At 44.8% G+C, this 144,179-nt stretch overlaps 1 protein-coding gene across 1 annotated transcript; it reads right to left on the bottom strand.

Moving 5' to 3' along the window:
* Nucleotides 1-28,953: 28,953 nt before the first annotated feature.
* LOC117055267 (SET-binding protein-like) lies at nucleotides 28,954-107,307 on the bottom strand. The gene is made up of 4 exons (XM_033164723.1): nucleotides 107,262-107,307; nucleotides 102,492-106,016; nucleotides 33,928-34,101; nucleotides 28,954-29,661 (listed from the first exon to the last, which is right to left on the bottom strand). The coding sequence occupies exons 1-4, from the start codon at nucleotides 107,305-107,307 to the stop codon at nucleotides 29,126-29,128; spliced, it is 4,281 nt and encodes a 1,426-aa protein (XP_033020614.1). The 3' UTR covers nucleotides 28,954-29,125.
* Nucleotides 107,308-144,179: the final 36,872 nt, after the last annotated feature.

Genomic DNA, 144,179 nt, shown 5'->3' with positions numbered 1-144,179 from the left:
TGATGGTAAGAGCTGTTCAACAGTGTAAGAGTCGCCCTCGAAAGGTTGTGGACTCTCCTTCATTGGACATTTTTAAGCAGATGTCCTTCTGTTGTGGTTGCTTGAGTTGAGATTCCTGCATTGCAGAAGATGACCCTCAGGTTTTCTTCCAGCTCCACAATTCCATAATTCTATGAACCACGTTCTTTGACGTTTACATTTTGTGTGTGGTTGGTAATGGAGTCTTAGAGGTGCTCTCCGTCCTGCTTTTATCTCCGGGTTGTACCTCATTTTCCAAAGCAATCTCTTCCCAGCCCACTTCCAAAGCTTGCTAGCTAATGGACAGTCAAGTAGCCTCTTCTTCAGGATAACACGGAACAACACACTGTACTTAATGTTGACACTGTTCAGTGAAACAATTATTACAATCAATTTGACTTCTAATGCGACTTTCCTTGTAAATCTCTGGGTCATTAACCTTAACAACATCAATGTACTGTCAGTATCCAATTTCACCAAATTAGTGTCTGAGGTAATAGGAGAAAGAATGTATTAGAGCATTATTGGTGACTAATAAAGACAGCCTTCCTTCTAATGTACTAGGAGGGAACAGCTGAAGCATGTAAGGGAGAGGAAGAGAAAAAGAAATCTAGAGCAGGGGGGGGGAGAGACACATGGAATGTCTTAGTAGAGGTCATTGGCTCAGATGCTACACAACTTAACCTTCATCTCTCTGTGGAAGGAGGAGCAGAGCCCAGAGAGAGTTCCTTGGCAATTGATGGATGGAGTGTGCATCCATTTCCCTCTGGACAGATGAGCTGCCTCAGAACAACTTTGCTGTTTACATGACGCCATGGCCTATCGGTCCAAGACAGTGATTTTCCAAGTGTCAGGCAGACATCCCTGGAGAGGCATGGAGGGTTGCCAAGCGAGCCATGTGGCCGGGCCAAACAGCAGGATCCTGGCAGGCAGAAGGTACGAGATGAAACGCCTCAAGTCCTGAGGCGATTCAAGGTCTTGCAAAGAATTTGCATTAGGAGGACAAAGCAGGCATTCCCTCCACCCCCTCATATCCATTGTACTCTGTCGCTTTTCAGCCTCTGAGTTCGAGTCTGCAGGGGGGAATGGACTTCTTGTGTGCAGAGCTTTTAATCCGCTGCATCTGATCCTGACGCCTTGCACTCAGGCTTCCTGGGGGATCGTGTTATCTTCTCCCTACTCTTGAACACAAGGTGAGTCCTGCTGGATCAGACCAAAGGTCCACCTCATCCGGTGCTCCGTTCTCACAATCAACAACCAGATGCCCATGGAGAACCCACCAGCAGGATTCAAGGGCAATGGTGTTCTCCTCACCTGGAAGTCCCAGTCACTGGTATTCTTTTTTTTTTTTTAAGTAATCTTTATTGGTTTTATTTACACACATTAAAAATATTTACAGTCTCATCAATACAGATAAGAAAAGAAGAAAAAGAAAAAGAGAACAAAGAAGAAGAAGAAAAACACAAAAAGGGTTAAAATTGATTTACATAACCACACTTCTCACATACATACAAGTCTTCCGATCTTTCTTATTGTACTTTCATTACATCATTGTTTGTCTGCACAGTTTTGATCTTCATTTCTCGTTCCTTTATCTTCAATAGTATTCGATATTTGTTTAATTACAAGTATCACTCTAGTTCTGCTAATATGGCCTTATTATTGCAATATATTCTGATGTATTCTTTAAATATTTTCCATTCACCAAAAGTTTTCTGCATCATTTCTCCTCTAACTCCTCCTGTCAATTTCACCAGTCACTGGTATTCAGAGACACTCTACCTCTCACTGGGGAGGAATAAGATCGCCACCATGGTTAATATCCAGATAGCCTTATTCCCTTTTAAAGACTAAACCATTGGGACATCAGTCAGACTTCCTTCCAAGTAGGAGGCAAGATACTATTCCACCAGCCATGTGTTATTGTTGCCTTTGGTAGTTTATATATCACTAGCTGTACCCGGCCACGTGTTGCAGTGGCTCATTTGTTTCAACGGAAAAGGAAGATAGAAAAGAGAAAGCGCACGTTTGTAATTCTGTGGAGATATCGCCTCCCTCCCCACAGCTTCTCCCGTTGAACTTCTGCCTGCCTCCTCTCCATCTTTCCCATTTTTGTCTGCCTCCTCACAGCTTCTCCTGTTGAACTCCCGCCTGCCTCCTCTCCTTCTTCCTCCCCCGTAGTGGAAGGAGACCCCATTTTCACCTGCCTCCCCACAGCTTCTCCCGTTAAACTCCCGCCTGGCTCCTCTCCATCTCCCCCCCATAGTGGAAGGAGACCCCATTTTTGCCTGCCTCCCCACAGCTTCTACCATTGAATTCCCGTCTGCCTCCTCTCCCAGCGGAGAGGCTCCATGGTGTTCCTCCCTCAGAAACGGCTCTTCCGTCAAAACTGCTGCCTCTGCCCCCCCACCGCGCACACAATGGACATTCCTGTAAAAGTGCTGGCTCCGCCCCCCGTTCACACGACCAATGAAATCACAGTGTGTGCTGTTTTTGCATCCAGCAGATGGCGTTATTTTTGCCCAAAATCAAGTTTTTACCTGTCACAGGTGTGACATTTATGTAATATTTTTGCATAAAAACACGGCAGGAATGGAACCCAACGTTGTGTCAAAATTTCAAAGCGATCGGTCAAGGACATTCTGAGATCTTAGCTTAGTAACAAACAAATGTTTACATTTTTATTTATATAGAATAAGCTGCGCAATCCCCTGCCTACAGGGCTGTGCTTGGCACCTTCTTTGCACAGCTGTCGCCATACATTGAAAATGCACCTCTTTACTCTGCTTTTGACAATCAAAACATATATATTTAACACCCACTCTAGTTATGATTGTAATTTCCTTTAAACTGTTTCTAATGCTTTATTCTATACTGCTGTAACCTGCAGTGGGACCTTCTGGTGGAGGGAAGGTAATAAATCTCACCAGCATCGATACACACAACACCTTGAAGATTTCTTCCCCTGCAGAAGAAGCTTCCAGGTTTCTGCCTCTTTCTGAAGTTCTGCACTTTAGAATTATGGTGTGTGTGACACCGAGCTTTCCTTCTTGTTGCAAGGTGGTTGGGGGATGGTGTGGGTGTTTTTCTTTCCAGTTAACATTCCTCCAGCACTCTTCAGCCTCCCTGGCTGCCACCACCTTCTGATCTGAAAAGGTCCTGTGGGCATTCTCTCCTAGAACTTTATTGTATGAACAGGAAGCATGCCCAATGCCTGAAATCTGGGCACTCTCTGCCCTCCTTTTTTTTTTTTTTAAAGCCCTGTAAGAATATTTCCTGGCTCATTTCTTCAAAGGTAAAATGGGGGTGGGGAGCTACTTACAATTACAATATACAGCTGCCAGGTGTATGTAAGGCAGGAAAGCCTAGCTGGGGGTGTTGTGGGGTTTTCTGGACGTGCAGAAAACCCGGAAGGCTGCAGGATGCAGGCCACTGAAGAGACAATTTGTAGAATGGAAAAAAGGACACTCACACGCATGCTTTGGCCACCCCACCTGTGAGAGAGCTGCTCTGAAATGGTCTCTCGCCTTTGATAATTCTCAAATGTAATTTCTTTTCTCATTAATTGATAGAAAATGGGGGGGGGAAGCAAGGGAGAATTTTTCTGCAGAGCACTAGAGATGATCACAGGCAAATTAAAACAGCAGGTCTGTGTCCTAAGGGTTTAGACTCTAAATATCAACAGTGTAGGATTCATTCAAAGAAGGGGAGTGAGGCATTCCTATTAACTGTAATATCAGTAAGTATAATACTCTCACGTACAAATGGTTGTTGTTGTTTTATGACCCCTCCCTATGAAGATTCTCAGAGCAATTTCACAATCCAATAAATGCACATTGGAGGTATTTAAGCAGAGGTTGGATGGCCATCTGTCATGAGTGCTTTATCTAAGATTGATGCATTGAAGAGGGTTGGACTAGATGATCCTCGAGGTCCCCTCCAATTCTGCCATTCTATATGATTCTGTGAGGGATGCAGGTGGCGCTGTGGTCTAACCCACTGAGTCTCTTGGGCTTGCCGATCAGAAGATCGGCGGTTCGAATTCCCGCGACGGGGTGAGCTCCCGTTGCTCGGTCCCAGCTCCTGCCAACCTAGCAGTTCGAAAGAACGTCGAAGTGCAAGTAGATAAATAAAATAGGTACCGCTCCGGCAGGAAGGTAAGTGGCGGTTCCGTGCGCTGCTCTGGTTTCACCAGAAGCTGCTTAGTCATGCTGGCCACATGACCCGGAAAAACTGTCTGCAGACAAACGCCGGCTCCCTTGGCCTATAGAGTGAGATGAGCGTCGCAACCCCAAAGTCGTCTGCGACTGGACTTAACTGTCAGGGGTCCTTTACCTTTTTTAATGATTCTGTGAAAACAATCACATATATAAAAACAATGTCAGAAAATACAATGGATACCATTCCTGTCTGATATGGAATGGGAGATTTCCATCACACTTAAGGCACGATTCCAACATTGTACACAGTAGATCTCCTGATGAGATGGTATTCTGCAGAACGGGTGCCCTTTCCTGCAGAATGCAGTGCTCAGCTGGGTTTATATAAGGGATGAGACAATCCCAAAATTCACAGGGCTGAATAAATAACAATAACTGGAAAAGCCAGGATCAGTTGCTGGGTCATTCCCCCTGCCCCATACAGTCTGCATGTTAGATCAGGGCATATAATGTGAAAGCTGGAAAACTCTGTTCTTTAATAACTTATTTACTGGAAAAATAACTATCTATGCAAGTGATTATAAATGGGCCAAGTCTAAGGAGGGAGCAAAATGAAACGTTGGGTCTGTTGATCTTCAAAGTAGGACTCTGATACAACAGGGTCAGGAGCCTTAATAATACTGTGGTCAGGATAGCAAAGCTAATATCCCTCCCATTGTGATAACTGCGATGGGAATTCTTGGTCATCACAGATAATTAGAACTTCATCCTTAGAGTGGAGAAAGAACCTCCTAGCCTGTAGGAAAACCACCAACTCCCTCGCAGTTAATTAAAAGCAAAGAATATGCAAATGCTACAAGGTTTCGCTTGCAAAACGTAGAGGGGCAAGGCCCCCACCCTTGCTGGTTTGTTGCTGGCAAAATTCATGATTTACACCTTCATAAGTTGTAGGCAAGGGTCTTCTCGTGTTCTTGGGTCTCAGTTCCCAAGTACAAAGCCCTGGATAAGAATTGCCCACTGGAGGCCGTGGCCTGTTTTTTGCAATTTGAAATCATTTAATACCGTATGTTTGAAGTGTTGCCTGATGCAACTTGAAATATTCACATGTCTTAACAGCTTTGCAATTCCTACAGTGGAGAATTTGGCTATTTAAAAAGTGCAAACACTCTCTCTCACACACAGACCACAACAAAGCCCACATTTCCAATTTGTGTGTATGTGTCTGTGTTTTCCATGTGTTTCATTGTATCAGCAAAAAAAAATTGAGTATTCACCTTGGTTTCTGTCATCTACCTGTAGCATTAAACCCGGGGTCAATAAACTTCTGGGGTCGTTGGGTGTTGGGAATTTTGAGAAAGTGCCGGGGGGGGGGGCAGCCACAAAAGGCTGTGTGACACATCTCTAATCACCAATCTCTTTCTCTAATTTGGGTCCCTTGATTGCTTCCCCAAAACCTTTTCTTTTGTCATGGTGGTTGTCCACTACCCATATTTCAAATCCAAACCCTCTTGTTTCCTGGAGGATTTGTTGGGGAGTGAGAATGTTGAATTTCCAAGCAGCTGTTCACCATGGTTAATGCAGTAGGGAGGGGCAGTGTAGACTAAACTACCATTCCCATGCACAATAACATACATACATACATACATACATACATACATACATACATCATTTTAGTTATGTGCCACCTTTCCAGAGTGAAAATCATGCTCATGGCAGCTTACAGCATGGGGGGGGGGAGAGAAACCTAATTCAAAATGTAACAACCGTCATAAACAATATTCAATATTGAATATTCAACAATATTCAAGAAGTGCACAACCTCATCGAACAATTTCCACATAAATCATAATAAACATACAAAATTAAAAGACAAAAGTTTAATATCAATAACAGCAGCAACACCTACTAATAACAACATGCATGTATCTGGCACCATCAGCAAACACACACGCCAAACTTAGAATCATAGAATTGTAGAGTTGGATAGCGTTTAGATATTTGAAGAGGGTTATCATATCTGCTCTCAGTCTCCTCTTTTCCAGGCTAAACATACCCAGCTCTTTCAACCGTTCCTCATAAGGCTTGATTTCCAGACCCTTGATCATTTTGGTTACCCTCCAGCTTGTCAACATCCTTCTTCGATTGTAGTGCCCAGAATTCGACACAGTATTCAAGTGTGGTCTGATTAAGGCAGAATAGAGTCGTACTATGTCTTCCCTTCATCTGGACACTTGAATTATCTTGATGCAGCCTAGAATTGTGTTAGGTGTGTTTGTTTGTTTGTTTGTTTGTTTGTTTGTTTGCTGCTGCTGCATCACACTGTTGTCTCATGCTAAGCTTTTGGTCCACCACTAAGACCCCTAGGTCCTTTTCACATGTACTACTAGAAAGCCAGGTGTCCCCCATTTTGTATTTGTGCAGCTGCCTAGGTAGGTGTAGAATGTTACATTTGTCTCTACTGACATGCATTTTGTTAGTTTTGGCCCGGTTCACTAATCTGTTAAGTTACGGGTGGGTAGCCGTGTTGGTCTGCCATAGTCGAAACAAAATAGAAAATTCTTTCCAGTAGCACCTTAGAGACCTCTGTTTCACTGTATCTGTGACTTCTGTTTCAGTGTATCTGAAGAAGTGTGCATGCACACGAAAGCTCATACCAAGAACTAACTCAGTTGGTCTCTAAGGTGCTACTGGAAAGAATTTTCTATTTTGTTTAATCTGTTAAGGTCATCTTGAATCCCAAATCTGTCTTCAGAAGGACTATTTAACCTTCCATTTTGGTGTCATCTGGAAGTTTGATTAGTATCCCCTCAATTCCTTCATTCAAGTCATTTATAGACATTGAACAACAATATTATCACCAGGTCGAGCAGTTCTGCTTTCTCTCTGTCACCCAATAGCATTTCTCCATCTCCTCCCGTGCATAGGGCCTACTACTATCTTGTTCTTCCTCTTGCTTTGAACAAAGCTGAAGACACCTTTTTATTATTTTCAACCTCTCTTGCAAGCCTGAGTTCATTCCATCCATTTTGGCCCCCATGGGTAGCTCAAACATTTCCCAGGAATCTCTTCGCACATAAGCAAGAAGAGCTTGAGGATTAGGCATTGACTCTGAACCAAGGGACCAGTTGTGTTAGTGCGTTTTGCAATTTTATAAATGTTGTGACTTCATAGAATCATAAAATTGTAGAGTTGGAAGGAATGGTAGGACTCATCTGCAATGCAGGAATCTTTTGCTCAACGTGATGCTCACACCCACAACCTTGAGATTAAGAGTCTCATGCTCTACTCATTGCTCAGTTCTAACTTTTCGCATGGTCTTTTATGTACAGTGGATGCTCGGGTTGCAAACGCGATCCGTGCGGGAGGCGTGTTCACAACCCACAGTGTCCGCAACCCACACAGCTACATCTGCGCATGCACATGATGCAATTCAGTGCTTCTGAACATGTGCGAAGCGCAATTTAGCACTTCTGCACATGCAGGAGCACCGAAAACCAGAAGTAACCCGTTACGTTACTTCCGGGTTTGGCGCGGTGCGCAACCTGAAATCGCACAACCTGAAGCGGCTGTAACCCGAGATATGACTGTATTGTGGTATTCTGACTTTGCTGCTATTTTAATTGATTACAGTCTAGCAATAATTTGTTGTAATTTTCTGGAGTGAATTTCTGTTTAATTGTTATTGGCTGATATTCTGAGAGTTAATTTCATTGTGCATTACTGCCCTCTGAATGGGTAATGGAATATTACTTAAAGTCATATTTTTATTATGACATATCTGCATTGGAATGGATTGTTATAGGATGTGTGATCTTTGTTGTATATGGCTTACAAACTGTCCTGTGGATCTTCTTTGGTGATCACTCATAGCCGAGTAAGATTGTCTTCCATGAACACGGTTTTAACACGGTTTTAACAGTGAGTCCATAAGTGACTGTGGAGGCCAGTTCTGGATCCACACATCCTTCCACAGTAAGAACATAGGTTTCTGGGCGAGAGATGATCAGAGTAAGGGTTTGCCAAGCGTACCTTCCTCTTAGCACGTTTGTCCCTTTCGTCCTGAGTTTGAGTGTCTTCAAAGCCCATGACACCTTTGGTAAAGGCTGTTCTCCAACTGGAGCGCTCGCAGGCCAGTGTTTCCCAGTTGTGGGTGTTTATGCTACATTTTAAAAAGATTTGTCTTATAGATAGCAATACAGATGAAAAGGGAAGTGAAACGAAATGAAAAGCTCTTAAATGTGGCATGGATAGCCCAGTTGGTTAGAGCGTGGTGCTGATAACGCCAAGGTTGCGGGTTCGATCCCCGTATGGGACAGATGCATATTGGGAGCCAGTGTGGTGTAGTGGTTAAGAGTGGTAGACTCATAATCTGGTGAACCGGCTTTGCGTCTCCGCTCCTCCATATGCAGCTGCTGGGTGACCTTGGGCTAGTCACACTTCTTTAAAGTCTCTCAGCCCCACTCACCTCACAGAGTGTTTGTTGTGGGGGAAGAAGGGAAAGGAGAATGTTAGCCGCTTTGAGACTCCTTTGGGTAGTGAAAAGCGGGATATCAAATCCAAACTCCTCCTCCTCCTCCTCCTCCTCCTCCTCCTCCTCCTCCTCCTCTTCTTCTTCTTCTTCTTCTTCTTCTTCTTCTTTTAAGAAAAGAGTATTGCTCGTGATTTGGCTTCCTAGCTGCAGATTAGCTACTCTGCCAATACAAAGGACCCAAGTTAAGTCACTGGCATCTCCAGCTTGGGCTGGGAGAGACCACACCTGAAATCCAGGAGTGAGTTTCATCAATATTTGGTTAGGTGGGTCCAAAGCTGTCCCTCTGTATAAGGCAGCAGCTGAAAGTTATGCTATGATACTACCGTCATCACGAGATGGACACCCATGTGAAAAATTAGGCCCCGAAATGGCCTGGCAAGTACTCAAACTGGAAATTGCACTCTGATGTTTCTTCTTCTCTGGAACTCTTTTCGTAAAAAAAAAAAGTATAGGTGAATTTTGTTTGTGCGCATCTCTCCATCTAATTGTGTGGGTATATTAGTATATCCATAGCCTTGGCAGTGCTTGCTCTCAAGTGTGCTAATAGCCGCGTTTCTTTGGTATTTATAATTCATGGAAATAGCCTCGGGATGCAGAATCTGCCTAGCTGATCATGCCTTGGTGTGTCATACTTGCTCTTCGGGGCTGCAGTTGTCAAGTGCAGAAATGTTGCTTCTCCTCCTCCTCTTCCTCCTCTCCTCTTGCCCAAGGCAAGAAAAACACCACAAGTGTCAAAGCCCGCGTCCTTTCAGTGTTTTCCTTATAAAATAATAACACATAGGATCAGTTCCGTTTTGGCATCTGAGGGACGTTTGCAAATTAAACGGATGAATCCTAGCCCTCTAATGAGAGCGGGTTAAGTGTGTGCCATCGTACATCCTCATTGCTATCTTCCTGACTGGATTGGAAGTCTCTTTTACCGTTCGCCATCTGCAGGCGCAAGCATCCACACCAAGGCCACAGAGACAGCCTGCTCATTAGGAAGCTGTGATTTTGTTGCAATATGTAGGTCAGAGTGGTGAGGCTCAACTGGTCCCACAGGCTAGTTATTTTTAAAGCCCCATTCAAGTGGCAGAACTCTGTGTTGTATTTGGGGATCTAATTAGCGGTGGACTAGCTCCCTTCAGCTCAATTCAGAATCGGCTCGAAAGAATTGTAGAGTCGGAAGGGACCCTGTGGATCATCTAGTCCAACCCCCTGCAATGCAGGGAAGAAGAAGAGTTTTCCACAGAGGAGGAAAAAAACACCAGAAATGTCAGAAATTAAATTGTTATAACAAAAGAGAGAAAAAAGCACTATGGAAAATTGCATAGAAATTTGTTTTGCTCTCCAGCGCCATCTGGTGTTGCATGTTTATAACACATTTTAAATGGTTTTTTTTTTAACTAATGTAGCTGAGTCCTGTCTCTTCTTCAGTGTTCATGGAGATGTAGTCATTGCAATCAAGTCACTCTCAAAACAAAATGACAAACGTAATTAGATGCCTCCCACGTGACCAGAGTTCACCAATCACACGAGTGTTACTGGAGAACATTCCAGAATTAAACACACAGTAATGCATTTAAGCACCCCCAGTTTCAGTAAATTAAATCACTCAACTTAACATTTGCTACGTCATTGCCATCTGGAGGGCACTCCTGGCTTAGAGAACAACAAAAAGTGGAGAAGGCCCTGATGCAAAACAATTGTGGTATAATAAGTTGTGGAATTTCACCTCTGTGGTTTAAAACAGTCACTGGATTTAAGCTGTGCTAGCCGAGGCTTATGGGAGTTGTAGGCCATAACATTTGGAGGTCGCCATGTTGCTGAAGGCTGAGATAGGGTTTAGGGGGCCTTACTCACATTCTGTCAAGGGAGAACCACAACTCCTTTTGAAGAAGCTTATTTTTCTCAGATTGGGTCTGGCTCAATGCAAAACAGTGTCTTAGAGAAACTGCTGGAAATTTCCCCCCAAACATCTAGTCTGACACTTTTCTGTCCCCTGCTGTCATCTCTGAGGGTTTTCCTCGGTGCTGGGACAAAGGTGAATACTCTTAGGTTTGGGATTTTGCTGGTGAATAACAAGGCATACAGAGGGCTCCGAGTCTGGTGGGGATAAGGGAATGGTATGTCAAAGGCAGAACCCAACGTTTCCCAGAAGGCATTTTTCTGAGGAGATTTCTGTGATTTTCTTCCTCTTTATTTTCCCCATCCAAAACAAGAGGGTCATTATGCAGAAAATTGTCCAAAGATTCTGTGCTGGCCTCCATCCCTCTCCTCACTTCTGAATTGCAACAGCAACAGCAACAATAATAATACAATTCTTACCCACCCAGGATGGGTTCCAACAATATAAAATTGTTATTACCGTATTGTTCCAAATATGAGCCGCACCCGAATATAAGCCACACCTTTAAAATTCAAGGGGGGGGGGAAGACAATACTCGAATATAAGCTGCTCCCTTAAAATTCCGCAGGCACTCACACCTGTATGTCTGTTTCAGCAGCAATATCTTAAAAGCCGGTTTTTGTAAGGTCACGGATTTAAGCCGCACTTTAACTTTTCATGGTCAGAATTTTGGGGGGGGGGAGTGAGGCTTATATTCAGGCCAATACAGTATTATTAAAATTTGTATACCACCCTTCCCCCATAGATCTCAGGGTGGTTCACAGCATAAAAACACAAGAGAAAAAACAAGATTAAGAACCAAACAAACAAACAAAAAATTCCTTCCAGTAGCACCTCACAGACCAACTAAGTTTGTTCTTGGTATGAGCAAGAAGTGTGCATGCACACTTCTTCAGCACACGAAAGCTCATACCAAGAACAAACTTAGTTGGTCTCTAAGGTGCTACTGGAAGGATTTTTTTATTTTATTTTGTTTTGACTATGGCAGACCAACACGGCAGTTGTTGTTCTGTCGTTCAGTCGTGTCCGACTCTTCGTGAACCCATGGACCAGAGCACACCAGGCACGCCTATCCTTCACTGCCTCTCGCAGTTTGGCCAAACTCATGCCAGTCGCTTCGAGAACACTGTCCCACCATCTCATCCTCTGTCGTCCCCTTCTCCTTGTGCCCTCCATCTTTCCCAACATCAGGGTCTTTTCCAGGGAGTCTTCTCTTCTCATGAGGTGGCCAAAGTATTGGAGCCTCAGCTTCAGGTTCTGTCCTTCTAGTGAGCACTCAGGGCTGATTTCTTTGAGAATGGATAGGTTTGATCTTCTTGCAGTCCATGGGACTCTCAAGAGTCTCCTCCAGCACCAGAATTCAAAAGCATCGATTCTTCGGCGATCAGCCTTCTTGATGGTCCAGCTCTCACTTCCCTACATTACTACTGGGAAAACCATAGCTTTAACTATACGGACCTTTGTCGGCAAGGTGATGTCTTTGCTTTTTAAGATGCTGTCTAGGTTTGTCATTGCTTTTCTCCCAAGAAGCAGGCGTCTTCTAATTTCGTGACTGCTGTCACCATCTGCAGTGATCATGGAACCCAAGAAATTGAAATCTCTCACTGCCTCCATTTCTTCCCCTTCTATTTGCCAGGAGGTGATGGGACCAGTGGCCATGATCTTAGTTTTTTTGATGTTGAGCTTCAGACCATATTTTGCGCTCTCCTCTTTCACCCTCATTAAAAGGTTCTTTAATTCCTCCTCACTTTCTGCCATCAAGGTAGTATCATCAGCATATCTGAGGTTGTTGATATTTTTTCCGGCAATCTTAATTCCGGTTTGGGATTCATCCAGTCCAGCCTTTCGCATGATGAACCTACCTGTAACTAAGATTAAGTACAGTTAGAACATTTTGCAATCCAAAGAACAGAGTGCGCGCAGCCAAAGGCCAGGTTAAAGAGATGTGTCTTCAGCATATGGCGCACGCTACACAAGGAAGATGCCAGGCACACCTTTGTGGAGAGGCAGTTCCACAACTTAGGGGCTGCCCCTGAAAAGTAAGCTAGTTAGACTGGATTACTTATCTTTCCTGCATGTCCTACACACTCCAAATGCAACTGTTTCCTACCTGCCCAGGTCACAGACCAGCAAGATCTTCTATCATCTAATACTAGGTGCTGATACCAAAGTCATCATCTGTTCCCCCCCCCTCCAAGGGATAAAATGGCAGCCAAAGATTTCAGCTTCTCCCCCCCCCCAATCACTCGCCGCTGCCCATTGCCTGCCTTAATAGCCTGTCCCCTCTCAACCCCGACTGGCACCCCCTCTCTATAATTCCAGCACAATGGCCATATAGCAATGTGTCTGCTGAGATTCACAATCCTCTGTAGCACCTTGCAATTTTAGATGTGGCGGCTTTTCCCATCGGTTAAAAAAAGAAAAAAGAAAGAAAGTAATGGAACGCCACCCACCCCACGAAAATTGCAGGCAATTTTGGGTGACAATTGATCATCCAATGTGTTCCCAAGAGCCATTTCCCGTAATGTTCCTGTTTCTTTTCAGCACTCAAAACATCTTGAAAGGATATAATCACTCGCATCAAAGAGAGCTGTCATGATGTAGGTGGAATTTATAGTTCGAGAGCTTCTCGGAGGAGGAGGACGGAGGAGAAAGTTGTTGGGTTGAAGCCAAGGCTGTTCATTCTCCAGTGGCATTGAAAGAAATGAAAAGAAAACTTCCCAACCTGAATTCAGTGCTTGCAGCAAATGCCATCATTGTAAGCAAATTTTCTTCTTCGTTTTCCTTGTAAGCTGACAAAGACCATACCTCTTCCTTGCAAATTGGGATTTGCATAGGATAACTTGATTGGCACCTGTCTGTCTTGGGAGACAATGGAGGAGTGCGCCTTCGGGGATGAAGTCAAACCGTTGGAAGGGTACAGCGCCTGCAATGGCTGCAGAGACCGATATGGGAGAGACATGTTTTGTTGCAGCTGGGGCAGGTGAAGGCGTCCGGTTGTGCTGCTGCAGGCGCACCATGGTATTTCTTCTCTCTGTGCTCCTTCCAGTGGGCATTCCTCCTCTGGCCACTTCTATGGATGCACAACCTGTCTGTCTCCAGGCACTGAGGTCACCTGCAAGGGATTCCCACCCAGCAGGGTTGATGTTGCCATTCTTCATGTCACGTTGGCAGACATCTTTGTAGCACAGAGTTGGTCTGCCAACAGGCCTGTTGCCTGAAGCCAGCTCCCAGTAGAGCACATCCTTGGGGATCCTGCCACCTTCTATTCTGTGGACCAGACCATAAATGCCTCCAACAACCTCTCTGAGGTTGAGAGCCAGTGTGGTGTAGTGGTTAAGAGCAGTAGACTCATAACCTGGTGAACCAGGTTCATGTCTCCACTCCTCACCTGGAATACTGTGTCCAGTTCTGGGCACCACAGTTCAAGAAGGATACTGACAAGCTGGAATGTGTCCAGAGGAGGGCAACCAAAATGGTCAAAGGCCTGGAAACGATGCCTTATGAGGAACGGCTTAGGGAGCTGGGAATGTTTAGCCTGGAGAAGAGAAGGTTAAGGGGTGATATGATAGCCAGGTTCAAATATATCAAAGGATGTCATATAGAGGAGGGTGAAAGGTTGTTTTCTGCTGCTCCAGAAAAGCGGACACGGGGCAATGGATTCAAACTACAAGAAAGAAGATTCCACCTAAACATTAGGAAGAACTTCCTGACAGTAGGGGCTGTTGGACAGTGGAATTTGCTGCCAAGGAGTGTGGTGGAGTCTCCTTCTTTGGAGGTCTTTAAGCAGAGGCTTGACAGCCATCTGTCAGGAATGCTTTGATGGTGTTTCCTGCTTGGCAGGGGGTTGGACTGGATGGCCCTGGTGGTCTCTTCCAAATCTATGATTCTATGATTCCTCCACATGCAGCTGTTGGGTGACCTTGGGGTAGTTTAACTTCTTTGAAGTCTCTCAGCCCCACTCACCTCACAGAGTGTTTGTTGTGGGGGAGGAAGGGAAGGGAGAATGTTAGCCGCTTTGAGACTCCTTCAGGTAGTGATAAAGCGGGATATCAAATCCAAACTCCTCCTCCTCCTCCTCCTCCTCTGGTTTGGGATATCTATATTCTACATTAGCCTCCCTCAGCCTGGTACCTTCCAGGTGCAGGTGTGCTTTGCAGGCTACCACATGGTCTCAGCATCTAAACCTTGGCAAATACAGTGCTACCTCGGTTGTCAAATGTATTCCGTTCTGGAAGACCATTCAACTTCCGAAACGTTGGACAACCGAGGCGCAATGGGCGGTTGGCAAGTTCCATTGAGAAAAATGGAGAAATGTGCCTCGGAAGCCGTTCGACTTCCGAGGCACATTCGAAAATGGAAGCATTCGCTTCCTGGTTGTTGACGTTCGGGTTCCGAATTGTTTGACTTCTGAGACGCTCGAAAACCGAGGTTCCACAGTACTGTGTCGCAGAATCAGAAAGCCTGTAATGTAAGGGTCCAAACCTAGATCCCAAAATAGATCCATGGGGTGTATAGACTCTATGCCTCGCCCATTGTTTTCAGAATTCATTCACATCCCTTGCCATCTTCTCCTTTCCCCAATGTTTTTTTTATCAAAAAAATGCAGAGCTTACAGCAAGTTGATATGACTAGATTTGATGCATAGTGTGATATGGGCAGATCTGCTGTGACCATCGCCTGTGATGAATGCATTTTTTTATAGCCAGATTGGCAAAGGATATAGACATTGATTAATTAAGAAATAATTACCTTTAACAAGGAGAAGATGAGACAATAAATGGGTCATAAAATCTGACAAAACATAGCGGAGACTAGTGTTTGCGTAAATCAGAGGTATGAATATTTATTGCTTTGGTGAGAGATGTTGAACGAGTGCCATCCCACTCAACACACACAAAACACAAGTTGAGGACCAGCAATCTTTGTTTTTTTTTTTTTTTAAATCATATCATTAGCATGAGAGGTAACAGCTCCGAATCAGGAGCTCCCAAGCGCTACCAAATTAGGTTTCCAAACAACAAGGAAATAACTGTCAAAGTCTACCTAAATCTAAGATTGACATATGGCTCATCTTGAAACATTTGCTCATGCATGCACCAAGAAAAAGAAACAAGAGTCATGAGTTATGCCTGTTTCTCCCTGGGTGTCCTCTGCTTAGGGATGGGGGAGAATTCGATTCAGTTTGCAATTTAAAATTGAATCTATGCAATATGCACTTCCTGGAACAATATGTAGGATAGATCGATAGATACTGTAGGCGGATAGATGCTCTGTATTATTTTTTACACATATATGCATTTCTATGCATACCGGTATTAGTTCATCAGTTTAGTTGAATTAATTAAACTGGTTTTAATTGGATTTTGAATAAACTTGCAAGTAATTGTTACTGCTTTGAATGCTGTTAGTGGCTTGTGTACACCACTATTCTGAATAATGCTTTTTATAGAGTAGGGGGCACTGGGAATAAGTTTATGGAACCAAGGCATTAGTGCCCCCCCAAAAAAGTTGGGGAACCACTGCTTTATGGAAGAGTTTTAATCCAGCCCAATGAGGCAAGGATATATGAATGCACCATAAGTATATACATTTCCCTCCGCTATCACAAGTATCTTACAGACAATGCAGTGTCAAGAACATATTAAAATATCGCCTCCGGCTCAGGAATCCTTTTTATCTGTTTAGCAATGCTAACTTGCCATCAGCGGATCAAATCATTTAACAACATTTGGCAAGACTTCTTTATACATTTTTTAAAAATCTTCTGCTTCCCTCCCCGCCCCCGTTTATTCCCAACAAAAGCCTGTGAGGCAGCAGGGAAAAAAGTAAAGCGTAAAATACATTTGACTTGGTTGGCAGCGCCAGGCCACGTGCGTCAGAAGAAATTAACCTCTGATAAAGCAGGATGTCCAGGAAACAGAATGTACCCTTTTGATAGACTCTTTCGAAGCCTCCATTTCCTGGAACAGCAGCAAAGGCACAGGTTGCCTGAGACTGGGAAAGGCCAGTGGATTTATGCGCCAACAGTTATTCTTAAGAGCATTTTTCTTTCTCATGGACATCTAAAAATAAAGAAATCTTGCTCATCTGTCACCCAGCGGAGTCATTAGTATAAAACATGCAATTCAGGCTCAGTTCCGGCTCTAAGCTGCCCTTGCTGTCCCCGAGTTGGCACTCAGTTGGTTCCCCAATTTTCTTGGTGACAGCTGAGCAGGCAGGCAGGCAGGCAGGATGATGATGGTATGGGCCAGTGGCATGGAAGGCAGTGCACCCCGGTGTGCTAGTGGGGAACTTCAGACACTGGGTTGCTTACCCATAACTTGTGGGTTATGGTTCTGAATGTGCACCCCCTCCGAATGGGAACACTGAATGGCTTGGGTGGAGTGTGGGAGGCGTGGTGTGGGAGGCGTGGTGCTTATCCACCGTGAACCGGTGTTTGGTTCTAACCATGGTTTACAGTGATGCAAACTGTGTCACCATTGTATACAGAGCAGGAATCAGTGGTGGTGGCTGGGGTAGAGTTGCCTACCTGGTTTTCCAATGCTACGTCCAACAGCACCCACTTCAGCTGCAATTCCAAGAAACTAATATTTAGAGGCATTTAGAGGTAAGAGGTTGCTTACCCAGGTTGGAAACTGGTTACTTGTGGGTTATGGTTCTGAATGTGCACCCCCTCCGAATGGGAACACTGAGTGGCTTTGGTGGAGTGTGGGAGGAGTGGTGCAAGGAATTTTGCTTATCCACCTTGAACCGGTGTTTGGTTCTAACCATGGTTTACTGTGATGCAAACTGTGTCACCATTGTATACAGAACAGGAATCAGTGGTGGTCAGTGGAGCAGTGTGGGTGGGGTAGAGTTGCTCACCTGGTTTTCGAATGCTACGTCCAACAGCACCCACCTCAGCTGCAATTCCAAGAAACTGATATTTAGAGGCATGCCACCTCCAACACTGAATGTCATACTCAGTCATCATGGCCACTAGACACTGAACGCCTTCTCATCAATGGGCCTTCCAATGGAGCCATCCAAGATGGCGACCATTGCAACATCTTGTGGTCGTGGATGCCACTGTGTTAGGCGATTTCTTCCACTGTGTCAGGGAATCTCTGGTTGTGATTCCTGCATTGCAGGGCGATGGAATAGAAGACCTTTTGGCTCCCTCACGACTCCCTGGTCCTGAATGGGGTAACTGTGCCCCTGAAGGACCACGTGCGCAGCCTGGGAGTCATTTTGGACTTACAGCTGTCAATGGAGGCGCAGGTTAATTCTGTATCCAGGGTGGCTGTCTACCAGCTCCATCTGGTACACAGGCTGAGACCCTCCCTGCCCACAGACTGTCTTGCCAGAGTGGTGCATGCTCTGGTTATCTCCCGATTGGACTACTGCAATGCGCTCTACGTGGGGCTACCTTTGAAGGTGACCCAAAACTGCAATTAATCCAGAATGCGGCAGCTAGACAGGTGACTGGGAGTGGCTGTCGGGACCACATAAAATCAGTCCTGAGAGATCTACATTGGCTCCCAGTACGTTTTCGGGCACAATTCATAGTGTTGGTGCTGACCTTTAAAGCCCTAAATGGCCTCGGTCCTGTCTACCTGAAGGAGCGTCTCCACTCCCATTGTTCAGCCCGGACACTGAGATCCAACGCCGAGAGCCTTCTGGTGGTTCCCTCACTGCGAGAAGCAAAGCTACAGGGAACCAGGCAGAGGGCCTTCTTGGTAATGGCGCCCTCCCATCAGAGGTCAAAGAGATAAACAACTACTTTTTAACAGTTTCTGCATACTAAGTTATCCTTTCTGGTTAGTTACCACTGGTTCAGACCCATTAGTATATACGGGAAGCCAGAATATTTTGCCCTATTGTGCATCTGGCGTAAATTGAATTGCATTTGTCATATTAATGCCAATTCATTCAGTTTGGAGAGATCTTTTAGGAGTTCCACACAATCTTCTTTTGTTCATGCCACCCAGAAGAATTTGGTGCCACTAGCAAACTTGAACTCCCTGCTGCTAAACTCACTTACATTTTTTTTTTTTAAAAAAACATGATCATTGAGGGATCCCATTGTTTACTTCCTTCACTGCAAGAGATGTGAATTTATTCCTACTTCCTGTTCTTTAACTAGATACTGATCCACAACTTATCCTCTGACTGCTAACTTTACTTGGCAGTCTTTGACCACAGAGCTTATCAAAAGCTTTTTGGAAGTCTAAATATACATTGTCTGCCAGATCACCTCTAGCCTAACAAGATAGTTAAGACAGTACTAACGCTTGCATAAGCCTTGCTGGGTCTTTTTCAGCAAGAATTGTTCCTCTATATGAGTGAAAATTTTATCTTTAACAATGCATTATGCAAGTTTTCCTGGAACAGATGCTAAGTTAAGTAGCCAGAATTTACCGGATCCCATCTGAATCCCTGCAGGAGTGAAAAAAAGCAAATTTTGTGCATTTGTTCTTCTTACAAAGTTATTAAAAGGATTGAGTAGCAGGTTATGGAACAACCCATCAATAAGAGAGCCCCTAGAGAGCTACTGCCAGTCAGAGTAGACAATACTGGACTAGGTGGAACTGCAGCACGACAGTATTATGGGTACATGTTTAATGAGTTAAATATGCAGGAAACTTGCTTCCTGCAAATTTCTAGTGCAAGGACATTTCAGCAACAGAATAAATGCTGCCTATTTTTGTGTGATCGGTTTTCCTGGATAAGATTCAAGAAACCTTTCAAGGAATGGTTGATTTGACATCTGTCAAGGACAGATGTTGAAGAAGAGGCTATCTTAGGTAGGTTAGTCATAGACTGCTTTCATATTCCTGGAATCTATGAAATCGTTAAGTCAAGTAAGAGAGCTTCACCCCCTCCACAAGCAAATGTAGAAAATGTGATTTTCTCAAGGCAATGGGACTTTGAGAGGGGGAGAATTTATGGGCGACTAGACATGAAAAGATGGCACTCAGAATGACCTGGTGGAAGAGGTTCTATGGAAGTAGCACATGTTGGATTTTTAGGGACACAAAAATATTCCCTTCTAACTCTCCTCTAAGGGGGGGGGGATCTGTTGTTTTTGTTTTTTCTGCTTCTCCACATTTCTAGATTGGTTTGCATTTCTTCTTCTTTTTTAAAAAAGGATTCCCCGGTGCAAATTTCCCTGAATATACCAAGTTCTGTAGGTATGCAATATCACCTAAAATACTTGTTTATGCAAAGAAAATTCCCCAAATATATTAATTTTTTTCTACGTCATTCTCAATAATATATGCATTTATGCATTTGTGTATCTGTAACCTGTAACCTGGTTGGAGAGCAGGTGCAAATTTTGAAGGATGGCTGTTTCAGCTCACCCATTGTTTTGGGAAGTGCAGATTAAGTAGTTGTTGTTGTTCAGTCGTGTCCGACTCTTCGTGACCCCATGGACCAGAGCACGCCAGGCACGCCTATCCTTCACTGCCTCTCACATTTTTGCCAAACTCATGTTAGTAGCTTTGAGAACGCTGTCCAACCATCTCATCCTCTGTCATCCCCTTCTCCTTGTGCCCTCCATCTTTCCCAAAATCAGGGACTTTTCCAGGGAGTCTTCCCTTCTCATAAGGTGGCCAAAGTACTGGAGCCTCAACTTCAGGATCTGTCCTTCTAGTGAGCACTCAGGGCTGATTTATTTAAGAATGGATAGGTTTGATCTTCTTGCAGTCCATGGGACTCTCAAGAGTCTCCTCCAGCACCATACTAATTAAGTAGGCTTACTTTTAAATGCAAACCGAGGCCAGTCGTGTACTTGGCTATTGAATAATAACATATTTGAGCTCTTTACTTAGAAAGCATGGAATTTGTTGCTTAAACAGAGGTGGTAGTGGAATAATTTTCTGGAAATACCAACTCCTGGATCCATTGCTCTGATTGGCTGTGGTAGCAATGGACACAGGGGTGGGGAGACATTGGATTTTGTTTGCATTTTAAAGACAAGTGACCTACTTTGCACTTCTCAAACCAAAATACAGCGATCCTTTGAAATTTGCACCTCTCTGAATTTTGCTATGCAGTTCTCAAGGCAAGCAATGTTTACAAAAATACCTAGATTGGGGGGGGGGGGAATGTGCATAAATGATGAGTGGAAATAACCTGCTTGTAAAATCATGTATATCAGTCAAAACTGCATACAAAAATGTGTTTACTAGGGGAAAGTCACACTAAAATTGACTGATTTTCGTATCTCAAAAAAAAAATAACAATGTGCATTGCTGCAAGGATGTGGAGAACTGAATTTAAGACTGGGGAAATGAGCAAGCAAGAGAACCAATATTGACAGAAATCCATCCCTTGGTGGACAGGATATGTAGAAATGTGGAAGGAAAAGGCATTGACTGCAGTACCTGTGCCCATTTTAGGGGTAGCGCCATAGCTCACCTGCTTTAACAAGTAAGAACATGCTGCTCTGAATGAGGCCCAAGGCTTATTTTGTTTTCACAGTGGTTAAACAGACGCCCATAGGAAGTGCATGAGCAGGACTCAAGCTTCATTGAAACCATGACTCCAAGCCATTTGAACCACTGCCTAAGTGTGGACCCAGTGAGGAGTACTTCTCAAGGAAATAACCCCACCCCATGCAAATTATCGACACTCACTTGTCATGTAAGCACCCTCCAAACAAACCAGAACCAATGTTCGATAAAGACCGAACACAGTCTAACCTCTGTTCAAGCTGTGCGCAAGCAAAACAAGTTGTTTGATGCAGCCCAAATTCTGCTGCTGAATTGGAATGGTGGGAATCTTTGACCCCTGAGGATGAAGGTAAAGGTAAAGGAAACGGACCCCTGGATGGTTAAGTCCAGTCAAAGGCAACTATGGGGTTGCAGCACTCATGTCATTTTCAGGCCAAGGGAGCCACCGTTTGTCTACAGACAGCTTTCCAGGTCATGTGGCCAGCAGGACTAAACCGCTTCTGGCGCAACGGGACAGCGTGACGGAAACCAGAGCAGCGCATGGAAATGCCGTTTACCTTCCCGCTGGAGCGGTACCTATTTATCTACTTGCACTGGCATGCTTTCGAACTGCTAGGTTGACAGGACCTGGGACAGAGCAAAGGGAGCTCATCCCATCGTGGGGATTCGAACCGCCAACCTTCTGATCGGCAAGCCCAAGAGGCTCAGTGGTTTACACCACAGCGCCACTTGCATCCTTTACTTGCTACTTGCAGTAATCAAAGAATGAATGAACATGCATGTGTGAACTCAGTCAGGAAGGGCAGGACTCAGCAATGGGAACGAGGGTGCTTGCATTCCCTCAGAATAATGATTTACCACTTTCCCAGACTCAAGATTTGCCACTGCTCTTAGAGAAAGAGGCCTACACTGCTCCCTCTCTAACTTTTTTTTTAAGGAAAAAAACCCCTGAAACCCAGATTTATCCATGACCACAAAAGAGGGCTGGTGAGTGCCTCCATTTCTATCCTCAGAGCTATTAAACTCCTCTGTGATGGGAACCAGATGGAAAATAAGACAAAAGAATTCACAACTCATGGTAGACTGATTTGAATTCCTTTAATTTCACACAATGAATAACATATGAATAGGATTAACTTTCCCCCCCTTTTTCTGGTATTTTCTTTTTTTTAATAGTTAAGTGCTCTATATTGTGCTAACCTGATCTGGTAGCGAAAAGACTGGAGCGTCCTTTTAGAAAAAAATGTTTAAAAACCAACATCTAAAATCATGAAAGAGCATGACAATTTAGCATGCCAGATGTACCTAACCCTCAAATAACAGCAAGTCTGTATCCATTTTTTTTAAATGTACAAAAATGCTTCATGAATAAAAACCGTTACAAAAAGAACATTTCAAACAAATGTACAAGTTTTTTTTGTCTTGCCTCTATATTCAATAAAATACAAATACATTTTTTTTGCTCTAAAATATGTTTACATACAATCAAAGTAGAACATGCAAATTACACGTTAAAAAAGGCTTTTAAAAACCACTTATGAGTATAAACTAAAAAGTAGCCAGCACGACTTATAGAACAATCTTGTGCCCCATTTGTTTTTTGTAGGACTTTTTTTTAATTTTGAAATACAGTATATACATATTTAACACTTTGTGTGCATTTAGTATTACTATTTAAGAAACAGCATTTAAAAAAAATAAACAAACCATACAATGTGGGCTTATACTGTTCCCCACTCCCTCCCATTGACAAAACTGACATCACCTCTCCTTTCTTTCAAACTCCCCCATCCACTTGAAAGAGGAAAACAAGCTTCTAAACGATTTCTTGTTTTATTACTATGTAGGAAGGCTTTTTTTTCTTAATCAAGAGATCTTCTGTAGATATCATTGCTGAAATGTGCTTGTTGGATTAACAACCCAATCCTAAAGACTTGCTGCCTTAAAAGCTAAAACTGCTTGAATGGAGGAAAGCCAAGAGAGGCAACACATTTTCAAATAACGATGATGTTATCTCAATATTAAGGATTTCATTGGAGCCCTGCTGGATCAGACCAAAGGCCCATCGAGTCCAGGATCCTGGCTAAGCAAATACCAGAAGATACTTATATACAGGATCGAGGTGTAAATCAGTAATGGCGGCACCTCGCTTTTTTAGGGATGGGATTTGTCTCCGTTGAAAGTATCACTCAGTCTACATGTCCAAAACAGACCTAACTCTGGAGGGCATTCCCACTGGAAAACTGAGAAAAAAGAGAGCATGTGCTTACCAGAATGCAGAGCTGTATAAAAAAATACATGAGATTCTAACTTCCCCCAAACTCATTTGAGGGGTGGGGGGATCAGGGCAGGTGGGGGACCGATTGTGGCGCATCTTTATCATGACATTCCTCATGGCCCAAGAAGCATCATCTATGTACCATACTGTTCCTAAAGCAAGATCACACTTTTCATGTGCCATCACATTATTGACAGTGAAACTCCAACGTTGCAATATTTCGGTATGTCTATCCAACCACCTTTTCCACTGAGATCGATTTCCATGGGCAAACTTTCCCCTTCCCTTCAAATAGATCTTAAGTGAGGTCTTTGAAACTGCAGTACAGAATTGGCTGCACTGAAGGAACACCGTGGCCCTGATCCGGTGAGTGGGATCTGCACACACATGGAAATTTCCATGTGCACCTCTTGGCGGTGCATATCCCCAATGCTTATCTGTGCCCTACTGAACTGGTTGGCATGTGACTTTAGACGCAGAGCTGCATCAAGACCAGAGACCTGCCTCCTGTCCCCCATCACATTTGGAAAAAAAAACCAACAACAACACTTGGGTCTGACAGATGTGTTTTGGGAATTTAAAACATCTCCTCAACTAAGGAAATGGAAGGGATGGGGTGAATTTTTGTTTTTATATAAAAAAGCACATTGTTCGAAGATCTGTAGTGTTGTGCAGCCTTGAGCCCTAAAAATTAAATCCTGGGCAATCTACATGGAGTACATTCCTTCATCTTACTATTTCTGTCAGTGGCTTTTTGTATGGACAGGCTACACAACACGCAAAACACTAATCTGTGTGGCCATCTAACAGCATCAGCTTGCTCTTGTACAAATGACTCCTTTGAGCCCCGAATATCACAGCAGTTTCTAATGGCATCTGGAGGGAACAGGGTTGGGTGGAGACTGTGTTGCAGTGTGTGCTAGATATTGGTCAAGCTAGATACCGTAGGTGGGTCTCCTCACTTCATTTTTATGTTTCGTTTTGCAAATTCTCGTGGAAAACCAATACCCCCAAGAGCTATCCCATGCAGGCTGCTGTGAAAGTTTGGGATGCTGGCTACAAGTCTATGGCTTCAGTGTGGCTCATTCATTGCATGGGAAGCGGTGTATCTTTTGTTTTCATAACATTTAAATGGGGGTGGGGAGGCGAGAGAGGAGGAACATAAATGGGGAGGGTTTTGCAGCCCAGATGTTAAATGTTGGCACTAGCTTGAAATGCAATATAAAGATGCAGTTACAGGTAGGTGTTGGTCTGCTATAGTCAAAACAAAATAAAAAATAAAAAATTCTTGTTTGTTCTTGGTATGAGCTTTCGTGTGTCTGAAGAAGTGTGCATGCACACAAAAGCTCATACCAAGAACAAGCTTAGTTGGTCTCTAAGGTGCTACTGCAATGACTTTTTTATTTTATTTTTTGTTTTGAATATAAAGATGGTTTGCCAGTGAGACTTGGGCCTGAGATGGACGGACATTTGTAGTCCAATTCTACACATGTTCAATTGGAAATGAGTCCCATTGGGTTCAATGGGTTTCAGTCCCAGCAAGGATGCCCAGAATTGCAGATTGAGGCTGCAATCCTAGACACAATTTCCTGAAAGCAAGTTCCACTCAACTCAATGCGACTTCTAAATAGACACACACAGGATCGCACCATTAGTGTTCCTTTGTGCTTACATGCCTGCTTTATCACTGCTGGGATGGGGAAGATCTGTAGTGCTCAGTCCAACATAGATAACCTTCCTAGTCAAAGAGTGGGGCATGGTTACAGGAGGGCACCAAATATTTTGCAAGGGCAAAGACGCACCTCTTGCCCTTTGTACACCTGGCATGAAACAGTGGCTTCTCCTGTGTCCCCATTTCTGTAGTATGCTAGATTTCTGTTCTACCTGCGCATGTACTAGTTAATAAAAATGATCTATCGAGTGCTCCAATGTCAAAGCGGTCTTTTGCAGGTATATACCAAATTCACCCCAAACATTTGATGACGGTGTCATGACACCTATTCACAGGTATATGTTTGCATGAGTGTGTATGTGTGTGTGTCAAGGGTAACTCAGCTAGAAAAACAAAGCTAACAGGAACTGATTTGGCCTGAAAGGACCTGTGGTGGTTACCAGATACACAACATCTCAATTACAGGTAGGTAGCCATGTTGGTCTGCCGTAGTCGAAACTAAATAATAATAATAAAAATTCATTCCAGTAGCACCTTAGAGACCAACTACCGGTAAGTTTGTTCTTGGTATGAGCTTTCGTGTGCATGCACATTTCTTCAGGCACACTCCTACCAAGAACAAACTTAGTTGGTCTCTAAGGTGCTACTGGAAGGAATTTTATTTATTTATTTATTTTGTTTCAACAACATCTCAAGTGCTCCTCGACGCTAAATAGCTCAGGTGTCCCCCCTCCAATATTGGGGTTAATGCCTTGTAACATGTGTGGATGGAAAGGGAAGGCTCCAAGCTCTGTGCCAGGACATCTGCTTTGCACGCAGAAGGTCCCAGTTTCAATCCTTGGCATCTCCAGGTAGAACTGGGATAGACTCTCTGCCTGAAATCCAGGAGAACCTCTGCTGGTCAGTGGAAACAGTGCTGAGCTACAGGGACCAACAGCCTGACTTGGTAAGAGGTGGCTTCCTATATTCCTGATCAAACTTGAAGGGGGTTCAATGGGCTGGTGACAGTTGTGCACAATTTATGACCCAGCAAGTCAAAACCGTAGCTTTTGGCCATTGCTACCATGGTGGACTGTCCAGCAAGAGCTTGATAAAGCAACTTCTGCCGCTTTCTTCAGCGCTGTTTGGTAAGTACATGGCTGTCGGGCTGCATTTAGATTGGCGAGTCAGAACTTGTGCAGGCTTGCCATAAAACAAGACACGCACGGATGGAGTGAGGGGCGCCGTAACTGTCTGCCATGATCTGGACATGCAGTATGCGTTCTCCGCATTTGGAGAACCAGATCTGCCCTTGTCTCCCTGTTCTCGCATTACACAAAGCACACTCTTGCTTTGGGGTGCATGGCAGTGTAGGAAATTGCAATCGGCAAAGCACTACTCTTCATGAGGAAGGAAGGAAAGGAAGAAAGAAAATACCTGTGGGATTTGGCAAAATGCCTACCATCTCCCAGGCATTCTTGCATGGTCTTTGCCCCAAGAGTTTTATGGATCGTGGTGGAATGGCAACTGGGTGGAGAAGGGATGGTCAAATGACGGAGAAGCTGCCATGACAATGAGTGTGGACAGCTAGAAGAAGATGGGTACAAGGCAAGATTGGAAGTGGCAGAAGGAGAAACAGCTGTAAATTACTGGAGCAACATGGGAACAGACCCCTCTAAGGTGGCTTTGATACTTCAAAATGTTAGGGTCTTACAAATGGGAGGAAGCCTATTGGCGCAACCAACAGGCCTGACTCCTGAACACCCCACATTCATTCTTATTGAATATGTGTGATGTGTTGCTCAATGGGTTGGTCCTGTATATTTCTGGTACCCCAGTACTATTCAAAATGAGCACAGAGGAGGGTCCCATGCAGGTGAAGTGCCTCATTCTTTTCAATGTTTGTGGCAGGCTCCATCACATGTACATGGAGTCTTTTTTCACAGTTAAGGGGAGACCCAGATTTCGTAGAGGCTGATGCACCCAATGGAGGGCATCATGGGAAGTTGTCTTCATGGCAATTTGCAAGTAAGTCGTGGGAAAGATTCAAATAGGTTTTAGGGCCTGGGAAAGGGGTAAGGATTTTGTTCGTTTTTAATGTAAGTGTTCTGCTGATTATAATTTTCTCTCCTAGATATCAGTTACCAGACTCAAAAATTGGCTTGGGTGTCGTTGAATCAAGTTTTCCATGTTTCTCCAGTATGAACTTCTGATAGCAGAAGTTGCAGCTCGATTAAGATCTCTCTACCGCACGAGAAAGTAATGGAGGAGAGGAAAGGAATTTGTCAGGTACTGGGTTTAAATATTTCAACAGCTTTCGCTTCTTCTTTTCTTTTAAAAAGGAAGTACTATTACTGCAATGAAATAGTATTTTCAACATTTGTTGAACATTTGTGTCTAGTCTGAACAGCTTTGCTTAAAGCAAAAAATAAATAAATAAAAACAAATAAGAGTTACTTGATTTGGTATGGAAACTTGCTTGAGATATAGATATGTATACCTAAGCTTAAAAAGTGGATAAAATTACACTTTGAATTTTAACCGGACAAATGAAACTGACAATTTAAAGAGACAATTTGTCACACACAGTTTGTGTCCATGCAAACTGATTTCCCCCCTTTCTTTTCTTTTCTTTTTTATAATTACATTATGTACAAAAGAAAAAAAAATATTTTTCAGTTTATTAAGGCAACCGCAACGGGGGTTGAGGAAAGTATTCAAAGTGGCATTAACTCAACAGCAGTGGTGACGCCCTTCGAACAAAAAAGATTATTATAATTTTAGATAAGAACACTTATTCCTTTTTTATTATTTTCATTTTAGTGACATATTTCTTTCTCTGGCTTCCTTCTATGTCAATTAATATTATTTTAAAAAACGACTTTCGTTGTTTTCATTATGGAAAAACAAGTCAAGGCATCACCGTGCTACACTGCTCGGGCGAGATCTTGCAAAAACGTTTGCTCCGAGTTCCCCTTTGGGCAGCAAATTTTTCACAGGCTCGTATCTATTCTATATCCCTTGCCTCTTTGGAGTAACGTTGCCCCTTCATTCCTTCTGTTCTTTGCTAACATATCCCAAGCCTTGCTCCACTGTCAAACTAAAGTAGGTTATTGGTGTCCCTTCGCTTCCATCACCAGTGAAAACCACCAAAGAGGTCAAGTGTGAAGACCTTGTTAGTGAAAAGCTGGCTCTCTCTCTCTCTCCCCCCCCCCCACTTTATGGGATTTGGTTACAATTTTGGATGGGGACTGGAGATTCACCATGTTCCGTAGGGTAGGGCTCCACTTCTCTCGCCTATATTACTTGCCACTTGCAAATTATTTCGTGCGGGGTGGGAGGAGGGAAATGATAAGATTTAAGCGTTAGCGATTCAGTTGCCTGGAGCTTGGCAAGACTTTCTAGAAAGGAAGGAAGGAAGGCAGGAAGGAAGAAAACCACACCCCAAAACCTCTATAAAACAAAATACAAATACTTTCAAAGCAGTTTAAAAACCAAGAGCACAGTTGAGGAATTTACACTTTTTGTTGTTGTTGTTGAAAAGTGAAAGTAATTTCCACTCCCAGGCCTGCCAGCTTTGCTCCTTGACAGAGGAGGCCCTTGTGCCTTAAAAAGGTGGCATGGCGTGAAGAAATCTGATGGGTGCAATCCCCCACTCCCCTCCGTGCAGCACCCCTTTCGTGGTGGTGGTGAATTTCTCTCCCTGCGATGCATCTGCAAAAAGGGGGCAGAGCAGCTCCCTACTAAGGAAGAGCTTGCTGACCCTCCTAGCAGCAGTGATACTGCCAGTTCTACTGGGATGCTTCCGAGACACAAGAACGACAAAGCTGGTTTTTGTTAACAGAAACTCTGAAAAAAAAAAAACTGGTGGACTCTCTAGGTTTGAACATCTCCCCCAGCACCCCTCCCCCACTATTCACCTAAGGGCTAATGCCAAAGTTTTGTCATTATTGTAATTATATTATTATTATTATTATTATTATTGGTCATTCCCATCTGATTTTTTTTTTTAAACGGCTGCTGCGCTACTGAAATACAGAGCAAGTCTGATGCTGCGGAGGATGCCAAGCAGACCTGCCCATCTGAGCACCCTGGTCCCTTGGTCGTAGGGCGCTAAACCACCCAGCACTGTGTCTTTTGATTGGCCACGTCCATTACTAGGGGAGGGCTTCACTTTCACACCCTCTAGTTTTCCGGTGCCTTTTCACCTTCACTTCGTCCTCTGCGTGCCGCTGCGCTTTGCTTTTCCTCTTCCCGACTTTCGGCGTCCGTGAAGGAGGAGGAGGAGGTGGCGGCGGTTGAGACGTCTCTCGGGCCATGTGTATCACGGCCTCAATGGTGGCTGCGATGGCATCGTGGCTGTTGGCTGTTTGTTCCAGTATCAAAGGGTTCAGCGCGAACCTCTGGCCTCGTTTGCAAGGCAGGTCGACGCATTTCTCCAAAACTGGCATTTGGTCTCTGAAGTCTTCGTCGAAGGAGAGGGGCTGCTTGCGTGGCCGCCCCCGCCTCTTCTTGACAAAGTTATTGCCCGTCTTTGATTGTCTCTGCAGCCGCTTGGCTTTCAGGATTTTGTTGACGTGATCCAGGTTCTTCTTGGTGGAGAGGATCTTGTTGTAGTTGCACATCTTGCGCACCTCGCACTGGATCGCTTCGATCTCGCAGCGCTTGAATCGCTTCTTGAGCGGCGAGCTGGCTGCAGGGGAGAGGAAACGATGGTGATTAAGCTCGGAATCAATCGAAACTGTCGCGCGGGGCATGTGCAAAATAAGGGTTGTGGCGTGATTAATGCCGGCTGGCGTAAAGATTCGCCGGGGCTGCAGATTATGAAAAATGGCCCAAAGATGGGAAGCCGCATACAGAACAGAGTAACAGAAAATATTTCAGAATTATTTATTATAAAGACTGTCACGGAAGAACAGCAATTTATATAATGTGCCGGTAAGCTTGCCGTTAATATTACCTTAGTAAACTGCCTGAATTAATGAATTAAAATTAGTAACATTCCAGCAAAGAAACACACTTTTCATTTCCTAATGTATCATTGGGCCCAATGTTCTTTCAAGGTATGAATTGTTACAGCACTAATGCCTTCTTGCTTCCTTCCCTTCTTGGGAGGAAAAAAAGTTTTGAATACTTGCAATTTTGGAGTTTCCCTTCTTTTCACCCTCTGGAGATAGAGATAGAGATAGATAGATAGATAGATGATAGATAGATAGATAGATAGATAACATTGTATGTGGCCCAGATTCAATGCTATCTGCCTGCCAGCACAAGGGCTGAAGTCTAATACTATCATCCAATGACAAGGTCAATACATCTCAACCGTAATGATACTGCTCTGTTCTGCATTGGCCAAAACCAATCTTAAGAAGGATATTGACAAGCTGGAGGAGGGTGATCAAGGTATTCAAAGGTCTGGAAACAAAGCCTTCTGAGCAACAGTTGAGGACGTTTAGTATGGAGAAGAAGAAAAGACCAAGAAGTGATATGATAGCTATCTTCAAACATCTGAAGGGTTGCCATGCGGATGATGGAGAAAACCTGTTTACTGCTGCTCGGGGGGGGGGGTAGGACTTGAACCAATGGATTCAAATTACAGGAAGGGAAGATTTCACCTAAACATTAGGAAGATCTTTCTGATGCCAAGAGCTGTTTAACAGTGCAACACACTACCTCATAAGGTGCTGGAGGTTTTTAAACAGCGGTTAGATGGCCAGAGATTCTTTAGCTGTGATTCAAGCATTGCAGGGTGTTGTACTAGATCAGAGTTCCCCAAACCTGGACTACAACTCCCATCATCCCTAGCTAGCAGGAGCAGTGGTCAGGGATGATGGGAATTGTAGTCCAAAAGTAGCTGGAGACCCAAGTTTGGGAAACCCTGGACTAGATGAACTTTAGGGTCCCTTCCAATTCTACAGTTCTCTGATTCCGTGAAAAACAATCCTCTCTATATTAGATTCCCTCTAAATTAACTTCAGTTCAGAAGTTCCCACAACCTTCAGTTACATTTTACTATGCAAGCACTCCTGGAAGTCTTCAGATTTTCTATGAAGACTCATTTCCAGAATGACTACTATAACTGTACTAATGGATTGCAACCATGCTGGCCATGTTAAAAATACAGCTGCTGTTAGAGCCTTCACAATAGAAAACTATGAACTATGCAGTGGAAGAAATATAAACACCCCCCCCCCACACACTTCTGTCATTTGGAAGGTTTCATTTTAAAAACAACATCAAGCAACCCCAACACTGTTGTATTGAGTTTTCTTAAAAACATAATTGGATAATGTTCTACCATGTCATTTGGCCTCAGCAAAAGGCCTTGTGCAAACAAGCCCAACGTCTTGTCACAATACAAGAAGCAGGAGCAAATCCTAAAAGAAAAACAACCAGACATTTGCTCATATATATATGAGAATGTGGGTGTTTACTCTTTCAAAGACTGGTTTTCATATCTACACACCTATATTCTAAATCAAATAAACATTCAAAGATTCAGTCTCAGGGCATCTCGGGTTCTTACATTCAAGAAGCTATTCCATCTCAATTCCTTTACCTTATCACCATTCATTCTTAATTTACCCAAAGAGGTGGGGCCAAATTAGACATCACATCATTCACTGAATTAAGCTATGAATGAATGAATGAATGAATATACTTTATTCGGTCACAGACCAGCATAAAACAGAATATTTGCATTTATAAAAACAATACAGAAAGCTATTGCATAGAAGCGCCCCCCCCCCTGATTCAAACCAAATCTCACTTTGTCCTAAGGGCAAGTTAACATGTGCCATGGGAAGGTACAGGTTCAGCAGAGCTGTGCAAATCCTGAAGTGGTTGTGCAGATGCGGGAAACTTTGTCTGATGCACTGCAGGCTGCAGCATTGGGTGGGGTGGGGGAGTGAAATGCGTCTGCATGAAAGGCTGCAGTAGAAGACTCTCTGTTCAATAGGTGGCCTCAAGACACCCATTTGGTTTGAATTACAGAATATTTTTTATTTCCTCCCAAAGCATTCTCATTCAATTACAGGATATCCTCAACACCATCTCCTATCTCATTAACGCAGCTGCAGTTTTCAATGAATGATCAACATCTGGGTGACAGACAGACCAACGGTCTAATTGAACACCAGCTACACTGCAAAGGGCACCCATTATCTGAATCCGAATGAAACATATGAGCAAACTTTCCGCTTCTTGGATCTATGGAAGATTCACTGGCCATGCATTAGCTCTTCAGGCTGCAATTCTATACACGCATACCTGGGAGCAGAATCATGAAGTTGGAAGGGACTCCCAGGGCCATCTAGTCCAACCCCTTGCAATGCAGGAATCTCACCTATAGCATCCATGGTAGATGGCCATCCAACCTCTCCTTAAAAACCTCCAAGGAAGGAGAGTCCACCACCTCCAGAGGGCGTCTGTTCCATTGTTGAACAGCTCTTACTGTCAGAAAGTTATTCCTGATGTTGAGTCAGAATCTCATTTCTTGTAACTTGAAGCCATTGGTTCAAGTCCTACCCTCCAGAGCAGGAGAAAACAAGCTCGCTCCATCTTCCATGTGACAGCTCTTTGGATATTTGAAGATGGCTACCATACCTCCTCTCCATCTCCTCTTTTCCAGTAAGTCCCATTGAACTTGATTGGGCTTACTTCTGAGTAAGGGGATGAAGCAACTCCCCTATGAGGAACAGTTACAAAATCTGGGCCTTTTTAGTGTAGAGAAAAAAGGCAAGTTAGAGGGGAGATGATCAAGATGTATTATATAGTTATAGTGTGGAGAAAGTTGACGGAGAAAAGTTTTTTTCTTCTCACTGGACATCCAATGAAGTCAAAGGTTGGAAGGTTAAGGACAGTCAGAAGAAAGGGATGTTTCTTAAGGCATTATATTGTTACACGTATGACACCCATACCCACAAGAGGAAGTGATGGCCACCACCTTGGATGGCTTTAAAATAGGACTGGATAAATTCATGGAGGATAAGGATTATCATTGGCTTCTATCCCTGAGGGCTGTGCTCCACATCCACTCTCAGAGGCAGCTATGCTTCTGAATACCAGTTTCTGGAAAGAAGGGGAGAGGGCTCTTGTGCTCAGGTCCTCCTACAGGCAACTGTGAGAACAGGATGCTGGACTAGATGGACCACTGGCCTGATCCAGCAAGCTCTTCTTATGTTCTTATGACTAGAGATGGGGCAGAAATTCAATTTAGATTGCTCCCTGATGTGTTGAAGCCACTGCCCTGGGCCTAAAGGTGGTAAAGGGACCACTGACCGTTAGGTCTAGTTGCGGACGACTCTGGGGTTGCGGCGCTCATCTCGCTCTATAGGCCCAGGGAGCCGGTGTTTGTCCAAAGACAGCTTCCGGGTCATGTGGCCAGCATGACTAAGCCGATTCTGGAGAACCAGAGCAGTGCACGGAAACGCCGTTTACCTTCCCGCCGGAGCGGTACCTATTTATCTACTTGCACTTTGATGTGCTTTTGAGCTGCTAGGTGGGCAGGAGCTGGGACCGAGCAACGGGAGCTCACCCCGTCGCGGGGATTCGAACCGCCGATCTTCTGATCAACAAGCCCTAGGCTCTGTGGTTTAGACCACAGAGCCACCCGTGTCCCTGGGCCTACTCCTATATAAACTCCCCCTTCCTGTTAGCAGAGATTCCCTTCAAACCAAAGGGGCTCACAACCTCAAGTTCTGGAGTGATCAATGTGGTGCCTCCTAAATGTTGTTCAACCACAATGCCCATCAACTCTGGTTATTGAGAATACGACTAGTCACTGTGCTCTAATTCCAGTGTGCCTCCGAATGCAACTTTCTGGGAATTCCAACTGGGGAGAGACAGCCATGTCCCGTTTGCAACTTGTCGATGTGGAGTCCTCCAGATGTTTATAAATGCTATAAATGTAACAAAACAGGAATAAATCGAACACCCAAGCTCATTTGGACATAATTACCTGCTTCTGAGGCGGCTGCCGTTGACGACGGTGCAAGAGCTAATACTGGGGTGGAGGACATCACAACACTATCAAGAGATGCTGGTTTTCGACGGGTCATCACAGAAGAAGCAGAACCCTCGTTTTTATTATGAAGCGAAGTCTGGTCTGCTTTTAGATGCGAACCGGCAATCCCTGGAGAGCAAAAACATAAGTAACGCTAATCAATTATTATGCAGGAGGAGAAGAAGAAAAAAAACCACAACCTTAGTCTTATCAGAAATATACAATAAATGCCCTGCTGTGTTTCTCAGGAAATCCTGCACCCCAGTATTCCCTGCTTGTAAACATGCTTCTAATAATACAGTTTTTATACTAGTGAGAATTATTATTATTATTATTATTATTATTATTATTATTATTATTATTGGGTTTCAGTCATTTTGCTTCAGGACATAACATAAACATTGATTCCCGGCCAACACATAATCGCCTCGCAAGTCTATTTTTAAAACAATATGAGGAAAGATGATAATCACATCGCTATTTGGGGTTGTTTCTCCATGTGCATCTGTACATGCTGGTATCTATCACACGATCACAAGAAGAAGAAGAAGAAGAAGAAGAAGAAGAAGAAGAAGAAGAGGAGGAGGAGGAGTTTGGACTTGATATCCTGCCTTTCACTCCCATTAAGGAGTCTCAAAGCGGCTAACATTCTCCTTTCCCTTCCTCCCCCACAACAAACACTCTGTGAGGTGAGTGGGGCTGAGAGACGTCAAAGAAGTGTGACTAGCCCAAGGCCACCCAGCAGCTGCATGTGGAGGAGCTGAGACGCGAACCCGGTTCCCCAGATTACGAGTCTACCACTCTTAACCACTACACCACACTAGCTCTCCAGGACGAGAACAGACAGGAATATCATTATGGTCCAACCAGTTACCCTACAGCACAACCCTCCAGACATTGCCAGCCCAGTGCATGCTTTCTCGCTACATCAGGGCCATGCAGGTGATGTTTTTGTTGAGTATAACACACTCAAACCTTCACCACCTATCCTATTTGTGTCTCACCTTGAGATTGCCCTATTCTATCCTTAGGACAGTTCTGCAAAACAAGGCATATTGAGAAATTATGACTGGCCCAGAGTCACCCGGTGTTCCCATTGAACGGAGCTCCCATTGGCACAAACTTTTCATAGAATTACAACACCCTGAGACTTTCACATTCCTGGACATGGGGCAACGAAAAGCAGAACAGCCAAGGGCGAAAGCTTTAAGAATTCAAAAGCAGTTTCCATGTTGAAAGTTGGTATTCAATGTGGATCCTGAATATGAAAAGCTTTTTATTATTACCGCTACTAATGATGGGGAAGAAATTTGAGGGGTGGGTTGTTGTGGGTTTTTTTTTTTTTTGCATTTAACAAGAAGCTACCTAATTCACACTTCTTGAAGCGAAACGCAAACTGAAGCATAGCTGTCCTTCGAGATTCACACTTCTCCACCCAAGCATTGTGTACAAAAATGTACTGCATTAGCAAAAGTTACATACCAAAATGCATCGTACTAGGCGAAATGGGTTGCAAAAACGTGTGGATCAGCTGAAGCTGTGTACAAAAATACGTTTATGAGGGGGAAATTCATACTCAAACCATGATGGGTTTTCATGAGGAATTCTGGAGGTTTTTGTTTGTTTGTTTGCTTTGCATATTGCTGCAGAAATGTAGGAAACTGAGATAAAACAAAACTGAAAGATTAATCCATCCCTAATATCCCACACTAGTGCCTGTGTTGGAAGAAAAAGCCTGGGATTTCCTTATTGCAGATGTACAGATTCTAACACGGTGAAGCATGGTTTTGCACTGCGAAAGCCTGAGGTGATTCGAGATGAGCAGCTTCCCTGCACATATTTCAGATAACAAAGCAGAATGCACAAACCACATGAGATGGTGTCAGACACAGTAGAAATGTGCAGCAAATTAGCAGTCATGCCAATATTTCGAAGATGGAAACAATTTGTGTGTGTGAGCGAGAGAGAGCGCTTGTATATTTAAAATACAATGCTAACCACCTCCTGGATTTAACATCTGTTGATAATTAAGCTGAAGATCCTGTATAAAAAGCTCTATGAAAACTAACAGCTGTAACCTCTTGACCTCCATTGATAAAAAAACCCAACCCAACTCCTAGTTCCCCCGCCCCTAACCCACGTCTCTGTGAAACTGCTTCAACCTATCAAGAGGCAGTCATCCATTTTTCAAAGGTAATCCCTCACAAACCACTTATCCTCTCAAAATCTCTACCTGCACACAGTGTTTGCATTAGGGACCCCGTGATTTATGGATCCCTTCTCCTTGGATGTAGGGGCCTACTTCCTGTTGCCGTGGTTACTTGGCTCTTGGTTCAAGGTTAAACTACTCCCAACTCAAAATCAGTGGCAGGCCCAAGCATCTAACAGCCGGATTTTATTGACTACCCTAGGCTGCTTCAAAGGTCAAAGACCAAAGTGCTGCCTACTCCCTTCAGGGGGAGTCAATACTTTCAATATTTTTATTCGGTTTCCTCCAAAGATGCTCGTGGGCGTGCGTGCACGCTTGGTTGCCACCTATCTGGACCCAGCAAGGTCACACAAATCATTGAGGAACAGCGTTCTCCTGGGGAGCCATTACGAATCTGGCAGACGACTTCAAAAGGACGCGTTGCCCACCCTTCGGCTCAACATTAGTTCTCCACAGGACCACTGGCTTTGCATCTTGAGAGTTCACTCTTGTTTCTCGTTCACCACAGCCCTGTTTGGAAATGCAAACCCGCGCCTTCTCGAATGCTCGGTCCAGATGGCGGCATGTTTAAGAACTTACAAAAGCACTAAATAGATTGAAATAAAGAAACAAAGCTTTGCAAACATGAGCATGCCATCCCGGGGGCGTTGTGTCCAAGTTTGGTTCAGAGATAAAACAGCCATCAGGAGGAAGAGCTGGAGAAGCCTTTAAGATGGCCATCAACACTTGGCAGTGTCTGGAGAGCACACTGAGCAGGCACACAGGTATTGCCCCTCCTCCCTATGGCAAGATGTATTGTATTTCTATTTAGACTATAATAATTTCTAAACTGGCATGCCAGACCCTCCAAGTGTCCCTATTTTCCAGGGACAGTCCCAGATTTACAGAAGCCACCCCGGTTTCTGTTTCGATCCTGGGTTGTCCCGTTTTGCCTTTGGGTGTCGCTATTTTCATCAGAGAAACGTCGGAGGATATGGAACAGGGTGTTCCCAAGGCCTTTTCTTACCTCTCAGGTGGGCACCATTGCCATTCTAAGAGAACGAGGGAGGTGTTTATGGTGAGTTACGGCACCTCTTTTTCTAGAAAAATAGCACCGGGTGTCCCTATTTTCATCAGAGAATTGTTGGAGGGTATGGCATGCATCCATAGAAATTAATGTATGGTCGTCTTTTTTTGGCAGCATGTCTCCTTTACAAGGAGAAGGGGACGACAGAGGATGAGATGGTTGGACAGTGTTCTCGAAGCTACTAACATGAGTTTGGCCAAACTGCGAGAGGCAGTGAAGGATAGGCGTGCCTGGCGTGCCCTGGTCCATGGGGTAACAAAAAGTTGGACACGACTGAATGACTGAACAACAACAACTCCTTTTCTGGAACACCTGTAACTGGAACTCCTTTTCTTTGGGCACTTAAAAATCTCCCTAGCCACTAGAGGTTAGGTAAAGGTAAAGGGACCCCTGACCATTAGGTCCAGTTGCGGATGACCCTGGGGTTGCAGCGCTCATCTCGCTTTACTGGCCGAGGGAGCCGGTGAACAGCTTCCGGATCATGTGGCCAGCATGACTAAGCCGCTTCTGCTGAACCAGACCAGTTCATGGAAACGCCGTTTACCTTCCCAGTGGAGCAGTACCTATTTATCTACTTACACTTTGACGTCCTTTCAAACTGCTAGGTGGGCAGGAGCTGGGACCGAGCAACGGGAGCTCACCCCGTTGCGGGGATTCGAACCGCCGACCTTCTGATAGGCAAGCCCTAGGCTCTGTGGTTTGGACCACAGCTCCACCCGTGTCCCCCACTAGAGGTTAGCCTGAAGTTAAAGGGTTTGTGGCTCAGTGCTTTGGGTTCAATGCTAGACATTTCCAGCTACAAGGACCTGATAGCTGTTGATGGGAAAGAGCCTGGAAATCTACTAGCAGTCAGAGTAGACTATATTGGGCCAGACTGGCAAACAGTTTTCTATGGCCGTTTTCCATGAAATACCCAAAAGATACTCAAGAACTTGTCAATAACTGTAATGCAGGGGTCCAGTTGAACCACTTGTGGTTCTCTACTGGGGTGGACTCTTGCAAGATCATGGTATGGCAAGAAGAAACATCAGCCCAACACTTTGCTGACACTAAGCAGGTCTGGGTCTGGCCAGTGCTTGGATGGGAAGCACACGTCTGCTTCCTTGATGGAAGTATGGTGGGGTATAATCGCAAGACAATAGAAAAATAAATAAAAGTAGGGCAAAAAGCTCAGGCACACATAATAAAGACTAGCTATTCCATACCTGTTTGTAGACCCTGAATATGCACTCTTTTCATTGCAAATTTAAAACACATTGATGGACCGCAGGGGGTCTGGCAAAAAGGAATGAAAGAAAAAAGAAAGAAAGTAGGCCTTTGAAGACTGACTTCAGCCCACCCCAGCTGCAGTGAAACCTTGTGCAAGAGGTGGCTAAGTAACGGAAAGTAATATCCGGGCCAAAAGGCAGGCTGTTGACAAGTTCTGAACAAGTGAACTCAGGGTGAAGACAGACATGGCATGTAAAGTGCAGTGGTAGCAGTTTTCTGCCCAGAGAACAGACACTCCAGAAAGCGGAGCTCACAATTGAAAAGTGCTGCCCACAACACGCCGTAGAATGCGCATGCCTGTTTTTGCCTGCAGAGAGGGAGAGTCCGGCTGGGTGAGTGAACCCCGAGAGAGAGCGGCATTCTGGAGAACAACCACACGAGAAATATGTAAAATAACCAAGCAAGTGTTAGAAACCACCCCAGAATTGGTCTTACTAAACATCTTCCAAGACAATAATGCCCACTTACAACACAAAGAACTCATAACCCACCTACTCTCAGCATCCAGAAACACCATAACCAGACACTGGAGAGACCTGTCAGGAGTAAACATGGACCAATGGTACCAAGTAGTATGGGAAACAGCCCTACTAGAAAAACTAACCAGTAACCTGAAACTGACATGGGGACAAACAGAAGAAGACACCTTCACCCCGGTATGGTCCCCCTTCATTACACACACAGCCCAACAAGACCATGACAAAAATCTACCGACAGCATACAAATCAATATGGCGAACCTGATCCAAAACACCCACCAACCCCACCCACACAGGAAACCAAAGATCACCACAGCCAACCACAAATGAACATTCACACCCTACGCCAACCCCGACCTCTTTCACTGCCAAAGGAGCACAAGCGCACAACAGAGAACCTACACACACAATGCTGACACCAAACTCTACTCATATTAAGTAAAATAAAAACATCGTCACCCCACCCCACCTATCTCCCCATCCCCCACCTCTCCCCCCTTTTCTTCCTAATGTCTCAAGAACAAAAACTGATTTGTAAAAATGTTATATGGAAAAATATGAGAGAGACATTGCACTACCTTTGTAAATCAAGAAAATCTTTAGTAAAAATATTTTAAAAACCTAAAAAAACCCTACATGTTTTGAAGCACACTGAGAAAAGTCCCTGCCCACTTGCATACCATAGGGGGGAAGACTAGTCCATGGGCTGGCTGGGGCTGGTGAGAAAGTCCGAGACACAATCTGGAGGGCAGCAGGTTTAGGAAGGGCATTCTGGTCCATAGTTCCTGCCAGAATCCAGCAGCTATAAAGGGGCTATCTGAGGGGAAGGCTGCCAGCTGAGCCCAGCACCCAAGAGGTGCCTGGGAGAAACTTCCTAATGGGAAGAGCTGCTTGGCAGTGGTCCAGAGATGGGCTCTCAACTGCTGGACATGTTTAAGCAGTGGTGAGGCAGCCAGCTATCTATAAGGGGATGGTTCTGTCACTGCATCCTTCATTGCAGATCCTACACTGGGAAGTCAGCATCTTAAAAAGCAGAGACATCACCTTGCCGACAAAGGTCCGTATAGTTACAAGCTATGGTTTTCCCAGTAGTAATGTATGGAAGTAAGAGCTGGACCATAAAGAAGACTGACTGTCGAAGAATTGATGCTTTTGAATTATGGTGCTGGAGGAGACTCTTGAGAGTCCCATGGACTGCAAGAACATCAAACCTATCCATTCTTAAAGAAATCAGCCCTGAGTGCTCACTAGAAGGACAGAGCCTGAAGTTAAGGCTCCAGTACTTTGGCCACCTCATGAGAAGAGAAGACTCCCTAGAAAAGACCCTGATGTTGGGAAATATGGAGGGCACAAGGAGAAGGGGATGGCAGAGGATGAGATGGTTGGACAGTGTTCTCGAAGCGACTGGCATGAGTTTGGCCTAAGTGCGGGAGGCAGTGGAGGATAGGCGTGCATGGTGTGCTCTGGTCCATGGGGTCATGAAGAGTCGGACACGACTGAACGACTGAACAATAACAACAACACTGGGGAAGTGGGGCTGCACTAAAAGACCTCCAGCTCTAAAATTCCGTGATCAACTGGTGTCTGAGACACTCCCCCCACCCCAAAAAAGCATGCATACACTAAGCAGGGGGCTTGACTCTGGACTGTGTGTCAAGCAGGAGAGGTGTGGTTCCCCCCATCTGTGAATGTGGTGACTGCAGAGAGAGATGCCTATAACTGGCAGGAAAGTTTGCCAACCAAGGCCAATCGATGGTTTGAATCAACTGTTTGTGCATGTGTATGCACAGAGGGGAGATTTTAAAGGCCCCCAGAAGCTGTTGGATTAGAGAGCCTATTGACTCAGGTGATTTACACATTTTTATGCTTCCGTTAGGATATGTGGTTAGGTAATAATGCCGAGGGCTTTCGATTTAGGAACATCTATCACATCTGAGTCGTTTGTGGCCTGACCTTTCAGGGTCCCCCCCCCCAACCCCAAAATAAATAAAACTAACTCCTGTTTGGGAAAATATCCAGCAGCGTTTATTGTTCTGCTTGAAATCTGCACAGGAAGGTTTTGTGGACAACTATCGAGGGAAAGTCCAAAAAGAGAAACTTACCATATGGGCCCGAATAATAGCTGCACTTTTCTCCCTCCAAATTCCAAAAGTGAAAAGTTAAAGAGCCGAAGAAACAAAAACGCAAAATAAATGGCAAAAACAGTCAGACCTCAGCATAACATTCAAAACAGAAGTGTGTCACTCAAATCGGAAGCGTAACACTCAAAACGGAGCACGTTCGGCTTCCGAAAAAAGTTCGCAAACCGGAACACTTACTTCTGGGTTTGCAGTGTGTGGGCACGGAAGTCTAACGGTACAACCCCATGCATGTTTACTTGGGAAACTAGTTCCGTATAATTAGGTCTACTTCCAGCTGCATAGGATTGTGGCCACAAACCTTCCTGTAAAAGAAGTCACAGACTGGCATATAAGGCTTTCCAGAGCAGAAGATTATCGCAGGAGATAAGCTCCTCCAGGGTTTTGCTTCCTCCAAACTCTACAGGTCTGCTAATTTTATAAACTGATGCATATAGCTCACCTCCGATGCAAAACTCCTTTGCGGTCTTTTGCTTTTTAATTTAGTTAAGGTGCTGCGTTTGCAACATGATGCACCCTGAAACATTGGCTGGGTCAGATTATTTGCATTTTTATTACTATCTTGAATAAAGATTCAGAAGAAATGTGATATCCAAGAAATCTCTCTCTCTCTCTGTGTGTGTTTTTTTTAAAAAGAAAGGTATAAGAAAATGGAAGATCTTAAGTGGATCTTTGAGAGCAATGCGTGGCTTCAGAGGCCGAATGAGAGAATGGAATTACAGTATGATAAATGCAGCAAAGAGAAGTAATTGCTGTTTCTGAAAGAAATGCGCGCTCTGCCCCTTATGACATGCACTACCACATGCACTACCACTTTCAGAAAAAGCCAAACTTTGAAAATACAGAGAGCACATTCCTTTTGATCTTGCGCTTAACGCAGGTATAGTAACATCCCATATGGGACAAGGGGAGCTAGGGGAGGCATCATAACTTCTAAAGATGTGTTTAGCTGTACTGCAGCAACACATAAGATCCCGGGGTTGGAAGTTTCCATTCACTGGTACACATGCTGTTAGGAGCTGAATTCAGCTGAATGGCAAACAGTTGTCCCAGCACCTACTCTCTACACTTGTTGTTGTTGTTCAGTCGTTCAGTCGTGTCTGACTCTTCGTGACCCCATGGACCAGAGCACGCCAGAGACGCCTATCCTTCACTGCCTCTCGCAGTTTGGCCAAACTCATGTTGGTAGCTTCGAGAACACTGTCCAACCATCTCATCCTCTGTCATCCCCTTCTCCTTGTGCCCTCCATCTTTCCCAACATCAGGGTCTTTTCCAGGGAGTCTTCCCTTCTCATGAGGTGGCCAAAGTACTGGGGCCTCAGCTTCAGGATCTGTCCTTCTAGTGAGCAGTCAGGCCTGATTTCTTTAAGAATGGATAGGTTTGATCTTCTTGTAGTCCATAGGACTCTCAAGAGTCTCCTCCAGCACCATAATTCAAAAGCATCAATTCTACGGCGATCAGCCTTCTTTATGGTCCAGCTCTCACTTCCGTACATTACTACTGGGAAAACCATAGCTTTAACTATACGGACCTTTGTCGGCAGGGTGATGTCTTTGCTTTTTAAGATGCTGTCTAGGTTTGTCATTGCTCTCTACACTAGGGGTCAGCAAACTTTTTTTGGAGGGGACCGGTTCACCGTCCCCCCAGACCTAGTGGCGGGTCGGACAGCGTGTGTGCGTGCAGTGGAGGGGGCTTCTCTCTCCTCCTCCTCTCTCCCCAGCCCCTCCCCTCCCCCTCCTCCTCTCTACTTGCGGTTGGGAGCTGGCGGCGGCGCCGCCTCTCCTTTTCGGGCCAGCTTTCCTGGGAGCCAAGTGTGGGGCCAGCAGATGTACCAAGCTCCAGCCCACAGCATGGCCATGGGGAGAGGCTGGCAGGTGGGCGGCGAGGCTTCCAATCAAAGCCCAGCACCCTTCCTCTGCAGGGTGGGGAGAAGCCAGGAAGAGGGAGGGAGGGGGGAATTTGGAAAAAAATGGCGCCTGAAAAAAAAAGTGATTGCGCCGATCCAAGCAGCAATTGCAGATCCAGCCTGTGGCCCTTAGTTTGCAGACCCCTGCTCTACACTGATGGCCTTGGTGGCCAAATGCAACTCTCAGGACTTTCCCCCAGGCCACCCCCCATACCTGGAATGCTGTAGCCTTTTCTGGGAGGGTAGTTGTTCCAGCCCCATCATGAGCATTGCCAGGATTTTTGCCAATGCTCTTCATGCTCTTTCTGGCTCCGTCTAGCAGATTCGGAACGAAATGTTTCAACAACAGTTGCTTTTTTTTTTGACCCCAAGTGCTTAGGGGAAAAAACCTGTCAAAATCTTCAGTTGCAACTTGCTAGAATGCAGCACAGCATCATCCAAGTGACCTCAGTGAGCATTTCAATTTCAAATATTCTGATTATTTCTACTTTTAGTATATTTATTTATTTACTTGATTGGGGGGCAGGTGCCCCGCTGCTTCCTCCAGCTATGCCCATTTTGCTTTCACCTTTTCATAGAATCATAGAGTTGGAAGAGACCACAAGGGCCATCCAGTCCAACTCCCTGCCAAGCAGGAAACACCATCAAAGCATTCCTGACAGATGGCTGTCAAGCCTCCGCTTAAAGACCTCCAAAGAAGGAGACTCCTTCATGCCATCTTCACCTCACAGTATCATTGCTAAGATGCACCAACTGGAACTGTATCTCAGTTGTGGTTTCTGCACACAAGGGCACTGTTTTCATCCCAATCCCCTTCTTAAGGATCTCTGGTCTGAACAAAGACATTGGATTCTTATCTCATTATACATAACAAAGCTATCTTTAGCCATCCCACCACTTGCCTTTCCCTGCAAGACTAATTACAGCCTTTAAGAGTCATCAACAGGTTTTCCACACCTATCAGCTGATCACCCATTCCTACCACCCTTCTGAGCAATACCCCTCCCCACTCCCTCACTATATTTAAGGATCTGGTGACTTCTGTTTCAGTGTATCTGAAGAAGTGTGCATGCACACGAAAGCTCATACCAGGAACAAACTCAGTTGGTCTCTAAGGTGCTACTGGAAAGAATTTTCGATTTTGTTTTAAGGATCTCTGACGCAGAATATACCTCTCCACCCCACCTGCCCAACTGCAGCAAACTGGGTTGACATCTCCACTAAGATCTGGAGACTCTTCCTTGATCAGTCACTGCCAGTTCAGAACCCCCATCACTGAATATGTGACATTAAGATTGGTGGGGTTTTCTTGGCCACAGTGTGAATTGATACATTTAAACATCTTCATCGTGCTATTTATTACCCATTTTCCCAGTCTGGAGAGAGCCTTTCAGAACTCCTCCTAGTCCCTGAAACACCCCCCCCCCAAATCCTACCACTGAGCTGAAGCCCTTTCCCCAAATCTCTATGAAATCTCTTTCCTTATTCCCCAATAAATATACTGTATTTTTCCATGTATAAGAGTACAGTGGTACCTAGGGTTACAGACACTTCAGGTTACAGACACTTCATGTTACAGACTCCGCTAACCCAGAAATAGTACCTCGGGTTAAGAACTTTGCTTCAGGATAAGAACAGAAATTGTGCGTTGGCGGCAGTGGGAGGCCCCATTAGCTAAAGTGGTACCTCAGGTTAAGAACTGTTTCAGCCAGGAAGGCAAATAAGTAATAATACGAGAATCATTGTGGACATTTTAGAAAAATTGGAGAGAGACATAAACACAGATGCAGCACTATTGTTTGTTGATGCAGAGAAAGCTTTTGACAAAGTATCCTGGACATTTATGAAAAAGAATTTGGAAAAGATGGGAGTTGGAGAAAAATTCTTAAATGGCATTAAGGCCATTTACACAGAACAAAGAGCAAAAGTTATTGTAAACAGTGTGATATCGGAGGAGATTGAAGTAGAGAAAGGAACAAGACAAGGGTGCCCTATCTCCCCTTTACTTTTTATTACGGTCCTGGAAATCCTTCTGAATATGATTCGGAAAGATAAACAGACAAAAGGAATTAAAGTGGGAGAGAAGGAATACAAATTACGTGCCTTCGCGGACGATTTGATGCTATCCCTGCAAGAACCAGAAGGCAGTGTCCCCAGAGCCTTGGAATTAATTGAACAATTCGGACTTGTAGCTGGCTTTAAATTAAATAAGCAGAAAACCAAAGTTTTAGGTAAAAATCTGAGTGCAGAACAGATCCAAAGAATTCAAGAAGCCACAGGCCTCAATTTTGTCAAATCTGTAAAATACCTAGGTATCAATCTCACAAACAAGAACTTGAACCTGTATAAGGATAATTATGAAAAATTGTGGATGGAGATAAAAAAAGATATGGAGATCTGGACAAGACTTAAACTGTCGTTAATGGGAAGAATAGCAGTGGTTAAAATGAATGTCCTACCAAGGATGCTGTTCTTATTCCAAGCCATACCAATTTTGGACAAACTAGACTGTTTTAAAAAATGGCAAAAGGACCTATCGAAATTTATATGGCAGGGCAAAAAGCCAAGAATAAAATTCAAGATTTTAACAGACTCTAAAGACAGAGGAGGCTTTGCCCTGCCGGACTTAAGGCTTTATTTTGAAGCTGCGGCCTTTTGCTGGTTAAAGGATTGGTTTAAACTAGAGAACGTTGATGTGTTGGACTTGGAGGGACATGATAATATGTTTGGTTGGCATGCATACCTTTGGTATGACAAGGTTAAAATCCACAGAACTTTTAAGTCTCATATTGTGAGAAAATCCCTATATCAGGTTTGGACTAGATACAAAGACTTGTTAGAGAGAAAGACTCCTAGATGGATCTCTCCAGTGGAGGCCAAGGCATATAAGAGACCGAATATGTCTGCAAACTGGTTAAGATATATGGACATATTGCAGCAGGAAGGGGACTCCTTTAAGCTAAAAAGCTATGATCAAGTAAAAAGTCAGGTCCCCGACTGGCTGCACTATTATCAGGTTTATGAAACATTTAAAATGGACAAAAAAGTTGGTTTTCAAGTAGAAAAATCAAAACTGGAAACAGAACTGATAGAATCGAACTTCAAAAACCTTTCCAAAATGTATAACCTTCTGCTAGAGTGGCATACAAAAGATGAACTGGTTAAATCCTCAATGATAGATTGGGCAAAAGATGTAGGACATAATATTATGATGGATGACTGGGAGAGATTGTGGCAAAAAGGTATCAAATTTACTGCTTGTCATGGTTTAAGAGAAAACATAATGAAAATGGTTTATAGATGGTACTTGACACCAGTTAAGATTGCTAAGATGAATACCAAAATGTCAGATGTATGTTGGAAATGTAAACATGCGAAAGGTACCTTTTTTCATATGTGGTGGTTGTGCCCAGCGGTAAGCGCTTTCTGGGATAAGATTTACAATGAGCTTAAGAAGGTAATGAAAGTTACCTTTTGTAAGAAACCAGAGGCATTTCTCCTGAGCATAACCAATGAAGAGATACCCAGTCAGGATAGAGTGTTTTTCATGTATGCCACAACAGCAGCTAGAATTTTATTGGCGAGAACATGGAAAGGTGAAGAGATACCAACGGTGGAGGAATGGCAGATGAAGATGATGGAATACATGGAACTCGCAGAACTGACCGTCAGAGTCCGGGACCAGAGGGAGGGGAAGGCGTCGCAGGAGTGGAAAAAATTTAAAGACTATTTAGTTAAATCAGTTAAACTGAATATTTGAGCAGAATTAAACAGAACATCGGCTTTGGTAGATATGTGTTAGATATGAATGGTAAGAGGAATTGTTGTTATGTGAAAGATGTATGTGTCAAAATATGTTAAGATAGGTTGTTAAGATAAGATACATAGTTATTGAGATATTTGACTAAGTAAAAGCTAAGTATATTAAAATTTGGGTAAAAGTGAATTGAACAATATATAAAGCTACCTTGAAGAAGTATATGTTTTTTGAAGACAGTGGAGGGAACGGGGGAAGTCCCCAAACAGAGAAGTTAGAAACAAGAAATATTCAAAGAAAGATATTGGTTAAGGTTTGTATATGTTATTTTTATGTTTTTATTGTTGTTATTGTTTTGAATGTTGACTATGTTTATTGTTGATTATGTTTAATGTTTATTGTGTTTTTATTGATGTTTATGTTATGTGTTGATGTTGTATTTTGTTCTCTTTTTCTTTTATTGGAAAATAATAAAATCTTATAAAAAAAAAAAAGAACTGTTTCAGGTTAAGAACGGACCTCCAGAACGAATTAAGTTCTTAATCCGAGGTACCACTGTATTTTATTTTATTTTTTTAAGTCAAAAATTGGGGGTCATCTTATACACGGATGGCGAAAGCTCTGGCTCTTAAAATATGGCAACCCTAACTTTGGGCGACCTCCCCGCAAAAAGCTCAAAGTTGTTCAGTTTGATGCTTAAAATATTGATTTTTTAAATTTGGGGTTTAAAAAAATAGGGGTTGTTTTATACATGTGGCGGGTGTCTTATATACAGAAAAATACTGTAATGTTGGTTTGTTTTGTCTCTCTCTGTGTTTTTTTTTTAAAGAATAATGTAGAGACAGGGCAATGGGTCCACTGGCAGTTGTTTGACAGGTGAAAAGAATAATGGCATGGTATGCAAATTATGCTAATCACATGACAATTAGTAGTGGCTAACACGCTCATATTGTCTCCTTTACGGATGAAAACATCCGTTATCCCTGCTCTAAATTCTGCAGAGAGAGAAAGAGGAGGAGGTGTGTGTGTGTGTGTGTGTGCGCTTGTGTGTGTGCTGGAGCCATCATTACCTAGATCTCCCGGATCTTTATCTCTGCTAGCAAACCCAGAAGAGCTAATGCCACAATGATAGCTTTGAAAAACCTCTCAGGAATCGGATGAAGGAAAGTGATAGTGATGAACTCCCCAGCTAATAAACACCAAGCGGTTATTCCTGCAGGATGATCAATTCCTGGATGTCCTGAGGCTCGCCTGATAGAGTCGATTCGCTCGCCTCACTAATAAAGCTGAGGCCCAATATCAGATTAGAACGGAGGGAAGCTTCTTAAAGGAGCAGCGTAGAAGACGGTGTGCCGGAACGCAAATGCTCAGAGACACGACGCACAAATCTGCCGCCTCTACTGCAATCAAACGGGCCCGTTTTGCCATTTTTTTCAGATTATTATTATTATTTCGGTTGATGCGGCAATTCAGAACAATTAATTTGTCATCTTGTTAGCGGAAATTTAAGGCAACGATCTTAGAGACCTCTTCTGCGCTATGATAAACTTCAGTCCCTTCAGGGCTGCTTCTCTTTCCCTCGGACTCGTTTCACATCTCATCCATTATGCAAATGAGATGTGGAAACAGCCGTGTTCCTCCTCTGAGCCTCTACGCTGATGGATTACGCAGAGTCAGCCCCGCTCAAACTAATGCGGTTAAATAAGTCTTGCCATCCCTTTCTACTTCATTCGGCCTCTCGGTTGACTTCCAAGGAAATCCGATACATAACTTTCCTATTTACGATTTTCGAGAGAAACTCGTGATAGAAATATTTTTAAATAGCCTAAAAATAGGAGGGTCATTTCCGTGGTGGTTCAGCAACACACTCCAGCATTCAGCGAGTAGACACCAAACCCTAACATCTAGTAATCCTAGCAAGCTCACAAAAGCAGGATTCAGACAACCCCTATGCATTGTGCTGTGGGTTAAACCACAGAGCCTAGGGCTTGCAGATCAGAAGGTCGGCGACATTGTCACACGTTGCCCGGAGGATCGCGGCCACGTCTCCAACAGCCAGCCAATCAGCTGGCTGGGGAGGCAAGGCCGGAACCCTTTTAAATGGGGGCGCGAGCCAAGAGATTTCCTCTTGGCTCGCTTCCTCCATCTCCCACCCTCCCTCCCTGCTTTCAGGTTTCTTCACTGGTCTTGCTATGGACCTCGGTTGGTCGCCGTTGAGGGGCCTTGGTAGGATTTTTTCCACTTGGCAGATTGGCTTAGCCCATTTGGTTTTTGCCTACCTCATAGCAATCATCAAAACTTTGTAAGATTTGCAGTTAGGCATTGGGTGACCTCATGTTGGGAGAGGAGAGGCCCAGCCATCGCCTGCCCCTCCAAGCTTAAGGGTATTCCGTTAAAGGAAACCTGGGGTGTGGATCTCATCCAAAGCCCGGGGCAGGGCTAGAGCCATGCCACGACCCCTTTGGGAACCCAGGGGGAACTTGAGTTTGTCTGCATTGATGGGGCTCCCCTTATCAGTGGTTTACCCTTACCAGACTTCCTGCGCATCGGGCAGGAGTCAGATATAGTCTGGTCTATCCAATGCCTAAGCCAATTACCGCTCACATTCTGTAACCAATAAAGTTGTGGCCAAAATTTGCCCAGTAACATTAACCATATATTCTGCATCCTGGTGTCTTTATTTATCTTCGAGGGGGTGGTTGCGGGGTCTCAACACGCAACTCCTGCAGCCAAACACCTTGCTCTCACATGTCATTGCATTTTGCACAGCAGACAAGTGAAGCACCGTTAAGAGGGCATCCCTACCTGATCGTAAAGTTTGGTCAGGTTTATGTGAGAGTCCATCCAAGTATCTAGGACATAAGCTGCGTAGGTAGGGATAGACAGATCAGCCCAGATTCATCCCATTTCGTTTTCACCGAAACTCAAGTTATTGGTCTGTTCTACCCAATTTTTGTGTGGATTTCTTAAGAGAACACCCAAGAAAATTGCATTTAAGATTATACACATTATTTTACTCATTTCCCCCAGTTGCATATCTCTCAGTGCAATGCTTCTCAATGCACTTTTCTATAAAGGATGCAATAAAACATGTATTTTCAACTGCATGCCCATCAGGTTTACACTGCAAAATTCGGAGAAGTGCACAATCTGATCAGGAGTTCATTTCTGATCTGCAGAGTTGTCTGGGCTGGCTTGCTGAGAAAAGTGAACCATGCAAATTTCCCATTGTAGGGCTTTATATGCCGTGACAAGCAACCTGACCTTGGGAACAATCCGGCCGCCAGCGCAGCTCCGTCAAACTGGCATTCTATGTTCTTGGCAGGAAGGCTGCTCCAATTACTTCACTTCCCAAGCCTGGGCATGTGCAACTGTGAGATGATGTTTCACACGCTCTCGTCTTCTCCTAAGCTAGAGAGACAAGAGGTGGCTTCGGATATTCGCCTCATGAGGCAACAGAGGAAGCACGAGTGACTCACGCTTCCTCCAGCCAATATTCTGGGGCTCACCCACTCTGCACAAAAGTTAAGATGCCATAATGGAGGAATCGTGAATGATCCCTCTGTTCTGCTTTGGGAGAAACGTCCTAAGCCACCCAAGGCGGGGGCAGAGGTTATGAATCCAATGGGCAGTCAAAGAACCAAACATGAAGGCCCAATGAATGGAAGGCTTACATTTAACTGACAATAACCGCAGCCTCTAACGGTGAACTTAGTGTCCCTTTGCTGACAGGACTGGTGCCAAAATTGGGCCACAGTGGGAGAAAATGAGGTTTCGGCATCCTTGAGGGTGGAGCCCTGAAGTATGCAGATGTAAAAAGCAAACTAACTAACTAACTAACTAACTAACTAAATAATTTAACAAAAGGGAAAAGCTCCCCAAATGGCCCACGTGGGACTTGTGCATTTTCACTTACTCAGAAACAAGTCCCATTGAGTTCAATGATGACTGCAGACTTAAACTGCTGCCAACAGCGGCTCTCATGATATACGCCCAAAGGTGGAAAGAAGAAACAGTTCCAACCGAAAGAGGACTGACAGTTACCGGTAAAATTGATGGAATACACAGAAATGGCGAAACTTAACGAAAGTAGAAGAAATCAAGAAGGGAGACTTTTTATGACTGAGTGGAGAAAATTATTTGAAGATGCAGCGTCAACAACTTAAAACATTAGCAGGGTTGTAGTAGCAGTGTTGTAAGAGTAATTAAAAGGGAATATAATGGGAAGTTAATAACTAGATATAAAACAACTGCAGGAAGGAGAGGAGGGAAGTTGAAGAAAATGTGGATTGATTATTTTAAGATTGACTTTTCTTTATTAAAACACATGTAAAATCAGCAAATGAGAAATACCCTCCCCCCCAAAAAACCCCCAAACCTTCTGCCAAGCATTTTTTTAAAAAGTCTTGCTTTGGCTTTGTTATATTATCTGAGTCAATTCAAGGTTTAATTCTGATTTATCACTAAAAGGTATGTTTGCCTTATCTATGCAGATAGGAGAAATAATATACATTGAGGCTTTAATACTCCAGAGTGATGGAGCTTTTGATTCCTCCTCCTCTATTAAGGATATGTATTAACTCACAAATGGTTTCCCTTCTACACCTGAGGAGGAAATTGTACCATCACCAGTAAAGACTGCAGATTGAATTAACGAGAGTAAATAGCTGCAAAGCCTCAGGGCAGAGTGTGTTTGCAGATAAATGCAAAATATGAGTGAGGATGAATGGAGAGTGGGATTGTTTAACACATGTTGTGATTAAATAATAATAATAATAATAATAATAATAATAATAATAATAATAATAATTTATACTCCGCCCATCTGGCTGTGCATCCCAAGCCACTCTGGGTGGCTTCCAACAGAATGTTAAACAGAATACAACATCAAACATTAAAAACTTCCCTAAACAGGGCTGCCTTCAGATGTCTTCTAAAAGTCAGATAGTTGTTTGTTTCCTTGACATCTGATGGGAGGGCACCACCACTGAGAAGGCCCTCTGCCTGGTTCCCTGTAACCTCACTTCTCGCAGTGAGAGAACCGCCAGAAGGCCCTCGGAGCTGGACCTCAGTGTCCGGATTGAATGATGGGGGAGGAGACCCTCCTTCAGGTATACTGAGCCGAGGCTCTTTAGGGCTTTAAAGGTCAGCACCAACACTTTGAATTGAGTATGTATCAATGAATGCACTATAGAGAAATAAAACTGGTCACACACCCCAAAACATCCTCCACCACTTCTAATGTCTTATCCCTCTCGTAGTCTTTGCTGACTACCTCATATGGAAAGCAAATGCTTCGGGACGACATCTCTTTTGTGTTTGCACTCTTTGAATGGGTATATTATTGAAGAAGAAGAAGAAGAAGAAGAAGAAGAAGAAGAAGAAGAAGAAGAAGAAGATGATTTTCACTTTTTGAAATATGGCAACCCTACTTTTGTCCAACGACTGATGACCCTGAGATGAATAGTTCTACTGCTCTACTGACACACACACACACCTATATCATCTATCTGTTGTGTATTGATTCAAGGGTTATCATATCTGTATTACTATTGTCTGTATTCACATTAGGGGAAAGTAACTGCCTTCCTGTTCCAGAAGGAACAGCTACTATTGGTTCATTCAAGTTGCTGCATTTGGATCCTCTGTCTTATTGGTTCCCACCAAAAGGCAGCTTTGTGACCGCTTGAGATTGTTCCCTCCAAAATGTATCCTTTCTAGCCAGTCTTATGTCCCTATAAATGTAGCTTCCCTCTCCTCAGTTCCCCAGTCTTGTTTGCCTGAATAAAGAGTGTTACATGAAGAAACTGTCTCCTGCCTGCTATGTCAGAGAGCTGAAATCACTTGTTGAAATCACTATCCCCACGCTACAACACTATCTATCTATCTATCTATCTATCTATCTATCTATCTATCTGATGGGTAGTCAAACTAAGGTCCACGGGCCGGATCAGGCCCAATTGCCTTCTGGATCCAGCCCGTGGATGGTCAGGAAATCGCCGCATGGATTGCCAGCGCGCACGTTCTTTCCCTCTCCCTCCCACGGTGGCGCCGGCGCCTCCTCCCTCCCTCCTCCTGGCTTCTCCCCACCAGGGAGAGAAGGAAGGGGACTGGGTTTTGTTGCAGCCAACAGCATCAGTGCTCGAGTAGCTGCCATTTTAAGCAGCCCCTCTCCAGAGCCCTTTCGTGTGCTGGTCATCGTCCCTCTGCCATCGCCTCCATCCCCTGCTGCTTGCAAGACACAGGTAAACAGCCCCCGGGGCTCGTGGTGCTCTTGCATCATTTCCCCCCTCCAAAATATAGTCTGGCCGCCCACTAAAAAAGTTTGCTGGCCCTTGATCTATCATCATCTGGGGTTGCTGTTTTGCTACTGAGCCAGTATGCGCAAACTTTAGCCACATAGCTCTTGAAATTTACTCTAATGTTATCGGTCTATCTATCCACCTATCCGGGGGAAATAGGATTGCACTAATGTAACAGCCTCTCTTTTGAGACTGTTCTGAAACCTCCAAATTGGGCCACTTTGCTTGTTTATGGCATTTACGATACGAAAAGGCATCGTTTGCGCCTCATGAAATGCAAATAACTCCATGGGCAAATGCACACCAGCAAACAAATTTTCCCTCCTCCTTACTCCTCTGGTCACAACATTAATGCAATGCTATGTCTGGGATTTTTAGAGTATTAAAAGAAGGGGGGGAAATGTGTGTGTGGGGGAGAGAAGTCCATTCAGTATTATTGGTCCCGGAGTAAATGTAACCTAGCCCCTGGTGCCTCCACCTCTCACTGCCTGCCCCCGAGTCTACTGCTTTGCAATAGCTGCACATGGCATTAACTTTTATGCTTTCATCTATATGTACAATGCGGCTCTGTTATCGTTGCTCTGGGAACCCTGGTGTTTGCATAAATTTTAATTTCCTGTCTTTTGTTTGCTTTCTTCATCATCGTGCTAAAGGGGGGGAAATATTCCTCGGCTTGCAAAATTACCCGTAGTATATTGCAACAGTGTACGCAGCAGGTACCACTTACGCTGTGCTGCCTCAGCAGTGCCTACTGCTGAGAGCAATGTGTGCGCACGTGTGTGTGTGTGTGTGCATTTCTCAGGTCCGTTAATCAGAGCTGCCAGATGTCAGGGCTTTTGCCTTGTGAATCCAGGTGCCCCCAAATTCTGCAGCAGGGTATTGCATGCAGATTCCATGCATCTGTCACAAAAGTACCAGATCTAATATCCGGCATGGATTTTTACAGCCCAAGAATCCCGAGTGTTCATTATTGCTATTAAAACAAACTTTCTAGTCCTCAGGAGTATGCAGAAAAGCTTGGAAACAGCTCTATGCGCATTCCTTACCGCGTTCCCCTCTACTGCCTCATTACTGTCAAAGCAAACAGGAAGTTATTTGCAAACGGAAACAACTATGGACAACTTAGTATGCAAACACCTGAGACATAATCGAGTTAAAGCAAAGCACTTTTGCGTTCCAGGGGAGGGGGGGGGGAATTGGGCAAATGCTCAGGAGTTCGCCACTGAAACCAATGGGAACGGTGCCCTGAATCTCCATAATTTATTCCGATCATTAGGGGAGGCTTCATTTTCTTCATTTGTTTCTGCACTGCAAGCACGTTTCCGTCCACACAAAGGCCAGCTCAGTTTGAGCAAAGTTTCATGTACAGGCAATGGCCATTTTGCGTGTGTTCAATATGTGTGCGACTGCGCACACGTGCATCACCGCAACCCAGAAGTGGCCGGAAAAGGGGGCATAACAGGTGCAGAGCGGGGGGTCAGGAACGTAATCCCCATGTAGACGCCCATTTCCCGTACAACATCAACACAGAACAGAGGTGCCCACCTTTTGGCTAAACACTTTGAGTTTTGAGCACCGGCCCGGAAAATGTGCCACTCCCACTCTCCGCCACGATGCAAATGTTTCGTGAGCACTGAGGATGAATGTCACACTGCAGTTCTGCATTACAACTGTCACTGAATTTAGTGCCAAAAAAGCTTCCCGGTCAAGACTGAAAGGAGTCCTGGTAATGAAAGATAACTATTTTCTCAGGGCTGTTCAATATGCATCTTCTAATCAGGATTATTAAGCTCCCCGAATCTAGTTTTTAGATAGGGGAAATCTATCTTGTGCATGCAGACACTGGGAGAAGTCTGAGGTTTAGTTACAAATGAATGCAATGATCATTCGCTTTTAATTAAAATGTGCTGGAGATAGGACCGCAGCCAGACAATATTTTTGTTTCAAAAGGGAAACAAAGGGGGGAGGAAGACCCCCCCCCCCAGCTCCCTGGCCGCCACCATGGAACTGCCGACGAACATGCCTGAATGTTTCTGTGCCCGGAATAATAAAAGTTTTCGTTAATCCTGAACACAGTGAAATCTTGAAAACGCTCCTCTCTTGCAGTCGCAGGCGACTCATGAGATCCTGCAGGGAGTCAGAGGCCGACTGGCGAGGGGAGACGGAGTGTGCATGTACGTGTGTGTGTATATATAATGTAACAGCTCTCAGAGATTTACAGAGAGAACGAGCGCGAGGACCACTTCAAACAGCACAGGGCATACTCATTAAAACCTCTGGCTGCATTCCAGCGGGTTAGAATTGAGGCAGCGTATTTATTGCGTTTTGCTCAAATAAATCTGGAAATGTGTGAATCATATCCCAGAGAAAGAAAAAAGAGGGTTGCGGGAGGGGGAGAGAGAGAAAGAGGGAGGGAGAGAGAGAGGGAGGGTATGGAGGATGTGGTTAAAACGACAACGTCCAAACACAAATCCTCTCCCCCCCTTTTAAAGACTAGTTCTCAAAATCAAAATATGATCAAGAACATGGCAGAACCATTGTCTGGTGGATATATTTATTCCTGGCATGCCCGGACTTCTGTATTATATCAGAAGGCAGTGGTAAACAGAGCCACCATTTTGTATACTGGGGGCGCAAGTATCCCCCGACTACCCACCCCAATCCACCCGCTGCCTTGTTGTTAATATTCCTTTAGTTTGGCTGTTTCTGCTTTACGGCTCGCTCCGTTCCTCTTCTGTCTGTAGCGTTAGCACCTCTTCCCCAATAGGAGCCGCGTTCAGCTGGGATTCAATTATAGCCTGCGTTGCAAAAGCAGATTGCTTTCTCAAAGACAGTGTGGGTTTCGGGGGGCGGGGAGGGGGGGAGAGACGGGAGAAGGACGGGTTATTGTTTCCCCCCCCCTTTCCATTTGCTGAAAGTCTTATTTTATTTTTTTCTGGTAGGAGAAGGCGGAGATGCGTGGCTGGTGGATCGAACTGGTAATGCGGCCGAGGGTTCACAATCCCATTTGCCTCCATGCTAGCCAACAAACACTCGAATATATATAGCTAATTAAGAACTCTGGCCAGAAGTTTCAACCAAAAAGATGCGTTTACTCATAAGTAAATACAAATATAGTGTTAATCCTGTTAAGAATTACAGTCTTAAATGAAAAAAATAGTTTCACATTGAAAAATCTCTTGAAAGTCTTTTAGAAATTGATGCAAGGGCTTCTACGATGCGTGTCAGATGTATAATGAGACAACTGGAGACCAGGGAGACCAGGACAGGGCCCCGTTTCGGCGTAGATGCCTTCCTCAGCTTGTTTTTTTTAGGAGAGAAGTGTATAAAATATATATGGTTTCTATTTCTTTGATTCTTGAGAAGATGTAGCGTCTTAGAGAAAGTTTTCCTATGTTTTCTATGCGTTTTGAGGAAACGCATAAAAAACAAGCTGAGGAAGGCATCTACGCCGAAACGGGGCCCTGTCCTGGTCTCCCTGGTCTCCAGTTATCTCATTATACATCTGACACGCATCGTAGAAGCCCTTGCATCAATTTCTAAAAGACTTTCAAGAGATTTTTCAATGTGAAACTATTTTTTCATTTAAGACTGTAATTCTTAACAGGATTAACACTATATTTGTATTTACTTATGAGTAAACGCATCTTTTTGGTTGAAACTTCTGGCCAGAGTTCTTAATTATATTTATTTCAGTGTATTTTGTAATAAGAACTCCAACTTTATTTATAGCCAACAAACACTCGGCATCATGTCAGGCAATGACTAGGAAGAAATCATAGCACGCGCCCGCCAGCTTTCAGGATCCATCGCACAGCCTTGTGGAGTGGTAGCTCTGAATGGCAATGCCTAGGTTAAGCATTAAGACTTAAAAAACAAATACCCCACCCCACAAAAAAAGAAACCTTGCCAGAACCTGTCTTCCCCATATGTGCCACAGATGCTCAGTTACTTGCAATGCATCCTACAAATTTTAACCAAGCATGCAAGCTAGGAAGTGGAAAAAGAAAAGAAATTCAACCGGCCTTTAAAGGCAACTGGCAGAAGCTGAAATCTTGCAGCCAAATTGAACTCATGTCGTTAGATTACAATTCCCATTATCCCTGGTCATTGGACATGCTGACTGCAGATGATTGAGGTTGTGGTCCAACAACATCCAGGGACCCAAAGTTGGAAAGGGCTGCCCTACAGTCCTTTAAATATGATTCTCGGCCCAGTTTTGACACAGACGCAGCCTGGTGGACAATTGATGCTGGGAAGTAGACTAGGGAGAACACCCCTGTAGCTTTGGCAGACCTCTCAATGCGAGCAACGGTGGTGAGTATGTCATGGCCTGATGTCCCCCAGAAAACCAAGGGACCGACTGGGTTCTCAGAAATGGGAGTCCAGGAGGGATTGGGCCAGTTGCTCAAGCCATTACCCAATACCAGAGACTGTTCAGGGCCTCAACAAAATGACCAGCTACATCAAAAAGGGAAAGTCCAAGAGTAATCAGAGTAAGCATTTGGATCCATCACAGATCCAACTCAAAAATATGCCTTTGCTCAAGGTTGAGGATCTTGGAAAACCTGACAACATACAGATGTGTCAATTAGAAAGGAAACCACATTAAAGATCCCCGAGTCTGAGACTACCATCCAAAAGTGTGATCTGACAGAGAGCACATATTGTCTGAGGCAGACCAAACACCCAAAAAACCTAAGTTACGTATCACACATAATAACCATATACCAAGCGTAACTGGTTGAAAATAGTATCAATATTGCATCATTCTTATCATAACCTGCGAGTAAATATACGCAGGTTACGATAAGAATGATGCAATATTGATACTATTTTCAGCCAGTTACTTTTGGTGTATGGTTATAAAATTCAGACCTGCATCCAACACCATTTTGCACGAGACCAACTCAGAAATCTCAGGCATGGAGAGTGTTGGCCATCCAAGATGGGAGTACACTAACAGAAACCCAGTCCTCTCCCAAGAACAAGAAATAGAAGGACTACTAAATGGGACACCAGGGCAGGGAGACTAAATCATGAAGAAGAGTTTGGATTTGATATCCCGCTTTATCACTACCCGAAGGAGTCTCAAAGCGGCTAACATTCTCCCTTCCCTTCCTGCCCCACAAGAAACACTCTGTGAGGTGAGTGGGGCTGAGGGACTTCAAAGAAGTGTGACTAGCCCAAGGTCACCCAGCAGCTGCATGTGGAGGAGCGGAGACGCGAACCCGGTTCACCAGATTACAAGTCTACCACTCTTAACCACTACACTACACTGAGTCTTGGTCTGTTCCTGTATGGAGAAACCTGGCCAATAAGAATGCAATTGGTGATCATAATGGGGCGTTCTGAGAGGAGGGTGGGACTGAGCTGGCCAGAGATCAGGCCTGATCATCCTTCCCTCCCCACCACCACCATGAGTGGCTGGGCTGCAGCTGTGGCTCTGCTATGCCACCAGGATATGAAGGTTAGGACAGCAGCCTAACTCATTATGCTCTTGCATGAAATTAAGCTAAACGGTTCCTGCCGTTTTCAGTGCTCGGTCTGTATGAAGCATTTGGAAGATGCTGGCACCTTTTAAGGCAAGGTAGGAATTTAGGTAAAGCAAAAGCCCAGGGCTTGCTGATCAGAAGGTCGGTGGTTCGAATCCCTGCGATGGGGTGAGCGCCCGTTGCTCGGTCCCTGCTCCTGCCAAGCTAGCAGTTCGAAAGCATGTCAAAGTGCAAGTAGATAAATAGGTATTGCTCTGGCGGAAAGGTAAATGGCATTTCCGTGCACCTCTCTGGTTCGCTAGAAGCGGCTTAGTCATGCTGGCCACATGACCCGGAAGCTGTAGCCTACGCCGGCTCCCTCGTCCAATAAAGCGAGATGAGTGCCGCAACCCCAGAGTCGGACATGACTGGACCTAATGGTCAGGGGTCCCTTTACCTTTACCTTTTAAAAAAAGCAAAATAGAAAAACACAGCAGCTAAATTTAGTGTCCGCTTCTCCCTTCCCACCCCCACACCCCTTTCCCCACCAACTTGCATGGCACACTTCCTGCCGTTTGTGAATTAAAAGTGGCGCATTAACAGAACCTCTGAGGGAGGAAAGAAAAGGACACATGATTTATAACTGCAGTGTCAACTGACCCTCGACTGCCGCGGAGCTACACGGCCTCCAGTTTTAAAACAATCACCTATTGATTTCCAGCCCTCCAGTTTTAAACAAGTCTTCTCAGAACAAGTCCTCCGAGTGGCTTCTCTCAATGACAATCCTGCCTGCTTTACGAATAATTGGCATTTGGTTGAGGTGTGATGAAAAGAAGGCTGACATTAACCCCAAACGGGTAACTGTTTCATTAAATGGTGTTTTTTTGGGGGGTGGGGGGTGGGGTTTATTTCTTGGAGGGGGCTATTCAGCCACACAAACAGACTGTGATATTCAGAGTCACAACTGCTCTCTGAATATGCTACACAGATTGCAGGGGAGAAGTGCGGAGAATGGCATATAAATTAGCAGGATGAGTGCCATTTAATGACCTTCTCTTATAGAGGTCATACCCAACATTGTTTTTAATGAATCCTGTGCTGAAAATCCCTTCCTCATTTGGAGGAGCAAAAAAGAGAAACACTGGTATGCCCAAACATGTCTCTTGGTACAGAGACTGCCTTTCAGATGTTCTACTACTGGTATGATTTAACAACAACAACAACAACAACAACAACAACAACAACAACAACAACAATTTATACCCCGCCCATCTGGGCTGGTTGTTTTCTGCTGCTCCAGAGAAGCGGACACGGGGCAATGGATTCAAACTACAAGAAAGGAGATTCCACCTAAACATTAGGAAGAACTTCCTGACAGTAAGAGCTGTTCCACAGTGGAATTTGCTGCCAAGGAGTGTGGTGGAGTCTCCTTCTTTGGAGGTCTTGAAGCGGAGGCTTGACAGCCATCTGTCAGGAATGCTTTGATGGTGTTTCCTGCTTGGCAGGGGGTTGGACTGGATGGCCCTTGTGGTCTCTTCCAACTCTATGATTCTATGATAAACTCTTCTTCTTCTTCTTCTTCTTCTTCTTCTTCTTCTTCTTCTTCTTCTTCTTCTTCTTCTTCTTCTTCTTCTTCTCATATGTGTTTATATCCACTTGCTTTGATAAAGGCTAATTATCTTGCTTTGATGTTATCCCTATCTTGTGGGCTTGGGGTGCTGGGCTCTCAGCCCAGAATGGGGAAATAGCTATAAGATTTGACTTTCCTCCACCTATGGCCTCATCTGGTCAGGTGAAGTGATGGGAAAGCCTGGTCAAAGAGACATACGGTAAGCTGCTTTGTGTATAATGAATGTATGGATGTTTTTTTGGGAATGGACAAGTTATCTCCTTGCTGCAATATCCATCCCATATCTGTAGAGGCTGGGAGACCTGGCAGGCTGCTTTGCTGGAAGTTGGCACCTTTCTTCAATAAAGCACTCGGAACGGATCACTTTGATGTTTTTGACATCCCTGCATTCAACGACTCCCACAAGTGGCCTGCGGTTCAGAATCATAGAATCTAGCTGGGAGGGACACCAAGGGTCATCTAGTCCAACCCCCTGCAATGCAGGGATCTTAGCTAAAGCATCCATGACAGATGGCCATCCAACCTCTCCTTAAAAACCTCCAAGGAAGGAGAGTCCACCACTTCTCGTGGGGGTCTGTTCCAAAGCCCTTACTGCCAGAAAGTTTTTTCGAATGTCATTTAGGAATTTCCTTTCTTGTCACTTGAAGCCATCAGTTCAAGTCCTACCCACCGGAGCAGGAGAAAACAAGCATGTTCCCTCTTCCATGTGAACAGCAAAAAACATTCCTCTTCTCCCAGGATTTTGGATGATTAAAGAAACTATGGCCTTTTAATCTGGGTGGGCACTGTTTTGCTTGTTATTGTGTTATGTATATTTGTGTTTTTCTATTGTAAACCAGGGGTCAGCAAACCTTTTCAGCCGGGGGCCGGAACACTGTTCCTCAGACTTTGTGGGGGGCCGGACTATATTTAGAAAAAAAAAAGATGAATGAATTCCTATGACCCACAAATAACCCAGAGATGCATTTTAAATAAAAGGAAACATTCTACTCATGTAAAAACACGCTGATTCCACGACCGACCGTGGGTCGGATTGAGAAGGCGATTGGGCCGGATCTGGCGCCCGGGCCTTATTTTGCTTACCCGTGCTGTAAACCCCCTTGTGATCCTCGGATGAAGACGGGCATATAGATTAAATAAATAGATATGATATTGAGCCACACCATTGGTACATTTGCTGATGGTCCAGGCTGTCTGGGGCTGATGGCCGTTGCTGCCGAAAACATCTGAAGGGCACTGTGTTGGCAAAGGCTGCTGTACCCAGAATGGCAGAAGCTCTTTAGGGTTTGAGATGAGGGGGGGGGGCTCTGCCCCTGCCACACCTAGAGATGCTGGGGGTTAGCCGTGCTCCTTTACAGGCAACGTGCTCTACCCCTGAGCTGTAGACTTCCCCCGACAAGCAAGTGCGATGCGGGCGGAAAAATTGCAAATTCGGTATTTTAAAGAACCAGATTAGATGTGTATTCCCATAGCTCCAGATAAAGGGGTGGAGGGGGGGAAGCCTTTCTGGAATGTTCCAGCCCATCGGCAGGGGGCCAGTCCACTGTTCCTCAGACCTTGTGGGGGGCCGGACTATATATATATATATATATATATATATATATATATATATATATATATATTGGGGGGGAAATGGACAAATTCCTATGCCCCACAAATAATCCAGAGATGCATTTTAAATAAAAGGACACATTCTACTCATGTAAAAAAACGCTGATTCCTGGACCGTCCACGGGCCAGATTTAGAAGGCGATTGGGCCAGATTCGGCCCCCCGGGTCTTAGTTTGCCTACCCACGTTCTAGCCGTTCCTTGTTCATGTTTGGCAGGCGCTTGCACTCTCCCTGCAAGCTTTGCTCCAGTATCAGGTTGTTAGGCCGATGGGGAGGCGAGCTGAGTCAGACCCGTCGCGATAAAAGGCCTCGTGACGTGTGTCAGTCAGAGTGACCCCCCCCGCCAGAATGACTAACCTCCCGTTCACCTGTGTTGGCATGGAGACCTGGCTGTCACTACCTGCTGCCGCTGTAAAATGAGCTTGATTCCTGGCAAAGTTTTTAAACGAGAAAGAAAGAAAAGGAAATGGGAAAAAGAAAAAACTCATTTGTGCCAAAAGCTGCCCCCTGACACACACTTCTTTTAGGCAAGCAAACATGCTGTAAGAGGAACGTACGTATGTGTGGGGAATCACACCTCCTGTGTTATTTTTCTTTTTTGCCCCCAAGAAGCATGTTTGATGAAAGAGTTCTTTTTTTAAAAAAAAAAAAAGACATTGACAGCTCACTCTCAAGACTTCCTGGCAGCCAAATTCGCACAATCATAATGTGCGATATTTGATGCTCTTACGGCAAACTGTATGTGGGTAGGCCGGCTTCTGAAACATTATTATTTTTTTAAGTCCATGGCATGGCACACCTCAACTGTAGCAGCAATTCCAATCCAGACGAACCCTGATGAGGCCTTGAGAAACAGTGAAAGTAAGGAGGACGACAGAGACATTCAAATGAATCCCTTTCGTTCCATCCGTGTGTTCAATGCAAGGTCTGAAAAGCAGTTTGCTAAGCCCAAGAGGTGTCTGAAAAAAAGCATGCAAGTACACTCTGCACATGATCAGGGACACCCAGGATGGAACTCAACCAACTTTCGCCAGTTACAGACCCTCCAAGTGTCCCTGTTTTCCAGGGACAGTCCCAGATTTACAGGAGCCATCCCAGTTTCTGAATTGATCCTGGAATGCCTCATTTCCCCTTAGGAGGTTCCTATTTTTATCGGTAGTAGTAATGTATGGAAGTGAGAGCTGGACCATAAAGAAGACTGATCGCTGAAGAATGGATGCTTTTGAATTATGGTGCTGGAGGAGACTCTTGAGAGTCCCATGGACTGCAAAAAGATGAAACCTATCCATCCTTAAAGAAATCAGCCCTGAGTGCTCACTGGAAGGACAGATCCTGAAGCTGAGGCTCCAGTACTTTAGCCCCCTCATGAGAAGAGAAGACTCCCTGGAAAAGACCCTGATGTTGGGAAAGATGGAGGGCACAAGGAGAAGGGGACGACAGAGGATGAGATGGTTGGACAGTGTTCTCGAAGCGACTAGCATGAGTTTGGCCAAACTGCGGGAGGCAGTGAAAGATAGGTGTGCCTGGCATGCTCTGGTCCATGGGATCATGAAGAGTCGGACACGACTGAACGACTGAACAACAACAAAAATTTTATCGGACAGCTGTTGGAACTGCAGACGAAAGCTTGATTCAGACGGAGGGAGCTGGGGGTGTAGGAAACTGCCTTTCTACAGCATTAGCACACAGGCAGAGTTTTGTGGAAGGAGGAAGCACATTGGTGCCTGCGAATAGAGGGGTGGGGGGCCGAGCCACCCACGCATTCTAGCAACTAGCCCTTAAAATCTGGCAGTAGCACTGGAAACATTTATGCTTTACACATATAATGAGGAAAATGGAAGGAGAAGAAGGGGGGGAGGAATGAAATGATGGCTGAAATTTCTTATTGTCATTAATACCGGGATCTTAAATTAAATCCCCCTCCTGTTTCTCCTCCAGCCCCCAAGGAATAAAAAAAAAACAGGGGGCCAGGCGGAGACAAAAAGAAAATTCCACCAGATTTGGCTTGGGGTTCTTTTTGCAAACGGCTCTGCCCGCATGCAAAAGGAATAATTCCCTGCTCTTGCAAATGTTTCCAACTAGGAAATAATTGGAATCAGAAGCCTGTCCTTTTCCACCCAAAAGGGAAGGCAGAGTATGCTGAGATTCTCAACAAATCCTGACAGGTCCTAGTCTTTTGCTAACAGGAGGAAACAAAAGACCCAAATCACCCTGGAGCTCCCTTCTCCCCCGGACTGCCTCACCCACGGAAATAATTTTAACTACCACACACATGCTTTTTTTTTTGCCTAGTCCAATTAGGAATAGGTCGAGAGAAGGATCCCCCAAAGGGAGGACTATTCTTTCTGAAATAGAAGTTTGTCCTATACGTGCCATCTTCCAAACAAAATCAGGGTCCAAGACTCCGGCTCGAACAATGGATGCCTGGATCCAAGCATACCATGCTGGGCATTTCTCCCCCTTTCTCAGTGTTATCCAGCAGATCTCAATCTCATTCTTACCTGGGGGGCAGCCCTTTTTTTCTCCAGCTAGGGTAACAACATGTGATTTAGACAGGTTGCAACAGTACCGCTTCTTATTGAGGCGTTGGTTGTAGGGGGCAGGGGGGGAGCTTGGCAGAGTGCCATGCCGAGCCTCCTCCCACCCGGGCAGTTTGATGGGTGCCTGCTCCTCTTTATTCAGGGAAGCAGCTGTGCAGCGGCAGAGGAAGCCGCTCGGGCGCCTGGGGCGGTGCGCCCAGGGGCGGGGTGAGCCGCCCATAGGGGCTGTGCGCACCGCGGGGCCTCCGGAGTTTGCCTGCCTGCCTCCTCCCACTCAGCTGCCCTACAGCTGGCAGCTGGGGGGGGGAGGCAGCAGGTGGACCGTTTGGGCAGCGCAGAGCCTGCGTGCACCCAAGCCACCATGTCTCTCCCAGGAGAGACGCGGGGCTCTGGCGCGCTGCAGGCCCCGCGGTGAGTGCTGCCTGGCATTTTGTCAACCCCTCTCTGGTGACATCCGAACCGCACCCCCTTCGTCCTCCGCTGCTACTGTGCTGCTGTGTTTGTTTCCTGAAATGCAATGCACCAGCAGTTCTGGGGTATTTTTTTAAACAAACAAACAAACACCATAGCACCACTGATCCTACCAAGAGGGTCAAAGTGGTGTGCTGAGCCTGTGTTGTGCTCTCTGCACGCCCCACCTGCAGAGCGGGTCCCAACCATTTGGCTGACATGCCACATGGCGGTATAACGCCTCCTTAATCCTGAAGATAGCCAGCCTGTGCTGGTGTAAATTATCTCCAGCTCTCACAATCTAGTTACAGGTGGGTAGCCGTGTTGGTCTGCCATAATCAAAACAAAATAAAAAATTCTTTCCAGTAGCACCTTAGAGACCAACTAAGTTTGTTCTTGGTATGAGCTTTCGTGTGCATGGACACTTCTTCAGAAACACTGAAACAGAAGTCACCAGATCCTTAAATATAGTGAGGGAGTGGGGAGGGGTATGACTCAGAAGGGTGGTGGGAATGGGTGATAAGCTGATGGTTGTGGAAAACCTGTTGACGACTCTTAATGGCTGTAATTAGTCTTGCAGGGAAAGGCAAGGGTTGAGATAGAAAAGGAAAGAATTGCAGGAGGTAAAACATCTCCCTGATGATGATGATGATGATGATAATAATAATAATAATAATAATAATAATAATAATAATAATTTATTATTTATACCCCACCCATCTGGCTGGGTCTCCCCAGCCACTCTGGGCGGCCTCCAACAAATATTAAAATACAATACAAAGTCACAGATTAAAAACTTCCTTAAACAGGGCTGCTTTTAGGTATTTTCCAAATGACAGGTAGTTGTTTATCTCTCTGAACCCTGATGGGAGGGCGTTCCACAAGGCGGGCGCCACTACCAAGAAGGCCCTCTGCCTGGTTCCCTGTAGCTTTACTTCTCGCAGTGAGGGAACCGCCGGAAGGCCCTCGGTGCTGGATCTCAGTGTCCGGGCTGAACGGTGGGGGTGGAGACGCTCATGGTATGCGCCATCAACAACATTGATGGGAAACATGATGCTGCAACGACCCACAGCCTCAGATGGCCATGCGTAACCCTATCAAAAGACGTGGTTCACTGGTGGAAAAGTTCTCACCCGGGGTGCATTCAGATGCAGAGATCATTGTGTTACTTGTCCTGGTATAATGCTTGTACTTCTGTCCCTGTTCTAATGTTCCTTTTACCTGATGCAATGTGTTACCGTGGCCTGTTGATTATTAGACCACCATGTGGTGTTAAATTTCATTCAGGCAAGGTCTGACAAAATATCAGACATCCTTGGACATGTCACCAGCCTTTATGCACATGTGTGCTTCTGTGCCCCATCATTCAGCGGGGAAAGAACTGTGCATGGGAACACCGCCCTAAACTTTTCCCGCATGGTGCGATCCATGAAAATTGCAATAAAATCACAACACAAAACTCCTGCGATTTTCTGGGTTATGAATGGTCCTCCCCCCCGGAAGCAATGAGAATGAGCACTAGACTTGTGCTGGATTCCACTAGTTCCCCAGAAGCCTTCTACGTAGTGTGCAAGATCGCACACAATGCAAAAATTATCAGGCAGAGTGGGAGACTCTTAATCTCAGGGCCGTGGGTTCAAGCCCTACATTAGGCAAAATAATAATAATAATAATAATAATAATAATAATAATAATAATAATTGCTGCATTGCAGAGGGCTGGCTGGACTAGATGACCATCAGTATCCCTTCCAGCTCTACAATCCTATGAATACAACCCATGAATGCAGGTAAACGAACGTTGGGGAAACAGGATAAAGTGCTGTCTGAAGGCAGCCCAGTAAGTCTTGCGGTAGAGCATAGCTGTCAACCTTTTCCCTTTTTTGCAGGAAATTCCCTTATTATAGCATTGGGAAACAGCAGGGAGGGTTGACAGCTATGCATCCTACAGTGTGGACTGAGCACAAAACCATGGGGCCAGTGGTCAATTTCTGCTAGGGGCTGGATCCTGTAAGTACTGCCCTGTTGCCCATGTAAGGGCAGGAACCTTAGCCTTGTAGGGGCTTCTGCAATAGAGTCCTCAAAGTCTGAAGATGGCAACATGACAGCCTCAGGCCAGGAGACATGCACCGACCACCGGGTCCTGCGTTTCCTTCCCCTTCTTCTTCAATAATATCACCGCCATCCCCTGAGGAATGCGACTTGGGGGTCATGGCACTACCCCATTCGCCACCAACCGTCCTACCACAGAAGTAGTGCTGGGATTTAAGTGTGGCGCACGATGGTGGGATAAAGGATTCTGATGGCAATTTTATTTGATTCATTTATATATTCTTTGAAAACACTACCATCACTGCCTAAGCAAGTTCAGATTTCCGTGCTATTTCATTTCCCCCCGCAAACCCCACGGCAATGATTTTCATCCTGTTTGCTGCAGCCGAGTTTCGAAGTGCAAGCCATATCTTTAATGATAATTAGACACCACATTACTTAGTCTTCCTGTCCCCGTGTAAATAACAATTAGCAATAATTTAGCAGTTGCATGCTCCAGCATCTTCTCTAAACCACGCCATTGTATCCCACTCCGGATTCCTTTGCATTAATTAGGATCATAAGCCAATCAGAGCTAATTAGGAAGAAAATAAGTATAATAATAAATGAGACAAAGCTAGTGATTTGTATCTGTTTGGTAGCTCTCTCTCCCTCTGCAGTTCAGCAAATAGCCGTAATGCAGAGGAACTTCTTCTAATTGAATCTAATTATGAGGTTTCCCTTGCTACTTTGAGCCTCCTGTTCAAATCCCACGAAGCTCATTAAATACGCAACAAAGCTGGAATCTTTAGCACGTACCGCAACTTGCTTCATCCTAATTGGTACCTTGCTGTAAAGGTAGCAAGGCGTACCATGGCAAAAAGCACCAGTGTTGGGATGTTCTCCATAGAGGTGGAGCAATAGATTCACCGGTGGTATCCTGAATCAAAAAGAATTCCCGAGAAATGGGACGAGGCTCACCACCAAAATGGCAACTGAAGTTTCAGTAAATCCAAGGTGAGCTGGGCATATGAGGCATCTTCAAGACTAATGAAATGTGTAAGTGGGTAGGGTAGGACAAGTCACACACCTTTGGCACATTCCTGGGCTGTCAGCGGATTTCACTAAAGGCGAAATTCATAGGGCATTTGGAGGTTCTTACAAGAAGGAAAACTCAACCCTGCCTCTGAAGTTCAGACCCGCCAACCCATCTTACTAGCTCTTAAGGCCTCTTGTGTCAGGGGCAAAGGGAATGGTTGTTTCTTATGTCTCCCCACCCAAATAATCAAGCCAGACTGAAATTCCCATATACCCCTTCTCATTATTTTGTTAAGAATCTAGTCCGCCCTGTTCTTTCCGTTTTGCCCTCTCCGACTTGGAGAAATTCCTGCAAATGGCCTCAGTAAATCATGGCTTGCTTACCTAAAGTGTGGTTCATCTGAAATTGCCAGCCCAGCACAAATTGCCAGCCCAGAGTTTGTTTTCTGCCAGCAAACCACAGTGCAGAACCATGGTTTGCTATAGGCTTATCAACCATGGCTTGTTTGAACCATGGTTAGCTGCTATGTCTGAACTCAGCAGCCTTGCTTAACCATGGTTTCTTAGGGTACCCCACCCCAGGCACTCCCCAAGCCACAAAGGTTTGAGCAGTTGGGAAACGAAACGCGCCAAGCTTAGTTTTCATTGTGTGATGACTTATGATTCATTGAAGAAACTGTGGTTAAAATAAACCCCTGCTTAGCATTATTTGCGACTACAGCCAGTAGTCTCAGCTGTTCCTGGAGTTAATAGCTGGGATGGAAAGAATTGTGGCTACCATTTCAGGATTTCTTGCAAGTGTCTCTGGATGAGTACTTGAGTACCCTCAATGATCTCCACTGTGCCACTTGCGGGAGGGGCACCAAGTTACAGCAGCACTCATTACAACAAGGACCAATTGCTGTTTTAAAGAACATTTCTGAGTGGTCTTTTGATTCTTAAATGTCCCCTCTCCAGCCCATGAGCTACTGCCTGATTGCAAACCACGGACCTCCCCGCTAAGATTCTCGAGTTCCCAAATCTAATTCTGTTGCCGAGTCTCTGTGCGGCTTGGGTAATAGTTTAAATCTGTGTTTTCAATTTCCCCGACTGCATAAAATGAATATGACAATATTCTATCTTGTTAATCTCTTGGCACTTATCTCTGGATTAGAGTTACTCACCTGCCTCGCAGCAGCGTCCTGAGGATTCATTAACTTAATGTTCATACAACTCTTTGAATATGTAAAGGACCACTGAAGTGGAAGCGTTATAATCATCTCACTGTTTAGACACATAAGCTTTGATCCTCGTGAAGAGGGTGCAGTCTGATCGCAGGGAGCCAAACAGGTGCTGCCTGACTTAAAACCCTCTGCTAGCTATTTGCAGAGACCAAAAATATAGAACGAACGCAGGAACGACTCCAGATGGCAGATGGCAACAGGTTTCAAGGACTGTGGGGCATGGGAGCAAGTATCCTGCTCCACTATTCAGTGGCATCACTTTGCACTGAATGCTACTACCTTTCCCTCAAAAGCTTTGATCTCTGCATCCTTTGAGCAAAACTACAAAAGACAAAGGGGCGTGGGCAACGCTCTGGGTTAAACCACAGAGCCTAGGGCTTGCTGATCAGAAGGTCGGCTGTTCGAATCCCCGTGACGGGGTGAGCTCCCGTTGCTCGGTCCCAGCTCCTGCCAACCTAGCATTTCGAAAGCACGTCAAAAGTGCAAGGAGATAAATAGGTACCGCTCCGGCGGGAAGGTAAACGGCGCTTCCGTGAGCTGCTCTGGTTTGCCAGAAGCGGCTTTATCATGCTGGCCACATGACCCAGAAGCTGTACGCCGGCTCCCTCGGCCAGTAAAGCGAGATGAGCGCCGCAATGCCAGAGTCGGACACAAGTGGACCTAATGGCCAGGGGTCCTTTTACCTTTACCTTTACAAAAGACAAAAGTTCCTCACCAACGGAAGACCACTTAAGGCTGTTTCCCTAACTTCTAACACCCAACTTGCACTTTTGGTTCCAATTTCAAACAGGATGGAGAAACCCTTTGCATGTAATCTTGGGCAAAGAAGGCACTAAAGAGAAGAGAGCCAGGAAAACAACAACAACAGTATTTAAGAAGGAGACCATCACAATGCCATTGCTCAGAAGCTTATCTGAAATCCAACTGATGCAAATTGTCCTCTTTGCCCCTGAACATTGAGATGACTAGTCATTCTGGGAGGGTATACTTCTCCAGAGCAATGCCTTGTGTCAGAGGTGGCCAAAAGAATGTCATTGTTATTGCATTGTATTATTATTTTTATGTACACCTGCTGGGAAATCCTTCTCAGGATTGAAAGGCAAGGTAGAAAAAACCTACACTGTACTCTAACACCCTCAAAAGGTTTCTGTTTCAGCATGAGTCATTGTTTTTGGCATGCCTACCCTGAAGCCACAGGACGCGGGTGGCACTGTGGGTTAAACCACAGAGCCTAGGGCTTGTTGATCAGAAGATCGGCGGTTCGAATCCCCACGACGGGGTGAGCTCCCATTGCTCGGTCCCTGCTCCTGCTAACCTAGCAGTTCGAAAGCATGTGAAAGTGCAAGTAGATAAATAGGTACCACTCTGGCAGGAAGGTAAACGGCGTTTCTGTGCACTGCTCTGGTTCGCCAGAAGCGGCTTAGTCATGCTGGCCACGCGACCCGGAAGCTGAATGCCGGTATCGTGAGATGAGCGCCGCAACCGCAGAGTCGTCGGACATGACTGGACCTAATGGTCAGGGGTCCCTTTACCTTTACCTTTACCCTGAGGCCAGACAAATCCTTTTGCCTCTCTGCAGACTGAAGTGATTCGATCACTCCAGATCCTGAAGCTTGGCTGAGACAATTCCCCCCTGAAGGCTCACTGGAAGGAGGCCATGCCAGTGTAGTGAATCACACGGAGACACAACAGGCAACTGCCATCAATATATTTCTTGTGGCGTGCTGCTAGTGCGTCTCCTAACAGCACAGCTTGTCATAAGTGATACTTGAAAAATGAAATGCACAAAAATGAGGCATGCTTATTGTTTGGAAAACTTGACTTTGCAGAGGGAGGTGGCCATGGAAATGAGAAATTATCACGCAACTGGAGGAATGCTCCAGACGATTCTACTCAGTGCAGAAAACCTGGGGGGAGATTATGCCTAGCAAGAGAGCTGTCCAGGCCTTGTTTGGAGACTTCCAGCGAGAGAGAACCTATCTAGGGTCTTTGGTTCCACTGTCCAAGTGTTGTAACCTTCAAGAGGTTACTTTGGATGTTCAAGCAAAATATGTCCTCATGTAGCTTAAGTCCATTACATCCAGTCCTGCTCTCTGGGGCGGTACCAAACAAATGTGATAGGCCTCCCATATCATGTCAGTATATGTCAGCTGTATCCTTATTACATTTCTCGCTCCTTGTACATCTTTTGGGTGACGTGATTTTGATGGCGGTGGTTGTGGGTTGCTGTTTCTTCTTCTCGTACTCCTACGCAGCTCAGGGGCAAATGAAATAGTTTAAGATGACCTCAAGGGTCTTTTTCCAGACATGCTTTCCACAGTTCTATGAAAAGCCACATTCTGCACACTTTGGAATTGCAGAGAAAACATTATTCTTGGCTGGCTATTTGTGTTTGAAAGATATCACTGAAATGACAGGCTTCTGATTTTCCCTCCTAACATTTTTTTTTTAAAAATGTTTTAACAGGAGAAGGGGATATTAGAAACTTGATGTCTATAAATGGCTCTGTCTGTGCTTCACAGAGAAACCTGTGGATTTTCAGCCGGCGAGTTCAATTCTGCTTGCACAGATGACTGAGATTTGTTTGACGCAGCTGTACTGGAATAGTACTGGAAAGTGTTGGAATCATAGAATTGTGGACTTGGAAGGGACCACAAGGGTCATCCAGTCCAACCCACTACAATGCAGGAATCTTTTGCTCAACGTGGGACTCAAACCCACAACCCTGAGTTTAAGAGTTTTAACATTTAACCTTGAGTTTTAACAAGGAGAAATGTAAAGTACTACACTTCGGCAAAAATTGAAAGGCACAAATACAGGATGGGTGACACCTGGCTTGAGAGCAGTACATGTGAAAAGGGTCTAGGAGTCTTGGTAGACCACAAACTTGACATGAGTTAACAGTGTGATGCAGCAGCTAAAAAAGCCAATGCAATTCTGGGCTGCATCAATAGGAGTATAGCATCTAGATCAAGGGAAGTAATAGTACCACTATATTCTGCTCTGGTCAGACCTCACCTGGTGTCCCGTTCTGGGCACCACAGTTCAAGAAGGATACTGACAAGCTGGAACGTGTCCAGAAGAGGGCAACCAAAATGGTCAAAGGCCTGGAAACAATGCCTTATGAGGAACGGCTTAGGGAGCTGGGTATGTTTTGCCTGGAGAAGAGAAGGTTAAGGGGTGATATGATAGTCATGTTCAAATATATAAAAGGATGTCATATAGAGGAGGGTGAAAGGTTGTTTTCTGCTGCTCCAGAGAAGCGGACACAGAGCAATGGATTCAAACTACAAGAAAGAAGATTCCACCTAAACATTAGGAAGAACTTCCTGACAGTGAGAGCTGTTCGGCAGTGGAATTTGCTGCCAAGGAGTGTGGTGGAGTCTCCTTCTTTGGAGGTCTTTAAGCAGAGGCTTGACAGCCATCTGTCAGGAATGCTTTGATGGTGTTTCCTGCTTGGCAGGGGGTTGGACTGGATGGCCCTTGTGGTCTCTTCCAACTCTAGGATTCTATGATTCTAAGAGTCTCATGCTCTACTGACCCCATTAATTGCATGAAAACAATGCCCACGCCCAAATGGCTGCAGAAGACACGGTTATCCTCCTGGCACAATGCACAAATTACTGCTCCCACCCAAAGAAAGTTGAATGCAAAACCGTCTTTTGCTTATTGCACCTGTGCGGTTTTGTTTTATTGCTATTAAGAAAGAAAAATGGCTGGCCACAAAGCTTAACCGTTTCCCTGTTGCAGCATGAAATGCACAGTGTCAAATAATATCCTCCAAGCCGATTAGGCCTAATTCTGTAGTATGCTAAAGATGGATTATCAAAGCAATTACTGCCAGTTCTGTAGGGTGGCTGCTAGAGCAGCTGTAGCAGAGACTTGCTCGCGATCAAACAGTTCCAAAGAGAAAGAGAAAGGGAATTTTCGTCCCCATCTCTCTGTGCCAAGGAGGCATCAGGGTTCAATACAGGCCTTGAAACGAGGTTGGTCTAGTTACCTTCATTGAGATTCCCAACACGGCAGCATCAGCTACTTATCTCATTAATTTACTTAATAGGAGCGTGGGAAGAAATCTTGTTTCCATCTTGAAGATGGGGCTGTGACAAAAAATGTTTTAGACAAGGCCACCAAGTTGGGTTGCGATGTGGTCCCAGGGGGTATCAGATCCAAGACCACCTGCCTGCTAATTGCTTGTCCCAGCAAATCTCCCCAAACAGCAACTATGCTGAAAAACAACTACATCTGCAGAAACCGATGTAGGAAAAAAAGCTTCTTTGTCCTTTTCTATTTTCAAAACAGAATTGGCCATATCAGGAATTTCAACTCCAGACTTCATCTCCAATGTGCAAAACGATCTCAATTTTGAATGATTCTAGGATTATTATTATTATTATTGCTATCTCTGCTCTTGTTTCTCAGTTCTACTTTCATGTCCGGTTTTGATGTGACATTAACCATATTTGTGTATATGATACTGCATTGTTAATTGCTCTGTATTTAGACTGGGAGAAAGGGTGGGCTATCGGTACGGGGATGATCTGGAAGTATGAGTAAAGCCTTAAAATTCTGTCCATGTGCCTAGGTCTTTGCTGGTGGTTTGTTTCGGTATCTATTTAATTCCTGCCAGTTTTCACCTGGAAATATTTCATTGCATTGTGTTTTATTAATGTAGCGTATTTTTAAAATTGTGTGCACCACCTCCTGCCATTTGCAAGAGGCACTATAAAAATAATTTAATCTCTTAATAAGTAAGAAATGCAAAATGCTGCTCTACTCAAGTCAGTGATCTGCTCAGATGCGCTCTGAAAGTGATCCTCTTCCCAAAGAGTCCAAGTACCCCAGTGTCTATGATGAGAAGAAGAAGAAGAGATTGGATTTGATATCCCGCTTTATCACTACCCTAAAGTGTCTCAGAGCGGCTAACAATCTCCTTTCCCTTCCTGCCCCACAACAAACACTCTGTGAGGTGAGTGGGGCCGAGAGACTTCAGAGAAGTGTGACTAGCCCAAGGTCACCCAGCAGCTGCATGTGGAGGAGCGGAGACACGAACCCGGTTCACCAGATTACGAGTCTACTGCTCTTAACCACTGCACCACACTGGCTCTGAAATGAACTGGGACTCTAAGTGACAAGTGGATCCAGCAGCACCCACAGACCACGAACCTGTTCCTTAAGTGGGAGCTTGGGCCCAATAGGCAATTGACCAGTACAGTTGACCAGAATAGACAGCAGTTTCAATTGCCTGTAAATCCCGAGCAGATTCCACCATTTCCGTATGCATAATAGACAGAGCAGGCGAGCAAATGTGCATAAAATATCCTTCAGAATCGTTTAAGCTGATCTCGGGCAATCTGTATTAATAATAGAAGCGTCACAAGGCAGTATCTTCAGAGAAGTGTGACTTGCCCAAGGTCACCCAGCATCTGCATGTGGAAGAGCGGAGACGCGAACCTGGTTCACCAGATTACTAGTCCACCGATCTTAACCACTACACCACAATGGCTCAGTGTATGAGTGTTCTACCAAGATGTTCAAGGTGGATGACAATTTTTAAATACTAAAAAACAAACCCTTCCCTCACAGAGCTACAATTCCGGAGTGGCTTAACACTCAATGGAGGCCTATCCATAGCTGTCAACTTTTCCCTTTTCTTGAGAGGAATCCTATTCGGAATAAGGGAATTTCCCTTAAAAAAGGGAAAAGTTGACCGCTATGGGCCTATCAGGCTTCTGCTTTCTGCTTGATGGTAGTGAGATGTGAGGACCTGACACCCTCCGCAGGTGACACTTCAACCCTCCCACAATCCACATCAGGAAGATTTTGAGGATCAAATGGCAAGGAAGAACCTCAAAATAAAGATTATCTCTCCCTAGCCTATCTTCCCAGCATGGGAACGTCTACACTGCCTTAGTCATGTCCATAGAACGGAAGATGCTTCAGGCGCCAGGCCCGTTGGCAGACCAACTCTGTGTTACAAAGATGTCTGCAAGCGTGTCACGAAGGTTGACAACCTGCCACGTGGGAATCCCTCGTAGACAACCACAATGCCTTGAAGCAGACAGGCAGGTTGTGTGTCCATAGCAGTGACTGGAGGAGGAAAGGACCACAAGGAGAGAAAACGCCATGGTGTATCTTCAGCAGAACAGCCAGAAGCCCTCATTTGCCCCGCTGAAACGAAACATGTCTCTCCAGTATCGGGTTCCTCAGCCACAGCAGGCGCTGTAATCTTCTGACTGTTTGGCTTCACCCCAGAAAACTCGTGAGAACTGTAGCTCTGTAAGGGGAGTCCTAACAACTCTCAGCACCCTTAACAAACTACAGTTTCCAGGCATCATGATGCTTTAAATGCATTGTGTGGATGGGGACCTGATGAAAGGAAAGGCCACTCTGGATATGAATCTGGGTGCTCATATTTTGGGAAGACAGCAACCAGAAAAGAATGTTCAGAAGCCAGGCACTTTGCAAATCCTGAAGCACCATTATTTTGTCTAACAATTTACACACACACACACACACACACACACACGTTTGTTTTAAACAGCAGGCCCTAGGAAGCCTGTAACAAAAAGAGCAAAGTGGCACAATTAAATTATCTTCTGTTTGTGGCATTTAAGATAATGAAATTAGGCTAGTGGCCTGAAGAATACAATATATGGGACAATCTTTCACTGGCAGATAAGAGCCGGATTAGATGATTTAATAATTCCTGTCATTCCTATTTACATTTGAACAAATTGCCTGCCAAGAATAGATTCCTCCTTAAAATCAAATCTGGGTTTTGTGTTATTAGATCCAGAAAGGGTAACTTCATTCGGTGTTTCATATGACTTAAAAGCTGGCGAGGCTGCTTTACAAGCAAGGGAAATGTTGTTCCGGCGATGACCCCATGAAAGCTCCCGTGCTTGAAGGTACAGTTATTGTCAGGAAGATGAATGATAAAACAATTTCATATTGTACGAAGCGCCGGCTTTTATTGACAAGAGCATCAGGTGCAGAGTTGCCTCCGATTCCCTTAAGATTTGAGTTAGGTTTAGTGAGCTTTGATGAATCAGGCCGAAATTCTAATGTGCGTATCCTGTATCAACAAGTGCCACAACAAATGCTGGGCCAAGCCTAATGACACGATCGTTGACAAAACTGAAGGGCTGGAATTTGTTTGCCTAGAAGCAAGTTAGCTGATGTGTTTTAGGATGTCAAGTGAGTCTCCCTCAAGCACAGAGGGGTCTGATGGTGCCCATTGTCAATTTCATAGCAGGATCCAAACCAATCGGAATATCTCCCAGTGATCCTGTAGTGGGTGAAGAAGACACTCTCCACCAGTAAGTCTCATGTGGAACTAAAAATAATAATACCTGAAGGAGCGTCTCCACCCCCATCGTTCTGCCCGGACACTGAGGTCCAGTGCTGAGGGCCTTCTGGCGGTTCCCTCACTACGAGAAGCCAAGTAGCTCTCCCACCAGATGTCAAAGAGAAAAACAACTACCAGACCTTTAGAAGACATCTGAAGGCAGCCCTGTTTAGGGAAGCTTTTAATGTTTAATAGATTGTTTTTGTTCAGTCGTTCAGTCGTGTCCGACTCTTCGTGACCCCATGGACCAGAGCACGCCAGGCACCCCTATCCTTCACTGCCTCCCGCAGTTTGGCCAAACTCATGTTAGTAGCTTCGAGAACACTGTCCAAGCATCTCATCCTCTGTCGTCCCCTTCTTCTTGTGCCCTCCATCTTTCCCAACATCAGGGTCTTTTCCAGGGAGTCTTCTCTTCTCATGAGGTGGCCAAAGTACTGGAGCCTCAACTTCAGGATCTGTCCTTCTAGTGAGCACTCAGGGCCGATTTCCTTGAGAATGGATAGGTTTGATCTTCTTGCAGTCCATGGGACTCTCAAGAGTCTCCTCCAGCACCATAATTCAAAAGCATCAATTCTTCGGCGATCAGCCTTCTTGATGGTCCAGCTCTCACTTCCGTACATTACTACTGGGAAAACCATAGCTTTATAGTTTAATAGATTGTTGCATTTTAATGTTCTGTTGGAAGCAACCCAGAGTGGCTGAGGAAACCCAGCCAGATGGGCGGGGTATAAATAAATTATTATTATTATTATTAGCAATCAAGGAAACAGCCCCACCGACAAATCAATTGCTGAGGGTTTGTGTAGTTGCAGACAACTTGAAGTCATTGTTGACTACTTTTCTTTTGTCTCCGTGGGTTCAGGAACTACATATCCAAGGTGGCATTCCCATAGCATATGTGGCTGCTGTTTAACTTGAGTGCGGATCTGCGAACAGCACAACCCTCCAAATGGTTCTGTCCAATCCTTCCTCTCCAGGACGAGCGGAAATGTTCTCCATCAGCCAAAGCAGCCTTCACCAACCTGATCCTCTCCAGATGTTTCTGCTGCAATTCCCACACACTGACTGGGGCTGGTGGCAGCTGTAGTCAAAACAACTGGAGGTTGGAGAGGGCTGTGCAAAAGTCTCCATGTACAGACGTACCTCGGGTTACGTATGCTCTGGGTTGTGTATTTTTCGGGTTACAAACTGTGCTAACCTGGAAGCGCAACCCGACGCGTGTGCGATTTGAGCATGCGCAGAGCGTTTTATTCATTTTTTATTCACTTTTTCGGGTTTTTCCAGTCTGCGCATGCGCAGAAAGAATTGTTCGGGTTACGTCCTTTTCGGGTTAGGTACTGTAACCCGGAACGGATTAGGTATGTAACCCGGGGTACCATTGTACCAGCAATCAGAGGCAGCTCATTCAGGAAGGCTCATTACACGAATCCACATTGGACACCAGATTTTATCTATATATAGATAGATGATAGATGATAGATAGATAGATAGATAGATAGAACGTAGCATGAGTGACTTATTTCCATGGCACAAACACCCAAACAGAGCTGAAAATAGAAAATTCTTTCCAGTAGCACCTTAGAGACCAACTGAGTTTGTTCTTGGTATGAGCTTTCGTGTGCATGCACACGAAAGCTCATACCAAGAACAAACTCAGTTGGTCTCTAAGGTGCTACTGGAAAGAATTTTCTATTTTGTTTCGACTATGGCAGACCAACACGGCTACCCACCTGTAACTAGAGCTGAAAGTAACCAGCAACCTGGCCCCAAACACAACCTCCCAAACAAGTCCTACCCAACCAACACTTGGCCATTTCTATGATTTCCCAGAACCGACGTGATCATGTTTTTTTAATGCACTTACTTCTCTAACTGAATATGCCTTCATTTTGCTAGGTCTGATGTCTGGCTTCATAACCGTGAAAGGTGTACCCAAAGCAGGGAAGCTGTTTTCTTCCCAATGCCATTGCATTCCAGCTCCCATCAGGCCCACCCACCTTGGCCAACGGTCAAGGATGATGGGAGCTGGGGTCTAGCAAGATCCAGGGTTTTCCAAAAGTGGTCCTAGCCCACAACAAAAGGGCTGCGTGAACAAGGCCATTGTTAGGCTTCCCGCAGGTGAGCTAGAGCTGCGTACGCAATTTCACAACCATCCATTAGTCCCAAAGCGTCCCTACCTACAAAATCCATATCCACTACTGCCTGGAATCAATGCTTGCAGTCAGCTTGTATCTAAACAAATTGAATAAACTGAAGGATCTACAGAGATAGGCCCTGTTTATTTATCTCACAACAAGCATAGAGACTTCCGGTATTTCTGCTGCTGACACTTTGGTCAATAAAATCTGCAGGTTGCACAATATAAAGGTGTTTTATATTTCATCTCGCTGACAATAATGGCACCTTCAAGCAGGGAAGCTTTACGAGGTTATTGCCAAAATGCTGACTGCCTTGCTTGAGCAGAGACTGCGGCAGATATAGGGTAAGAAAATTCTGGACCTTTCCTCTTCTTGGTTCTCAATTCTAGGACCCCTCCAGGCCAGGAAGCAATTCTCTACTCGCCAGATCATTTGGGTTGTTGCTAAAGCTGACAGATAGTAGAGAATCCTAGAAGCATCACCACTTTTCAGAAATTGCATCCCATCCCAAAGAACATAGGGATCAAGCCAGAAACATACTGGATCAGGCCAAAGTCTCATTTAGTCTGGGCACCACAATTTAAGAAGGATATTGACTGTCATGGATGCTTTAGTTGAGATTCCTGAAAGAAGTTGGAGTTCTTATTGCCAAATACACTGTAATGAATCCAAATAAGAACTCTGGCCAAAGTTTTAACAAAAAAACATGCGTTTACTCATAAGTAATTTCAAACGTATTATCAATTCTGTAAAGAATTACAGTCTTAAACAACAAATAGTTTCATATGAAAATTTTCTTTAAAGTCTTTTAGAGATGGCTGTCAGGGCTTCTCCAATGCGTGTCAGGTGTAAACCAGGGAGACCAGGACAGGGCCCCGTTTCGGCATGGATGCCTTCTTCAGCATTGCAGGGGGTTGGACTAGAGAACCCTCAGGGTCCCTGCCAACTAATCTGTTTTATAATTCTATGAAAGGTATACCAGGAACATGGAGAATTCTATCCCTGTCCATGATATTAAAATAGAAGGTTAACCTAAAACATAAAAACAAGATACATATCAGGTCTTTAATTTGCTTTTGGAATCCAGGGCAAAGTTCGCATTACTCTTAGTTTGTTGTGCGTCTTTCAAATAAGGGTGCAACTTACTGTAGGATCATGTCACATTCTGTATTACTAGTTCACAGAGCTTCATTCATAGAATTGTGGACTTGGAAGGGACCCTGAGGATCATCTAGTCCAGGCATAGGCAACCTTCGGCTCTCCAGATGTTTTGGCCTACAACTCCCATGATCCCTAGCTAACAGGACCAGTGGTCAGGGATGATGGGAATTGTAGTCCGAAACATCTGGAGAGCCGAAGGTTGCCTATGCCTGATCTAGTCCAACCCCCTGCAATTCAGGAACATGCAGCTGTCCCACACGGAGACTGGACCCGCAACCTGATATAGCAACCAAGGAATTTTGTTGTTCCCGCAAGGGGACAATGACAATAAAGATTTATTCTATTCTATTCTATTCTATTCTATTCTATTCTATTCTATTCTATTCTATTCTATTCTATTCTTAACCTTGGTATTATTAGTACTATGCTCTAACCAACTGAGCTATCCAGGCAGGGATTAGTTATCTATTTGGATCTGACGGTCAGTTAGTTTAATAAGAAATGTCTGATGAAAGCCTACTAAGAGCAGTTCCAGATCTATATTGGTGGTGTTCTAAATTTATCATAGAATCATAGAATTATAGAGTTGAAAAGGACCTCAAGGGTCGTCTAGTCCAACCCCCTGCAATGCAGGAACCACAAATAAAGCATCCATGACAGATGGCCATCCAACCTCTACTTAAAAACCTCCAAGAAAGGTAGTCCACCACCTCCCAGGGGAGTCCGTTCCACTGTCTAACAGTTCTTACATTCTGGTAACTTCTGGTATCTTCTGCTATCTTCTGGTAGCAGTCTTAAGGAATCTGCAGTTTAGCTATGCATTCCATGGAGATGTATTTGCCTTCATCCACCTCAAATGTGTTGCTTGCCACAGCATTAACGGAAGCATTATCCATTAATAATGTCCATAATTCACATTTAACCCCCAACGATTTCAGGGAGACTAAAGCATGTTTAATTATATGATGGATTTAAGCCATTATTAACAACCATGTTTCAAGTATATTAGGGCTGCCTGGAAGTTTAAAAAAATAAAAATGCATTTATCGTAGATATGGATGGGGAGGAGAATCTTGCTGCTGGAATCTGAGCCAGAAGCACAGGACAAAAACATTTTCTGATCTGGACTAGATAGTACTGTTTTCCATCAACCTTTCGACTTGCTCCAGAAAAACAGGGAGGTATCCAGTAAAGACATCGGGATGTGTGTGTGTGTGTGTGTGTGTGTGTGTGTGTTGCCGCTCTTTCCTTACCTAGTATCCCAAAGGTCCTGGATCCAGCAAGGAGCCCCACTTGCACAAAGTGAGTAAATTGGAAAAGACACATCAGGGTTTGGCGAAGCAGATTCTACCCTCCACCGAAACTCAGCATCGTACCCACCACTGTTCACTGTAGTTATATACATTGGGTTATGAATTGTATTCAAGTAACTTTAACTCATAGGACGCAGGTGGCGCTGTGGTCTAAACCACAGAGCCTAGGGTTTGCTGATCAGAAGGTCGGCGGTTCAAATCCCCGCAACGGGGTGAGCTCCCGTTGTTCGGTCCCAGCTCTTGCCCACCTAGCAGTTCGAAAGCACGTCAAAGTGCAAGTAGATAAAAACCATTTCCGTGCGCTGCTCTGGTTTCGCCAGCAGCAGCTTAGTCATGCTGGCCACATGACCCGGAAGCTGTCTGTGGACAAATGCCGGCTCCCTTGGCCGATAGAGCGAGATGAGCGCCGCAACCCCAGAGTCGTCCGCGACTAGACCTAACAGTCAGGGATACCTTTGAATTTTGTTGTTCAGTCGTTCAGTCGTGTCCGACTCTTCGTGTCCCCATGGACCAGGGCACGCCAGGCACCCCTATCCTCCACTGCCTCCCGCAGTTTGGCCAAACTCATTCCTTTGCCTTTACCAAACTTTAACTCATAGAGTAGACCCATTGGAAATAATGGGCTTAAGTTAGTCATGGCCATTAATTACAATGTGTCTGCTCTGAATTAAAGTTACTTGAATACAACTCATTGTATCCAAGCCCTCAGTCCTATTTAAATAAGAAACTGATTTTCGAAACATATTTTATGAAAAAGTAGTATATCTGCTTGGAATGGCAGCTGCTGTTGAAGCAGAACTGGGTGGGGGAACGTTCAGGATTTTCTCTCTCTAGCCAACTCAGCTGATTTTCTTCGGAAAACACAGCAAGGTAGAGAACACAGGATGTTCTGATATTGTAAACACACAATGCAAAAACCGTTTCCCAGGTCCCTTTTCCATAGACCAACCTATCTTTCTCTTTTAACGTCTGGAAAAGTGAGACATCCCACACAAAGATTTGTAAAAATTACTTAGTTTTCTCACCGAAACCACAAGAGCTCTCAAAGGAGCACAAGTGAGCAGCAGAGAACCTGCACAAGCAGCGCTGACACCAAACCCTACATATATTAAGTAAAATAGAAACATCATCACCCAACCCCAACCCCATCTCCCCCCCACCCCGCCTCCACCTCTTTCCCTCTTTTCTTCCTAATGTCTGAGCAAACGAAACTGATTTGTAAAAATGTTACATGGAAAAAAATATGAGAGAGACATTGCACATACTTTTGTAAATCAAGAAAACCCTGAATAAAAATACATTTAAAAAAGAAAAAAAAAACAACCTGAGCTGTGTTCTATAACCAGTGCTTCCTTATACAGGTGAAACTTGAAAAATTAGAATATCGTGGAAAAGTTCATTTCTTTCATTACTTCAACTTAAAAGGTGAAACTAATATATGAGATAGACCCATGACATGCAAAACGAGATATGTCAAGCCTTTGCTTGTTATAATTGTGATGATTATGGTGTGCAGCTGATGAGAACCCCAAATTAACAATCTCAACTTTGGGGTTTTCATTAGCTGTATGCCATAATCATCACAATTATAACAAGCAAAAGCTTGACATATCTCGCTTTGCATGTCATGAGTCTATCTCATATATTAAACTCCAGTAGCTTATGAAAACAATTGCTTACATAAATGGACTTTTCCACGATATTCTAATTTTTCGAGCTTCACCTGTATTTCTGAAACTTCAGCTGGGGCAGAATTCGGCAGCTGGGTTGCTCACCGGGGCAAGACGGTTTGAGCATAAATGTCAATCCTGGCCTGATTGTACTGGCTGCCAAGTAGCTTCCGGGCCCCATTCAAAGTGCTGGTTTTGACCTATAAAGATGGCTCAGGACCACAATATCTCAAGGACTGCCTCTCCTCATATGAACCAACCCAGACCCTGCAATCATCATTGATTCTTCTTCGTGTGCCTTCTCTATGAGAGGCAACATGAGAATGGGCCTTTTCTGTGGTGGCTCCCTGTACAGTGGTACCTCGGGTTAAGAACTTAATTTGTTCCGGAGGTCCGTTCTTAACCTGAAACTGTTCTTAACCTGAAGCACCACTCTAGCTAATGGGACCTCCTGCTGCGCTGCCAGAGCATGATTTCTGTTCTTATCCTGAAGCAAAGTTCTTAACCTGAAGCATTATTTCTGGGTTAGCGGAGTCTGTAACCTGAAGCGTCTGTAACCTGAGGTACCACTTTATGTGGAATGCTCTCCCCAAGGCTTGTCTGGCGCCCTCATTACATATCTTTGGGGGCCAGGTGAAAACAATTCTCTATAACCAAGCTTTGGCTGATTAAGATTCTATGGACTATTAAATGTGCTTGAGGGAGGGGGGGTATTTGCTTGTTTTCATCCTGCTATTTTTGGTGTTCTCATTTTGTATTGTTATGTTGTGATCTTCAGATGAAGGGCAGTATACAAATTTAATAAATACATTTTTTTTTTTTTAAAAAAAGCGGAACAGTATTCTATAACCGGTGCTAATTAGCCAATTAAAAGACATTCATTTGCAAATTTGCAGTTTGTGAGACCACAAATTAACCTGCTAGGAGTGGAGGGTCAGGAATGGGGGTAAGACCCAGACTTCGGACCAGGTACCCGATTACCTTACTTCTTCATTCGTCAAAGTTTGTATATATCAAAATATTTTCCTTGAACTATCAAATTCACACTTTCAGATTTGTGTCTGGTATAGTTTTTTTTAAAAAAACTTCTTCAAAGGACAGCAAAATAAATCAGCAGAAAGAAACGTACTTTCTGATCTTAACTGGTGACTTATCCCCCCTAACAGATTCACTTTCAGAGTTACAACCTTGCTAAAAAGCGTGAACATGCCCATGTATTGTATTTTAATATTTGATGAATTATTGTATTTTAATATTTTGCTGGAAGCCGCCCAGAGTGGCTGGGGAAACCCAGCCAGATGGGCGGGGTATAAATTTATTATTATTATTATTATTATTATTATTATTATTATTAATATTAATATTATTATTCCCAGCCCAGCCCAGTCCCCCCTCCAGCAGTGAAAGCAGGCAGGAGCGACAGACACAGAGTATCAGGGGGGGGGGGAAAACATTTTGCCCACATTCATCACTTTGTTTAGACTGCTGAGAAAAGTTTATGGGAGTTCTGGCAAAACCATGTCATCTGATTTTATCACCGGTTTTCTCTAAGCTGGCTTTGATTTCCCCTCCTCTCATTCATTCACAAACTTCATTCGCACAAATGCGTTAAACGGGGTTTTCCCCCACAGCGTTCGGCTGCCCTGGGGTAGAAAGGGCCAATTAATATGAGGGCGGTAATAAATGCCGATGTTGCTGCAGCAAAGATACTTCAGGAAAGCTGTGGGTAGGAAGGGAGCCTTGCTTGGAATCTCCTTGCCCTCATTACTCTAGATGACATTAAGCATCTGGCTGGAAATCTATCTTCCAGCCTCCACTTCGTTCCCCCTGCTCTCCACCAAGGAACCATGGCTGCCGCCGAAGCTTCCCTTGGGCAAAACGGCTTTTAATTGGAGCCGCTTAGACAAAAAGGCCTTGCACCCACTAGGCTGATTTTATGAGTTACACAACCGGCAACGCTTGTAGCATCAATGCCATCTGCGGAATGTCGAGAGGGGATGCCAGACAGGGACTTGGCACCACGCTGCAGCCCAGAAGGGGGAAACTTAAGCTCCGGCTGGCTCACTTGAGTAATCCATTACTTTCTTATTTAATAAGGAAATCCATTCAAGATATACGGGGAAGGCTGGTTAGCGAAGTGAGGGTGGAAGCGATTAATAAGGCAGGGAGACATCCAGCTCCAAAACACCCACACAGCCCTTGGAAACAAAGTAGGAACTTGTTATTTCGTGCCAGAGCGGTTGAGCTTAGCGTGTAGGGGGTAGGTGTGGGAAACCCAGGTTGCAAGGAGATGGAAAAGACCAGTGGATCGTCTTGTATCGTCAACAGGTCTCCAGGAGATTGCTCATGCCCACCCCTCCACCTGACCTGCTAACCAGAATATAAGGAACTGCTTTATGCTGAGTTTGATGGGGCACCGATCCATCTGCCTCAGTTTTGTTCGCTTAAGCTCGTGGCAGTTCCCCAAAATCTTGCCCAGGCAGGGCTCTTTCCTACTGCTGAAGACACAGTTCTGATGCTCTAGGGATCAAACACAGAACTTCACACATGCAAGAGATCTGGAACTCAGTGAATGCCAAGATCCGTGTTGGTCTGCCATAGTCAAAACAAAAATAATAATAACAATAAAATCCTTCCAGTAGCACCTTAGAGACCAACTAAGTTTGTTCTTGGTATGAGCTTTCGTGTGCATGCACACTTCTATCTGAAGAAGTGTGCATGCACATGAAAGCTCATACCAAGAACAAACTTATGTGGTTTCTAAGGTGCTACTGGAAGGAAATTTATTTTTTATTTTGTTTTGGCACATATTTGATGACCGTGGAAGTGATTTATAATACATTTCTATTCTTATTTATTCTTAATCTCAGGGTTGTGGGTTCGACCCCACACATTGCAGGGGGGGGGCTAGATGACCCTTTCAGCCCCTCTAACCTACAATTGTATCATTCTATAATCACAGTGTGGGCTGTGTCACCCAGGAGTTCACAGCCACAGAGATAAGAAAAGAAGAGTCGTTCCGTTGTCTGGAGAGGCCACTTCCTGGTTCGTGTGGGTGAGCCGTTTTCAACGGAGCCCAGCGACAGACGTGTACAGCTGTACTGAGGGAGCACTGGGTGTTGAAAATTTGCACCCCTAATTATTTTGCACCCAGGGCAGCTGTCCCTGGGGGACCCCTGGCTACGCCACTGCTTAAAAGCACTTCACAAACCTCACAGCTTCAGGGAACCTATCGACACTTAAATCCTTATCTCCAAGTGAGGGAAAACTTAAGTACAACCCATTTCTTTGCTCCGTTTCATCCCTTGTTACCCTATATATCCAGGGCCGGCTCTACTACCGTGTTTCTCCTAAAATAAGACACCGTCTTATATTTTTTTTGGCTCAACAAAACACAGTATGGCTTATTTTCAGGGGATGTCTTATTTTAACCGTGTCGCATCGGTACGCTGCATAGCCACGCCTCTCCAGGCTGTTTTAATGGGAGGTACCACGTCACTATGGCTTATTTTCGGGGTATGGCTTATTTTTGGGGAACGGCTTATATTTCGCAAATGCATAGAAATCCTGCTATGGCTTATTTTATGGCTATGTCTTATTTTAGGAGAAACAGGGTATTAGGCAGAGGAAAGTAGCAGCTCACTGTCCTGAGGTTTGTTGAAAGAGACTGTCCCACTGCCACTATTAAAGTAAGATTCAGGTTCCACTGCAGAATCTGCATGGGGGGCATTTTGTCCTTTAAAAAATGAATTGGCCTTGCCCTCCCCTTATCAAGCCATCTCTTCTCTTCCCTCCTTTTGTGCAGGGCTAAATTTTAGATTGTATGCTCTCTGGGGCAAAGGCTTGTTCTTTTTTTGCTCATTAATTCACTTGATGTATAATCTGCTCTGTGCCATAGGGCTCTGAGTACCTTCCACCGGTTTCCCCGATAATCGCAGTTCTTTCCCGTCATGCACTCACAGCCTAATGCTGTTCTGTAAGGTACATTAATGGAATGCTACTCCTATTTGTAATGTCTAACAGCCATGTTCCTTGTCTCTTCCTGTCCAGCTAAAGCGTTTAATCTCAAGGCAACATCTTCTATGTTAACATCCCTACAATTGCAGTGCAGTAAAAGGTTTGCCAAGTGGCTTGAAGCCCAAAGTTTTGCAGCGATTTCTGGCCCATATAAAATGTCACAGTGGGGGGGGGGGAGGACCAACCGGGCTTTCCAGATCAAACCTTGAAATCTCGCCATTTCAGTGGGATTGGTGGTTCTGGAATTACAGCACCCTAAGCAAAAATATTCAGTACATGGAAGGTTTGCTTTCTTTTGCTAGTAATTTCAGGAAGGGAGACACACACACACTCCGAACCAAATGTCTTAATACTATATTTCTTGGCCGATAGCTGATCTTTGCTGCAGTTCCCCTCCTGCTGCTCTGCATTCCTCTCTTCCAAGTGATCCCAGTCAACCGAGGACCATTTACTGGCAGCAATTAAACCATCACACCATCTAGCCACTCAGAGTGAAGCCCATTTCTATTGGAGAGGCAAGGGTAATCCTAGGGTATTGGGGTTTGCAAATGATCAGCGATAAATATCAACAACTTTGCAGCTTTTCTGCAATGGAATCATAGGATTGTGGAGCTGTAAGGGCCCCAGAGGGTCAAGTCCAAGGCAGGAATCTCAACCAAAGCATCAATGACAGATGACCTTCCAACCAGGGGCGTAGCAAGGTAAATTGGTACCCGGGGGCAAAAAATTTTTTGTCCCCCCCCCCCAGAGGCATAGGAAGGTCAGGTGGTACCCGGCACACAAAAATTCTTGTCACCCCACCCCATTCATCCCCCCTGCAAAAATGGTTTTATGTTATTTCACATTTCCTTACAAAGGAATAATAACAAGTAATAATAATAATAATAATAATAAACTTTTATTTATATCCTGCCCTCCCTGGCAGAAGTCGGGCTCAGGGTGGCTAACATCAGATACATAACATTGGTATAAAATCAAACAATAATTAAATTACCTCCTAAAAACACCTCAAAATCAAATTAAAGTCTAATTAGATGGCTTTCCACAGGGTTAGGGTTGGGAACAGTAAGTGCTCCACTGAACTGAAATTTCAGCCTTCACGACATAGGAAAACAGCCAAGTGAACAGCTATTTTGGTGGAGGAGGGTCAAGATATTAACCGATATGCATGAAATTTCATATATAGCTATATAAGCCCTACTATAGTAAGATAAGACATTTGGAGCAGGCATTTTAAAAAAGTTTTTTTTATGAACCGCCCTAGTAGGGCAGTAATTGTTCCTTGATAATTTGTCACCCCCTCCATTATGGAACATGGGGCGGACTGCCCCCTACATCCTCCCTTGCTACGCCCCTGCTTCCAACCTCTGCTTAAAAACCTCAAAGGAAGTCCCCCCCCAATTCTAATGGAGTTACCCCCACCCCAAAACCAACCACAGTCCCTCTTACCCCTTTTCTCATTTCCGTGTCATTGGGAACATTACAACTACTTGGCAAAATGTCTTTTCTGCACCTGCTCTGAAGCCTGGTGTTCTGCCCCATCAAAAGGATGGTACACAGGAACATAAGAACATAGAAAGCTTCTACCTTGCAGGCTCACTCTGGTCAGTGAGCGATTCATTCATACTTTGCAGGATGGGGTTAAAGTTGGATTCTGGTTGCAGAAAACTCGAAGACAACAGCACAGTGGTGGGGAAGCAGATGTTTATTGACTGAGGTCATATTAGCCCCAGCTAGCATGATCATGGTCAGAGATGATGGGACTTGTGGTCCAACTGTGTCTTGAGAGCATCAAGTACCCCCCCCCCATTCATGAATCGAGAGGCACCTATTTTTTAAACCAAATAGGATATACCTGTAACTAGGATATAATATGTATATCTGAAGGAGTGTCTCTGACCCCATCATGCAACCTGAACACTGAGGTCCAGCTCCGAGGGCCTTCTTGCAGTTCCCTCACTGTGAGAAGCGAAGTTGCAGGGAACCAGGCAGAGGGCCTTCTCGGTAGTGGCACCCGCCCTGTGGAATGCCCTCCCACTAGATGCCAAGTAGACAATCAACTATTTGACTTTTAGAAGACACCTGAAGACAGCTCTGTATAGGGAAGCCTTTTAATGTGTAATGTTTCAGGATGTTTTTATATATGTTGGGAGCCACCCAGGGTGGCCGAGGCATGTCAGAGCATATTGTGGGATGCCCAAAGATGTTTAAATAAGACATTTTCAAAGAACGAGAGCAATAGAATCTGGAGAGAAGATGAATAGTTAGGCCATATAAGGAAGGTAGAGCCCAGCACTGTGTCTCTCTCCCTTTGTTTATTTGTCTGTCTGTCTGTCTGTCTGTCTGTCTCTCTCTCTCTCTCTCTCTCTCATGCAGAATCAGAAGAGTTAGAAAACGCACAGCAACAAAACAGCCAAAGGGAACCCAATAAGCTTTCTCTGTTTTCCTTTGGGGGCTTAAAGACTGAGGTTTTGTAAATGTGTTCAAAGCCAGACAGTGGCGAGCTGATCGTCCATATTTCTTTGGAAGGAGCGTCAAACCTTTGGCCAGAAGAACTAGTGCCAGACATATAGCACACAAAGCCTATACTTCAATTTGCAAAAACTAAACACTGTGATTTATACCTTTTGGAAGCCGGAGGGGGGGGGGAAGGCTAAAAAGAACATTCTGTGTAGTGTTAGCATTCTGCCAGAGGCTTGTGGGTTGGATGAGGAGATGCATTTCTGGAGCCTAGACATCACTGAACATTATTTTTTATATATAAACAAACAAAATGGCCAGAAAATCAAAATTCCCCCAAAGGACAGCTTGTCCTGGTTTCCTTTCAGCTTTCTGTTATGTGAATATGTTTTATAAAAGATAATTTTAGGTTTTGCTCTCAAAGCAACAAACTTGGGTTGAGATGCAGGGGAATCAGGAAGACAGTGTCAAAAAATTACCCCCAAGGCTATGAGTACCAACACCTCATTTTCCACCAGAAAGTCCTGATTACATTCTTTCAGTCTTTCCCTTCACAGCTGTCCAAGCCCCCAAGAGTCTTTTCTAACAAGGACCATTTGCTAAATGTACCTAAAAGTTTGCTTGAGCCCCTACATACCAAACTGATTGGTACAACTGTTGAAGATTTTTCCTCTTTCAACAAACCTTCTAAATGGATATATACTTTTTAATCCCAGTCCATATTTGTACTGGATTTGAAATTATTTTAATAAGCTTATTATTTTGAATAGTTTTTATATATGCAATTCTTTTTATACATTTTGTGAAATTTACCCATTGCCTTGTGGAACACCTTTGGGAGAAGAAAGGCTATGGAGTTACCAGTCTCTGCAGCCACAGCAGGCGCTGTGATTGTCCAGCAGTTTGATTTCACTCACCGGAGACACACTGCATACTCTCTTGAGGCAGACAGATGCCAACAAAAACAGTGAAACAGTTTTGAGAAGCAATTCACAACTAAGATAAATAATCACAATTGTAATTGGAAACCAAAGCCATATGAGGAATGGTTGAGGAAGTTGGGTATGTTTAGCCTGGAAAAAAGGAGATTGAGAAGAGATACGATAGCCATCTACAAATATCTAAAGGGCTGTCACATGGAAGAGGGTACAAGCTTGCTTTCTCCTGCTCTGGAGAGTAGGATCCGAACTAACGGCCTCCAGTCAGAATATAGGAGATTCCGATTAAACATCAGGAGGAACTTTCTGACAGTGAGAGCTGATCGACTGTGGAATAGACTTCCTTGGGAGGTGATGAGCTCTCTTTCCTTGGAGGTTGCAGAGGTTGGATGGCCATGGATGCGTTCGTTGAGATTCCTAGGGAAGTTTTTAATCTGTGATATTTTAATGTATTTTAATATTTGTTGGAAGCCGCCCAGAGTGGCTTGGGAGACCCAGCCAGATGGGCAGGGTACAAATAAATTATTATTATTATTATTATTATTATTATTATTATTATTATTATTACATTGCAAGGGGTTGGACTAGTTGACAATTGGTGTCCCTATTCGAGCTATGATATTATAAATTCTTGTGAACTATTTGTCACTATGGCTACTGCCCATTCTGGGCCAAAGCTCCAACAATGCTTCCTTGCTCAGAGAGGTGAACTGGCAGCAGTGGATGGGGAAGGAGTCTCCAAGAATTAGACCTGAGCAGAGGTCTGATGATTATGACCTCTGTCACTGGCCCTAGCACACGGTCACTGGATGAGACCACCTGTCCCCAAAGGATGTGGGCTTCCACATGACAGATACCTCAATGAACATCTAGGCAAATTGTGAAGAACTTACAGAGAACATGCTCTTAACAGGTCACGAGCATCTTCTGTGCAGCTGCTCATGCTGTTCTTTTTCTTTGTATATGGAAGCGATACATAAGCAAGCCCCCTTTCGCAAACAGTGGCTCCTATTTAAGGCTTTATCTTCCAAGGCCTTTCGAGAAGCAAGATAATCCTATGGACCATTTTCTGGTAGGAGTGTGATATTCATCAAGTAAACAATGCCGTCTGGATGAAATGAAGCTGTTTTAAAACTCCCTTGGAAGCATGCTGGGAAGGTGGGGGGGTGGAGGGAGAATCTATAACATCCTCCTGGACAGAAAACACAGGCTGCAATTTTGTCTTCGGAGGTAAAATATTAGGCTATGTGTAATGGATTTGATGCATTTCTAGCTACTAAAAGGGCAAAACTGGTGCTTTCTTCGGGCTATTTATATATATAACTAACACAGCAATGATCCTTCTGGTGAATTTTATATTCCCTCTGAAATCCCTTCGTCGAGCTTCAAAGCAGCGCAAGAGTCAGAAGGTTAGGAAAGTTCTCCTTTGCAAGGGAAAAGGGTTTGACCCACAGCAATGATTTAAAACAAGCATTGTTGCTAACTGCATGACAACAGCACTGCTGCAAAAAGGTCTCGTGTGGATTTGCTAGCTGGGAGAAAGCAGGGCATTCACACACGGGGATGTGTCAACAAGACAGAGTGCATCAATGCTACGTTATGCAAATTCATATTGTAATGTGCTGAGGGCTAATGTCATGGAATGGCCAAGGGCAATTTCACAAGTCGCATAACATCAGCAAGGATTGCCACCAAGGGGACATCCAAGAAGCAACTGCGGCCAATCTTGGCTCTCACAAATGTACTTCTTCACACGTTTTCACTTCTTTATCACATCCAATTAGTACATTATTAGGGATGCGGGTGGCGCTGTGGTCTAAACCACTGAGCCTAGGGCTTGCCAAACAGAAGGTCGGCGGTTCAAATCCCCGCGACTGGGTGAGCCCCCGTTGCTTGGTCCCAGCTCCTGCCCACCTAACAGTTCAAAAGCATGTCAAAGTGCAAGTAGATAAATAGGTACCACTCCGGCGAGAAGGTAAATGGCATTTCCGTGCGCTGCTCTGGTTCTCCAGAAGTGGCTTAGTCATGCTGGCCACATGACCCGGAAGCTGTCTGGGGACAAACGCCGGCTCCCTCGTCCAGTAAAGCAAGATGAGCGTGGCAACCCCAGAGTCATTCGTAACTGGACTTAACTGTCGGGTACCTTTACCTTTATATTACATTATTAGGGGACAAAATGTAGAGCTGTACAGCTTAAAGTCTCCATGTGTAAAGGGGCCCAAAGCACATGAGTTGGAACCCAGGAATGCCAACACTCAGATCTCACCTACACTAAGAACTCAATAGGTGGCCTGGGGCAAATTGTTCTCTGCCATCCCAGAAGACAGGGCTGGAACTAATAGGTTGAAATTGCAATGCAACAGATTTGGGATAGGTTTTAGGAGAAACTTTCTAACAGTACAAAAGTTGTTCATCCATGGAACAGACTGCCCCGGGAAAGTTGACAGAGAATAGCTGCCTTCCTTCTCTCATAATGCTAGAACTGAAGGATATCCAATGAGGCTGAGTGTTGGAAGATTCAGGAGAGACTTAGGAAAGTACTTCTTAGTGCAGAGTTATCAGCTAGTGCTATCACATAGTGCAGAGTTATCAGCTAGGGAATTTGATCCCATGAGGTAGTGTTGACCACCAACTTGGATGACTTTAAGAGAGGATTTGACAAATTCATGGAGATGGAGGAGAAGAAGAAGAAGAAGAGTTTGGATTTGATATCCCGCTTTACCACTACCCTAAGGAGTCTCAAAGCAGCTAACAATCTCATTTTCCCTTCCTCCCCCACAACAAACACTCTGTGAGGTGAGTGGGGCTGAGAGACTTCAGAGAAGTGTCACTAGCTCAAGGTCACCCAGCAGCTGCATGTGGAGGAGCGGGGACGCGAACCCAGTTCACCAGATTATGAGTCCACCACTCTTAACCACAGACCACTTACAAGAAGGGAGAGTGTTGCTGCGCTTATGTCCTCCTTGTGGGTTTCCCAAAGGCATCTGCTGGGCCACTGAGAGAAGAGGATGCTGGACTAGATGGGACACTGGCCTGATTGAGCAGGATCTGCTTATTTACTTGATTACCTCTCTCCAGCTAGATTTTAAAAGTCATGATGGGAAAGGATTGAGAGAGAGCAAGTCACATGCCACAGTTACTCAAGCAGCTTGTTCACATCCTGCAATATTGTTATGAGTTTGTGGGGGCCAGACACCCCTGTGTTATGAGTTTCAGACTCCCCGCCCCCATTGTGAGTTTCTGGGCATCAGACACTGAACCCCTATATTAAGCAAATGTTAACATAAAAGCCAGGCCAGTTTCCTGATAAGGTAATCGCTTGGGAGGTGAGCCATTAGGAGAAAAAAAAGAAATGTGACGAGCCATTAGGAAAGCCAGAGAGAGGGGTAGGTTCCAGACGGCAGATAGTAGACAGGAGGGGCCCCCACCTCAACACCGAGTTAGAAGACAGAGGCAGGGTTTGAATGAGAGTTTTAGGGTTAGCTGTGACGTGAACTAAAGATGGAATGTGGCAGTATGGTAAAGGCAGCAAGCTGGAGAGCAGGTCTGGGTACAATGATGCAGCTTGGATGCAAGGCTGCATCTATGGGAGAGTCAAGACCCTTTTGGGTGATTATGCTGCAAACCACTCACAGGCTCAGGTGGTCTAAAAGGTAAAGGTAAAGGATGACTCTGGGGTTGCGGCGCTCATCTCGCTTTACAGGCCGAGGGAGCCGGCGTTTGTCCGCAGACAGTTTTTCCAGGTCATATGGCCAGCATGACTAAGCTGCTTCTGGTGCAACGGAAACCCGAAACCAGAGCAGCGCACGGAAACGTCGTTTACCTTCCCGCCGAGCGGCACCTATTTATCTACTTGCACTTTTTGGCGTGCTTTCGAACTGCTAGGTTGGCAGGAGCTGTGACCGAGCAACGGGATCTCACCCCGTGGCGAGGATTCGAACCGCCGACCTTCTGATCGGCAAGCCCAAGAGGCTCAGTGGTTTAGACCACAGCGCCACCCGCGTCCCTTCAGGTTGTCTATATTTGTGCAAATAAGTCATATATCATAAACACACAACAGTCTCCACTAGGCCTCATTTCTGCATAAGCGCTTGGAATGCCTGGAATCTTGCACCACTTGGACATTGGAGTGGTGTGCGACAATAATATGGCAGGGAGGATAATAATAATAATAATAATAATAATAATAATAATAATAATAATAATTTATTTGTACCCCGCCCATCTGGCTGGGTTTCCCCAGCCACTCTGGGCTGCTCACAACAGAATATTAATAATAATATTAATAATAATAACAAGGAGTCTCCATCCATTGGCCATAGAAACAGCAGCTTTGGGACCTTGCTTTGCCCCTTCCTACTAGAAAGAACAATTATAAGGACTCTGCAACAAAAGAACTAGCACCTAAGTTTGATTTTTACTCCCCTCCTTCCTTTCCCCACTTTGTGCCCTATCCATTGACTGAGAGCCTGGGGGCAGGGACAGTTGGATTGTTGTAATCAGCTCTGTGAGTCTTTTTTTTTTCTTTTTTGGATGAAGAACACGGTAAAAAAATGGCCAAGTAAATACAAGAGGCTTTCAGTTATTACATTTCATTTCCTTGCACACTCCCGGCAGTTGAAGATAATGCTGAACTGAATTTTCTACCCCATTTTCCAGGGGATCTTTGGTCCTCAGCAAAATGAGGTGTTCTTTTCTAAGAGGAGGGATGAACTTCACTGAGCGTTTCAGTGTGTGGGAAGGTTTGGTTTGCCATACATAAATGAGAGGGTGAGGGTCCCCCCATCCCCCGCTTCTTTTTTAAAAGCTGGCTGAATTGGGGAACCAGATTCAGAGGAACTTCCCAACCAATCTGCATTTCCTTTTGGGGGTGATCTGGAATACCCTCGGATTTTGTTAGTGGGTAGAAGAAGCCCGCTGCTTAAAGCAACGGAGTTGGCCCTGTGAGTCAGTGCCAAGATTGCAAGAGGCCATGAAGGAGATGGAAGCATTGTCCCCAATACACCTTTCCGTGAACTGCAGCTGCGTGGCTCAAATTACCACCAAACATTAGAGGAAAAGAGAGGGATGAAAGCTTGCAGAGAGATAACGGTTCCAAGGTCTTGAGAGGAGCACCTGTTGTAAGTGGTACTGACACCAGGGAGCAATTAGCAATTTCTGTGAACTGCGGTGGGAATATCGCATTTCGATTTGACCTGTTTCACATTCGTTATGTATGCACAGAACATGGAGGCAATGCTTGGCACAGGGCTTAATATAGAAATGTGCAGAAAGGTCTCCACGCACAACATGAAGCATATTGAGATAATCACAAAAGGTTGGAATCCTGCTGAATGCCACCAGTGTATTTCCTAAACTGTCCCACCCATTTGCCTGCATGAAGCTGAGCAGTAGAGTGCAGATAAAACGAAATTATGGGCACCACCCAGCTGCCGCTAAGCACTTTTAAGTTCTATCGGTCTCAGTGGGATAGATTTAACACTCCTTACTCAGAATCAAATCTAATTTTGCCACCCTCTAAATGGGCCTGCAGCCAATCACGGCTCCCTGACAGGTATGCCTGAATGATATATGTGCTTTGTAAAAGCTCACATCCTGAAAGCCTGCCCAAATAAGCAGGATTTGGAGAAGTTCTCCAAGATGCCCAGGTGTTGTCAACTCTCCAGAATTGCGAGCACCATAAATTTATTTTATGTCGGTGAGTTTCTGGCTATGACAGCTGGAGATAAAATACCTTGCTGATCTGTTCAAAAAATGGCTCAGTGTATCAAACAACAGATTTCTTGATTTTTAAACAGTGTATCAGGAGTTTGGGAACAGCTCCTACCTTCTCAACAGCACTAACCAAAATTTGATACAGAAGATATACTACTGCAGAAGGTTGATCAATTCAACGAGCAATGGTTTTATTCTGCATGTTTCGTTATGGTTAATAATTGCCTACCAATTAAAAGCTGGAAATTTACACCTAGGTAAATAATTGGTTGAGCTGGACTTTTTAATTATGCCATCTGTAAGGACAACTGCCAGGTTTTAATTAAGTTGTTCTATATTGATTTATTTTTTTATTCTGGTTTACTTCCTTGCATTCAGTTTGCATTGATTTCCGCTTAATTCCGTTTTATTCCTCATTGCATTTGATATAGTACGTTCATCTCCCTTGCGTTATACTGTCTTAAACTTGAGCTTGAACTTTCCTATAGGAGGTGGCCAACAGCTCACCTTTCTGCACTCTTCCTGATGATCTACGTCAGAGGTCGGCAACCTCCAGCCCATGGGCTGGATGCAGCCCATGAAGACCGTTTTACCAGCTCACGAGCTACCCGCTCACTGAGCCGCCCGCTCGGCAAGTCCCCTGCATGACATGCTAAACCGGCACAGCGTGGTGCGGGGACTTGCCAAGTGGTGCCGGAAATGGCTAAGCATGCCCAGACACCAAAAATCGCGTCACGTACATGCGCAGACGCGATTTCTGGCATCGCACTGTGGATGTCCGGCCCACGGGTGATCTCTGTGGGAATGATCCAGCCCATGGCCAGAAAACCTTGCCTACCCCTGGTCTAAGTTGACACATGGATGTTGGACTCCAGGAAGTGGTAATCTCAGGTAGTTCCATGGCAGGTGATATTTTACCCTTTTATTGGGGATGGGGAACAAAACTTTCCCTGTTGTAGGCTTTCCTAACAGATTAGCAGTACATGTGAGAGGTAGGTTCAAGCCCAGCCCACTGATAAGGCTAAGTGAGGCATTCGTCTCAAGTAATAGAAGCCCAAGAGGCAGCACTCGCCTCTGCCACCAGCAGAGAAGCATCCCAGGCAGCCACACCAATTTCCGCCGTTATTTCATAAGTACTGCCAAAATTTTGCAAGATCTCGCAGAGTGCATGAGATCTCGCGAGACTTTAACAGTATCTTGCAAGATCTCACCAGAAGTCGATGTGCCACAGGTACTTTGTGGGTGCTGCTAGGCAAAACAAGTAAAGAGAGGCACAGCGCCAGTGCCAGGGGGTCATATACCCAATTCGCCATTCCGCTCCTGGGTAGGTTCACCTGTATATGTGAACTGAATCGGATCTCTTGCCCATCCCTACCTGAGAGCCTAGCCTGTTACCTCCACTGGATCTGTCTGCCATGTCACAGTGACGTCAACACCGTGTGTTCCGTGTCACTGTTATCACACAGCAGGTTTTAGACCGCCCACCTAGAGGAAAACAGCTCTCTTAACTCATTACCAACCCACACCTCTGCCTCCAAACTGTATTGCCCTTTCTAGCACTGCCTCGCTGACGGTGACCTGGACTTCTGCAATTAGCATTAATTCATGTGCGAGAAAGTGCAGATTTGTTGCTGCTGGAAAGAAAAAAGGGAGGTGACAAAGAAGGCGGAGGAAGAAGGCAGCTGTAATGCAGAGTTCGTAATGCTTTTCACTGAAGCAGAAAATTAGGGAGTTAGGTAGGAGCCAAAGAGTCATCTAGTCCAACCCCCTGGAATCACAGTGAAAGAATCCCTAGCTACCTTAGTGTGGATGAGCTCTATGCATGTACATTGATACCTGAATAAGACCCCTTGTCATTTGAAGTCCGGAAGGTGGCAACATGAGACTGGGCTTTTTCTGCACTGTCTCCCTGTTTATGGAATGCTCTCCCCAGGGAGGCTCGCCTGGTGCCTTCCTTGTATATCTTTAGATGCCAGGCAAAAATGTTCCTCTTCAACTAGGCGTTTGGCTGAATAATATTCTACAGCCTTTTAAATGTGGGTTGTTTTTTTGGGGAGGTATTGTTTCATTGTTTCTGCTTTAACTATTTATTTGTGCTTTCATCTTGTGTTTTTATATTGTGAACTGCTCTGGGATCTTTTGATGAAGGGCATTATATAAATCTTAATAATAATAATAATAATAATAATAATAATAATAATAATAATAATAATAATAAGGGAAGGCTGATCACCGAAGAATTGATGCTTTTCAATTATGTTGCTGGAGGAGACTCTTGAGAGTCCCATGGACTGCAAGAAGATCAAACCTATCCATTCTCAAAGAAATCAGCCCTGAGTGCTCACTAGAAGGACAGATCCTGAAGTTGAGGCTCCAGTACTTTGGCCACCTCATGAGAAGAGAAGACTCCCTAGAAAAGACCCTGATGTTGGGAAAGATGGAGGGCACAAGGAGAAGGGGACGACAGAGGATGAGATGGTTGGACAGTGTTCTCGAAGCTACTAACATGAGTTTGGCCAAACTGCGAGAGGCAGTGAAGGATAGGCGTGCCTGGCGTGCTCTGGTCCATGGGGTCACGACGAGTCGGACACCACTGAACAACAACAACAACAACAAATGTGGGATGTGCATATGTGAGGGAGTGGTTCTTGCCGAGTGTACACGTGATGGGTAAACCAGGAGCTGCTGCTGCGTAATGTGTGAAACCATCCCAGCTACAGGCAAGTCAAGTGAAGAAACGCTGGCGGCAATTCTTGTTTAAGGACAAGAGTCCGAAGAAAATGTTGCGCCGCGGGCTCAGACAATCATAACCAGACAATCATAGAGTTTAATGAGCGCTCTTGGCTCCTGATTTTCCTGGCAGAGCTCGTTTTAGTTTTAATATATTTTTCTTTTCCTCCTTGTATAGTACAAAGTATGGCTCTGGTTAGCTAAACGCTGATGACTTTTCCATCCAAATAATGCTTTTGACAATGAACAAACCAAGCTCATAATCCGCAGCTCGATGGATTAGATCATGGAGAGCCCCACATATTTGCAGACATGAAAATAAACACAAAGTTGTTTGGGTTTTTTTAAAAAAAGAAGAAGAAGCTGGAACGGCAAACCCAGTCTAGTTAGAGCTCAAGCAAAGATGACTTTTTTCTGTTCATGAGTAACTGTTGTATTTTTACACCCTCTGAAGAATCTTTGCAATTTTACTGGTTCCCTTGCTTTCAGAGACTCTCTCCTGTAAGGCACAATACTTTGCACACATTCATCACAGACCGTTAAGTGACGTTTTTGAGTGTTGACCATTTTCTCTGAAAGTGGGACGTGCGAATTGCTACTTGGCGGAGATGACAGAGAACTGCAGCAATAAATGCCAAATGTCACCACACGGAGGAGCATTGGGAAGGCATTTTCATTGTTAATAAACAATGAGGGAAAAGTCGCCTAATGGTAGATTTGCCATGTCATTTTATTTTTATTTTTATTTTTGTGTAAGGATTCGGCTGGAGGTTTTGCTAAACTGTTTTTCTTCACCGCGAGAAACTGGGAGGTGGCGGAACAGGTCCTGGCCACGTGACCCTGCATTAGCTATTAGTTTCATAGATGCGATTTGTTCCTTACAAGTACAAAGTACATCAATCCGGGATCCTGAATTGGTTTAAATAAGACTAAAAAAGAAAAAAAGAAAAACTTAGATGGAAACTTTCCTTCTATATATTTTGCAGGGGAATGGCTGATATCCAAACACACACCTAGTAATCATAATTATTTTGTACTTGGAGAACTGTTCCCGAGTACATGCAAATGTGTGAATAGGCTTTAAGGGATAGAAACCTTGGCCTAGAGACATCACGGTGACCCGTGAAGGCCAAATGGGATTATTTCAAGACAGGAAGAGGGTTTTACTCTTTAATTTCTATTTCTCTCTTGATAACTGAGACCAGGACAACTGATATCTGCTGTGTGGCCTGGACCAGCACTTGACATGCAGCCGTTGCTAGGCAACCGCAACAGAGGCTCTCCTTTTCTCTTCGGCCTAGCAAAAAGGGCTAGGCCTGAATGAGGCACTGGCGGGAAATCTAGTTAGGAGGGAGAGGTGGTGAACAGTCTGGACCGCGTCCGCACACAGGTGTCCGCAGCATTTGCTATCCTGCTAAGAATTCAGAAGCATGGCCCCATTTATCAGTTGCAATTCCCCCCCAACGCTTCCAACTTCCATGTTTTCATCTTGTATAAGTTTTTCTCCCTCTCTCATAACGCTAGAAGCCTTGGACATCCAAGGAAGTTGAATGTCGGAAGATTTAGGACAGATGAAAGACAATAGGCCTACTTCCTCATGCAGCGGACAGTCGAACTATGGAACTCGTTCCATCTCTGGACTGGGATGTCTTTCAAAGAGGATTAGACAAATTCATTGAGGAGAGGGCTATTAATGGCTACTAGCCACGATGGCTATGCTCTGCCTCCACAACTGGTGGCAGAAATGCTTCCGAATATCATTTTCTGGAAACCATGGGCGGGGAGAGGGCTCTTGTGCTCATGTTTGGCTCCCTGGTTTCCCTCAGGCATTAGGTTGACCACTATGAGAGCAGGATGCTGGACTAGATGGGCCATTGGCCTGATCCAGTAGGCTCCTCTTATGTTCTTATGCTAGATCAGGGCAAAGGCCCATCTAGTTCAGCATCTTGCTTTCGTAGTGGCCAGCTCCATCCATATGGGAAGCCTGGAAGCAGGTCCTGACATAGCTGTCAACTTTTCCCTTTTCTTGCGAGGAATCCTATTCGGAATAAGGGAACTTCCCTTTAAAAAAGGGAAAAGTTGACAGCTATGGGTCTTGAGCACAACAGCGTTCTCCCCACCTGCATTCTCCCCCACAAATACTGTCTCCTATAGTGGAGACAGAGAATATGGCCATTGCATTAGGCGTGTAAGATGCAAGCTCTGTTGAAGGCGTTTTCTCAGCAGCGGTGGAAATTTAAAGGTTCCCAAAGCCGAAGGGAATCACATAAGTTTCAGCTCAAGACAAAAACACATTCCCCTGTAACACAACAATAAGAGCAATAAGAGATTGCTAGGAACTTAAGTGATCTTAGGGTCACAGCATGAGTCATGGAGTTTCACAAGGCTCCTTGGAGGTGGCCGATAAAAATGTCTCCCTAAGTTGAACAATTTGAGTAGCAAGTAGAGAAACCACCACACAATCACTCCCAAGCACTTAGCCCAACCTACCTCAAAGCATGAACTGGCTCCTTAAACCCTCACTTTTTAAGGTAATTTGCCTGACAAAACACATGAATGCAGGCACCCCAAGCCTTAGACCAGGGATGAGGAACTTGTAAGCATCTACTGACTACCTTTTTTGTGTTTTCTTGACTGCTAGGCTTATGCAGAAAATTAAGAAAACATATTTCCATAATCGTTACACGATGCTCTCTGATTTTAAACTTTTACATGTTTTTAATTATATATACATATTGTCGGAAACTGCTTTGTTATGAGACAGCAATGAATAAACATTGTTATGAATAAATAGTAATAAATAAATGGTGGCATCTGTTATCTCTTTACCCACAAACCTGTTTATGTGAGAGCAGTGGCTCTGTCACGGTTGGGGTTCGAGGACCAAGCACAGGGCCAGAAAGCTTGGGGAGCCAGTGACTACCAGAGAACACAGTTGAGACAGAGTGGCGGTCATTGTTGCCATCTGGGGAAATGAAGATGGCGGGTGCGACTGGCTGTGTAATGCGATTTCTAAACTGCAAAGAGCTTCACGCCCACAAGTAGAGGAGGCGCTTCTTTTCAGATCCTGGTCCTCCTCAAACTGGAGGGTGAAAGTGCTTAGTATGCTCACCCCCTCTCTATCTGCTCGAGTGTTTTACATGCAAACAGAACAACCAACAGGGGGACTGGAGAAGACACATAGGGAACTATCCTGACTTGCCTGGACTTGCCTCCAGAATCACAGATTGATTTATGAAGCTGATGGTGAAGCTGTCTTAAACTGAGTCATCTAGCTCTTTACTACCTACTCTGAGTGCCAGTTCTCCGAGGTTTCAGGTAGAGGGCCTTTCCCTGCTCCTATCACCTGGAAATGCCAGGTATTCAACCCGGGGCATTCTGCATGTAGATCATGTATTCTACTACCAAGCAATGACAAACTGTCTTACTGGTTTAGCTGCACATGGACTTCTGCACTAAAACAGTCTCTTGGAGTGAGCTCACTATGCAATTTAGGAGTACCCTGCCCACCGGAGAATCATCATGTTCAAGCCTGCAACCAGGACTCTCCATCAGATGGCCAACACCAGCTGCCCTTGGTTCCTCCGCTCCCAGAACTGTCTCCTGCCGTGACTGTTTCACATGGGCACCATGTTGCTTCATTTTCTAGCAACAGCAATAACACCATCCAAAGAGAGTAGGTACCAGCTTATAATCTTCTTCCCTTTGCCCCTCCTGTGATGTGTCTACATGGCTCTAAACCATTATTTTAAATAATCAACCACCCTGAGTGCATTGACAGAACAGCAGTATACAAAATGTCATAAATAAACATCAAATAACAAGCATCAAAACACCCAGCTGCAAGGAAAATAAACACATTAAAAACGGCACTGAGGGGAAATATGTATTTTCAGATTCCTACCTGAAGCTGTCAGTGAGTCATAGCAGCTCCTGTCCTTCCTGCTTGTTCTGAAGGTCTGGAGGTCCTTCTCCCTGTATGTTTCGAACCCTTCGAAACTTCTCCTTTTGCTCCCATCATTGTCCCGCTTTTCGCTGACGGAATTCATCTCGCCAAAGACGTCCAGGGACTCGGACCGTGCGCTGCTGTCAGTGTTCCCAGAATACCTCTTCATGCAAGAGTCCATGGGATCATTGCTTGAGTTACTTTTATCCTTGCTCTGCACCCACTGCTGGGTGTCAGAGAGAGACAACGTAGACAAGGTATCCACTTCGAAGTTGCTCTTGGAAACCTTGTGCCCACTGGTTTCGCAATGCTGGTGCTTCTGTTTCTCCTTATACTTGCTCTTCTCCGCCAGCAAGGAGAGCTCTTTGTCGGAGACGTTTAATCTGTCACTGACCGAATGGCTGGTGAAGCCAGTGGACTTGCTTGCGAAGAGACTGCTCAGGTCGTCGTGAGCCCCCAATATCCGCTCGTCCTTGTGTTTGTGCTTATGTTTGTGTTTCCTTTTGTGAAGTCGGCCACTGGGTATGCTTGTCCCTGCAGCCTTCGGAGAGGTCAGGGAAGAATGCACATCCCCAAGGCCAATCCCTACCGGTGTCTGCAGGTGGACCCCATGCTTCACTTTATGCTTGGCAGTATTGGGCATCTTCATGTGAGAGCTTGTGTGGAACTGGGGAGGAGGCACGGTGGGCCTCATGAATGGGGAAGCTGCTCCGAGTGTGTGAGACAAGTACAAAGGAGCAGGATACTGACTGTAGTAGCCAAGGTTCATCATAGGCATTGATGTGTAAGGCATTCCATAGGGTGCATAGTAACTCCCACTGGGAATAGGGTAACCAAACCCTTGTAAGAAAGGCACCTTCGTCATGGTGTCATTGGTTTTGGCAGGTCTACCACGCTTCTTTTTAGACTTCATGTCGGACGTCCTGCGAAGATACAGCAAAGGGTCATACTGGATATATGGCATAGGGTAATAATGATCAAAGTTAATCCTGAAAATGCTGGGATACGGATTCTCGTGGTAAAATGTGTAGCTACGGTGAGAAATCCTGAACACTTGGAACTTGCTGATGAGCTCTTCCAGGTCTGCAAGGAACTGGAGGTCATCTCTGTTCTGCAGGTTCTTCCTCTTCCTCTTGTGCTTTGGCTTCTTCATAGTCTCATGAGCGAGAAAGTTATCAACGATGAGATGCTTCTGCCGGTGACTGTGCCTGTTCTTAGTGCTGGTGTCAGACTGAATGACCTCTGGATTGTCCAGGCTGCAGAAGTCGAATGAGTATCTTCTGCGAGATTCCGAAGTCTTCTCCGCTTGGTCGGACGTGCTGTTGTTGTCGGTACCGATCCCACTGTCGCTCGGTATAGTTTCCTCGCTGTGGGATTCGCTCACCGGAGACAGCGTGACCTCTTTCAGGGAACCTATATCGCAAAGGTGGGAAGGAGAATTCGCCATGAGCCTGGGTGGGGACAGCTTCCAAGTCCCGCCGTGTATTCCTTTCTGGGTTTTTGTGGGAAGAGCGCTGATGGGCTGTAGATTTGGCATAGTCTTTAACTCTGAAAAATTCATTTCAGTGCTGGCAGGGCTAAGGCTGCCGTTAGAGCCCACTAACTGCGTCGAGAGCGGATGGACGGCTGCTGGTGATGATGATGCCACAAGTGACTGCAAGGTAGAAGGCACTGCTGGGTTTTCTGGCTGGCTGGATACGGGCCTCAAATGTTTCATGGCTGTCTTCGGGTCTTCCAGTGGGGGCTGCAGCTCGGATCTCGGCTTTCTTCCCCTTTTCTTACCAATGTAGATAGTCCCCTTCTTGCTAACGTTTATCTGCTTCCCAAGTCTTGCATCGATGGTGGGAGCCCCCGTGTTGGCTGGCGGCTGCGTTTTCATCTTCAGAGCTATGCTACTCGAGCAAGATAAGATCTGGCTCAAAAGGTTTTTCCTCTTGAGGCTCTTCATTTTGTTAATGGTCTTGATGGTCTTCTTATCAAGAACACCAAGCTTGCCAACCTTCTTGTGAAATTTCAGCTCGCTGATGGTGTTAGTATCTTCCCCGGGGGCCATCTGGGCTAACTTCACCAAGTTCCTCCGCCTCTTCCTCTTCTTCGTGCCAGGAAATTCCCGACTGATTGGGCTGACTGGGCTGGTGGATGTTCCTTCGTGGATGGTTTCGACAGTGAGCAAAGGCTGTTTCTTTGGTCGCCCCCTCTTCTTCTTGATGGGAGTAATCACAGTAAGACTGTCTGTATTGGTATACAGAGGACTGGATGGTGTTATGGGATAAGCTGAGGGAGGTTCTACCATCAGTTTCTCAGGGAGTCCTAGAGATGGTTCCCGGAGCACATTTTTAGGTTTGCTACATGTCCACCTTCGCTTTGCTGCAAACTTTGGGTGCTGAACCTCCGGCTGCTTGCAAGGTGTCGGGGCATTGTGTGTAACGGAAGCAGACGTCACGTGTGTCACTGAAGCAGACGTCACAACTGCGGACTTTCTGAGCCTGGTGGCGTTGGTCGCGGGAGATTTGCTGACTATCTCATTGCTTTCCAATGGTACCAACGGAGGCTCGCTTTCCATTGCTTTCCCTTGCTTTGTAACTCGCAGGTCTTTCTTGCACACCTCTGCCTGTGCATTAGTCATGCTGGCTACATTGCTGCTCACAGGATGCCCGGAAGGAGAGGTTTTCTCTGGGACACTCTTGTCGACAACGGCTTTTGCAGACTGCCGTTTCTTCCTTTTGTGACCAGGTGTCTCCACTACTGGAGTCTTGATTGGAATAGTAATCCGTACGTGACTCGAATCGTTTTCAGAAGTGTTGGCAGAATGAGGGCTTTGCCTGGGGGGTGATGGCTTGGTTGAGCTGGATTCCTTCTTCCCTTCCATGCTGTCATGGGTTTTGGCTTCAAATGACTTCTGAGGATTTTTCACCCATTCTATGTCTGCATTTTGGATGGTTTGGTTGATCAAGTCTTTCTTACTGGATTTCTTCTTTGTGCTGCCAGTGGGTTGGTTGACGGCGTCTACCTGTCCCTCTCCCTCTTGACTCAATAGGGGTGAAAAACCATTGCAATCAGACAGTTTGTTTGGCTGGGAAGTTGCGCTGAGACTATTTGACCCTGGGACTTCACTGCATGCTGCAAAGTCTTTATTATTACCATTTGACAACTGAGCCCAGGTGCTGCTGGCGTTAGATTTCTTCACTTGGGACTTGCTGAAAGATACAGTGGGCTCCGAACCAGGGATCTTGGTGGCTTCTCGGTGTGGCTCTGGGGCAATGAAGCAGGCTTGAGGAGCTGGCGCAGATTCAGAGCTCACTGACCAGTCGAGATGATGCTGGTTGTTGCTTTTTTGCTGGTGCCGCAATTTTAAGGTGTCACTGGTGAAGTCTTGCTGGAGAATGGGATCATAGTGCACAGCAGAATGCTTTTGTAGTCTGTCATAAACCTGGGAATGAGAAAAAGATGAAAGAAGGGAGAAAAAGTTAGGGCTTCTGATCCCTGAAAAGAATTTACCAGAATGGGTTTTTCTTTTCTTGCAAAACAAAAACAAAACAAACAAACCCACCATATAATAAACATTCTTATCTTAAATATATATTTTAGGAAATAAGCAACTTGTGGGTCTTTGGACCGCAATAAATACAGCGGTACCTTGGGAGTCGAATGGAATTTGCTCCAGAACTCCGTTTGACTTCCAAAACGTTCGGAAACCAAGGTGCAGCTTCCGATTGGCTGCAGCAAGCTCCCGCAGCCAAGCGGAAGCCGCGTCAGACATTCGTGTTCCAAAGAACGTTCGAAAACCGCAACAATCATTTCTGGTTTTCAATCGTTTGGGGGCCAAAACGTTTGACTCCCAAGTCATTTGAAAACCAAGGTACGACTGTAATTGTTTGTTCTGTTTGTAAAACAGGGGCTATGTACAGAACAGAACATAGCTGGCCTGGGACCACTTAAAACAGCACCCTTCTATTCTTTATGTCCCTATGCACTGGAAGAACATACTTTCTAGAGAGAGAGGATGCCTATCCTTTCCATGGTGAGATATCTATGACTATACTTTCTACGATGAAAGAGATGGAAGGACCTTTATCCTGAGTGTTACAAGAATTCATGCTCCAAATTGGAAAAAAAAAGAGAGAGCGAGAGTTCGGCACAAATCCAAAGCTTGCTGTCACATTCTCTTGACACAGCAGATCCATTAAAAAACAAAACAACCCCCTGAAATATCCTGGCTCCCATTCGCCTTTCTTTTCCTAATTCCATTATTTCCATTATTTCAGAAGACTTTACAAGAGCTAGCATAGCATTTTCTCATTTAAAGGTAGCATTTTAGAAAAAGAGAAAAAAAGAGGAGAGATGCTGCAGACCAGGGATGGGCAGGAGGTAGACTGGAATCTGGTCTTGGTTGGCAAGGATTTCCGATTCCCAGTTGCTTAACAATAAACACACAAAATGACCACCCCCAACACCCGAAATTGTATTCTTGAAATTAAGAAAGCTTGCAGGAAGGACACCAGGAGTGAAAGGATTGAGTCTAATCCTGGTGCTCAAAAATGCTCGTGTTAGTCACTTTACACCTGGCACCAACTAACGGATTTCAGTATTCTAGTAAAAAGGAACAAGCAAAGGTATATCCTGCAGGCTGACATGTGTCCACCACCCCAGCTACAGAGAAATGAAATGACAGCAGGCACAGTGGTTAGAGCAACCCTCTCCCAGTCCATTCAGATATGTTGGTCCTACTGCTCCCGTCAACCAGGTTGGAGGTTAGATTTTCAGTTACCACCATTCCCGTCAAGTTGCCCTCTTTTGGATTGGACCAAATCTGACCTATTTCACAGCCCTGAATTTCAGGTTCTTCCTCCAGAATCCAGGTTCCTGCTTTCTACCCTGATACCACGAGATTCTCTTAAGTTTCCTCATACTTGTCAAGGCTGATATCATTTGGGGCGAGTGCATGTGCGGGGAGGATAGAGATATTTCCGTGTGCTTGACTGCTGCATGTAACCGCAGATCCTGTGGCTCAGAGCAGTTGAGTTTCATTAGCTGCAACTGATACGTGTAGACTGTTTACTCAGAATAACTGCACAGCGAGCTGAAATTAATGCACTCAGAGTGCATTTTTGCTCCCAGTGTCTCCATCTGGCTCTCCGCCTGATCCTGTTGCTCCTAATGTTTTGGCTTCTCTTTTGCCCCGCTGGGTGAACTGCACTGTCAAAAGGCAGGGAGGAGAACAAACACAAAAGCAACAGCCAGCATGCCAAAGTAATGAGAGAGATAGACTTTAAAACAACCACCACCAGCAGATTGGGTAGACAGGCTAGATGGCAGCCAGTGATTTGCAGTACAGCGCACAAGTGGCTAAGCTTTGATTCAGGAAGTGGTCTGCTGCAAGTCTCACCACCACCAAAAATTCAACAAGTGGCTTGAGATGAAGTCCCTATCTCCTTGCCTTCCTAGCCCACCACTGCTCCCTTCATGCGCTTTAAACTTTTAAGAAGTGGCAAAAAGCTTCCGTTCATATGTGTGAGTGCTGTCCACGTCTTCAGTCCACATATGAACCGATTGCTTACAGGACGCAGACTTTGTTTGGATAGATATATAGATATTTGGAATGAGTTTCTACTGAATAGGGTAGGTTATTAATAATCATATGCATATTAGCATATATCTATAGCTATACATCATCTATCTATCTATCTATCTATCTATCGCTATATATCTTCTGAGGCCCTCCTTCATGTGCCTCCTTCTTAAGAGGTCCAGAGGGTGACAACACTAGAACAGGGCCTTTTCTGCTGTGTTCCCCATCTGTGGAATGCTCTCCCCAGGGAGGTTCGCCTGGCACCTTTATTATACACATTTAGCACTAGGCAAAAAACGTTCCTTTGGTTGATCTGATTTACATCCTATGCCCTTAATTTTTTTTTTGGGGGGGCTATTGGGTGGTATTATTATTATTATTATTATTATTATTATTATTATTATTATGTATTTTGTGGTTTTATATCTTGATTTTTTCTGTGATAAATTTATCAATCAACCAATCAATCAATATCACATTTCTTCTTCTTTCCTTTTTCACTTTATTTTGAAAAAAAACACACACTTGAAATACTACTACTACTACTACTACTAATAGTGGCAAAAAGCTTGTCCTGACTAGGGAGCAGTAAATCACTTGTGAGGTGAACAGATCAGCAATAAGGTATTCCTGTTAAAACAACTGCCATGACCGTTGCATATTGGTCCAACATGTTGAACTGAAGTTTACAATGGGGAAGTGTTTAAGTGGCTGGGTCAATGGCTGCTGTTTATAATTCTGTCACATCTAGCAAAAGGATCAGTTTTTTGGGTGTGTGGGAGCTGGGGGGGTGGTGGTATCCCAGTATGTATTGGGGTGGGTGGGAATCTGCCAAAACTAGATCTGCTGATGGTTTCAAGTCCTGGCATGGAGGGTTTGCTCAAACCACGGTTTCCCACTTCAAACGTAATAGCAAACTATGGTTTGATGAAACCAGGAAGTAACCTATTAAGTACTATGCATGAAAGAGAAGGAAGACACGTTGAGCCCATAGGTCCATGAGTTGGTCCATGAGTTGGAGAGTCATCTGAATTCAGCCATTATCAACTTGCGCTTTCCTCAGAATTTATTGTATGTATTGGCCACACCGAATCTTTCAATTTCTCTCAAAATTTCACTTTAGAGGGCAGCTCTAGCAATATCCAGAAACTACCTACTGCGGCAAATGCTACCACTCTTAACATTTTAAAATCCTCAATGTTCTCTCCAAGCAGGGATCTTCAAAAGTGACTCAATGTTAAACTTTAGGCAAAACCCAACGTTGCCACCAATGGCAGGGCAAGATGGACTATATTATCAACATATCACTTCTATCCAAGGATGAATGAGAGAAATTGAGTGAGGTACGCATTTGGTCACCATCTTTGTGGGCCAAGGGTCTGAGAAAAGTGCAGCTTCTAGAATGCTTGATTGGGATGAATGAATGATTAAGTTCTTAGCCTTGGCTAAGCCTTGCCTCCCTGCCTAAGAAATTATCTTCTCTATTTATCGGCGACACGCCTCAAACTTTATGCAGACTGTCTAATCATCCTCTATTCAAACTCTTCTCTAATATTCAAGCACACCAACAGCTGTGACACGGAGGTGGTATACCAACCAAAGCGAGGTTACTCTGTAATCTAGAGATCAAGCACACGGGGAAGAGATAAAACAAGTTCTACATGTTGTTTTTCGAGGGAGAAGGAAGATCAGATCCTAACCTGCACATAACCCCTCTCCCTAATGCCCAAGATCCACCTTCTCAGAGAGGCACCAGTTAGTTCATTTGGCAGGAAGCTGGCTCACAAATCAAAGTTAATACCTCGATACCCTCTCTTTAAAGCATTAGGCGATCCATCTGCAAAAAAAACCACACCGCAGTTCCTCAAATGTAATTCTCTATTAAGAAGCTTTATCTGGGTAGATAAGCAGTTGGTTCCCATGTCACTAATTGCTGTCTGCTGTGATTTTAAAACATCTGCACCATTGTGCTCATCATTTTCATATTCTAATCACTCTGAATCTTGTGAGGAGCGGGGGAAATAAAATAAAATAAAAAGACATATCACTGATTGTTTCGCTGGGTTCATTAGTACACAGCCTCCTTGCAGGAAGCATTAAAGGGCAAACAGAGCCTCAATTGGCTGCCAGTTCATTTCTGGGCCGAATTCAAGGTGTTCGCATTACTATTTAAAGCCCCAAATATTTGAGAGACAACCTCCTTTGTGAAATGCCAGTAGCCAAGACTGTTTAAGAAGTGTTGGCAAATGGAGTTGGCACCAAATTTGCACCTAGAATGAAAACTGAAGTGGATACGGGGATTGTGTTTAGGCAAAATATCTGCTTTTTTAAAAAGGGAATTTCAGTAAGATTACACCAATGCTTCGTGTGAAGCTGACGTATATCTCTTAGACCATCTCTAACTCTACAAGACGCTTTCTTGGCTCCAAAACCCCAGACCCTTTTATTGGAGATGTTGGGGAGTGACACCGGTCCTGAAAGACCTACATTGATTCCCAGTATGTTTCTCAGCACAATTCAAAGTGTTGGTTGGTGCTGACCTTTAAAGCCCTAAATGGCCCCAGCCCAGTATACCTGAAGGAGCGTCTCCACCCCCATTGTTCAGCCCAGACACTGAGATCCAGCGCCGATGGCCTTCTGTCGGTTCCCTCACTGCGAGAAGCAAGGTTACAGGGAACCAGACAGAGGACCTTCTCAATAGTGGCACCCTCCCTCTGGAACGCCCTCCCGTCAGATTTCAAGGAGATAAACAACTATCTGAATTATCTGAAGGAAATAAACAACTATCTTTTAGAAGACATCTGAAGGCAGCCCTATTTAAGGAAGTCTTTTAATGTCTAATGTTTCATTATGCTTTTATATGTTGGTAGCTGCCCAGAGAGCTGGGGCAACCCTGTCAGATGAGTAGGGTACAAATCATAAAATTGTTGTAATTGTTGTTGACGATGATGACGTTGTTGTTAATTTTGGGTCCCTACATGTAGATTATGAGCTTTACATAAGCTACGCGTCCTTAGGGCAAGTTACACACACATCTTTAGTTAAAAGAACGTCCTATTTGTGTTGATTTTTGGGAACTGGGAAGAGCTATAGCTTCAAGTTTCAGTCTATATTTACTCCTGAACTGCTTGGTTCGTTTTTTTTAGCCAAATACTAATGAAATATTGCTGTAAAGCTGGCGGGTCCTCCTCCCTCCACCCCCAACTTTGTCCATCTCTAGGGATGCCCCCCCTCCAACAACAGCCCAGCTATCTTCAGAGGGCAGTATTAGGAGGAACAGAGTCTGGGAAAATCCGGAACAATAGAATTCTTCTGTCAACTCTAACAAAGGGCCCATCACTGCTGACATAACAAATCCATTTAAATATTGTGCCTGAGTGCAACACAGTTTGGCGGTTCGGTTTTTAGGCAGCTGTGTGAGAACAATCAGACCTTAAGTACAGTACAACAGTCCTACTTACAAAAACTTGACCCCTCCCACACCAAGCGGATAGCCCTTCTTAGAACAATGCGGCAATGTCAAGCCACTTTAAATGGGCTTCAAGTACTGCTTAGAAATGCCAAAGTTTTGCCACTGTAGGCAAAGAGCAAAGAGGTTGCGACGACTTTCAGAGGGATAGCTTCTGTGCACCTACTCTTTCATGCAAAGTGACTCCGCCTTTGAAAACGTCCCCATTCCCTAACAAAGAACCGGTATTATTAACACAGTGTGGCTGGGCCCTTTCGAGAGAGGGGGTGCCATCTAACTTTAAAGACCTTTAAGAATTAAAGGGCTTTAAGTACAACTAATCCAGAATGCGGCAGCTAGACCGGTGACAGGGAGCGGCAACTGAGACCACATAACACCAGTCCTGAAAGACCTACATTGGCTCCCAGTACGTTTCCGGGCACAATTCAAAGTGTTGGTGCTGACCTTTAAAGCCCTAAATGGCCTCAGCCCAGTATACTTGAAGGAGCGCCTCCACCCCCATCATTCAGCCCGGACAGCTCCGAGGGCCTTCTGGTGGTTCCCTCACTGCGAGAAGTGAAGTTACAGGGAACAGGGCAGAGGGCAGAGGGCCTTCTTGGTAGTGACGCCCGCTCTGTGGAACGCCCTCCCATCAGATGTCAAAGAAATAAACAACTATCAGACTTTTAGAAAACACCTGAAGGCAGCTCTGTTTAGGGAAGCTTTTAATGTTTGACGGACTACTGTATTTTAATATTCTGCTGGAAGCTGCCCAGATGGGCAGGGCACAAATAATAAAAATATTATTATTATTATTATTATTATTATTAGGCCCGCGGGCCAGATCTTTCCCAATTGCCTTCTGGATCCAGCCAGTTGGGCGGGGTATGTATAAATAAATAAATAAATAAATAAATAAATAAATAAAATTATTATTGGTTTAGGAGCAGACCAGACTATCTATCTATCTATCTATCTATCTATCTATCTATCTAGCTATCTATCTCTATCTTTCCTGGCCAGGGTGGCAAGTCTAATAATACTGGGTAAAATTAAATCTGTAGCCAAAGGAAAACATCTCTATTTATTCTACTACCTTGCGTTGATTTTGTTTTACCTTCTGAAGGGAGGGAGCACAGGTTTGGATCTTAAAAAGCCAATGTAAATATGAAGGCAAACAAATCTACCCTTGAAAAGTTCAGAAGACACATTTTGGATGTTCATTAATATTAACAAGTTTTGAGCTGCGCATTTGTACCCTTCCAAGAAGCACAGCAATGTTTGTTTGCGTTTGAACATGTGCGCAGGAGCCTTTGATCACTCGGCAGTACTCCGCCGGCATTCACCTACATTCAAGTCGTTTGTTTGCATTTGTTGATTTGCATTCTGTTCGGCTCTGGAATTTAGGAGGACAGATTTACAGGGTGTTGAAGGCAGCAGCTTACTTGTCAAAGGCACCCAACAGGTTGCCGCAACAAGCAGCCGGCTTTCCTGGTGCTGGGTGGCAGGAGAGGGATGTAGAAGCAGCCAGTGTGGTGTAGTGGTTAAGAGCGGTAGACTTGTAATCTGGTGAACCGGGTTCGTGTCTCCGCTCTTCCACATGCAGCTGCTGGGTGACCTTGGGCTAGTCACACTCCTTTGAAGTCTCTCAGCCCCACTCACCTCACAAATTAATAACATAAACACATTTACAGAGCCAGTGTGGTATAGTGGTCAAGAGCGGTAGACTCGTAATCTGGGGAACCGGGTTCGCGCCTCCGCTCCTCCACATGCAGCTGCTGGGTGACCTTGGACTAGTCACACTTCTCTGAAGTCTCTCAGCCCCACTCACCTCACAGAGTGTGTGTTGTGGGGGAGAAGGGAAAGGAGAAATGTTAGCCGCTTTGAGACTCTTTCGGGTAGTGATAACTCGGGATATCAAATCCAAACTCTTCTTCTTCATCATCTCTGAGACCAAGGCCTAAGCAGAATCCTGGAGGCTCAGGAAAACAGGCATAGAAGGCTATGCTGAATGTTGCCCAAGGAAAACCCAAGTCTGTTTCCCCAACTTGGGTCTCCGGCTGTTTTTGGACTACAACTCCCATCATCCCTAGCTAGCAGGACAAGTGGTAAGGGGTGATGGGAATTGTAGTTCAAAAACAGTTGGAGACCTAAGTTTGAAAAACACGGCTTTAGATAGTGCTATCAAGTCAGGGGAGACCGATGGGTTGTCTGTGATGCTTGAGTCAACCAGGAACAACCCTATGGACCTCTGGTTCTTTGATCGGTAAGCCCTGAATTGCTTACCACAAGAGGCTTCAGGTCACAATCTCCAAAGTTCCTAGTTTTAGACCTGGTGGCTCCCAGCAACACTGCCTGGATGCAATAAATGAATGACAATCAGGCAAGCCAGCCATGAATTCATCTGATGAATTTATATGCCATCTTTCAATATGAAATATTGAAAAGGGAAGTACTGAAAATCTTTCAGAAGCTAAAAGCTGAAGGTAACAAGGTGGACTTTCTGGGGAAAGGATTCCATAACCGAGGAGGCCCTCTCTCCGGTTGTTAGCTACCTCAGCTTTGAAGGCAGGAACACCTGGAGCAAGGCCTTGGATGAGGGCTGTAATGGGCAAGCAGGCTGATGCAGAGGTAGATATTCTATCAGGTATCCCAGCCCCATGTCCAGGAGGGATGGGGAACTTGGGGCCATCAGATATTGCTGGATGCCCAGTTCCCATCAGTCGCAACCTACATGGCCAATGCTCAGACATGATGGGAGTTTAAGTTCAACAGCCACCAGAGGGCCACATCCCTATCTTAACGGGAAGAGGGAGCAATTTGAATTGTGTTCTGATGCAAAGCAGCAACCAGTGCCACCTCAGAAGTACTGGTGAGATATGTGTCCAACAAGAGATCCCTGCCAGAAGTCTAGCAAATCTGTGTGCTGGACTTGCTGTAGTTTCCAAATAGCCCTCAATGGCAATCCCAGGTACAAAGCAGACCAAATAATGGAGCTAAGGTTGTCCAGAAGAGGGCAACCAAAATGGTCAAAGGGCTGGAAACGATGCCTTATGAGGAACGGCTTAGGGATCTGGGTATGTTTAGCCTGGAGAAGGGAAGGTTAAGGGGTGATATGCTAGCCATGTTCAAATATATAAAAGGATGTCATATAGAGGAGGGTGAAAGGTTGTTTTCTGCTGCTCCAGAGAAGCGGACACGGGGTAATGGATTCAAACTACAAGAAAGAAGATTCCACCTAAACATTAGGAAGAACTTCCTGACAGTGAGAGCTGTTCGGCAGTGGAATTTGCTACCAAGGAGTGGGGTGGAGTCTCCTTCTTTGGAGGTCTTTAAGCAGAGGCTTGACAGCCATCTGTCAGGAATGCTTTGATGATGTTTCCTGCTTGGCAGGGGGTTGGACTGGATGGCTCTTGTGGTCTCTTCCAACTCTATGATTCTATGATTTGTAGATAACAGCAAAATTCTAATTGATGACGGAACAATGCCGGGGCCATTGCTCATTTCTCTGCTGCTGCTACCACCAGCGCAACAACACCTGTCTGCTGTCCTGCAACACTGCAACATGCACTGGTGCAAGAACTCCTGCCACATCTCTTGTGCATCTCTCTGAACAACAACCACAACAAAAGCGAGCTAGGACCAGCCACCAGTTCTCAGCCGAACCTACATCACACGGTTGTTGTGAGGGTAAAGTAGAGAGGGAAGGGAACTGTTATGTACTGAGTTGAATAGGATCCAAAATGCACCAGTCTGATTGGTCCCAGAACAATAGGATTGAGATTGCAGCAGTCTGATTGGTCCCAGAACAATAGGATTGAGATTGCAGCAGTCTGATTGGTCCGCAGGAGCCACCCAATCCAGCTCCAGGTGGAAGTGAATCCGCATTCCGATTGGCATACAGGAGTATCCCAGAATTAGCCAATCACGTGGGGCCCATTGTGTAAATAGTGTATATAAAGCAAACGTTTTGGGGGAACTGCATTCCTCACTACTATGAGCTGAATAAAGAGCATGAAAGTCACACTGGACTCCGAGTATATTTCAGGAACCATGTATGCCATCTTGAGCTCCTTGGAAGAAGGTCAGATAGAAATATAACAGCAGCAGCAATAGGTGATCAATCTAGAGTTTTACTCACTAGGCCAGAGTACCTCCTGTACCTTCCACCTCTTTCTGCTCTGCCACTTCCTTGCTAAAATAAACAGAAGAAACTCGCATGTATCATAAACCTGCTGTGCTCAGTGAAATAAAGTTCTCTGGGGGGAATCTTTCCAGGTACTTCTGTGCACAGCAAAACCTGATTTGGCTGGTGTGAAAGGAAAGGGTAGAGCTACGGCAAATGTTGCAAACATGGAGAACGTGTCTCAGCCCGAGTAAATATTTAAACAACGGGCGTATAAAACAGAAGCTCTGCAAAGGAACCTTGTGCAAAAGCGAAGTGGGAGGATCTGCGTTAATCTTTCATAAACCAAACCTTTAGTTGCTTCTTCACCAAGCATCTAATTGCGTGTTCAGACCTTTTAACCTCACCCAAATAAATTCAGACAAGACTCAAATTTTGGTTTGGTTTTTGGCAGAATTTAGGCCACAACTTTATTGATTATAATCAAGAGAGTGGTTCGACTAGCTCCCTGACCCGCAGGTAGCGCTGACCCAGGGTTCCAGTAAAGGCCAGCCAAATGTGAACACCTAGATAAGTGGAAAGCCGGGAACATGCTCTCTCCGCCACCCAAATGTCCCCCTGGACTCAGGCATGGGCACAACTCCCTCTCAGGGGTTGACCAAACCATCGAGTCCCTGGATTCCTTTAACGGAATACCCTTCACATAGGGATGGCGAGAGCGTTCTCTCATCCCTATCACGTGAACCAGAGCCTACCCGCAACCTTACAAGTTGTGACGATTTGCTACGCAGCAGGAGCTGGGGATGTTTAGCTTGGAAAGGAGGAGATTGAGAGGAGATATGGGAGCCATCTTCAAATTTCTCAAAGGTTGCTCTGGAAGGTAGGACTCGAACTAATGGCTTCAAGTTACAAGAAAGGAGATTCCGACTAAACACCAGGAATAACTTTCTTGACAGTGGATCAGTCTCCCTAGGGAAGGTGTGGTCTTTCCTTCCTTGGAGGTTTTTAAGCAGAGGTTGGATGGCCATCTGTCCTGGATGCTTGAGCTGAGATTCCTGCATTTCAGGGGGTTGGATTGGATGACCATTGGGATCCCTTCCAACTCTACAATTCTATGATCCTATTATTCATCTCAGGAATTTCAATCTGCAGGTGTCTATTATATCTCACCATTTCCTCTCCCGTTTTCCCCGGCCAGTGTGAATTTACACCTAATAAAACTTGCAAAATTGCATTTTACTTTTGGCACATAAATACACAGAACTAGGCTGCGTCATGGGGCATGAAAGCCCAGCGATACAGCCACTCTGCCGGAAAGCTTGCTGCAGAGAAAATGACGTGGAGGCCCTTTTATGATCTGAGAAATGACTGTTTTTACAGCACACTAAATAAAACCTACTATTGGAGCTGGAGCTTTGTAATTGAAGAAGCTTCTGCTGTTGCTGAGAGGCACTCAGACACAGAGCATGCAGAATTGGGTGTGCGGATCTGAGTACTTTTCTACATTACAGAGACCCTTCAGTGTGAAACTGCTCCCTGCCCTCATGTAAGTGACGCAGACCCATGTTTAAAGCAACTAGAGGAAACCAAAGTGAAGGGTCACTGTTGTCTGCAACCAGGTCTGTAACCATGGGTAGGCGAACTAAGGCCCAGGAGCCGGATCCAGCCCAATCGCCTTCTAAATCCGGCCCGAAGACGTTCTGGGAGTCAGCGTTTTTTTTACATGAGTAGAATGACCTTTTATTTATACAGTGGTACGTGGACGCTTCAGGTTACAGACTCCGCTAACCCAAAAATAACACTTCAGGTTAAAAACCTTGCTTCAGGATAAGAACAGAAATCGTGCTCTGGCGGCGCAGCAGCAGCGGGAGGCCCCATTAGCTAAAGTGGTGCTTCAGGTTAAGAACAGTTTCAGGTTAAGAACGGACCTCCAGAACGAGTTAAGTTCTTAACCCGAGGTACCACTGTAATGCATCTCTGGGTTATTTGTGGGGCATAAGAATCCGTTCATTTTTTTTTCAAAATATAGTCAGGCCCCCCACAAGGTCTGAGGGACAGTGGACCGGCCCCCTGCTGAAAAAAAGTTTGCTGACCCCTGAAAAGCTGTTCCATGTCAGCTGATTTAGCAAATCTGAGAACCTTTATACCAACTTCCCCCACCCCAAACATGTCCAAGGCAAAAGGCATCTGATTCCATGCGTGCATGCAAACCATCTTAAATAAAATAAAAATAAATAAAATTCCTTCCAGTAGCACCTTAGTGCCCAACTAAGTTCAGTGGTGCCTCGCAAGACGAAAGTAATTCGTTCTGCGAGTGGCTTCGTATAGCGAATTTTTCGTCTTGCGAAGCACCAAAGGAGAATAGTGGTTTTGACGAAAAAAGAAAAAGAAAAAGAAAAATTTCGTCTTGCGAGGCAAGCCCATTGACATTTTTGTCTAGCGAGTTTTCCGTCTAGCGAGGCATTCGCCTAGTGGGGCACCACTGTTTGTTCTTGGTATGAGCTTTCGTGTGCATGCACACTTCTTCAGATACCATGTGTGCATGCACACGAAAGCTCATACCAAGAACAAACTTAGTTGGGCTCTAAGGTGCTACTGGAAGGATTTTTTTTTTAAAAAAAATATTTTGTTTTGACTATGGCAGACCAACACGGCTACCTACCTGTAGCATCCTAAATAAAACTAACACAATCCCTGCCTTCCACCTCGTTTATACCTATTCACAGCCATTGCTGTTGTATTTCATAGAATCATAAAATTGTAGCGCTGGAGGGCAATCCAATCCAACCCTCTGCAACGCAGGAACCTCGACACATGGTTCCCCATCCAGTTTGAAACCACCCCTGATTCCATGTGCTAGCAGTTTTATTTTTTGCATCCCCCTTCCTCGCTTTTTTTTTAAAATAAAAATGTAAAAAAATTCTGGAGTGTAGGACCCAAGCCAGTGGATTCAAGTTACAAGAAAGGAGACTGCAACTAAACATGGGGAACAGCCTTTGGACAGTAAGAGCTGTTCAACAGTGGAATGGATGCTCTTGGAAGGTGTGGGACTCTCTTTCCTTGGAGGTTTTTCAAGCAGAGGTTGGATGGCCATCTGTCATGGATGCTTTAGTTGAAATTCCCTCACTGAAGGGGGTTGGATTAGATGACCCTTGGGATACCTTCCAACTCTACAATTCTTTGGTTTCTATGATCTCTTTTCTTTGAAAACTTCACTCAGGCCAAGTAAAGCTAAAGCTAAAGGGACCCCTGACCGTTAGGTCCAGTCACAAACGACTCGGGTTCCGGCGCTCATCTCGCTCTATAGGGAGCCGGCGTACAGCTTCCAGGTCATGTGGCCAGCATGACTAAACCACTTCTGGCGAACCAGAGCAGCGCACGGAAACACCGTTTACTTTCCCACCGAAGCGGTACCTATTTATCTACTTGCACTTGCATGCTTTCAAATTGCTAGGTGGGCAGGAACTGGGACTGAACAACAGGAGCTCACCCCCTCGTGGGGATTCGAACCGCCGACCTTCTGATCGGCAAGCCCTAGGCGCTGTGGTTTAACCCACAGCGCCACCCGCGTCCCTTTTTCACTCAGGGCAAACATTTCATTAATTCCACCCCTACCCCTTTTCTCATTTTGGCTCAGCACCTGATGGAATCTTCTTACTTATTCCAAAGCCCCTGGTGTTGTTGTTGTTTTTTGCTATGATTTCACTTACTTCAGTATACTTGATATTGCTTTTCACCAATACTTAGTCCAGTTTATTCAAGAGCCCTTGATTATTCAGGGACTCGTGTGTATGCAACACAAGAAGGAATTGGTTTCCTTCCCTCCTTCCCAATTATCAAACTTCCAGAGCCTGCTTCAGCTTGCTTCAACCCCCGCTGCACTCAAGTTGCCTTCTGCAAGAATTAATTTGGTAATAGCTGCTAAATGAGGTAAATGGTAATAAGAATGACGAGCTAAGATAATACAGTTCACAGCTTTCTCTGCAGTTTTTTTTTAAATGTCTGCTTTCAGGTGAAATCAGCATCTTCCTGACATCTTCAATTTATAATCAAGTTATCACTAATGATGCAAAAGAACCAGCAGATCCACTTTAAATGGGGAGTGAGTGTTGCAGATTCAATCTTGACTGGAGCAAATGCAGGATTGAAAAGAAGGGGTTAGTGACATTTTAGATACTTGGGGATTATGCATGGCTCTCAGTAGGCACCAGAAAGAAGAGGTGCTCTTTCCTGTGTAAGAGTAAATAAGAATGCCTCCGTAAAGACGTTATCTTCCACCCATGGGAAAACTTGTGTTTCAGTCATGCAGTGGAGGCTGAACGCAGAGAAAGAGCAGTTCTGAGATTCTTTACTTTTACTTTTTCTCAGAGGAGGAGTAAAGATGTAATTGGTTGGAGAGCAAGTGCAAATTTCCTTTCTCTGGCAAGTGAACGAGGGGTTGCTTGTTGACAGATGAGCATCGAGGAAGTTAGCAAATGAGAGAAATGAATTAGTTGTGGGTGGGTACATCTTTCCTTTTCTTTAACGGGGTTCCTCCTTCAGGCTGCAAGTTTTAATGGCAATGCTTGTGTGCCTGCATTTTGTTTGAATTTCTATTTGAAAGCTGAAAGGTGCATTTCAGCTGGCTGAAGATGGCTGTCTGCTTGTTAACAGCTCAATGTGCTGTACGAATGGAAGCTGTGCAATGAGAAGTATGCACCACCCAGCTCCATGGAGATTACATCCAGGGAATGATGCATAAAATTGCAGCCGTGCTGATCCTAATAATCTGGAGACCATGCTATGTTCTCTTTTTACCTCTCCAGCAGCCTTCCTCCCTTCCCTCTTCCTTTTGACAGCTCGGGGGAGGCTCCAACCTCCCAGGAAGCAGCCCGGGAGCGGGGGCAACGGTGCGCCGCCTGCCTGTGATTCCCAAGCCTCCCCCAAGCTGTCAAAATGAAGGGGAAAGGGGGAAGGCTGTTGGAAAGGAGGCACAGCTCTGCCCCTACACCTGACGGCTCGGGGTAGGCTTGGGAGTCGCGGGTGGGCGGTGCGCCGAATGTCACCCCCCTCAGTGAGAGCGCATGGGGTGAACCGCCCCCACCACCCCCTTCCTCCACCCCTGCCCCCCTGGCCATGTGACAACTGAGGCCGTCATGTTAAGCTAATCCACTTCAAAATTTACCACGTCAAAACTGACATAATGCAAAACAAAAGGGGGGGGGGATGGGAGTGGGCAAACCTTTTATTGATGAAAAGGGATTTACCGCATATACCCGAGTATAAGCCGACCCGAATATAAACCGAGGCACCTAATTTTCCTACAAAAACCTGGGAAAGCTTATTGACTCGAGTATAAGCCGGTTCACCTTTGCCGCTGTGGAGGAGGAGGAGGAACGAGCAGCCCGAAAGCAGCCCTTTGGGCTACTCCTTCCTCTTCCTCCTTTGCCAAGTTTGCATTTATGCAAGCAGTTCAAGAATGGAACAAGCTGCCTGGGGAGAGTAAAGAACCGCTGTTCTTGTACGCTTCTTAAGGAATGGTTAACTGGGGAGAGCGGGTGGTGGCACGAGCGGAGAGAAAGGGCTTCTTTCTCGCTGCCCCCACTGCCCGCCTCACTCAAGTATAAACCGAGGGCAGCTTTTTCAGCACCAAAAATGTGCTGAAAAACTAGGCTTATACTTAAGTATATAAGTACTTCACTAAACTTTGGATTAATATGTTGTATCAACTTCAAACTATGATCCTCATCTCCCATGTAATCGGTATGTCTTGGTGATATATCGTCCGAAACTGGTTTAAAGTCTGTATCGTGATATCGGTTTCATAATTTTTGACCTGGCAATATATCGTGGAATCATGATGCGTGTGTTTTGCTATGCAAAGATCTGGAGACCAAAGCCAGCCAATGCCTCTACATAGCTCCATCCTTATTTCAGGTATATCACAACGTTTAGCTTTTGATATACTGCAATGTTGAAAACCAGATATTGCCCAGCCCTTGTGATCAGCCAATGTAACACGAAACCATGGATAATAACAACAAGGGAAGACAGGAGAGGAAGTGTAAGTTTTAGAAACCGTGGTTTTCAGGGTGCTAATGTTACATCTGAATCTCGGCCCTAGTTTGATATATAGCCAAAATCCATGACTTCATGTGGCCCTGTAAGTTATCCCCACAATGATGAGACTTTTATACCTTTCCAGCCAGTGTACAGTCTATTCACACTACATGTGTTTCAGATAAACTATTTTCGGAATGACGCAGAGTCCCAAAAACTTTTATTTCAGCATTTTAGCAATTCCCCCAATGAAATTAGCCACCTTAGAATGGGAGGCGGGGGGAGGAGGAGGAGGAGATAATCCTGCCCAAAAGGTAAAACCATTTAGAGATAAAGTAGATTTTCTAAGTATATAAACGTCTCAGGTCTTTAGATCTAGGATTATCCCGCAAGTTGCATATTCCATTAAGAAAATGGACTGCCTTCCGCTTCGCGGTATGAAATTCCCATTTGTTGAACAAAATATCAGACATTAAAAGCATGACATTTTTATGGATGGGAAACCTGACACAGAAATGAATCTCATCCACATTAAGCCCTGGTTATGTAAAACTCTTTACCGTGGGAGTTAGAAGGAAATCCCATCATATTTGATGAGACAAAGGAAAACACTCCCCACCCTCCAAGCTGGCCTTACTTTATTTCTCCCTCCCTCCCTCCCTCCCCACCTTCTTTCCTTCTCTCTCTCTTTAATGGCAGCTGTTTGAAGCTTCAAGGGGGAAGCTTAAGGTGGAATGCAGGACGGGTGCTGCACAAAGACCCGGAGAGGTATTCAAAAGCGATGTCCCAGTCAAGATACTCTATATATTCTGGCATATAAAACTACTTTTTAATCCAGGAAAATCTTCTCAAAAGTCGGGGGTCGTCTTACACGCCGGGTGGAGAATCTGCGGTCGAGTATATCTCAAACTCTATCTTTTAACTGGAAAAGTTGGGGGTCGTCTTATATGCCCAGTCGTTTTCTACGCCGGAAAATACGGTAGGTTTTACAGCACTTGACAATGTCTCACATTCTTAATCTCAGGGTTGTGGGTTCGAGCCCCACATTGGACAAAAGACCCCTGCATTGCAGGGGGTTGGACTAGATGACCCTCTCGGCCCCTTCCAACTCTACAAGGTGCTGGTTCTAACCTTTAAAGCCCTATACGACCTGGCACCCTCATACCTACAGGACCGCCTCTCCTGCTATGCCCCATGGAGGACCTTACGGTCCGCAAACAATAACATCTTGGAGGTCCTGGGCCTCAAGGAGCTTAGACTAGCCTCGACCAGAGACAGGGCCCTTTTTTTTTTCTTAAAAGAATTTATCAGATTTTCCAATTAAAAAACCAATTAAAGCCAATACAATATAATACATGGTTAAACATTCCAGACTCCCCCCTCTCCCACCGAGGGGAGCAACAAACACCAAACCCCCCTCTCACAGAGGTAGCAAAGATCATTTAACATTTAACCACATATTTTCCAAATCACGACATGGAGCTGACCCTCCTCCCAGACCAGTCAATTAAATTCCAATCTTTACTTCTTACAATGACTTCCTCATTCCCCCCCTTACTGATTTCCAAATTATCACATAGTTCCAGATTTTTTCCCTTTAACTCTAATTTAAAATCCATCTCATCATTTTTTCTATTAAACATTTCTCTACCTCCGCCTCAAAATACTTCTGTATTTTCTCATTATCTTAACCAAAATTTTCCATATTACTCATACACCTCCCTCCCTTGTGGTCCCAGAGTTTATCTTTCAAGAGACAGGGCCTTTTTGGCCCTGGCCCCAATCTGGTGGAATGCTCTGTCGCAAGAGACCAGGGCCCTGCATGCTTTGACATCTTTCCACAGGACCTGCAAGACAGAGCTGTTCCGCCAGGCTTTGGTCGGGGCTCAGACTGACCCCTCTCCTTTTGCAAGACCCTGCATTTAAGTGGCCTCTCTAACTCTTCTCACCACCTCATACAAATAGGTGGGTCTGGTGAGTACTATAGGTTCCCAACCTATAGTTATAATTTGTGGGTAGCCATCGGATCTTATTTTGATTTTAATCCGATTTTAAGCTGTATTTCAGTCGATGGCTGAATTTTATGTCTTAATGTATTATAAATATATTTGATGTTAGCCGCCGCTCTGAGCCCAGTTCTGGCCTGGGAGGGCGGGATATAAATAAAATGTATTATTATTATTATTATTATTATTATTATTATTATTATTATTATTACAATGCTATGATTCTACCAACCCATGCATGGGCATCTATACGCAGGAGATACTGCCCTCCTTTATTTTCTTTTAAAAACCTGGATGGAAAGTCTTTCAATGTCATACAAATAATTAAATGCCATTAACACAATAACCACAGAAGTTAACGATCAATTCAACAATTCAAATGGAGGCTACAGGCTCGAAATTGTGTAAGAATCAAAGCCATTGGGGAGTTTTAGGAAACAGACCTGTCTTTGCCATACAACAAAATCCCATCAGTCTTGAAGACTGGGGCAAGAGTTTCATAAGTAGGGTGCTAATACAAAGAAGGCCCTGCTCCGTTTCTGGCTTGAAACCCAACTGTCCCCGACAGCCCCGAGATGCTGTTTTCTGCTAATGAACGGAGTAAACCATAATTGATTCACACTGCCCAGAAAGGAGGGCGGGGTGGGGAGCAGCCCAAGGATGACCATAAATAACCATAAATTCAGAACCACCACTGAAATGCTGTCTAAAAGTAAGCCATCAGAGAAAGCCGTTCAGGCCGCCATTCTGCAGAATTAGAAATATCAGATATTTCAGGAATATCGGATAATCAAATATCTTTTAATGGGCTTTCTGCTCCACTGGAGGGAGAAATTTAGTGGGGAGAATGCGGGGCGGGGGGGGGGGAGAGAGAGAGAGAGAGAGAGAGAGAGAGAGAGAGAGACTTGATACAGAGCAGCGTGAGATAATCAAATTGTGCTGCCACATGTTTCCTAATTCTGGCATTTTATCTGATTTCCTTGGTGTTTCTACGCAAATTGCACCCATCAAATGTTGGCATTTCAGCCAACTATATACAGAAACGCTATACAATTTATTTCTGAGATTGTACCTTTCTAGGGCAGTAATGACTCTTAAGACTGTCCTTTGTATAAACACACACACACACACACAAAAATGACACACACAGAGAGACTGTACCTTACCCCTCCCTTCAAAGACAGTCCCAAGGAGGAGACTCGCGAGAGAAAGAGAGAGAGAGAGAGAGAATTAAGAAGCAGCACTGAAAACAGTCGCCGAAAACTACCGACCGCACCACAGCTGCAATAAAAGCGATCGAATGCCTGAGAACGGAAACCGGGTGTTTTCTTGCAACCTAGGAGTGGTTAAAAGCAAGCTCATGGCCAAGGCAGCTGACAAAGGGCGGGGAGTTTGGAACCCAAAGGGAACATCTGGCCACCAATGTGAGGGCAGGAGACCAGATTTTGGCTGACTGCCTTAATAACAAGAAAACCGCACAGTTTCGTAAGTTGTCGTTTAGGTATTTGTGCAAGTTATTTCCCTCTCCGTCTCTCCAAAGCCCACCCACCCCATCTCAGAAGACTTGTAAATAAACCCAGTATGTCGGAAATTCAAGATGACCTTCAAAGAACTTGCATCCTGAGCAGCTCGATTGCATCTCGAGCTGCCAGGCGAGCGAATACCACGAAGCGTGACCACCGAGCGAGCAGGGTATTTCGTAGGGTCTCTGTTCTTTACATTAAGTCCTGGTTTCACAATCTGCTTGAATCTCAAAATCAAAGAGGGAAGAGGTTCGAACGTTGCACCTGCCACGGTTGGTGTCATCGTAAGAATGTGTCACTGAACTATGCAAGGACAATCCACTCTCACCTGCTTAAAAAAAAGTTTAGAAAGAAACACACCACACTCTCCTGCTCTGGACGGTGGAACTCGAACCAATGGCTTCAAGTTACAAGAAAGGAGATTCCAATGAAAACTTAGGAAGAACTTTCTGACAGTAAGAGCTGTTTGGCAGTGGAACGGTCTCCCATGGGAGATGGTAGACTTCTGTTCCTCGGAGGTTTTTAAAAGCAGAGGCTGGGTGGCCATCGGTCACAGATGCTTCAGATGAGATTCCTGCATTGCAGGGGGCTTGAATTAGAAGAAGAAGATGAAGAAGAAGAAGAAGAAGATGAAGATGATTTTGGATTTGATATCCCGCTTTATCACTACCCGAAGGAGTCTCAAAGCGGCTAACATTCTCCTTTCCCTTCCTCGTCAACAGGTTTTCCACACCTATCAGCTGATCACCCATCTCCCACCACCCTTCTGAGTAATACCCCTCGCCACTCCCTCACTATATTTAAGGGTCTGATGACTTCCGTTTCAGTGTATCTGAAGAAGTGTGCATGCACACGAAAGCTCATACCAAGAACAAACTTAGTTGGTCTCTAAGGTGCTACTGGAAGGAATTTTTTATTTTATTTCGTTTCCCCCACAACAAACACTCTGTGAGGTGAGTGGGGCTGAGAGACTTCAGAGAAGTGTGACTAGCCCAAGGTCGCCCAGCAGCTGCATGTGGAGGAGCGGAGACGTGAACCCGGTTCCCCAGATTACGAGTCTACCACTCTTAACCACTACACCACACCGGCTCTCGGGATCCCTTCCAAGTCTACATTTCTATGATTCCACTATCCCGTACAGTAAAATGCTCCTTTTTAATTGCATTCTTATTCATTTCATAAAACCTATACACCGCAATAACAGCAAAATGACGATTCTCTCGCGATACAAGAAAAGCAAAAATTCACGCGCAAAAATGGAATGGCAGCAGGTTTGAGATACCTTGAACATCAACATGCACACACACACATGTGCGCATGACCATGCGCATGTCCGCCATGTACAACCTATGGAACTCACTGCTCCATGGTGCTGTAATGCCTACTTGCATGAACATATAAACCACAATTCAGCGAGAGCAACCTGCAGGTTGAAATAGGGTTTAGCGCTCAGTTCTTTCATTCTTTTTTCTTTAAGTGAAACCACAAGAAGTTGTGGTGAGTTGGGAGGAGTACATTCAGCTTCCAGGAGTGTAAACACTGTACCATGACACTGTTGTCCGCGGAAAAAGCACTTCCTGTGCACATCAAACAGTAGGTGAAAACTCACCCTCTGTTTACTTCTGCTATTCTCTTTCTCAGTCTGTGGTTTAAGCATCTAATATTATTTAAGGGGGCATTAATTTGGGCAAACACATTTGAAATGGAAAAACAAGCAAGCAAGCAAACTGACACTGGGGATTAGATAATAAACATCTCAATATATATTCAGCTTGGCTGACTTCTGCTCAGGTATTTTACATTATGCTGTAATTTGCTTGTTTATTAATTGAATGCACCTTACAAAGTGCAAAATGACGTCAAGGTTTAAGCTGTGTTTGCGAGCCTTACAGGAGAAATAAATTTCTATGCAGCAGATTTGGAATAGATGCAAAAACGGTTCTTCTGCCTTCTTAAGATATTTTCCCTTCCCCAATGATGAAAAAATAACAACAAAACAACAATAAAATAAGGTCATTTTGCAATGCATGATAACAAAGCTACACACCCTCCAACATTTCTCTGATAAAATAACGATGTCCTATTCTATAACAACAACAACAACAACAACAACAACAACAACCTGCCCATCTGACTGGGTTGCCCTAGCCACTCTAGGCAGCTTCCAACATTTATAAAAACATAATAAAACATTAAACATTTAAAAACTTCCCTATACAAGGCTGCTTTCAGGTGTCTACTAAAGGTTGTATAGTAACTTATCTCCTTGGCTTGGGGGTTTCATTAACTCCATACCCTCCGATATTTATCTGACGAAAATAGAGATGTCTGGCGCTGTGGGTTAAACCACAGAGCCTAGGGCTTGCTGATCAGAAGGTCGGCGGTTCGAATCCCTGCGACGGGGTGAGCTCCCGTTGCTCGGTCCCAGCTCCTGCCCACCTAGCATTTCGAAAGCACGTCAAAGTGCAAGTAGATAAATAGGTAACGCTCCGGCGGGAAGGTAAACGGCGTTTTTGTGCGCTGCTCTGGTTCGCCAGAAGCGGCTTTGTCATGCTGGCCACATGACCCGGAAGCTGTATGCCGGCTCCCTCGGCCAGTAACGCAAGATGAGCGCAGCAACCCCAGAGTCGGACGCGGCTGGACCTAATGGTCAGGGGTCCCTTTACCTTTAAGGAAAAGCAGGAGATTGCGGGCTCAAATCAGAAACCAGGAAGGCTTCTATAAATCTGGAAAATAGGGACACTTGGGAGGGCCTGAGCTAAGCTTCACTAAAATCAAATGTTATATCTCAGCACCTACATTAAGGGACAAGTTGTTCATGCAATGGATACCGTGTTGTGAAACTATAGACACTCCTTCCACGACTGCAGAGGAGCTGTTTCCATTAAAGCAGGCTGTTTTACATCAGAAGGTACAAAGAGTCCGGAGTCCAGATACTCTGCTGGGTCACTTCTGAGAAGAGCTTTCTTTGAGGTTAAAAGGGGGGCGGGGCGGGAGAAGGGGGAGACAAAAACAACTCAAAACAGAAAGGAAACAAAAGACCCACTCCTTCGTAAAAGGATACCATATCCCCTAAATTCCATGCATGTCTTTTGGCTAGACTTTTCGGAAAGCAACAACTGGGATCCAGAGGAGGGGAAGGAAAGAGGAACGCAGGAGGTCAGAAAAGTCATTGGAATGATATTCAGAATTGTGGAAAGCAGATGAGTAGCGTTTGGCCCAATAAATAGCAAGGGGTAAATAGAAAAAGATGAAGAAGGGGAGTATGTTTTCCTTTCCTTTCTTTTTAAACTTTCTTTTTAAAGCCCTAATGGCAGTATAGTCTCAGGAAAGGCAGGAAAAGCCGTTTGGAACAGCACTGTCCATAGCCTCGTAGAATTGTGGAGTTGGGAGGGACCATGAGTATAATCTAGTCCAGGCATGTCCAACAGGTAGATCGTGATCTACCAGTAGATCACTGGACATCTGCGGTAGATCACTGGTAGATCATTGGGTCCCCCCAAAGAAGCTGAACAACTGTGCTCAAACATTTTACCTCCTCCCTGAAAAAAACCTTTGACCTGAACCCCTCAAAACAGGCCTCCCTCCTTCCTAAAAAAAAAACCCTCAACAACTTTGACCTGAACCCAAAAAAGGGGGTAGATCACTGCCAGTTTTTAACTCTATGAGGAGATTACAGTCTTTTGGGAGTTGACCACCCCTGTCTAGTCCAACCCCCTGCAAGGCAGGAATCTTTCACCCAACATGGTACTTGAACCCATGACCCCGAGATTAAGAATCTCATACTCTATTGACCGAGATATCCCTCTTGTAGGCATTTATGATACCTACTTGCTTTGGATAAATCACCCCTCCTTTAGTAGCTTAGGTGAAGCTCAGCTTAATGCGCCACACTGGCTTTGCCATAAAAAAATCGCAGATGGATTGCATTCCTTTCATTGAAATAAAGTCTTAAATCTTTGTATATTCTGCACTCCAGATTAAATCCCACTGAATTCACAGGAGTTTACTTCCCAGGAAATGGGTTTTACAGTTTCAGGCTAAGATACCACAGCCTGAATCCTGCCTCGGGCGCATCATGAATCCGCTAGGCAGCCTTAAGGGATCCCGTTTCTCACTTGTCTGCGAGATGGGACCAATAATAGCCCACTTTGCAAGGTTGTTGTCAAGGACAGTAACACATTAATGAATAGTGAGGTCTTCTGAACATTCGAAAATGAATTGTTGCTTTTGTTTAAATGCTGAATTAAACACATAAAGTGTATATATGGCAAATATGGTATACAAAGTTAATAAATAATAATTATGAGCTTCATAAAAGGTGTGCTGGCCGAAGGACCAGATAGCACTTCATGCTTAGCATACAATGAATGGCAATCCAAATTCTACCCTCTTTCTCCTCCCCTCCTGTGAAAAACTAAGTTTTGAGGCTGAGCAGAGAACTGAGCACAGTCTGTTCATCACCCCTGTCTACTTCTGGGCTGCGTTGACCCTTAGAGCTGAGGCAGCTTTTCTTCCCAATGTCTTAATTTTGCTCAATTTCTGCCCGTGCGCCTGAAAGTGAAACAGTGGAATCATGTGCACGGGAGTTTGGAAGGAAATCCCACCACGCTTAACTCCATTTGGCAACACCGGGATCCCGCAAGGGATCCTGCCGACATCTTTCCCAAATAAGATTTCTGACGCTTATGGGAAGAGTGGCAGACCTGGGAGCCCACCATGAACTGAACTGCTGCAGGCAATCATATTTCCCTTGGAGATTCCACCACATGGTGGGTGCTCAAGTCATTATGGAACAGGGGGAAGCAGATGACAACACAGAATCCATCTCATGCCATTTTTTCTCCCACAAAGAATGGCTCTCATTTCCCCTCCCCCCCTTTTTTTGCTTTATTGGTTTTAAAATTGTGTAACAAAAATAGTCGTTAAATGTTAAAGACAACGTAAAAAGAAACGAACTTTCATTCTATAATTGATACTTGTTGTGTTATCAATTTGCGATTAGACTCAGCATGACCTCCGATCACCCCATTGTGTTCCCAACGTACAGTCTTTAGATACTTAACTTTATCTTCTCTATGTTACACTAATTGCTTTAAATTCATGAAGTTGTCCTATTGGAAGCAGAAACTCAATCAAGACCTGCCAACGGATTGATATTTCGGCAATGTTCTTTTAGGTAGACTCTGTATATATCCCACTCTTTGACAAACTTGTCATCTGTAACGTCTCGTAACCTTGCTGACACTCTTGCTAGTTCAGCATTTTTGTTGTTGTTCAGTCGTTCAGTCGTGTCCGACTCTTCGTGACCCCATGGACCAGAGCACGCCAGGCACGCCTATCATTCACTGCCTCCCGCAGTTTGGCCAAACTCATGTTAGTAGCTTCGAGAATACTGTCCAACCATCTCATCCTTTGTCGTCCCCTTCTCCTTGTGCCCTCCATCTTTCCCAACATCTCAATTTATTTCCCCAGTCTAATTTGGATGTGATTGCTTCTCCCTCCCAACTTTTTGCGATTAAAATTCTGGCCCTTGGGTCTCATTTCCAGATGTTTCTGCATCCCCCATCCTGTGATGCTTCCCCCCTCTTTTTTGCCACAAACAAGCATCCGCGGTAAACTTTGGAGCATGCCATCGCAATGGGGCTGTGGTGATAACCACATTCTTCTGCCATTTAAGCTTGGAAGAATGTGAGCTCCTCTCCTGTATGGCAAGTGTGTGTGTCTGTCTGTATGTATGTATGTATGTGTGTGTGTATATATATATACTGCTGAGCATTTAATCCCTTCAAATATTTTTCAATAACTTCCTTTAATTACCGGGAAAACATGTCGAGTGATGCGTGCAATGAAGAGCTTCCTCTCATCTCTCTCGTTATCCCCTCCTGTTTAATGAAGAACTTGAATCACTTCTCAGCTCTTTAATCCTCTAATCCTGGAAGGAATTTGCTCTCTTTCCCAAACCGGGGTGGTGGCGGCAAGCTTATTCTTAGTACTGTACGCCCCGGGGACCCGCCAATGGAGAACCTCTCCAGAGATGTCTCGAAATACCTGCATTCCAAAGATGTCACATGACTGAACACAGAGTGTCATGTGGTGAAAGGGACCAGGCAGCTCTGGCAGAAGCCAGTTGCTGGTGCCATTTCACCCTTCGATGCGAACTCCCCTTCATCTCAGAGAGAACGAAGGCCGCAAAGGGAAATGTAGGGAAGGGGGTTCTCCGAAGCAAAAGAAGACTACAGTTCTGAGTAGTCTTTGGAGGAAGTTAGTCAATTAATCATTTTCGTTCAACAATGATATCTGCATGTGTTGTAAGAATTTTAAGGTATTTTATTTATATGTAATATTTGTTATTAATGTACCAAAACAAATAAGGCCACATGTCTGGAAAACAGCACAGGAAGACAGGCCTCACTCCATTTTGACTCCCAACTGACCAAGTATTTCTTTGTCTCAGGAACAAAGGGGGGGGGGGTTGCCCCTCCAGCTCCTCAGCAGCCCTCTGCCTGAGTGATAATCTCTGGCATCCTGATACCTGAGTGTCAGGCAAAAGGGTGTGATTAACTTGGCTGGGATATAGGGAAATGTAAATATCTTTTGTTTCACTTGATGGGTTTTTGGTGGAGGGCAAGAGGAGACATGGGGGCAGGGTCCAAGGTGCTCAGATCACTGCTACCAGACCCTCCCAATTTGTGATGTAATTCTAATGTATGGAGGGGTGGTCTTGAGCTGGAGGGGGGCAATTTCAAAAGTCTATATAGGAGCTTGTGCGCCTTTGTTGGAGGTCTGTTGCTTGCAAGACACCCTGCTGCAGCAGTTTCTAATAAAGGGCTATCGCCTTGTTTTGGGAGATTCTCTATCGTCTCTTATTTATTCATAAGTGCTCTTGAGAGGAGGGGAGCCCTACTAAGGCTCTCCCCTGGGTTCGTGGACTCCCTTCTGCACACGAAAGCTCATACCAAGAACAAACTCAGTTGGTCTCTAAAGTGCTACTGGAAAGAATTTTCTATTTTGTTTCGACTATGGCAGACCAACACGGCTACCCACCTGTAACTGTAAGTAGAGGCACCACTGTTTTCCATTTTGCATGCTAGGTGGGCAGGAGCTGGGACCGAGCAACGGGAGCTCACCCCGTAGCGGGGATTCAAACCGCTGACCTTCTGATTAGCAAGCCCAAGGCTCTGTGGTTTAACCCACATAGGCATGGTTAATATTCCATGACATGTCTCCTTTTTCTATTCTTTTTTCATTCTACAGGCAAACATCAACTATAAACAAAACAAAATAAAATAAAAAAATTCCTTCCAGTAGCATCAACTATAAAGACTCTGACTTGAGGTGACTTCATGTGCAGTTTTGGACATCACAGTATGTAGGAAAGGGATGCACAGGAGAAGCAGGAAACAGATCTTTTGCTTTTTATCATTGCCCCATATTAAAATCTGAGCCAGGGAAGAACTAGGAATTTGTAACACTCTCTCCAAATTTGAGTATTACTCACCCTAGATCATACTTGCAAATCTAGAAAATTGAAAGTGAGGGTGTAACTTTCCTTTCGTCAGGGGTCCATTAGGGCCTCATTACTCTGAGATCCTTTCTCCTGAGAGGTTAATATGCCCCCCTCCCCACTGAATTTTGAAAGGAAAGTGAAACCCCTTCACTTGGAAGGAAGCTTCATGCGGAAGGGTGAATCGAGTTTTCTGCTGTTTGTTTTTAGTATGGGTAGCATTTATCTTATTTCATTGCACGCATTTTAGATTTTTTTTGTAAAAATAATTTTTACATGCTGCTTTGGGACATTTTTATGGGGGGGGGAGTGGTACTGAGGTTTTAACAATCCATGCACAAATGTGTTTCACTAGTCTGGATGGGGGTGATTATGATTTTTTTTAAAAAGAAAAAAAAAACTTGGTGCAAATCCCTAGAAATAGCATTTTGCTTTACCAGTCACAAGAAGATCCTGGAAGAAACCTTGACATTTGCACTTTAGTTGCCATGATGGGGTCACCCCGTACCCCTGTATGCAGCAAAAAGGACTATAAATATTCTAAAGGCCAGGAGAGAGCGGATGGGGTGGGGTGGGGAATATCCTCTCTTTGCAAACAGTAGGTGACACAGATGTTTTATTCATTCATTCATTCATTCATTCTGCTCCAGATATTGGGGAAATGGATTTTGCTCCTATGAAAAAGGGCGAGTTGGGATGTACACTTTAGCCTTCCTTGCTGATAAAGTACAAGGTTTTTGCCCTAAAGCTTTTCCAAGATAAGGCAACCGGTGTGTAGCTCTGATAATCTGGTTAAAGAAAGGCATAATTAAATCTCTTTGGTCTAAAGTTCTAACAGTGCGTCGAAGATACCCGATGCTCTTTGCTATAATACACTCCAGTTCGTTTATTACTGCTTTGCATAGACATCTGGGAACGAGTTCAGCCCCAGGCCGTAACTCATCTCCATCCTTAATTACTATAGACGCCAGCTTGCTACTGTCACTACAGCCCTCGCCACAACTGCCCGACTTGCAAAGGTGTGGACATGCATCTCTACAGCAGTTGCCGCTGCGACGGTACTTTGAGGGTGTCGATGGAGAATTATATATGGCAATGTTTCTATTTTCCTTGATATATGTAGGGTTTGGTGTCAGCGTTGATTGTGTAGGTTCTCTGTTGTTCGCTTGTGCTCCTTTGGTGGTGAGAGAGGTCGGAGTTGGAGTAGGGTGTGATTGTTCATTTGTGGTTGGCTGTGGTGATCTTTGGTTTCCTGTGTGAGTGGGGTGGGTGGGTGTTTTGGATCAGGTTAGCCATATTGATTTGTATGCTGTCGGTAGATTTTTGTCATTGTCTTGTTGGGCTGTGTGTGTGATGAAGGGGAGCCATACCGGGGTGAAGGTGTCTTCTTCTGTTTGTCTCCGTGTCAGTTTCAGGTTACTGGTTAGTTTTTCTAGTAGGGCTGTTTCCCATACTACTTGGTACCATTGGTCCATGTTTACTCCTGACAGGTCTTTCCAGTGTCTGGTTATGATATTTCTGGCTGCTGAGAGTAGATGGATTATGAGTTCTGTGTGTTGTAGGTGGGCATTATTGTCTTGGAAGATGTTTAGTAAGACCAATTCTGGGGTGATTTCTAACACTTGCTTGGTTATTTTACATATTTCTCGTGTGGTTGTTGTCCAGAATGTTTGGCTTTTGGGGCACTCCCACCACATGTGGAAGTATGTGCCTGCGGAGATGCACCCTCTCCAGCATTTTGGTGAGGTTCCTGGGCGTATTAGCGTTACTTTTATTGGTGTTAGATACCACCTGTAGGTTAGTTTTAGGGTGAGTTCTCTTCTTTTTGTTGATATGGATTTAAAGAGGGGTTTGGACCACATTCTGGTCCATTGGGTGGGGTTGATTTTGTATCCTATGTCATCCTCCCATTGTTTTTTGAATGTGTCTAGGGAGCTTGTGGGATTTTTGAGTAGTATTTTGTATATTGCGGATAACAACCCTCTGCCGCGTCCCTTCGTCATTAGGATGAGGTTTTCAAAGGTTGTCAGCCCTCTGTAGTTTTGATGATTTTGCGCCTGTGCAAAAACTCTGCCACATGCACACAGAGCCCTGAAACGATTACCTTCCGCAAATGCAGGAGTCATAGTCTTTTACTGACAAGTGGTTATTTGTACACAGAGCGAATGCTATCAACTGACCTACTACATTGGGGTGGGGGTGGAGTGGCAGGAATGTGAGAACCGTAGATAATGCTTTTAAGAGGAGTGTGTTTTGGTCAGGAGAGCTGTCCTTTCAAAACGCATGCAGCTGGAAATGGTTCTCAATTCAATTCAATTCAACTCAACACCTTTATTGGCATATATAAGACAATAGAATCATAAAAAGGCCATCCATATGCATTATATTTATATTTGTTGTTTGTTGTTGTTGTTCAGTCGTTCAGTTGTGTCCGACTCTTCGTGACCCCATGGACCAGAGCACGCCAGGCACGCCTATCCTTCACTGCCTCTCGCAGTTTGGCCAAACTCATGTTAGTCGCTTCGAGAACACTGTCCAATCATCTCATCCTCTGTCGTCCCCTTCTCCTTGTGCCCTCCATCTTTCCCAACATCAGGGTCTTTTCCAGGGAGTCTTCCCTTCTCATGAGGTGGCCAAAGTACTGGAGCCTCAACTTCAGGATCTCTCCTTCTAGTGAGCACTCAGGGCTGATTTCCTTAAGAATGGATAGGTTTGATCTTCTTGCAGTCCATGGGACTCTCAAGAGTCTCCTCCAGCACCATAATTCAAAAGCATCAATTCTTCGGAGATCAGCCTTCTTTATGGTCCAGCTCTCACTTCCGTACATTACTACTGGGAAAACCATAGCTTTAACTATACGGACCTTTGTCGGCAATATTTATATTACATACAGTAAAAAGGGAATCCTCCTCAGCCTATTATGTAGACCAAACTATCCCTGATTTAACTTCAAAGATCCTGGTCAGAAATTGTACCCAAGCTCTAGTGAGTGTTGGGGAGTCATCTGTCAAAAGGAACTGCACCTTGTGTTGTTTGTTAGGTGGGGCCTCAAGCCATAGAGAGGACATTATAAAATCAGCACAGAGGATGTTAACCCTACACATAGTAAGTAAAACAGAAACATCGTCACCCTACCCCACCCATCTCTCCATTCCACCCACCTCTCTTCCCCTTCTCTCACTAATGTCTCAACAACAACAACCGATTTGTAAAAATGTTATATGGAAGAATACGAGAGAGACATTGCATTACCTCTGTAAATCAAGAAAATCTTTAATTTAAAAAAAAAAAAGAGGACAGTCCAGAATTATGTGGTCTAGAGAATCGGGTACATTCTGGCCACAGGTGCAGAGTCTGTTCTGGTAAGGAATGCCTGGATTCTCCAATGGTTCTCCAAACTGACAGAACCCATTGCAAGGGACAGAAACAAACACACACACACACACACACACACACAATGCAGAAAAGGAAGTCAGAACGAAAGAAGGCGCCTGGATTTGCAGAAATCCATCCTTGAGAAAAGATAGTGGAATGAACCTTTCATGCTCAAATGACAAGCTGTCAGCGGCTGCCTTTATCTCCCCGTTCTTCTATTTATACATTACCCAAAGCTATTTCCAACCCTCCCATCCCTATCCAACCCATGGCTTTTAATTGCACATCAAAGAAGATATCTGTGAAATCTGGTTTGGAAAGCTGCTGAGAAAAAACTCTGAGGAATCCTGTATATGCGCCCCTACATTTTAGAATCTAAAATGTCAGGGCTTTTTCCACAGCCATGCCAGCCCCTCAGAGGCTGAAACACTAAACAAATACCACCATCATCAGGGAAGGCTGCTGATGTTTCCGCTTTTCAGGGAATGTTACGAGGTCCTGGACGAGTCAGGAAAAAGCCACCTGCCTGCTGTCCAGGGGCAGAATAAGATTCTTGCATTGTGTTGCATGTTTATAGGAAGCTCCTGCAGCCAATCCGCTCTGGTCAGACCTCACCTGGAATACTGTGTCCAGTTCTGGGCACCACAGTTCAAGAAGGATACTGACAAGCTGGAACGTGTCCAGAGGAGGGCAACCAAAATGGTCAAAGGCCTGGAAACGATGCCTTATGAGGAACGGCTTAGGGAGCTGGGTATGTTTAGCCTGGAGAAGAGAAGGTTAAGGGGGGATATGATAGCCATGTTCAAATATATAAAAGGATGTCATATAGAGGACGGAGAAAGGTTGTTTTCTGCTGCTCCAGAGAAGCTGACACGGGGCAATAGATTCAAACTACAAGAAAGAAGATTCCACCTAAACATTAGGAAGAACTTCCTGACAGTAAGAGCTGTTCGACAGTGGAATTTGCTGCCAAGGAGTGTGGTGGAGTCTCCTTCTTTGGAGGTCTTTAAGCAGAGGCTTGACAGCCAACTGTCAGAAATGCTTTGATGGTGTTTCCTGCTTGGCAGGGGGTTGGACTGGATGGCCCTTGTGGTCTCTTCCAACTCTATGATTCTATGATTCAATCGGAAGCTGCGCCGGGCATTTGGGTTCCAAAAACATTTCGCAAAATGGAACACTCACTTCTGGGTTTGTGGCGTTCGGGACCCAAAACCCAGGAATTACAACATAGGTGGTACCTGACTCCAGCAAAGTTAAACACAATTTACTCTTTAAAAAAGTAGGTTTTGTGGATTTGGTCTCAAGGCTGGGTCCCAAGGCTGCTATCAATATGTTTCCACTTTGTAAAAAGAAAAAAGAAAAAGGAAAAAAAAGACATTGTAGACTTTGTTGCGATTGCTGTCACAACACACTCATAGAGGAGGACACTATTATTCCCATTTTACAGGTGGAAAACTGAGGCAGAGAGCAACTGACCTCGACTGACACCAAACAGTTGTAGAATAGGCAAGTTCTGGACTGTGTGCCATATGGGATTACCTACTTTATATTGAATTGTTTAGATGGGCTGCTGAGCAGATGTTTGTTCTGCTGGTTTATATCTTGTATATGGAATGATTTTTATTGCTGCTGTTGATTAAACTCATTTTTGAACCGCTCTGAGGCAGCTTTCATGCCAAGCCAGCACAGACACTTCCTAAATGAATGAGCAAGTGTCCCTAAACCAAACGCCTTCCTTGCCCAAACCAAGCTCCATGCTTACCTGCCTTTGAGAAGGCAGCATGAGGGCTCTGGGGGAGGTGTAAAATGTTGCTGAGGGCCGCCAAAAAGACATTGAGGGCCGCATGTTGCTAATGTTGAACAGTAACCGAAAAACTGATAGCAGGAATCCAAAAGGAAATAATTGTGGAAGCTGCACAGTGGCACTTCCACGTTCCAACCTCTCTGCCCAAAATGCTACTTCATATTCCCTTTCTAGGCGGACTCTCCCCTTCCAATCTGACAACGCCATCGCGACCAGAAGCAACGTCTAGACACGGACACGAGAAGCGCCATTTATTTATTTTTGAAACACAATTGGTCATTAAAACACCCCGAAGCAGCTCTGCACAAGGTCTCCCGCACGCAGCGACAAGGGGGTGTTACTTAAAAGCAATACCCAGCATTATTAAATCTCACTATATTTGTGAATGACAATCAAACCTCATTCGTTAAAAAAAGAGAGAGAGAGAAAGCAAAGCTAGAAAGGAAACAGGACGCTGGCAAGTCCACAGTGGAGGATTAATGGCCAGATTGATTTCTGCATTTCTAATAAAACCATACATCTCATAACTGTCAACAGTGCTTTTGATATGTGAAAGTCTTTTTTATATATATAATGGAATAATTGGGTTGCTTGTCCTTGTCTGTCCTACTTACCACAGCATTTTGTCTGAAAAGTGGAAAGGAGCATGGGGCTCAACAATGGCCATTTTTTTTTTCACAATCACATTTGGAAACGGGGGGAAAACCTGCACTTCTCACCCTGGTGATCCAGGGACTATCTAGCAAATTGCAATCACCCATTAGTACACTGAGTTCCATAAATATGGCTGTGTTGCATGAGAAAATGTAGGTTTCATGGGAACATAGGAATCTGCCTTACATGGAATCAGTCTATCTAACTCAGTATTGGCTACACTGACCGGCAGCAGTTGTCCACCGTTTCGGACACAGCTTTCTCCTAGTCCCGCCTGGAGACACCAGGAATTGAACTTGCAAAAGAGCTGCTCCACCACTGAGCCATGGCCCTTTCCCATAGAAATGACCTCCCAGGTTTGTTTGTTTGTTTGTTTTCTTTTAAAAATATATAAATAAAATCTGTGCAAATCTTCCCCACCACACACATGCTGTGCTCATGCAACTAGTGAATGTGGGCAACACTATGGCATGTGGGTGACACCCTTCAGCCACTCAGGGCTGACAGCTATGCTCAATGAGAGTCATGTAACAGAGACACTGCAGTTTTCCAATGTGTGAATCTGACTCTGTATGTGCAAATCTGTTGGTTTCACAGCTTTTGGCAAATGCTGAAGATGCCCCTCCTTACCCTCGCCTTTGACGCCCGAGATGTCTAAAACTGGATAGCTCAGTTGGTTGGAGCACAGTGCTGATAACACCAAGGTCACAGGTTCCATCCCCTTATGGGACATCTGCATATTCCATGCATTGCAGAGGGTTGGACTAGATCAGTGTCTCCCAAACTGGAGTCTCCAGCTACAATTTTGGGGCTGCAATTCCCATCATCTCTGACCACTAGTCTTGCTAGCTAGGGATGATGGGAGACCCATGTTTGGGGAACCATGTCCAAGACCTTCCAAGAACTGCTGCTTCAATGACCACCGGACATCTACATTTCTTCTATACATTTAAAGCGGATTGGAAGATGTTTAAATCACTGTGTAACATCCCGCAAAGAACCCAGGTGAATTCCAGTCTCATAAAGGCACTGAGCACGCCTTCTCCCACTTCTTTCCTGCAACTACAGTTTCCATAGTTTCAACAGTTCTTAAAGTAGTCTAACTTCTGCAGTGTGCATTTGCATATATCAATATATATCAATATAGGAACGTGGGTGGCGCTGTGGGTTAAACCACAGAGCCTAGGGCTTGCCAATCAGAAGGTCGGCGGTTCAAATCCCCACGATGGGGTGAGCTCCTGTTGTTCGGTCCCTGCTCCTGCCCACATAGCAGTTCGAAAGCACGCCAGAGTACAAGTAGATAAATAGGTACCACTCCGGCAGGAAGGTAAACGGCGTTTCTGTGTGCTGCTCTCGGTTCGCCAGAAGCGGCTTAGTCATGCTGGCCACATGACCCGGAAGCTGTCTGCGGACAAACGCCAGCTCCCTCAGCCTATAGAGCAAGATGAGTGCGCAACCCCAGAGTCGCTCGTGACTGGACCTAACCTTTACCTTTACCTATATATATTGATATAGATAGATAGATAGATAGATAGATAGATAGATAGATAGATATAGATATAGATAAGAGAGACCTGGGTTGTTCACAAACGACATTTTATTCATTCCCACACTAATGGTGTGAGGCAAATTAATAACATCTGACAGCTGGGCAACTGACACAGAGAGACAATAGCTTGCCCGGGGCTACTCACTGTAAATTAATGGCCCAATAAAGTGGGGAGAGGGAATGCAGAGCTTCACCATACATATCTCCATTTTTACAAAATAAAATAACTTGGCCTATTGGTTGCTGCTTCTGGGGAGGAAGGGCCCCTATGTGTGTGGCTTCCTTCTTCTTTTTCCTTCTTCTTTTGCTCCTGTTTAGCATATTAAGGGAAGAGCTGACCTCCTCACTACACTACTCAGCTGCTAGAGTTCTCTCCCCCCCCCCCCCGTCCCCGCTCTCAAATTGGCTCATTAGACAAGCTTCAGAATCTGCCCTGGTTCAGGCAACCGCTTTTGAAGCACCATGAGATTTATCATCTCTCTCGCCCGGATTCAGCCGCACCTCGAGAGGGACCGAAATGTGGGGGTAATATTGTAATTCTCCGGGAAAGCAAACGATGACACTGGGTCACATGCAATCAACTGAATCATTTTTAGCTTGGGAAGCATTAGAAGGGGAGGGGATGAAGGGGAGTTGGGTGAAAAGAATAAACACGTCTTCCCCTTCCCCAAAGGCGGTGCCTGCCGATGAGAAGCCACCTTTCCATCCCTCAGCCCTAACCCGACTCTCTGTCTAAGCCTCCTCTCAGCATAATGCTGGTTTTGTGCTGGGAAAGAGGAGGCGAGAGCAAGGGGCAATTCCGCCCCTTGCGACTGGAGAGGGTCCTCGACTTCTGATTGCGTCTTGGCCGTCATCCTGGTGTTCCTACAATGCAAAGCCCCCCCTCCCCCAATCTTGGGACTTGGGAGCCTCAAGCTGGGGAATAAATTGGATTCTGTTTGCCTTTAAAGGTGAAGCTACCTCTCTTGGTGGCGCTGTGGGTTAAACCACAGAGCCTAAGGCTTGCTCTCAGAAGGTCGGCGGTTCGAATCCCCGCGACGGGGTGAGCTCCCGTTGCTCGGTCCCTGCTCCTGCCCACCTAGCAGTTCAAAAGCACGTCTAAAGTGCAAGTAGATAAATAGGTACCGCTATGGCGGGAAGATAAACAGCGTTTCCGTGCGCTGCTCTGGTTCGCCAGAAGCGTGTTAGTCATGCTGGCCACATGACCCGGAAGCTGTACGCCGGCTCCCTCGGCCAATAAAGCAAGATGAGCGCCGCAACCCCAGAGTCGTCCATGACTTGACCTAATGGTCAGGGGTCCCTTTACCTTACCTCTCTTGCACTTTCCAAGAACCGGAATGCAGCCATCCTTTTGATATGTATAGGAAAGCTTTTTAATGTTTAATGTTGTATTGCGTTTTTTTAATATATATTTATGTTGGAATTGCAATTTTTAAAAAATGCACGTACTAGGGCAGTGATAGCCAAACTTGGCCCGGCAGAAGTTTTGGGACTACAATTCCCATTATCCTTGGCCACTGGTCCTGTTTGCTAGGGATGATGGGAGTTGTAGTCCCCAAACAGCTGGAGGGCCGAGTTTGGCCATCACTGCACTAGGTGCTGGAGGAGACTCTTGAGAGTCCCATGGACTGCAAAAAGATCAAACTTATCCATCCTTAAAGAAATCAGCCCTGAGTGCTCACTGGAAGGGCAGATCCTGAAGTTGAGGCTCCAGTACTTTGGCCACCTCATGCAAAGAGAAGACTCCCTGAAAAAGACTCAGATGTTGGGAAAGATGGAGGGCACAAGGAGAAGGGGATGACAGAGGATGAGATGGTTGGACAGTGTTCTCGAAACGACTGGCATGAGTTTGGCCAAACGGCAGGAGGCAGTGGAGGATAGGCATGCCTGGCGTGCTCTGGTCCATGGGGTCACGAAGAGTCGGACACGACTGAACGACTGAACAACAGCACTAGGGCAAAGTGTGCTTTAAAATGGTGGAAATATCATGCAAATGCACACTGCGAAACTGCAGAGTAGCTGCAGCCTAAAGTGTGTAAGAAAAGCACAGGGTGGAGGTATCCTGGCGACGGGCCATAGCTCGGTGGTAGAGCACCAGCTTTTCATGCAGAAGGTGCCGGGTTCAATCTCGAAGGGCATCCCCAAGTAGGCCTGGGAGAGATTCCCTGCCTGACACCCTGGAGAGCTTGCTGCCGCTCAGTGTGGCCAATACAGGGTAGGTGGAACAAAGGCAGCATCCTTTCCTCCCATGTCCCTAACCTACAATGTGTGTTGGGGGAAAACTGCAAAGTCTGCAGAGGCTTATTCCTGACGGACTCCAGAAGAAAAAAGGTGGAGGGACTAGGAGAGAGCAGCAAATTAAACGGTGGAGTGCAGACGGCAGAGGAAAGCAAGGGCAGCGCCTGAAATTCCCTATCAGCTGTAATAATGCCAATTACTTTGCCAATTGCTGAATCTGCCACTATTTGTTTAGTGCAATCATATGCCGGACTCTCTGCCTGGGCTCATTGCCTTTGTTTGTCCTGAATATTCATTTTGCAGCACATCTCCCTCCTTTTCTCTCTCTCCCTCTAGGAGTTCCTGCTTCTACGCACCTTAGACTTTCTTCCTGCTCCTTCTTGCAAACCAAAATATTTACTAAAAAATTCCTTCCAGTAGCACCTTAGAGACCAACTAAGTTTGTTCTTGGTATGAGCTTTCGTGTGCATGCACACTTCTTCACGAAAGCTCATAACAAGAACAAACTTAGTTGGTCTCTAAGGTGCTACTGGAAGGAATTTTTTTATTTTTTATTTTGTTTTGACTATGGCAGACCAACACGGCTACCTACGTGTAACTCAAAATATTTACTGTCTTTCATTCATCTCCTCTTTCGTATCAGTAGGACTTTAGTGACGAGTAGGATGTGTCTTTCATTCATCTCCTCTTTCGTATCAGTAGGACTTTAGTGACGAGTAGGATGTGCAACAACATGTTGCAGCATGGGGTGGAATAGTCCTGCTCTCATTCCAGGATATCCCATTCCACCCGCACCTCAGATTTTTTGAGTGGGTTCTGTTTTTCTCCTCATTGAGCTGGTATGGTGTATCCACCGAACCTCTTCAGTCGCCCTCTCTCCCCTGCCCCACACAATTATTGGGATAACCCCTCCAAATATTTTCTGTACATCTGAAAACCTCGAGGTTCCCGGGGCTTCCTGACATCTGCCTCTTGCTTGTAGACGGAGCCATTTTGGATCAGAACTCAGGGTCTGCTCTTGCTAAGATGGTGAGGCCTTCCCCTGGCATCCAATATTCAGTCGAAGACCCGTAGCACCAATCTAGCACTATAGGGAGATGTTGAGATGTTGCAGGCGGCAGCGACTACGTTTTCTCACAATACTGAGTAAATGCCTGGTTGATCTTTTGCCTCCCCAAACTCCCTATAGATTAACCGTTTGGTCGATAAATATATACTGCTGACTGCTAGCAAGGGTATTTGAAGTTACTGACAATTGAGTGACTTGTTGTCAAAGGCTAAGACATGGTGTTTGTTCTAGGAAGGGATAGACTAGAATACTGAAGATAACCCTTATTTTTAACAATACAAACGTGTGTTGGTGTGTGTCTGTGAGTTCTCCAATAGGAGAATAGCACCTGCCCAGTGCCAACCCCTAGAAAAATAGGTGTTGGTACTCGCCATGAAGTTGTTACAGTAATTGCCAGAATTATTAACAACAACAAAAAACAGGTGCCAGTACTTTGTGCCCTTGAGTACCCCCTGAAAAGAAAGTGCAACCAAAGGTATCATGGACTTTGAAGAAGCACAAACTCATGACGAAGGGGAGAGACGTGCTAAGAGGAAGACACATTTGGCAAATCTTTGCCATGATCAACTCCCACCCAGAAACTGATATCCCCACTGTGGAAGGATGTGTGGATCCAGAACTGGCCTCCACTGTCACTTACAGACACACTGTTAAGGCCATATATATGGAAGACAATCTTACTCGGCTACAGGTGATTGCCAAAGAAGACACGCACACACACAGACACACACACAACAAA

Source organism: Lacerta agilis, chromosome 11, assembly GCF_009819535.1.
Source record: "Lacerta agilis isolate rLacAgi1 chromosome 11, rLacAgi1.pri, whole genome shotgun sequence".
Classification (NCBI taxonomy): domain Eukaryota; kingdom Metazoa; phylum Chordata; class Lepidosauria; order Squamata; family Lacertidae; genus Lacerta; species Lacerta agilis.
This window is presented reverse-complemented; position numbering and strand designations above follow the sequence as displayed.

Coding starts and splice junctions, on each gene's coding strand:
- LOC117055267 (XM_033164723.1), bottom strand. CDS start 107,307: ATGGTGGTAACTGAAAATCTAACCTCCAACCTGGTTGACGGGAGCA. Junction 106,017..107,261: donor CAACCTGGTTGACGGGAGCA/GTAGGACCAACA, acceptor AATTCTTTTCAG/GGATCAGAAGCCCTAACTTT. Junction 34,102..102,491: donor TGACTCACTGACAGCTTCAG/GTAGGAATCTGA, acceptor TTTGCTCTCCAG/GGATTGCCGGTTCGCATCTA.